Raw genomic sequence first — 125,000 nt, 5'->3', positions numbered from 1 at the left:
TTTTAAACGTGTCTCTGAGTAGTAATCCACATTCCTACTGGAATTGGACAGAGTTATGTGCTATTTGGTATTCAAATGTTATGCTAGATTCCAGATTTTTAGTAGGATATTCCCACTTTTCAGGGTCTTTTGTTCCTATTTTCAATCTCTGCAGGTTGAGAAGTATGCCATGTGTGATGATGTGAGGTACTGCTATCTGTGTCAGGGAGAATAGGGCAGTGTATGTGTATACCAGCATAAGTAGCCGACGTTTTGTGGGGAGTTTTGTGTTGTTTGACTGTTGCACTGATTTCTACAGATGCTTGTGTTAAAAATGTGTCAACGGTGTTATTAAAACTGATTAAATGTACATGTTTAAACAAAAAATTCTGCAAGGGAAGAGTAGAAGTTTTTGAAATTGTTCTATAGCTTTCAGATACTGCAACAGATCTTAGTGAAGCCCTGAGTGTGTATTGTACCAGACTCAGGTGATCAAATATGATGTCATTCCATAACCAGCCCTGAGAGGATGGAACTCTCACTGCAGATTTTTTCCCTTTGGAACCTAAAATAAAGATCTATGGCAGTTATCACAGTCAGTTAGCTCAGTTGAGTTCAGTGTTAGCTAAAATCTCATCACATTAACTTGTGAAAGTAAGCATCTCAGCATCTAATCTTGCCTTGCTGTATTAATTAACTAGGGAACAGTTATTCTTTAGACAGCCAGGAAATACAGTGAGATTAGTTAAGTATTGTTTTTCTGCATCTGTTTGAATCTATCCAGCTGTGTTCTTTTTATTTCTCCTATGATTGAAACTCTGGTATTTGTTGTACTTAGATATTTAGCATTCTTGTGTTTTCTATTTTATTATTTATTTATTAAATATTTTTATACCTTTCATTGTGGTTGGTCTTTTAGAAATACTTTTAACATATTGAGAGTATTTGTGCTTATTTTAGTAATGCTGTGGCCACTCCGAAAAGCCTTGCTACACTCCACCATTTATATTATTATTGATTTTACTCAATATAATTGGATACCATTGTAAGAGCCTGAGAACAGTTGATTGGTGGCAGTCCGGTTACCATATAATCTGGACAGAAGGGATACAGCTAGTTAATCTGTACCAGCCTTTCTCAGAAGTGTGTGTGTGTGTGTGTGTGTGTGTGTGTGTGTGTGTGTGTGTGTGTGTGTGTGTGTGTATGTACGCACGTGTGCATGAGTGTTTGAAAATCAAATACCCAGGTGTTGGTGTGTCAGCTACTTGTAATGGGACACAGTGCTCCAAACTGAGTCTTGTTTGGGACCTAGAGAGACAGAGAGTCCAGTCCCAGGTCTGGAGCGTGATCCCTGTGTGCTCTTGGAGGAAACTGTGCTTGATGTAGAGAGCTGCATCTGAAAATACTGTGTAAATTCATTCCTGTTTCTAGTGACAGTCTGTCATCTGTGTCAGTGCTGAGGATTTATTCCCCTTGATTTCTGGCCCGGGGTAGAGAGGACATCACATAATGCACTCTAATTCTGAAGCTAAGACTTGGAATTCACTCCCTACTATACTTAGGAGGTCAGTGGACTACCTCCAGATCTTTAAACTGGTAGTAAGACATTTTCTATCTAACTCGTGATTTTGCTCTTGGACCACTCCGAGTTAAAAAAATATATATATTTCACACCCCCTACCTTGTCTCCTAACCAATACCACTCAACCTTATCATTTCTCCATGATATAAAGCTCATGGTCACTCCATTTTTGTGCCTGACTCCATTTATTTTGGCAAATTATCACAAAAAAAAAAATATATATATATATATATATATATATATATATATATATATATATATATATATGGGTCTACCTGAGATGGTCGACAGGCCATATGATCGACACTCATTTGGTCGACAAGCATATTATGTGGGGGCTTCGCCCCCACACCCCCCAATGTGGGGGGCTGTGCCCCCTCTAACTATATATATCAACTCCAGGGTCACACAACATTGAGGAGGGGGGCAAATCTGCCTGTCGACCAAATGAGTGTCGATCATATGGCCTGTCGACCATCTCAGGTAGACCCATATATATATATATATATATATATATATATATATATATATATATATATATCTTTTCTCACTCTCACAGTCTCAAACTGAAGTCTATCCCCTCCCCATCACCTTTGATCCCATTAACTATATTAACTATATTAATTATTTCAATCTACCCCTTTTAAATAGCTGCATATGTTACGTGTGTGTGTGTGTGTGTGTGTGTGTGTGTGTGTGTGTGTGTGTGTGTATACACACACACACACACACACACATATGTATATGTGTGTGTGTGTGTGTGTGTGTGTGTGTATATATATATATATATATATATATAGATATATATATTTATACATTATACACTTTTTGCTAAATTGAAATTATTCTTCTTCCCAGGATTATATCCTTCATAAAAAAAAATTTCATCCTGACATTCTGTCTTGCATTCACAAATGTGTGTTCTTTATTCACACTGATGTCCTTCAATCTAATGCTATAAACTGCATTTAGAATTTGACTGCCCAGTAATCATGCTGGGATTTTTCCGTCTGAATTTTAATGAATGTGAATCTCCAGCCTGCTGCAATGACTGTACCCATTACTGAAGTTCTGCTTCATATTGTGTATGTACCTCATTATTGTTTTGTACGTATTTTTGTAATACTTGTTTTTCATTGTATTTATTGATCCATCTCTCTGTAATTTCACTTAGCTTTCAAGGAGCTTTTCAGTCCAGGCCTCAACAAAAAAAATGCAATTCTACTCAGTCTAACAAATGTCAGTAAATAACAAATAAAATAAAGAATAAATAAAATAAAGAAATGACTTTACTGAAAATGTATTTGATTTAAATAAATGCCCCACCCATGCATTTCTTGCATCCCCACTTTTATTCTAATCAGATTTAGGGGATCACAAGTGAAAGGAGAAAATTTTCTGGAAGCAATCCATTTTAAATATATCAGCATTTTTGGCAAACTGGTTAAAATGTGAATTTGGACAGCCGACTACTGAAGAACTACCTGAGATCCACATTTTCATACCTTCATTCATCTCTCATATCAATACCAGAAATACAAAAAATACTAAAAATTAGCTACATCAATACTTAAGTATTCATTCCACAAACAAGTGCCAATATCACCAAAAATATCCCATGACTCCAATAGAATATAGTCTGTTTTCTCCTTACATCATCCCAGTAATATTGAGTACAAACAATCGATCAGATGTGTGTACAGTTACTGTTGTTTCATTTCTTACATAACTGCATATCCCTCCCCAATGCTAAATGGCTTCCCTGTACTTTTACAGATTACTTTACCTGGAGCACTGTCCTCCTCTGACAAACGGACTCAGTCTGAAGTCTTCACAATAGAGGTCAAGTCACAGAAAAACAATACCACCACAATAATAAACCCAGAAATCAATGTTGCCACTAAATAAATTGCATAGTCTGTTATAGCCACTGCTATAAGGAATCAAATGCTCAGCAACCTAAGAAATAAAACAGATCTAAATTTCAAAACAGCCTTTTCCACATTTTGCTAAAGACATCAGTATGCAAATACTCTCCTCAAATAAAGTAACCAATATCAGATGGTACATTTCTTTATTCATTGTTATGTGTTCCTAAAATAATAATACATTTAATAACTGTGAATTTACACAAATCATTTGCAAATATGTAAACAAAGGTGTTATGAATGCCTTTAACAATAGCCTGGATAACCATGATATAAATGACTGAACAACTGTAATACATTGCATACTTAGTTTCCGTATTTTAATTGCTTGTTACAATATTACACTTCGTTTCACTTGCATATTGTACTGCGGGTAAAAGGGTCTTTGTAAACAGCATGCCTACCTGGTCAACATGTATAAATAAAAACAAAAAATGAAACAGACTACATTATGTTTAACAATTATTTTCTGTAACAAATTTTATACCCTTCTACGTCATACCCCACCACACACATGAACACATTTACATGTGAGCACACATGCACGCACGCACACACACACACACACACACACACACACACACACACACACACACACACACACACACACACACACACACACACACAGAAGACAGCCCAGGTAAGTATCAGTATGTTTTATTTAACATTGCTGTTTTTATTTGACCTTACAAATCTCACTCTTCAGTGAATGAACTTTGTGCTATCTACTGAGTCTATAACAAATGGCTAACTATTTTTCAAATGAAATAGCTCTGATAGCTAAACTGGGAATGGCTCAAAAAAGTATAATTCTTCTTTCTCATTCATAAAATGCCTTTAGCAAAGTTCAGACTGTTTGAACTAAACATACTGGAATATGTAGCACTGAAAACCGAACACTGAAAACCGAAGTGCTGAGCTATTTCACCCAATGTTGTATTCAGAGCCTGCCATCTTGTGGCACACTGAATTATTTTCCCTGAAAGTTTCATAACTGTATCAAATGAAATGCAGTTTTGTTTTTGTTCTTTTGTTTGCTTATTTATCCATTTATTTATTTAGTCTGTGCAGGTCTGCTGGTTCACTAATGCAAATTAACCAAACTCCTTTTATCTGTTAAGTGTTTGATGGAATGCGAATGATACAGAACCAAGTAAGTGAAGGAGCTGCATGGCACCTGCAAGTAGAAATCCTATGACATCCTAAAATAAAATCCACCAGCAGTCAGTAGAAGCATTACTGGTAAGACTATCATAAAACTTGTAAGGCATTAACAATTTAAAAAAAATTAGGATCTGATTTAAAAATGATATTATTCTTATGGTGGATATTATTAATCCAGATTACTGGCCTCAAACAGATGCCCTATGCAGACCGACTGAAGAAACTCCAGCTGTACTCAGTTGCATACCGCTTACTCAGAGGTGATCTCTGCCTGACATACAAGGCCATGTCCAACCCGGAAATGATGGACATGCTCCACCTAAAAAAAAACAAATCCCCAAGAGCCACACGCTCTAGGAATCTAAACCTCACCACAACGATAAATAGGATGTGCTGGAGGGATAGGTTCCTGTCCCAGAGACTCCCCATGCTTTGGAACAGGGTTCCAGTCTACATTAGGCAGAGCCCCTCACTAATACTCTTCAAAAGAAACCTCAACGAGTGGATGGGAAACACAAAATTTTCCCCGGGGATCACTGCAGTGGCTCTGCTGGACAGAGGCACAGGGAATTAATGGCTCTGCTGGACAGAGGCACAGGGAACTAATCTAAGGGGCGGCGAAAGCCAACACATTCTGGCTAGGCTTATTAATGCCCTCAGGCAGACAGCCTAAGTACTTACCTATGAACCTATGAACTAAGTACTTTATTTTTGTTGCAAAAATATTTAAAACTATCGCCTTTAGGCCTAATTAATCATAAAATACCAACTGTGAAGAGTAATTATGTTAGAGAGTGGGCAAGGAGCAAATTACAAAATAGCTTTTCAAACTGGCTTGCAGTAAGCTTTCCTCAAACTATCAAAAAGTCCCTGAGCCTCCATTAGGTATCAAAAAATACTCTGCCCCCCCCCCCAAAAAAAAAATCATATTACATTGTGCAGAAACACGCTCATTCTTTCACCAAACATATATTTATTTGAAATAATCAAGATGTGCCTAAGTACATTATTATTATTTACTTATCTGCAGCCAAGATGCACATATTTGTTGTTTATTATTCTTCTGCAGTCAACTAGATTCCATATAGAATTAATACTTTTATAAGTAAACAAATCTTCAGACTTAGTTGATCTTCCCTGGAAACAGGCCCAGGCCTTCCTAGAGAGGCTGGTCTCACCATTTGAGAATCACCGAATTAGAGAAATCACAGTGGTCAAAATAAAAATGAAAAGATAATGTAAAGGCATAGTGTGTAGCATAGTGCATAAGAAAGTCTCTCTTTGTTTTTCTGTTGTGCCAAGCTGATGTAGGTTCTATCCAGAGTATTTACCAAAAGAAGACAAAGTGTACTGAACCCATTAACATCTGTGTTAATACTACTTCTCAGGAAGCAGCCTGGGATTAGCGCTGCTGTTTTGTTTCTGGTGAGAGAAAGAGTAAAGCATCACTGATTGTAAGTTCTGTGCAGCTGTGTTCAGACCAGCACTGTCTCCACTCCAGACAGATAGCACATCCAGTAATAAACTCCAAACCTCATAGGCACTAACCCCCCCCCCATTCAGCCCTTGTTAGTAATCATGGGGAACGATGGATTTGCAATTTCCGACTGCTTCTGTAGCCAGTTTGATTGAAAATTTCATTCTGAGACAATGTAGTAGTTATCTCATGTTTAATGACAACCACCTTCTACTTAAACAAACGGACATAGTGTGTGAGAGATGTAGTTATACAATGTTACTGAAGGCAAAGCTGTCACATAAAGCCACTACAAACAGCAAACAGGCTGCCAGTAACACACAACACCACTGTATATTTATCATGCACAGTACAGACCAAACACATAGATCTCCTTCTACTGAGGCTCTTAAAAAACATCCCTAAACCACAAAGGCCTCCTAAATATAACCTAAAAACATGTACCCTGAGCAACCTCACAACCACTCACCTCAAGCAACACCCACCCTAAAACATGTATGTATGACTCAAAAGCCCATAAGGCAAACTTCAGCACAATCCAACTTCCTTGTTATAGGAGACTCCGTAGTGAGATACACTGATAAACCACTCACCAGCTTGAGTAAGGAGAAGGTCACTGTTAGTTGCCTGTTGGATGCCAGGATTCACCACATCATGCATGCATGTGAGTCCTTGCACCACAAGTACATACATGACATAGTCATGGTACACATACGAGTAAATTACTTGGTACATATCTCCCTGGACTTCATGAAAAGAGACATGATGGAGCACTCAGAATATATATTCAAGGCAGGTACGACCTAGCTCCACAAGAAAGGTCTTCTCCGACCAGCATATATGTCTCACAAAACAGGTTTTTAGCCAAATACTCCTATAGTACTGCTGGTTTACTTGATTGTAATAAATGGCAAGCAACACAAACTTAATAAATCTAAACCACAAACCACTAGTGAAAATGTCAGGTTTTATTGGGCATAATAAACTCAATACAGTTAGAATACCTGTAATACAGACAGCAGTGGGTCAACCAAAGATGGCTCAAACAAAAACTGTCATAAAACATAAAAAGCCATCCTGAGCAAGTAACTGACCCTATGCAACTGTGCTAAGTCCTGTACGAATACCAGTAGTATTCAGTAAAATGGAAGTTTAAAAAATCCAAGAAAAAAGTAAAAATAAAAACTATTTCTTAACATAAAACAAAAGGTTAAGTGCTTTTTCTCAAACTGTAAGAGACTTCATCTGAACAAATATGACTAGATCCTTTATATAACAATCTGTTACTAATTAAGGTGATTAAAGTATGGAAGCACTTAACTATATAACAATTCTAAATAAGTTAAATCAAACATAAAAAATAATACATTCTATAATTAGAATAAAGCATACAATCAGTTCTGTTACAGAAAAATGTACAAAAGGAACATATATTTTATTGAAAGTGATATTTATAAGTTAAGGGCACATTTTGTTAAGAAGGGGTCTTGGAAATGTAATACAGTTGTCATTCATACCTGGGAGTACCATGGCTGGCGTTTAATTTTAATTGCCAAAGTAATTCCCTGATCTCCAGATCTAATTCCCACCAACCTCCTCTTGGGTTGTCAATTACAATGTCCAAAATCCCATATTTGAACCTACTAATACCTTTAAAGATTAAACTGTGCTGTTAAAGGGCATTATTTGTATTAGCTTTATTAATAGCATATAGGTGTTCAAAAATGTGCTTCCTAAAGGCTTTGTTCTGTTTTCCCTATGTAGAAAAAACACATGTGGTACACAATGCGATGTAAACGATGTCCCTAGTACCACAATTTCCCTTTTTCAACATAATTTTGAAAGGTACATGTTCCAAAACAATAGTCTGGTCTTCCATAATAAATGGACACTGTCGACATGCCCCAAGTTTTGTTGTCCCGTTCTTTGGTACCTGATGGCATAATAACTCATGTTCAAAAAGCCATTTTAAATTATTTCTTGTCTTATAAACAAAACTGGGGACTTGTCCAATATATTCAAGAATGTCAGGGTTACTTTTAAAAATAGTACAGTTTTTTCTTAGTATATGTTTCACTTCCTGACTAACCATACCATAGGGTAGCACCATACTACTTTGAAATTTTAAATTATTATTTTGTACCTTATCATGTGTAGCTAAAATGCTGTTATTTAAGAGGGGTTTGTATTTATTACCCCATCCTGATTTACCTTCCTGGACTATTGTCATCAAGTAATCTTTTGGGTACCCTCTTTCTTTGAACATGTCTACGATAATATTAACTTCCGTCAAGAAAGTGTCCAAATCCAAGCATATCCTAGCTGCTCGTATTAACTGTCCTTTAAAAATGTTTTTCTTCATGTGTCCTGGATGGTTACTCTGATAGTCTAGATAATTGTTAGAGAAAGTTTTCTTTCTAAAGATTTTTGAACCAAGGTTTCTATGAGTTTTATCTTTAAACAAAGTTATATCTAAAAAATCTATACTACTTTCAGATTTGGTTCCTGTAAATAGGAAAATGTCACCAATGATATTAAGGTAAATCAAAAATACCTCTATTTTATTAGCTGATTTCCATAGAATAAAAACATCATCAAGGTAGCTATAGTAAGCTAGCCAGTCCTCTGGAAATTTTGAGCCAAAGACATGTTTTTCCTCCCAATTATGTAGGACTAAATTGGCATATATGGGTGTGCAGCTTGCACCCATAGCTACCCCTTTGACTTGTTTGAAGAATTCCCTTTCAAACATGAAATAATTATTGTTCAAAACGTATTCCATAGTAACCATCAAAAAGTTCAGTATTGCATCACTTAAGGGGGTTAATTCTCTAACTGCATCATAAAATAAGTCAAGTCCTTCAACGTGGGGTATGGAAGTAAACAGGTCTTTGACGTCAGTTGCTGAAAAGCTACACTCATCACAAAACCAACTGGCCTGAATTTTAGTTAAAAAAATCCCATGAGTCCTTTAATAGATAATCAACAGGTTTAATTAAATCCTTAAGTAACTTGTCTACGAATACTCCTAAAGAATATGTAGGACTATTATGAGCTGCTATTATGAGCCTGAAGGGCGGTTGGTCAATGCTCTTATGGAGTCTAAAGGTCAGAGGGATAATAGGGTGTTCTAATTTCAAAAATTCAAATAAATTCTCATTAATAAATCCCTGTAAGAGGGAGTCTTCGAGAAATAGCTGAATTTTTCTATGCATAATAAATACTACATTCCTAGAAGTCTGTTGATATTTATTTTTATCATAGAAAATTTCTTCTTCTTTTTCTTCTTTTTTTGGCTTTTCCCAGTTAGGGGTCACCACAGAGGATCACCTGTCCGCTCATGATTGGCAGTGGAGTTTTATGGTGTCGAGTTGCCAGCCTGGTGCCTAACCTTCTGCAGAAGGCACACACACACACACACTCACGCCTAGGGCAAATTTAGAGTGTCCAATCCACATACAGCATTAGAGTGTCCAATCCACCTACAGCATGTCTTTGGGATGTGGGAGGAAACCGGAGCACCCGGAGGAAACTCATGCGACCACAGGGAGGACATGCAGACTCCACAAAGAAGGCACCACAGCCAAGAATCGAACCGGAGAACCTCTTGCTGTGAGGCGACAATGCTAACCGCTGCACCACCACAGCCGCCCATCATAGAAAATTTCTAATAGTTGGTTATTGTAATTTATTCTATCAAACAAAACCATACCCCCACCTTTGTCGGGTTTCATAATCCTAATATCTCAATTTGTCCCTAATTCTCTTAATAATTGTGTTTCCCCAGGTATGAATGACAACTGTACTGTAGTTTCCCTTCTTAAAAAACATGCCCTTAAGTTATAAATATCACTTTCAATAAAATATATGTTTGTTTTATACATGTTTTTCTATAACAGAACTGATTGTATGCTTTATTCTGATTATAGGATGCATTGTTTTTTATGTTTGATTTAACTTATCTAGAATTGTTATATGCTTTTTATGTCCTGTATCTTTAAGTGCTTCCATACCTTAATCACCTTAATTAGTATCAGATTGTTACATAAAGGATCTAGTCACTAGTAATATTTCTTCTGATGAAGTCTCTTACAGTTTGAGATGAAAGTGCTTAACCTTTTGTTTTATGTTAATAAATAGTTTTTATTTTTACCTTTTTTCTTGGATTTTTGAACTTCCATTTTACTGGATACTACTGGCATTCATGCAGGACTTAGCACAGTTGTGTGGGGTCAGTTACTTACTCAGGATGGCTTTTTATGTTTTATGACACTTAGAATATCTGCTTTAGATCCCCCATCCCTGGAGTTCCGAGAGGTTAATAAACAAAAGAATGGGAAAAAGACCAGAAGGACAACCCTAGGAGTATACGAGACAGTGGGCCTCCCTATTACAACAGAGGAAGAAAGTAAGGGGAGGAGGAACCACCATACATGGATCCACTAGTTATTGTTTCAAACAAACAGGGAATTTTTAAGATATACAATTTGAGTTCTACCCTTATTACTGAAAAATATGCCTGTCTTTTTGAAAAAGGTATGACTTTTGTGCCAACCAGGAGAGCACGAATAGCAGATATACTAAGTGTATTGAGTTTACTGTGCCGAATAAAACCCAACATTCTCACTAGTGGTTCATGGTTTGAATTTATTAAGATCATATTGCCTGCTATTTATTAATATTGAGTAAACTAGAAGTACTGTAGGAGTATTTGGCTAAAAACATGTTTTGTGAGACACATATGCTAGTCAGAGAAGATCTTTCTTGTGGAGTTGGTGTTTTTGCATATCTGTAGTCAGGTATGACCATAGCTTTGTACATTTTTCCATTACCGACAATGTTGCCCCAATATGAGCAAATGATTATGGGCTTCAACAATTGGCTTAATTTCTGATATCATTCGGTGGGGGGGGGGAGTACCAATATATATCAGCCTGGGAGGAGATGGTAGACTTTCTTTACTGCTTTGCCAGGGAAGGCTCACACCAACCTCCCCAAGGTTTTCATAGATTGGCTAAAACCTTGTCCACCCTATAGTGCCTTTTTTAGGCAATGTCAGCCTTCAAAAGATTCCAGCTTAACCAAAAGGAATCCAGATAGCATAAAAGTATCACCGCTCAACTCTGGGAACCTCAACCAAAATTTCATTCCCTACAGGCACTGCTTACCCTGCAGTGCATTGACATATAATCATCATAGAGATATGGTTAAGGCCATTGACAGCACCCCATAAGTGCAGGGTTTCAACATCTATGACACGTTCAGGCCCTCCGCAATATGAAGGCATTAATGGAGGCAGTGTCTATAGTCATAAAACAAAATGTCACCACCGGGCTTTTTAGACAGAATAATGACCTGGAGCTCTTCAACATCCAATTTTCTATTAACAACACCCTTATCACATCATAGGTAACTATAGCACCCCCTCTATGCCCCCTTGCCCATACATCCTACCTGACTAGTATGAAGTCCTTATCCATTAAACCAAACACCATTCTCCAAGGGGACTTCAAATACTACTCCATCAACTTGGGGACTTATATATCCCCTAACATGTATGCCCAAAAATTTCAGGACTTCATAAAGACAAAATATCTGAACCCCAACTAGGGGAGACATAATCCTGGACTTGGTTCTCACCAATATGTGATAGCGCTGGTCCCCACCATTTGTAACTTTCTTTCTAGTCAAATTGGACCACAAATCAGTCTTATTCTCCATACGACTGAAGCTGGATGCATCTTAAATGCCTTATGTATCAGGGATTATGTGAAGGTTAATCTATTAAAACTGAGTGATAACAGGGCTAAATTCAGCATCCCTCCCCATCCAGAGGGCCAACTGCATGTGTGGAATCTTTCACTGTCAAATTCTATGCACATGTGAATATCTGCATAGATATATCATTCCCCCTCAGAAAGTAAGTACAATGCCAAATTTAAAAATAAAACTCTATGGTGGAACCCACATATACATGGTGTTTACTATAAAAGAAAATCTCATTGAATGCAATAATAAATGTAACTCTCAAAATGTCAAAAACACTTTTGTTAATCCTAACAAGGAATTCTGCTCCCTGATCAAATCAACCAAAGATAGACGTGAGGTAAAAATAGCCATCCAGGCAAAAGAAAACCATATGGCCTTCTTTAACCATGTTAGAAACCTCAGAAACAATATGCAGCACCACAGAGAGCTAATAGTAAATGATATTGTATACTCAGACCCTGAGACCATAGCCAGTCTACTAGTAGATAAACTTAGCTCTCTCTTCACCCCTCTCCCCCACTACATTCCAAGATTATATAACCATATCTACACCCCCAAATCTCCCAAAAACAAGTCCACAAAGCACTTTCCAAGGTCAGGAACACTGCTTCTATGGGGCCAGATAACATAACAGGCTACCTACTGGCCAGCCTGAAACACTTGTCAAACCCCTACAGAGGCTATTTGGTATCAGCCACCAAATAGATTTGTGCCGGATGATTGGAAGATAGTAACAGTCATTTCCCTACACAAAAGTAGGGTGTCAATAGAACCAAGTAATTATAGACTTATGCATTTGACCAGCCTCATTGGTAAGGCTATGGAAAGAATCATTATGGAATTAAGAAATAAGGACTTAGGTAACTGACAAAAAACTCTTAACCCAAGCCCTTTTGAATTTGTCATGGGCAGATCTTGCTGGCATAACCTTGTTGACTTCTTTGAAAAAGTTACTGAAGCAATGGTTGAGGGAAAATCAATACACACCACATATGTAGACTTCACAAAGACATTTGAACCATCCCACGCTGAGGTACTCTTGAGAAACTCTCCCAGCTAAATGATAGTCAATAGGTAACTCATTGGATAGCAAATTATGTCTCAAATAGAATCAAGGAAATTAGGGTAGGTGTTCCTAACTCCAACAAAAGTCCTTTCATTAATGATGCACCCCAGACTTTAGTCCTTAAGCTAGTGCTCTTAGGCATTTACTTCTCAGAAGTTAAAGCTAATGTTAAGGATTTATGTATGACCAACATTGCAGACGATTGTAAACTTGGTGGCATCATAACCTCTCAAGTGGATACCAAAATCCTCCAAGAAGGCCTTTCCCAAATAAATAGCCAGTGTCATAAGTATAGACTAAAACTACATAACAAAAAATTATAATAGTCTCCTTTGGCAAGAATGATGTACCCTATAACTATCCCACTAACAACACACCCCTGAAAAATCAGTCTGGTAGTTAGGTACCTGAAGACAACAAACTGGTTTTGTTAGGAAGTGTAGGGTGTCTAGGTCCAAGGATGTGATCATTGCGCTGTATATGCCACTTTTTGGGCTGATCGTTGAGTACAATGCCACCTCCTGTAAGTACTTGTTCAAATACTTAACACAACTTTTATTTATTTATTTACTGACATTTGATTACTGGGAAAGTCTGACTGGGTAGAAGCCCATTTTCAGCAGAAGCCTGGGAAGAAAAGCTCCAAAATATCACAAAACTTTTTAAGAACAACAATTTCACAATCTTCAAAAATAAAACAAAAACATCTCCAGTTTACATTATTATAACAAGTTAGAAATAATATAAAAATATTGGTTAAGAATTGTTACAAGTTATATGACAATCTTTAATATTTTTAGAAATTTTAGACAGTTGTAGAAAAATTAAAGGTAAGTTAGTCTGATACAAACAGGAATTGCAATATGACATGACGGAAAAACAAGCTTATGGTATATTTAGAGAGAAAGTCAGGGAAGAGAATTTGATAGAAGTACGGAAGTAAGTGAAGAAGGGAGACTAAGGAGGTATAAGGAATGAAAATGTACTTGTACACATTTAGGGATTTCGTTGTTCCTGGTTTTGAGCAAGAACAGAGCCAGGATTTAGCTAGGAAGTCTTTCAAAGTGGTTTTGAAAGTTTGGAGGGAGGGTATTGACCTGATGGATACAGGTAAGAAGTTCCAGGCCTTAGCAATGTTGTGCAAGTAAAAACAATGCCCTGCAGATTTGACAGATTTGTAGACAGATGGGGTTTTGCTCACTGGATCAAAATGATCAACTGGGAACATAGATGTGTAAAATGTTTTTTAGTGCTGGACAGGCAGAAGGATGCTGGATAATTTTATAGGTGGTAAGAAGCTGTGTATGTGTTAGTTGATGAAGCAGTTCTAACTACTTAAGACTTTTTAGTGCTATACTGTGGTGGGTTCTGAAAGGGTATTTGTTGCAAATTTAGCAACTTTATTATAGCATTGTTCAAGTTTTAATTTTGGTGAAGCCTAGAAGTTAGTAAGGATGGGAGCACCATAATGAAGTGTGGGAAGGAGATAAGTAGTGCCAAGTGTAGTTTCAGTTGTGTCAGTGAGAAAGTTTTTGGCTGTGTAAAGCATCCCTAGTTTTTGATGAATTTTTTATGCAACTTTGCATATGCAGATTGAATTTAAGCTTATCATCCACTATCACCTCTAAAAAATGTGCTATGAAAAGTGGCTTCAGTTGTTGTACTATCAAGAATAGTAACAAGCTTCCTCAAACAGCTAAACAAAACTCAATAGTAACAAATGATAAATCAGGAAAAATAATTCTGGCTGTCTTCTATTTACTGTTTAATAAGTAAAGTTTTCAAGTAAAACACTGTTTATCAAAGCATCTAAAACACCATGGTGTGTAAAACAACTTAAAAAATCATATGCCAGCCAATTAAATACATCAAAAAAGTCACATGATATATTCACAGCACTGTAAAGTTCTTTAAAGTTACAAAGCCTGGATATAAAAAGCATTTTAAAATACATACTGTTTCAATTTTAAAACTGGTTACAGGTTATTCATAACATTCAACCCTGGTGGTGAATCATCTGTAAAATAATTTATCTATTTATATTCCACTAATTCTGTAAGAGCTGTTAAATCACCACCTTGTTTATCCATATAAACTTTTTGAATAACCTAAACTTGAATGCATGTTCCTTGACCATTAGTTCATTATGTTTATGTAGTGCATTCATTTCAACACACCCATGCATCTTAGACAAGTGTGAACAGATGTTTTCCTTAAGCTTGCAATTAGTCTTCCCTACATAAAAACAAGTACATTTTATACAATCTGCAAGATAAATCAAAATTTCTGTATAGCATGTTGCTGTCACCTTAAAAATAAACTTATTTTTACTAAAAGGATGTATGGAATTATTGTTTGTATTTATATAACTGCAATATATAGAATTATAACAAGGTATAGTCACATTTTTGTTTGTCAATAACTGTAAATTATCATATGTAAAGTATTTATAGCGTAGTTGTTGTTTAATATTCCTTTATTTTCTATAAATAAAGTTCAGTTTAGCACCAACTATTTTTAAAATATCTGAATTTGATGTTAGTATTGATCAATTTTTTTCTATAATATTCCTAATCGGAGAGGTATATCTATTATACTTAGTAATGTATCCCAGCGTTTTTTTTTATTGTCTCTACGACGTCTATCAATATTCATTTTACATTAAAAAGAAGGTCTACCTATGTTGTTAAGTTCAGACAATACATATCATGCCTTATTAATTTATTGTCATAGCCCCTGTTTTAAAAATCTTTAATCATATTATTTGCTTCTATAAAAAACTGTGTATCACAAGTATTAAGCATACTTGCTCTTGGTAATTGGCTTTTAACTATGCTGTTATACATATGTCTAGGACACATGCCTTGTGAATGCAGGTATCTACTCATTTGAACTTCTTTCCTATACATGGTTGTGTCAGCTTACGATCACAAAAAAATTATACTGACATCCAAGAAGCTAATACCAACTTCAAAGTACTTCATTTCAAAAGACAAAAAATAAGTTGAACATTGCAGCTTATCCACAAACATGTTTACAGTTCAGTTGTAGTAGTCCATATAAAAAATATGTCATCTACAATTCGTTTATAAAAGACAACATATTCTGATAAGGATATTTCAGAATTGAAAATATAGGTATCTTCCCAGTTAGAAAATCCTAGATTTGCAAAGGTGTTAGTGATGGGATTACCCATAGCTACACCTAATTCTTGATGAAAATCTTCTTGATTCTTGATGATGTTCATTATAAAACATAAAGATGTTATTATTCAAAACACTATCTAATATTAGGTGAATAGTTTCTGTCTTCCATCATGAGAAGTTACTACTTTTATATAAACATTATCTTATTGCTTGTATGCCATAATCATTAGGTATAACAGTAAACAAAGATTTAATATCTAAGGTAACCAGGAACAGATTTTTGGGTAAGGCAACCTGAGACCAACAGTATAGAAAATATATATATATAGAAAATACACATTAGTATCTTTAATATAACTTTTACTATATTTTAATAATGGTTGTAGCTATGTTTCTAGATATTTGGAAATAGCTATTGTCACCCATTGATTCCCAGATACTATTGGTCTCATAGGTGGATTCATCATATTCTTACGGAGCTTAGGCAGACCATGTATTGCTGGAATTACTGGATTAGGTATATACATAAAATTATACATATCAATGGTAATAGAATTTTCAGGCATTAGATCATATAAATGAGTTTTAACTCTATAAATAGTGTTTTCTACATGCATTCTATTAACTCTTTTAACGGTACTAAAATCTAATAAAATCTCATTCATCCAGTCTATGTATTGTCCACGATTTATAATAATAACAGTCATACCAACCTTGTCAGCGTGTTTAGTTATAATATCTTGCATATCACACAAGTTGTGTAATGCTTGCCTTTCATTATAATTAAGATGAAAATATTTATCAACATTTTGTCCAAAATATAGATCATATATCTGTTGTTCACACATTGCATAAAAAGCAATCCTGCAATGCTGGCTTCCATCAGACTTGCTGTTGAGTGGATGAGCAGAAACACAAGCAACAACAGTAACAAGCTTCCTCAAAAGCTAAACCAGCCTCAGGTCATATTATAACTGAGAGCAATCAGTTTATAGTCCATATAAAGCCATTACATTGATAGAGAAGTATTTATATAAAATTACATTGAACAAATAATCATTACATGACACTACACTAAGAAACACACAATATAAAATCATCACTTAGTAAACATTCAAGGGATTAACCAGTGCATCAAAACAGTGTTTATATATATATATATATATATATATATATATATATATATATATATATATATATATATATATATATATCCGAAGACCGGAATCCCGAGACCAGACACCCGAAAGACGAAAAGACCAGAAGAGCGAAATTTAAAATCCCGAACACTACACTAAACATACACCACACACATACACACACCTTCACCAAAAACACAAACACGCAAACCTACACTACATAAAAACAGGGGGACAAGCACCCCCTGCATCCCGCATGTGGGGGGCCATGCCCCCCACACCCCCTTACTTAAATATTCTACCTCCAAGGTTGCACTACACAGACAAACACAAGAAAACACCACCACACACCTACATTCCCCTAACACACACACACATCACAGTCACAACACACACTTAGACACACACTAAAGCCCGTAACAAACACACTCAAACATAGATACTTACCTGACCTTCCACCTATCTATTCACTAACTGCAACACCAGAAGCACTACTTCAACATCTCTAAACTTCAGGATTTTAAATTGCGTGCTTCTGGTCTTCCAGTCTTTTCATCTTTCAGGTATCAGGTATTGGGTCTCGGGATTCCGGTCTTCAGTATTGTGAGTATTCGGGATTTCATAGTGATTTTATATACATATATATATATATATATATATATATATATACACATACACACACACACACACACACACACACACACACACACACACACACACACCAGAACACCAGCAACTCACATTACATACATATATGTTAAAGGGAAACACTCTCATCATACATAAGGTTTATCCAATCTGAATGAAATTGTTACAAATATAACACACTACCAAAGTCTTTTCACTGTTCTACATAGTCTTAAAACAAATAGAAAAGTATTAACATATGACACATATAACACATACCTCCTCTATGAAGGAAGATAGTAACTGAGTGTAAGAGGAGACACCACTGAGGGGATATTTAGCAATACATTCTACTACAGTGAGCATCCCACCCACAGGACAAATTATAACTAAGAGCAATCAGTTTATAGCCAGTACAAAGCAATTAACAAAGAGATACAAAGTAAAACAGGCTTTCTGTCATTTCCTGAGGCTAAATAACTAGCATATTCACTATAGTGTACTGGTAAAAAGGAGACAGTAGTCAACTTAATAAGAGGTCCTTGGAGTGCATGGATTGTTTTACAGAGACTTTCAATCAGAGAAGCAGGCATTTATTTGACTGATCAAAGGTAATACACAGCAAGGTTCTTCATGATAAATGTGTTTACATTATGCAATGACAAAATTCTCAATAACCTTGTAGGTGTAGGGCCTTGTGACAGAGCTCCTGAAGTATAGAAATCAGATGTAGTGACAGCAGACTATTATATAATAACAAAATTTTCAGTAAGCTTGTAGGAGTAGGGCCTTTTGGCAGACCTTCTGCAGTATTGAGGTCAGATCTTAAACACTTTCTCACCAAGAAAATCTAGGGCCTATATCATAAAATCTACATCAACCACCTAAAAGCCTTGTCCCTCTTTTCAGTATCATACAGGCTACTGAGTGGCAATCTCTGCCTCACATACACAACCTCAACAGAGACTATCCTCTCAGACCTACTGCAAGTCCACAAGTCGAATGGTGGCATAAATACTTGCTCAAGAGATAGTACAGTTGTGTATGTTGCACTTACCCATTACAGTAGATGTTTGATTTCCTCACTGCTGTAGTAGGCTTATGTTGTATGGGTTATATCATGCCCAAGACACAACAACTGGACAGTTTCCAAAAGCTCTGGCTCCCTGTCACACTTCCACTCTAACCACTGATTGGTTAGCCATGAGGAGGGGAAAAATCAGCAGTCAGAGTGGAAAATCTTCAAGACTTTCCTGCTTAAAAGTTATGAAGTTGTGTACTCTTCCTGAACTAAACAAACAAGAAATAATCACCAAACTATTTCCCAAAAAACTATATACACTACAAGGGGATGGTGGGTGGGTGTGGCTAATGCAGCAGTGCAGAATATGAACTTCTGTTGTTATGGTTAAGTGCAACTTACAGAACTGTATTATATTCATCATTCCCATTGCTGCAGTAGTCTTTAGGCTATATCGGTTGATTACCAAAGTCTAGCCAACCTGGGAAGAGGAAATATGGATCCAGGAACTTCTGGAGAATGGTCCTAGCAAAGTGAGTCCTGGATCTAGAAAAAGGAATCCAGCTTGTAATGCCTTGTAAAGGTATATACAATGGATGATCCAGCTGTCCCTAAAAAGATTCTAGACTTCCATTTCCAATATACCATTAAAGAAGACAAGACCCTCAGAGAGTTTGCCGTAATACTGCCTGGAACTTGTTTACTATGGTGAGTACAACAAAAGGAAAATCTGAAGACAACCAACTGGAAAACGTCTGTTTGAAACAGATTGTTCTTTCTTAGACCCAACATAAGAAATACATTGCCAATTAGCTTTTCTAAAAGACTTGATTCTGTCAAAATGATAGATAGGTTGCCCATGCATGTCCAGAGTATGTAGAATCCTTTCTCTCTGGTTATAAGGGTTAAGATGGAACAGTGGGCATTTGATGACCTGATTCAAATAAAACTCTGAAACAATCCTTTGCATGAATGAAGGATTTGTTCTTAATGACACCCTATCCCAGTAGCAAACAGATAAGGTTTACTCAGCAAGAGAGCTTCCAGCTCAGACACTCATCTTCTGTAGCAAAATCAAGGGTGGGGTGAAGGGGGCAATTACTCCAGGCACAAAATATTAGGAGATGCAATCAAGAGCTCTGCATTATTTTTATCTGTACTGAAATGCTGGTACAGAAAAGGGAGAACCAATATTGCATGGGCTAAAAAGAGGTCACAACAAATAGTTTTTGAAGAGTCCTTCTGACTTTCCAGAATTACCCTGGAAAGGGTGAAAATGCATAAATAAACATTCCCATGCAAGGGAATGAAAAAAATATCTACGTCATCTGTTTTGGAAGGAGGCCAACAACTCTATTTGAGGTGTTCCATAGAACTGGATCAATACCTAGACCCCCCCCCCATTCAATTTACATTCATGAGGGTCTTTCCTAGCCTTACTTAGCTTGTCTGCTGCAATGTTTTTGCTCTGACAAAAAGTACGATGCTTGGAGAATTAAAGAATGCTGAAGAACTAACACTCAAGCATTCATAGCCCGTTTGCATAGAGGGTACAACCTTGTGCCCCCTTGCTAGTTTATGTGCCACATCACTATGATGTTGTCTGTAATCGTCTGGAGAGGTCTATCAGACCATACAATATGATGAAAGAGCTTAAAAGGCATGGATCACAGCCCACATCTCTTTTAAAAGTATGTGCTTTGGTCTAAAGAATCCTACAGGCCTTTCACCTTTACCTCCATAGGAACTGCCCTCTAAGGAAAATCTGAGGCATCTGTAGTTTCAGATTGATTTGGAGGTTGAGGAGGAAAAGGAGAGACCTGTGTTTGCTTGTATATATAATCTTAATCAGTACAGTTCCTTTTATACAAAGCCCAGTATTGATATCTGAAAAGCCAGAGGTTGTACTTGTTTGGTCCATGTGTTTTAAGATACCATTGAATCTTTCTCATGTGTCACCTGGCAATAGGAATAATGAGAATCACAGATGCTATAAACCTCAAAATTCTTCTAATAAAGACTGGGCTGAGAAACTCAAGGTTTCCAGTTTGAAATCCACCATCTCCTAGAAGGACAATCTTGTGTGACAGGGTCAAAGACGATTTCTTAATTTTTACCTGGAGTCCCAGATTGGTCATAACAGATGAAACCCATGTTAAGGACTCTTGACATCTGGGGAAAAGACCCTGCAAAGATAAATAAGTCATACTAGTAGGGAAACAAGTGAGTACCATTCAGTCTGGCCTAAGCAATGACTGGAGCTAGACAATTGTTGATGCAAAACCTGTTTCTGAGTTTACTTTTTAAGTTAGTTAGAGTAATGCAATTGTCTCTGGTTGTGCCTTTCATTATTCCTTGGTGATATTGGCTTGGATGTCTGCAACGTAAATGCCAAACAAGAGAAGCCCACTATTCATCCCTGAGATATTCCACTAGATAAAGGTTGATATTCAGACAGTGTACCAGCCACTTTCACGTCTTGAGATCTTCTGGGTAGTCAATTAGCAATACAGCTCATAACATAGAGGTTGACATTAAGGAGAGAGCTACCCCAGGTGCAAAGTGTTGGGGGACAAATTTGAAAAATCCTAATCAGTTTACAGTGCATCACTGGTATTTGGATATGTATGCCATTATTGTATTTGCAGTCAGAACTTAAGTGCTGCAGTGCTCGGCTTCTTCAGTGCATTATTTGCATTCAGATGCCAGTACTGCATTTGCTGTCAGAGCTGTAGCAGCTGCTTCCTACAAATGTAATAAGTAGTTTGCTAAAGTTAAAAAGAACAGGAAAGTGTTTTATTTTTGTTTCTCAAGTCTGAAAAGAGGAGCCGTTTCTTTAATTTAAAGTTGAAAAGTTGAGGGGGTACGAGATAGGGGGATGCAATCAGAAGCAAGAATAGCTAGATAAAACTCTGTTAAGTTTGTCTAACTTTTTAATACTAGTATGCAGGATAGTGCCAAAAGCTTTGGCCAGGTCAAAAGAAGCAGTGTGCACAGTGACCACACTCCGCATCCTCTGTAAACTTTTCAAAGAAACTTACTACTTACAGGGACAAGATTTAGCCTTCTTAAAACCAAAGATATTGTGGTCTAGATTCATTAAGTTGTCTATGTTTGTATAAGTGAGTTCTGCTATGATATTTCCCATGGCTTTGCATATACGGATGGTGCAGTGGTGCAGCAGTAGCATTGTTGCTTCACAGAAAAAGCTTCTCCAGTTTGATTCTCAGCTGGGGTGCCTTCTGTGTGGAATCTGCATGTCCTCCCTGTCTTTGTGTGGGTTTCCTCTGGGTACTTCAGTTTCCTTCCATATTACAAAGACATGCGCCTGGAGTGTTTCTCCCTGGGCCTCCACTGAAAATGGCTTTGTTCCAAGTTGGACTTTCCTGGTAAACAAATATTAAATAAATATAAGGCTAATGAGCCTATAATTACTCATGTCTGTAGAAGGGCTACACTTAGGTAGGAGTGTCACAGTGGCTGATCTCCAGGTATCAGACATAAGACTTGTAGACAGGTTAATCTAAACAGTTTAAGGACAGGCTCATATAGTACGTACTTATCACTGAAAAAAATAAAACCTGGCTTATTTTCTGGTTCAAAGAAAGTATTATTTTAGCCTTTGATGGGGATTATAAAACTTGTTACAAACTGATTTCAGGGGAAATTAAATTTTCAGGGATGATGAGGGCAACAATGTGAAAAGGGGAGGTAAAATTAGCACTAAATTTACCTACTAATATATTTGCTATATACTTGGGGTTGGAATGTGTGAACTTATGATATAAATTAATTCATTCCAACACATTATTCCTAAATTTCCTGACCTAACTGAAGACAGATCTGTAGCTCCCTTTGGTTTCTGAAGTGAATTTAAGCCTGTGATCTACTTTACATTTTCCAATATTGCTCCTATGTTCCTTATTGGCATGTTTCTGTGTGGTCCTAAGATAAGTGATGAGGATTTCTTACAACTTTTTATTATTTCTTCATTTATGCAGCTTATTAATACAGAAGTTTCCTGTCCTAAATGAAGAAAGATTTGCAGCTTCCTTGTATCTGAAGTAGGCTTAAGATCATACTCCACTTTACACTTTCTAATAGTGCTCTTAAGTTCCTTGTTGGCAAGTTTCCATGATAGAGATGAGGATTTTTATAGTTTTAGAACTTTTCATTCTTTTTTTTCTTTTATAGTCAGCTTATTACTACAGGAATTCCAACAGAGGTTTATTCTTGAATTTACCATTATATTTAGGGTGGACATGTACCACTTTTCTATACAACTGTTTGAGTGTTTGCAAAAGATGGAGGTGATTGTAGCAGCCCTCTAATCTGTGTCCATTTGCAAGGAAGTATATGGAATTTTGCATATTTCTATTACAAGATGATGTAGGTTTACCTTGGAGGTTCCTAAAGACATTTTCATTTGTTGGTGCTGTGGCATTAGTTGGTATAACAGAGAAGATGACTGATCTGTGGTCAGATTTAACCAAGGATTAGGAGATGAGGGTGGGATACTGGTGGGGGATAGGTTGGTATTAACTATGTCAGGAATATTAGAACCTCTACTAGGTAGTTTTACAGTTTGCTGCAGAGCATTGGTATTAAGAAAATCTAGTAAACACCAAGCTTCTCCACTTATAGAGGTGGAAGTGTACCAATTAATGCTTGGATAATTGAAATCCCTTAGCAAGAAGGTATTTGGCTTGATATTTAACCCATTGATGGTGCTGAGGCAATTCCATTAATCTTTGGGGAACACTGGTAGGGATCTGTATTTAGCAATGCAGTAATAGTTGGATCTGTTAACGTTGATCTGGAACTCCAAGACCTCGAAGTTAGGGTTGTAGGTAGCTTAATGTGAGTTGATGGTGTGTCTAAAAAATACAGATACTTTCCATAGTTACCCAAGGGCCTGAAGATGTGATAAGTGCTAAACCCTGGTACAGAGGGAATGATATCATTGCATTGAAACCATGTATTAGTAACTACATGCTTAAATGGTGTCCCTGAAGTTCTGTTGGAGGCAAATGTAGTGGTACCATTAAATACATGCTGAAATGCATTGCTACTGTCACCACTGAAGGGATGCTGGAGTGTACAGATAGTGTGGCCATTGAAGGGATGCTGAAGTGCACAGATAGTGTGGTCATTTAAAGGATGCTGAAGTGCAGAGATAGAGTGGCCAATGAGGGGATGCTGAAGTGCACAGATAGCGTGGCCATTGAGGGGATGCTTGAATGCACAGATAGTGCAGCCATTCATTAATTTATTTATAAGCACCTGTTTACGGAGACCTGACTGGTAAATACAAGTCACCCCTTTTCAGTGTAAGCCCAGGGAGAAAAGCTCCATTAAGATTTTACACAAAAGAATACAGTGAATGAGATAACTGTGAACATTACTGAGTACATGCAGTGTGTATTAACATTAGTATTTACAGCTGAGAGATTTATGTACATAGGCTTAGTATTGTAGTAATTTCATAGTAGTTGCAGCTGTGCAGATTGGTGAAACATTAGTTAGGTTCTGTACAATAAGATAGTTTTGGGAAGTACCGGATATTATGTCAAGACTTCCAGCATAATGACAATTACAATAGCAATATAGATAATTGGATAAGCACTTAAAATTTTGTAGGCATGTGAAAGTGGTATTATTTAGATGATCCCGCATACAATCAATATTTATTGTGGTAGGTGATGTGTCAGAAAGTAGTGGCAGGTTTTCAATTCAGTGATTGTAAACTGCAGTATTAAAGTCATAACCAGAAAATGGCATGAAAAGAAATGGAAAGATAGATTAGATGCACTCAAAAGTTGTACTTACAGTGATATGGGTAGAGAGGACAAATTCAGTGCCAACTTTACCCCTCCCCCGAAAGGCCCTATCACAATACCAGAAGAAAGCCTGGTACCCACCATTTCTCTGGCACAGGTAAAAGCTGCATTGTCTAAAGTCAAGAATACAGCGTCCATAGGACCTCATAATATCCCTGGCTGCGTCCTACATGAACAACAAAATGAACTGGCACCACACCTGTGTGCCCTGTTCAATCACAGCCTTACCTCAGGATTTGTCCCTAATGAATGGTGCACTGCTACAGTCATCCCTCTCCACAAACGGGGAGCAACTACACACCCTGGGATCTACCGCCCATTAGCCTGACGAGTCTGGTATGCAAAGCTGTGGAGCGCAACATCACGGAACTGCTCAACAAAAATATGGTTAATTCCAAACTCTTGACCCCACATAGTTTGGATTCATCAAGGGGAGATCCTGCCTGCTGAACGTGGTTAACTTCTTCGAGGCAGTCACCAAGGCTGTGGATGAGGGTAAGGCAGTGCATAGAACCTAGCTTGACTTGGCCAAGGCCTTTGATACCATTCCCCACTTGGGTATCATTGATAAACTCACCAAACTAGGCATCAATCCTTATATCACTAGGTGGGTTGCAAACTGGCTCACAGACAGGACCCACAGAGTGAAAGTTGCAGACTCCAAGTCAGACTGTTGACCATTCACGAGTGGAGTCCCACAGGGCTCGGTCCTGGGCCCTCTCCTGTTTAGCATCTACTTCTCAGAAGTCCAGGCCAACACAGCAGGACTCTGACTGACCAAGTTCACTGATGACTGCAAGCTAGGAGTTATTATCATCTCACCAAGTGAGGCAGACATCCTACAAAAGGGCCTCTCTGAGACCAGTGACTGGTGTCGGAACCATGGTCTTAAACTTAATGCCAGAAAAAATATGTTATCATTCCCTTTGGAAAAAAACTCAGCACCTAGAATTACCACATTGATAGGAGCCCACTAAACACTGAAGGGGCCATAAGAGATCTGGGCACTCAGGTCGACAGCCACCTCACCTTCGACCACCACATTGCCACTGTGGTCAGAAAGTCCTTCTACCTGGCACATCTTATAACCAAAGGGTTCGCATCCAGAAAGAAAGAGGTCATCATCCCTCTCTACTCATCCCTCATTAGATCAATCATTGAATATAACTCCCCGTTTGGCATGTACTTGACCAGACACTTACAACAGCTGGAGAGTCCACAAAAGTACCTCACAAAAAGGATCCTAGGCCTTAAACACATGTCCTACACGGACAGACTCAAAAAACTTCAGCTGTTCTCAGTCTCTTATCGTCTACTCAGAGGTGATCTCTGCTTGACTTACAAAGCCATGTCCAACCCAGCCCTACTTGAAATGCTACACCTAAAGAAATCCCAATTCCTCCACACCACACGCTCCAGAGATCACAACCTCACTACCACAATCAACAGAACATACTGGAGGGACAGGTTCATCTCCCAAAGACTGTCCATACTCTGGAATGTTTCCCATTTATGTCAAGCAGAGCACCTTGCTGGCCCTCTTCAAGAGAAATCTCGACAAGTGGATGGATAAGAGAATGTTCACCTCACGGATCACTCCATTTGCCCTACTGGATAGAGGCTCTGTGAACTAACATCGGGTGGTACTGTGTCAGGAAAATTTTTTTTGGGCTAGGCTTGTAAAGGCTCCAGGGCCATTAGCCTAGTACACACCTATGAGACAAGATGTGGGTGAAGATGGAGTAAAGGTGAAGCTGAATTAGCAGGGACATAGCCATTTTTTTCTAAGGTATTTTATGAAGTGGGTCTTAAAAGGCTTACTTTTGTTTATCTGTTTGATGTCAAAACATAAGGGGTTACACAGCTTAGAGACATCACAGGAGTACAGACAGTTGCCAGCATAGTTGGTAGTCTTTGTTGTTGTTAAGGAGCTACTTTTATATTGGAATACTGTCTTAGGACAGTATAGTTGGAGGATGTTGGCTTGGCTAGGATAGTGGTCAGGAATGTAGATGAGATAATTCCTATTCTTAATCTCCACTTTACAAATCCCTACTCTTAATCTCCTGACATTTCTATGAGATTGGTCTTTTGCTACATTACCTCCATTCCCACATTTGCTTGTTCCTTTTTGTGTAACTTTAGATGGTTGGAGCTACATCTTTTTGCAAATACATTAAGCAAGTAGAATCGGTCTTGACTAGATATGATATAACAAAGTAATGTGGAAATTCAAACTAGGAAAGTTGTTTAAGCGCCAGGTAGTAATGGCATTTGTAGGGTTTGCTGGTGCTATCTTGTTATAGCACTGTTTTAAGCTGATTGCTCTGGCTAACTTGGAGATTAGTCAAAAAGGGGACAGTACAGGGAAGAGAAGAAATGTTCATGCCATCTTTCAGTAGTGCTAGTAAAGCTGGGTGCAAATCTGTATAAGGCTCCATGTTTTATTTATTTAGTTTTTATTAATGTTCACTCCTAACAGCTTAGTGTGAGAAATAACTCAGTTCTAGTACTGTTTGAAGTTATTCTGAAGGTTTTTTGTACATGTGTGATTTGCTTCATACATGAAATGTGTGGTCATACCAGTGTGTTCCTGGATGATTAGAATGTGGTGCATATTGCCTACCTGGTCCTGGCTAAAGGATATGATACAATACTCTGCTTGGGCATTGTCAACAAACTTGTGGAACTAAGTGTAAACAAATGCCTTTATAACATGGTGGATAGCTTGCTGGATCACTAATAGGACCCAGGATGTTATAAGTGGCGAGTCCAACTCCACAGAGGCCAGTCACTAGTGGAGTCCCCCAGGGGTCTCTTTGCTAGGCACACACCTCAATATACTTTGTAGATGTCAAGCAATCTCTAGCCCTAATAATCTCTTTGCTTTTCTCTACTGAATGTTTTCACTATCGTACAGTTTGAGGTTTAAAGCTACTGCGTCTCTTAAACGGGGAAGTTTTAAAATACGTTATCATACCTCTCAATCTCTTAGAACAAGAACCCTGGACAAACGGCCAAAAATGGGTACAGTTTTTAAATATTCCTCTTACAAACTTAAAAAGTTGAATTGGATAGAATAACGGGTTTGGCATTAGCATGAATTATTGGAAAGGTATGAAGTCTGAAACTCAAATGTCTGTCATTATTTTGTAACTTCAGTCTTTAATGATTTGCCACAAATATCACAATTTTATTTAAAACGGACCAAAAATATGAAGCAAAAATCTGGACATTCTGGGAAAATCTGTACAGTTGACAGGTACGGTCGGTCTTCCCCCGACCCAGACGGATAAAGTGCAAAATTTATCATGTCTGTGCCCAAATTTATCATGTCTGTGCCCCCCCCCACAAAACAAATACGTTAATTAAGCAGAGTAGAATACCAGTTACTAAAGTAAGCCACTCAAAACATGGCTATGAGAGTCTGCATGCGTACTGAAGCACCACGTGCATTCTCCGTAGTTTCTGTAATTCTGATGTTAAAAAGGTGAAGGTGCAACACTGGGCTGGCCAAAAAAAAAAATCGGCGCCTTCTCTTCTTAGCCAATCAGTAATACATTTAGTGTAGTTGCCAAATAAACGGACGAATCGTGATTAGGGTCAAAGGTGAAAGGTTGATGATTGGAGGTAGCCATTTCTTCCTTTATCGTTGCAGCGGCGTGTACGGGTTATCGCTGCGGCGAAATTTTTTTTGTTTACTGTCGAGTGATTGTAAAAAAAATGGTAAGGCCTTGCTTTCCAGCATTGTCAGTTTCTGTTCGTGTATTTAAAAAGAATTGAGCTGTGTTATAGTATTTATTGAATTGACGCGTTTTTGATGAAGTTAATATTGTGCTTCTTGCCGCGTGCGCCATGCGTCGATGTTTTCTAAATTTATCTTAGTAGCGTCTTAACTTCTGTATAAATTTCGTAGGTTGAATACGATTTTTTTTTTAATGTGACTTAAATTTTATTCACGTTTTTTTCGTTTTGTAGAGCTTGCCGCTGAATCCTAAACCCTTCCTGAACGGGTTGACTGGCAAACCAGTGATGGTAAAGTTGAAGTGGGGTATGGAGTACAAGGGCTATTTGGTGTCTGTAGATGGATATATGAATATGCAGGTAAGAGTGATGTTTTAGGGATATAACGTGAGTATTTTTTTCCATCTAATATCTTTAACTTCGCCGTTCCTACTCAATCTCAAACCTAAAAATCTCCTTTGATGTGAGACTGTTTCGATTTCTAAGAGACTGGTTCGTTGCTACTTTTATCTCTACTCCCACATTTTGTTCTTTTTAGTATACATTTAGAATGCTGGAGCCGCATCTGTTAGCAAATACATATAGCTTGTAGTTAATCCAGTAGAGGTGTGTGCTTGTGTGTATGGAGACTGTGCTTGTGTGTATGGAGACTGTACTGGCGTCTCTGTGTGCACTTCCGTGTCTCTCGTTTAGAGATGGCGTTTTCTGCTTTGCGTTTAGTATAAAGATGGTAGTATGTTTTCCTATGTTTGTGTCAGGAGCCCTAATTTGTGAATGGATTGCTTTTGTAATCCTGTGTTTTTATATTGTACCTTAATTTGGGGGGGGGGGCATTTTTTCTTATAACTGTGCTTAATAACCTTGTTCTGTTGGAGTTACTACCTGTCACTCTTTAAAAGGGACAGTCCCTCTTTGGGCAGTTGTGTCCTGCAAAAAAAAATAAAACCAACAAATGTCCTGAGATTTTAGGACAAAAATATTTCTTAAGTTTTCTTAGTTGCATAAACAACTATTTTGTATCTGAAATGCATATGTTATACGAACTAGCATAAGCAACTGGAATGCTACAAGAATAAGCTTTTATTTGTGCAAAAAATGCAAAGTTCTGTACTTTGCAGAGGCCGTGAGTGTTTTTTGTTCCTGCAAAATCTGACATTTCTACATAAAGCATCCTACTTTGGGCATTTGGAAAGGTGGCAACCATATTCTCTTGCAGGTATAATAGAGGGCGGCAATATTTTACTTTACTTGCTCACCAGTAGCAAGCACTGCCCAAACCCTGCCCACTGTTTGACATCGTGGTTAAGCACTGAATATTCAAGCGGACTGTCTGCAGCAGTAATAATTGCTCCTTGCTTGGTGAAATCGAGCCAGAAAATGCAAAACTTATGATTTTTCGACATCAGAAGTAGCTGGAAAATTCCTGTTTATTTCAGTCCTGAAATATGGCAAAGAGCAAGTTGGTAACATCAAAAGATGCTATGTTAAATAACTAGGTTTATGGATGGGGTGCTTGCCTCCCTGATTTTCTCCTTAATTGGGAAGTACTGAAATTCATAACTGGCTTAGGATATGCATTACTTGCTGAATGGTCACAGTATCTGAAGTCACAAGTCTTGATGCTTCCTAAAGGCAAAAAGCAATACAGTGAACAAGGAAACAATGACCATTTCATTATCCAACAACTTAATCCCTTTTGTACACCAAAACTGTGTAGTAATAGAAACAAAATTTAAGCATAAGATAGAGATGTAAGACAATAACAAACATTCTTTCTGTTAAATCTTGTCATTGGCTCTTTTCATATAGAAGATACAGAAGAGAAAGTATTGTAACATTGGTTTGTACTACTGTACTGTAAACATCTTTGCAGGTGTCACAGTTTCCATAAGCTGGTTTGCTCAACATTTCTTGCAGTCAAAACAGGAGATGAGACTGTCCTGTCAAAGAGCGGCAGTATTGCTGCAAACTTGTTTTTCCTTCTACAGAGATTCAATAACAGTACTGCTGTATACCAGCAAGGGTGTGAGAATGTAACTGTAACCTAGAGATAAGGGTGTGAGAGCGTAGCAGTAATTTTTCATTTGGTGTGATCAATGAAGATTAATTCTGCAAGGACTAGACGTAATACAAAATAGGGCACATTTGTTTCATTTTCTACAATTGGGAGTCTAATTCTGGATTGGCTCTACTTGCCGTTAACTCAGGCTTCTAAACCTTTAGTATTTCTAACTTCAAAATTCTGCTCTACTTGCCGTTAACTCAGGCTTCTAAACCTTTAGTATTTCTAACTTCAAAATTCTGCACTGGCTACATTTATAGGTAGCCTGACATGGATGAATCAGAGATCCCAGTCTTCTAGAAATAAGTTACTTAAAATCTGCTCCAGGTTTGATGGCCCTTGTCCTTACTCATTGCTTTGGGAAAATCGATATTTAGGTAAACTATTCACCAGTACTTAGAAGGAACCTTAACATTTTTTGTGCAGTGAATGGTATGCATGATGTCACCTGCTAATATGAATGGCATGTCAGTCGTGCCTTATTTCATATGCAGGTTTGCCCATCAGTCTGTCATGCCCACTCCTGTGCAAAACTCCGGGTGAGCCAGTGAAGTAAAATATCGCCTAGAGAAGGCCTTGCAGGATATGCAGTAGCAAATCCCACCCTAAACACGCCTCCAGGCCCATAATTCCTGGAGGTGTGGAATCTGCTTGAATATTTGTGTCAAAATTAATATTGATGAATGGGGCTGTTTTACTTCCACACACTAAGTAAAAACACTGCGTATACTTTCATTAATTTACAGTGTTAAAAATTACATATATCAAAATACACTTTCATATGTATATATATTTTTTTCTCTATGCATGTGTATATATAAGGGGATTTTTTATATATATATATGTGTGTGTATATATATATATATATATATATATATATATATATATATATATATATATATATATATATATATATATATGTGTGTGTATGTGTGTGTGTATATATATATATATATATATATATATATATATATATATATATATATATATATATATATATAACCTCAAATGTGTGTAACTAAAACACATATCCTACATCAAAAAAAACTTTGTTAGATCAATTTAAAGTTGTCCTACTCTATTATTAAACAATGTTTATTATTAGGACAACATTTAGACATGATTTTAATTTTTTATTTTTTATTTGTGTATTGTATATTCTTTATACACAACATGTAGAATGTGTTTTATAATTATGTTAAAAGTATGTGTTAAAATGTATTAAAAACTACATACTAATCGGATTGAAATATTATATCAACAATAATAAAATATAACCCCTATCAGGTTTAATTATCAATTCATACATTCAAAAGAATGCGTATTTTGTGTGAGTACTATTATTAATTGTTAGTTATACTTAGCCGTGTGTGTATATACACGTGCATACACACGCATACCCGTGCACATGTGTGCACAAATATGTATATACACATGTGTATGCATATGGACGCATGCAAACACACGTGCAGACTTTCACATATCCAAATTGGGTGTTGTGTGGATTTTTGTATGATCCGCGGTGGTGGTGTTGCTGCGGTAGCATCGCCTCACAGTAAGATGCTGTCCGGTTTGATTCTCTGCTAGAGCGTTTTCTGCGTGGAGACTTGCATGAATGGGCGTACCTTCGTTGAAGGTTGTGCGTCAGGGCTGGTAACTCTGCACATAAATCTACTACCAATCATTAGCGGGCTGGAGTTCTGCTGTGGCGACCCCTAACCGGGAAAAGCCGAAAGGCACAAACAAATCTACTTATGAATTAGAAGTGAATTTCACAAGTGTCTGAAAAGCTTAAATTTCAGTATTGTAAGTCCATTTCTTTTTTTTTTTTTTTCTAAACATGGCTGTATGCAGCTAACCAGAGGTGGTCTCTGAGGAAAGAATATGGCCAATTTATAGAGAGCAATTACACTGCTTGGTCCCTAATCAGCTATGGTGCTTGGTCCCAAATCGGCTATGGAAAGAAATGTTGAGAAGACTACATGAAATGCAAAGACCAGGCATATAGACTGCTTTGTCCTGGAATGGTGGAGCATGTTCAAAACTGTGCTGTATGTTGGATGCTTGGAATAATACTAAAGTTTCATCTATTTCCTTTAATGCCATGGAGTGAAGTAGTCCAGTAGGGAGCTTTTAGATGTTGACCAAATCGTATTGGTAGCTCTGTTGGTGTACACAACTAAAGTGTTCTACAAAGTGTAGGTTTTTCACCAACTAGTACATGTCTTGCATGTGTGGTTTTTTTTTTTTTTTTTTGGTTTTATTAACACCTAAACAGTACTGCAGACCAAATTATGGTAAGGAGAAAAGAATATGGCAAGCTTCCTTAGAGAGGCATCCAAAAAAGTGTTTGTGAAACATTGAAGGTTAGAGTAGTTTCCAACTCTCTCAAATTGTACTGTTTGGGCTGCATTCTGTCCCAACTTTCTGCCTTAAACCTGTGTTGTGTGACGCCAGTGCCCCTAAGCTAGGGTAAACTATCGGTGTTAGAAAGTTTACTCTTCAAATTTTCACTCCAGCCAAGACTGGAATAGCCAGTGAAGAGGAAGGTCAACACTAGCACCATTACCACAAAGAACACAAGCCACACACCATCACGTCTTTCCCTTAACACGAAACACATTCCCACCTTTGCAGAGGCTCAAAAGATCTACCCAAACAGAGACCTCCAAGGCAGAAATGCACAACCACCACAGCACAAACGGACGCAGCTCACAGACAAGTTTGCCACACAAAGCCCCTAAGGGCAAAACAGCTTACCAAATACACTTTGTCATAGGTGACTTAAGGCACATGTCCAACTTACTAGATTGAATAAGGAGAAGGTACCTGTCGGGTGGCAGGACATGCCAGGCATGCACTTGGGTCACTCCAGGTACAGATGACTCATTGTCCGTGTTTTGTGGGAATTACCTGAGATGCACCTCCTTGGACTACATGGAGGAGCTCTCGGATCATGTAGTCCAGGAGGGTATGACCCTAGCCCTGAATAGCATCTTGCAGTCACCCAGAATACCACAGTGTAAAGAGAAACATGATTGACTTCAATAATTGGCTGTTTCTGGTGTCCTAAGGGGATCTAGTATGTCTGCTAACGTTAAGGCCCCAACACATTGGGTGACTTTAGTGGTTTTTCCAGTTAATGGAGGGATAGTTAAAGTACCAACACTTGCTCAACGCTGTTTGGAATTGATAAATTCCAATGTCCTGTACTCAGCTTATCCTTGGCCCCACTACGGGTACGGGTAGCAACATCCTCTATCTGGTTATTACTGATGTGGGTGACTGCTCTACAATGCCCATGCAAATGGGGAGAAGAAATGCAGGACTGCAGAATCCTACTCTGCACTGTACAAAACGCCTACACAAATGCATGGAATAAGCCATACCCAATAAAACCAAGATGCTCTCCTCCACCCCTGCCATGAACTCTACAACAGAAGTTGGACACTATTGCAGAATAAAGCAGAGCTTTAAACTCCCTTGGTAGCCTCAACAAAAAGCTGAGATCCCACGCATCTTTTAAAGCTAGCTATGAAATCAAAATTGCATTTAAATAGACCACTATAAAGCCTTCTATAGTTATGTCAATCTGCCAAGGCAGTGCTGGGATCTCCTGTGAGCTACTACACAATGGTAACTCCTATACTGGGCCAACAAGACATTGCCAGTATATGGGCTGACAGATTAATTGCCAGCTTTACCCCCCTCACCTCCTAAAGGGCCAATTACAATATTGGATGAATGCTTGGTACCCAATATTACAGCTGCACAGGTTAAAATCACTGTCCAAGGCCAATAATACAGCTTTCATGGGACCTGACTATCCCTGGCTGTTCTACATGAATTTCAAAATGAGCTGGTGCCACATCGGTGTGCCCTGTTGAATCGCAGCCTCTGATCCCACCAATTGGCACACTGCTACAGTCCCCCCCCCCCCCCCAGGGGGTGCAACTATGAACCCTTGGAATTGCCACCCTATTAGCCTCACGAGTGGTGTGGAAGGCTATGGAGCGCATCATGGATCTAATAAACAGGGATGTGGGGAATCTCCAGACTGTCTACCCATAGTGTCTGCTCAACCTTGTAGACTTTAAGTCTGTCACCAGAGCAGTGGATGAAGGCAAGGTAGTCCACACAGCCTACCTAGATTTGGCCAAGGCCTTCAGTACAATTCCTAGCTCGGGAATCGTAGACTCTCAAAACTAGGCAGCAACCCTTGTCACAAGGTGGGTTGCAAACTGGCTCACGAGTCCACTTCCCACATTGTGGGTTGTAAGTCGGACTAGAGACCATTCGCAAGTGGGAGTCTCACAGGGATCTGTTTTGGATCCTCTCCTGTTTGGCATCACTTTTCTGAAGTCCAGGCCAAGACCAAGCAACTGTCAAAGTTCGCAGACTATTGCAAACTGGGAGCTATTGGCTCTCCAAATGACATTCTACAGAAAGGCCTTATGGAGACCATTGACCGGTGTCAGAACCATGCCGTTAAGCTCAGTGCCAAAAAATGCACGTTTATTCCTTTTGAAAAGAACACTGTACCTATGAATTAACATATCAATGGAGTCCAAACATCCAAGGTGCATCTGGGAACACAAGTGGATGTCAACCTCTCCTTTGACTAGCACTGCCACTGTGGTCAGAAAATCCTGTGGCACCTCTAATTTCAAAAGGGTTTTGCACCCAGGAAAAGAGGTCAGTCTCTGCTTTTCCTCATTAGAGCAATTAGAGTAAAGACCCAATTTGGCATGTACCTTTCTAGACGTATGAAACAACTAGAAAGACCACAAATGTCTCGCTAAGAGTATTATAGGTCTTAAACACTTGCTCTATGCGGAAAGTCTAATCATATAGTCTACTTAAAGGCCATCTCTGCTTCACCTACAAAGCCATGTCTTACAGTGCTGTTAAGATGTGCTACATCTAAAGAAATCCCAATCCCTCCGTGCCACACACTCCATAGACCTCAACCTAATTACCGCAATCAACAGAACTTGCTGGAGGGACTGGTTCCTAACCCAGACTGCCCGTGCTTGGGAATAGACTTCCTTGCACATCAAGCAAAGCACCTCACTTGCCTTAAAGAGATTATGCTGAGTAAATGGGGAAATAACAAAAAAAAAAAAAATTGAAATGGGTGGCATGTTGCCAGGGAATCCTTTGGGCTGGGCTTGTAAAGTTTCTAGTGCCATTAGCCTAGTACATAACTACGAACCTATAAATAATACTGAAATATTGCTGCTGGTTTTGTAATGGGCTAAATGTTTGGTAGAAGGGTGATGTGGAGCAGTTTTATACCAGATGAAATGTTTTGGTAGGTGGTTTTGTTTTGTGTGTTTTTTTAATACAGAAATTTGATATGGCCATAAATATTCATGCAGCTGCTCCATTACTGGGCTGGAGGTGCAGTTGTGGCAGGATGTGCTACTAGCGCGTTATCCTGTTGAGACTCTGCAACCTTTGGTCCCTGCCTGTGCAGCAGCTGGCTTGAATGTGGGGAAGGCATTGTAGTCCTGCACTGCTGGGGTAGCAGCTTTAAACTGTTATCAGTAACTGCAGGTACTCGCTCACTCTCTAAGGTGAGGAGAGCATGGATGGAGGGAGTGGATTTTCTTGCAGGCAATCCTTGGCAAAGTGACTTGGTCTTTACTATAACCCCCCCTCCCCTTGGAATAGCATCAGAAACTAAACTGATTTTGAAAGTCTGTCCTCTAATTTTTATGCTGGGAGTCTTGGTTCTCTAATTTCTCTCTAGTCCATGGAGGTGAGTGTTGTTTACACATCCACATGGATACTTGTGGTTTAATGACTTGAGTGTATGGTTTGACTTGGCATGTTCTTGCTTGTGATGGGTAACTGGTTTTCTGCTTATTCAGTCTAGTGTGAGAAGGCCGTCTCTTAATGGAGTTTTCCATAATTAAAATATGGGATGGTGTTGGCTTGTCTTAGGGTTTTGTGCTTGGTGCTCCAAAGGGCGTGGTTGCATATGTTTTTACTGGGAAGTCCGACTGGACAAGCAGTCCATTTAGTTAAAGTGCAGTCAAGTTATATAATTTTTAGTGTAACAATGAGGAAACTGCCATCTAGTTAAAACAGCAAGTCTTCAAGCCGTAGTAGGTGTGGGCTGGCAAAATGGAGGCAGTCAGAAAAGTCATGCGCAACTGTTGCGCGTGCAGTGTGTGCAAGTATGAATCATCGGGTGCAAGGCTGTGGGGGTAAGGAGAAGAGGTATGGTGTAACAAAGTAGCTGCAAGACTGGGGAGGAGATTTGTGGGTATTTTCTGCCAGCTGCTGTGCATGGGCAGAGCCAGGTGGATGGGTTTCTGGTATTTTGATTTGTTGAGGGATGGTGTTCTGGATATTTGAGTCTCCGAAACTTTGACTTTTTAATAGGAATTTTAGATCTCGTGGACCTATTGGAAGTCAGGTTGTACAAGACACTTGGAGGGTAGCTCTGGCCCCTTTAGTTGGCAGAGCAGCGCAGTGGTGGGATCTGTGTTTGCGAATCTGACCCAAAGTTAAGTCTCGAGGTTTGTGACGCTGGACAAAGGTGTAGAATGTGTTAGACAAGGGAGTCCTTGCAATTGTCTGCCTTTTGTGTGACTAGTGCTATGTTTGTCAAATATTAAGCTAGCGGTGGTGACTTAAGTAGTTTGGTATGTGAGACTGGCTTGATTTTGTTTTTGAAAGTAGATGAGAGGGTGTGGTCAGTTTGTTTATTTGAGAAGCATTAATTTTAGTCTGGATGGAGAATAAGTTGATGCAGGATTAAATGGCTGAATTATTTTGGGGTTGTATCTTGGGGAGTCTTCTGCATATTGAACTATGGTAGTAAGGTTAGTAGTGGTAGAGTGAAGAGGAGTGGACCTAGAATTGAACTTTGTAGGACAACTGTTACTGAAACCGTGGTAGGGCTGTTTGGGTTAAGGGAAGAGAGCTCTGAGTAGATTGGTGGGAAACTGCGTTAAGCTTTAGACACAGGAAATTGGAAGAAACAAGTTCTTATTTTTGACTTGGGTTTATTGTGTTGGTGTAACTTCGGGCGGTTACGGTGCTGTCTGGGATGGTCCATATTGGGGAGTTGGTAAGTTGCTTTATATTTGTGTACTTTTTTTCTCTAGAATTTTAGAATGTGGAGATGCATGGCAATAGGTTCTATTGAGGTGCTGCCTCTGCAGAAGGATGACATTGGGGAATATAGCTGGAAAATTGCCGATCCATCATTGAGCAAGTGGGCCAGCTGATAGCTTAAGATATTCAGTTGGGAGTTAGAATGAGCTGGGGAATGTTCCTGCTGGAGTAAATGGGGATGAACTATGGAGTCCCAAGTGAAAGTTAAACTGAGTTGCTCTGCTTTCTGTGGTATTTGTAGGGGAGTTGAGGATTGCCTAGGTTCTAATAGTTTTGATAGAACTCCAGAATTTTTAGAGATGATTTTAGTGTTGCTGGGGTGTGTTCCTTAAGTTGTAAGACTGTCGGGCTTGGTTGATCTGAGGTAGATGTGTGGGTAGAGGGCTAAGGTTGTCAGTGAGGCAGCCAGAATTGTAGATCCCAATCCAGTATAGACTGCCCTTTGCTGTGCTTGCCTAACCTGGTTGGTGGTTGTATTTTTTGGATAAAACCAGTGTAGGTTTGTAAAGTTAGAGGCACTTTCTGAAGTGCAAGTTAGCCAGTCCATATTGAAGTCCACCGTTATGGTTTCCTGGTTAAATGTAGAGTATGACCAGTGAAGGTTTTCAATAATGGATGAGTGGGTCCTTACCAGGAGGGATGTAGAGGTTTTGGGGGGGTTAATTTCCAAATTAATGTTTCAGTGAGACCTGGAGGTGTCATGTCTAGGTGTACTAGTTTTTGTACATCTTTGTATGTTTTGGCAATGCCTCCTGTATGCTCCTCTGCATTTGTGCAGTCTAGTCTATGAATATTATAGCCTGGGGTTAGTATTTCATTGCCTTGTGTAGGGTTTTAGCCAGGTTACTTAAAATTGCTACATCGGCGGACTAAGGGCTGCATGACATTTGTGTAACTGAGGCTTCTGTGACTCCTGTTTATGGGCAGTATGTTCAAGCTGTTTTGTGGAAGTGTGTGGTGGTGTGTTTATGGACTGAATACTGAGATGGGTGCATACAAACAGCTCACTGTTGGAGGTATTAGAGCTGTGGTGCTATGGCAATGTTAAGACGTGTGAGGTGGGGTTTGGGGGAATGAGTAGTTGTAATGAAAGGTGGTCTTGCGAGTAAGACAGAAGTATGTAATTTCTATAGCGGGAGTATTGTGCAGTAGTTGGCCACTGTCAGGAGCACAGGCTTATTTAAGCCTTTGCAATGAGGTAAGTTGCTAGTTTATTTTTATCTTAACCCGCAGTGGTACAGCGGTTGCGTTCTTGCCTCGCAGCAAGAGGGTCTCCTGTTCGATTCTTGGCTGGAGTGCATTCTGTGGGGAGTCCATGTCCTCCCTGTGGTCAAGTGGCCTCAAAGACCTGCTTTAATGGGTGTGCCTTTGCTGAAGGTTGGGCGTCGGGCTGGCAACTCGGCGCCATAAAAATCTTATCACCAATCCTTAGACTGGAGTTCTGTGGTGACCCCTACCTGGGAAAAGCTGAAAAGACGAACCACTCTATTTTTATCGTAAAGCTGAAACACTGATCTCTTATCCTCTGGTCTTGACCTTTTGGGGAGGGAAGTGGATTGTTGTAACATAGTGGTAATGGGACAGAGGGGAGAGAATTTCCAAAGCTTACAGTTGACACTAGTCAAAGTAAACTAGCTGCACAATATGCCAATCAAAGACTAATGAAATTGTTTCATTTTCAGTGCAAGAAACATGCATAGTTACTATTTGGTAATATTAGGACACTTGACATTACATGCATAAAAAATGTGACATTTAGGTTATTGCACAGATATCGCACAGACTCAAGTACCTGTGAAGCAAAAATATTGCATAAAGTATTGCACGTCATTTCAGAACAGATTTGGATACTGCACTAAGGTATGTTGCTAGTAGTAGTGATATTGGAGTAAATGGACATGATAGTAATGGTGAGTGTGGAAGAGGTGAAGGCGAGTACAGTCAGGATGGAGTGGGGGGGTGTCAGGAGTTAGTTGACAGACAAGTACGAGTGAAAGGGAAGGTCTACAAGAGGGTAGTGAGGCCAGCTATGTTTATATGGGTTAGGAAACAGTGGCATTGACAAAAAGCCAGGCGTTGGAGCTGGATGTGGCAGAACTGAAGATGTTGATTTGCACTGGGTGTGACTAGGGTGGACAGGATTAGGAATAAGTATATTAGGGTCAGCCCAGGTTGGAAGGTTTGGAGACCAAGCCAGAGAAGATTATGGTTGTTTGGACGTGCTGAGGAGAGATGCTGAGTGTATTGGAAAAGATGCTAAGGATGAAGCTACCAGGAAAAAGGCCTAAGATGAGGCTTATGGATGTGGTGAGAGGACATGCAGGTGGTTGGTGTGATAGAACAAGATGCAGAGGACAGGAAGAAATTGTGTGAGAGCAAGATGCAGAGGACAGGAAGAAATGGAAACAGATCCGCTGTGGTGACCACTAACAGGAACAGCTGAAAGGAGTATGCCCTTTACTTAATATTCAGTTAATTGGCTGGAAGAGCAGAATGGCTACTGGCATGCCTGTTGATCAGTCTGGTGGATAGGGAGGAAAAGCATCTATTGAGCCTGGAAGTCTTATAGCACATTGTATTAACAGCTGTCCCAGGAAAGGCAGGAGAACATGCCACAAGCAGGGTTAGTAGTCTTCTCCTTTCTAGCTCTTCCAATACGTAGTCGTGCAAGTAATCCGATGCCAGTGGAGCCAGGCTGTGACAGACAGACACACACACACACACACACACACACACACACACACACAGAGGTGTGCAGTCTTGAGGCATTAGTTTCTGTACTGTATGATTGTCGGTACACTCCAATGGTTCCTCTATTGAAGGCTTGGAGGATGGACTGTGACAGGTTTGCTGCTTTCCTCAGTTTCCGTAGGAGTAGTGCTCTTGAGTCTTTGTACTGCTGCTACCTTGATTTTTCCAGAGGTGGTTGTGCTCCTGAGACCACCTAAAATCCACAATCTATTCTTTAGTCTTGCTGATATTCAATGCCAGATTGTCACACCAGCTGAGCAGATGTTCCCTTCACTCCACCCTGTTTCTGACATTACCTGCAAGTGTGGTGTCTACAAACTGATTCAGTTGGATTACATTACTGTCTGGCTATACAGTCATGTAATACTGAAACGCACCTCAACTGTCCCCAAAGAGAACTGGGAATTCTCCCCCAAAAAAAAAAAAAAACACTGAGCACTGCTATAGCTGCCACTTCTACTTCATCCGGTACCTCTGCCACACATGCCTTCAAAGGAATAACTCTATGCCTTTCCAGCAGCTCTTGTATTCTATTGCACATCTTCCACACCCACAAAGTTCCCAAAACATTGCCCAGCTCAAGTCACTGACTTATCAGGTGTGTTTTTTACCACCACCAACTTATGAAAAAAAAAAAATCTACATCCCCAATTTCCAAAGTTAGGCCCCCAGGAAATGGTACCCACACGGAAATGTTTCTTTCGGCTTTTCCCAGTTAGGGGTCGCCACAGCAGAACTCCGGTCCACTAATGATTGGTAGTTTTTTACATGCAGTTACCAGCCCTGACGCGCAACCTTACCCACAAGGAAATAAAAAGTACCCAAATAAAACTTTTTTTTGTTTCCAACTTTGAGTTTGTATTAACCCCCTCCCATATTGCGGCCCCCATAGGGTTGTGCTAACACTAAAACTGTTACCCCCATGGGCACTGCAAAAATGCTGAGCCACTGGGCTCTCTCCTATTCCTCACATCTCCCAGATGTCCCAGAATTCTCAACTTCACCTTCCTTTTAGCTTGTCCCACATACCATTTATACGGTGTGTATCCACATCCAATAATGTAGACCACACCACAGGAACATGCACATCCAATGATTTAGACCACACCGCAGGAATCATTCTTTATCCAAAACTTCTTTCCACTAATCCACCCATCAACATTCCTCATTTTATCGCATATTTTGCATGCTCCACATGGGAAAGGCCCACTTCCTCTATCATCCTTAGCCTTTGGTTTTAGTAACTCATTAAGTTATTAAAACGGCCATAGTGAAATTTAACACCATCCAAAGACAGTTTCTCCACTATTTCATTCCTACAAGTTAGTCATGTAAGCAAGGTGAATAGTAGAGGACTCGAGCAGTGTGGTACACCTGCTGTTTCCCCACACATACCTTTTTAGGTCTGGCAGCCTGATATCCAATTGCACAAGGTGTTTATGCCCAGTTGGATTAGTTTCCTCACCAGTTCTGCCTTCAATATTGTCACCCCACCTCAGAACCTAGTCTATGAATAACATTTTGACAACTGTTTTCCAAGTGAGTTTATGGTTTCATGAAGTGCTAAAGAGATGGCATTTGCTGTGCAGCAGTTTGGCCTATAGGCACACTGCAACGTATCGAGTGTCATCACTTCATTATTGTCAATGTTAGAGCAACTGGGCGATTAGTCATTCAGGCTGCGCTTTCTTTGGCAAGGCAATGATAGTCATGTTCTTAGTATCTCTGTTTAATGGCTAATCACGGTGATGTATTCAAAGTGTACCGATGCCAGCTGAGAACCTTTCTCATATCTGGACCAGCTGCTTTCCTTGGGCTAATTGTCTGTGTTTAGGACATCAGCTGTGTTGAGGCATAAACTTAATGGTCGGAATGAAGTGCCATCTGCAACAGTTGTCAAGCCTGGTTAAGTTGATTTTAAGAATTCACACATTGGGAAGATGCGGGTTTGTAGTCTAGTTATGGCTGGTATGCCTTTCTGTAGCTGTCCAGTCAGTCCCTGTGGTCATTGGTGACCTGGAATTTTTATTCCTTGGTTTCTCTCTGCATCTTGGGTTTGCTGGGGCCACCCATGAGGCATCTTTGTCTTCAATTCTGAATGCTGCATTTTGTGACTTGATAAGCCTGTACACCTCACTAGACAGCCATGGTTTTTGGTTTGCACGCGTGGTGTCTGGTAATTGTCACATTCACACACTTGAGATGTAGGCCATAACGGATTCTATATATTCCATGTCTGTTGACTTGTGGCTGCTTTACTGAACATTGACTGGTCCATGCACTTGAAGCAGTCTTGCAGTGCTGTGACTGCACCCTAAGGCAGTAATCTTTACTTGGTGTGACAGTATACAATGCTTAAGCAATCTCTATATTGGAGATTAGCTTGATTAGCACTGTTGCAGTTAGACGCACATAGCATGTAGGAATGCTCACAATGTTTTACACATACCTGGAGAAAACACACGTGAACGGAGAAAGAACATGCAAACTCTGCACAGAAGGCACCACAGCTACAGTGTAAAAAAAAAAAAAAAAAAGTTTTGTGCATGTATTTAGAATCTGGTATGCAGCTGGCCAGTACAGTTTAGGATATTTTGTGCATGGCTTACACCACTGCTCAAATGTGTGTTAAAGGTCTGTCACCTTTTTAAAGAACATTGGCCTCAAACGTACTCTAAAAAGAAAATTGCCATTCAGCAAGTACAGGATTTTGGCGCTTGGATTACCCTATGTCTGGCTGTAGTGGAAAGCTGTTTTATGTAGCCCTAGATTGGTACAGTAGAATACAGAAGTAACACTGCAGCTGTAGGTTGAGACTAAATCTGCTGCCTGCTGGTTGCCGTGTAATTGGATATGCCTGTAGATATTCTGAATTAAGATCAACCGTTCTAATAGCTGAAATATCTGTAGAGACTTCAAACATAAGATTGGCCACTCTTGACCAGTCGTTCCAGTTCAGTAGCAGAATCGAACCGATCCAGTCTGCAGAATTGCAGATCAAACCAATGTTGTATGGTTGATTTGGTGTAGTGCTTTCTGTTGGATTCTTTTTGTAGGATGTATGTCTTAAGTGTGTGGAGCTTAGGTAGGTTGCTTAAGTTTCTCGTGGTGTGGATGTAATGCTTGTTACTGAATTGTCTCCAGTGACATTTGTTTAATTGCATTTGTCATGCTGTTTAAGGTTGGTCATCTGAATTGGACCATACCTACATTTGTCTCAGGATGCCCATCTCTGCTGGCAGTGAAATTGGAAAGTCTGTCCATGGTGTGTGGTGTAACTTTTTATGAACTACAACTGGGAAGGACAGCAGACTGTCAGGCACTGTGGAAGTAGAAACTGCTGCATAGTACTGCGTAAGGTTACAGGGGAACACTTTATAGGTTTCTGCTTTCATCTGTACAAGGCACTGTCACCACACAGCGAGCAGTCTAATTTTTATAGATTCAAAATGTAATCCCTCTGGCTAATAAGCTCTCAAATGTCAAGCTCTAGTTCACTTTTCCAGTATCTGCCAGAATGTATGCATTTGCACTCTGCACGACTAATCTAGTTGGTCAGTGTGGAGACTCGAGATTCTTTGCCTGGAATGCATAGTATGAGGACTTGAAATTCTTGTGCAAGACTTCAGAGCAGTGCAGTAGGTTGTACAATAGTGCCTAGTTAGCACTAGCATTTGTTTGGACTGATGGCTGTAGTCTCCCCTTGGGTAGGATAAAGCTTCAGGTGGCAATGACTAATCGCTGTCCTTCTGCACAGTATGCACACTACTCTTGTACAGTTTTGCTCTTGTGTCATGGATTGCAGCATTGCTGCTGTAAACCCCCCCCCCGCGCACATCAGTTATTTTTTGGTAAATCAGTAATGCTTAATGTTGCAGTTTTAGTCCCTCTGGTAAGTACAGAGTTGCCAAATACTGCGCTTTTTTTTTTTTTTTGGACTTCTGTGCAGTTTTAATGGCTGCATTGGTGGACCACTCCTATATTGCAAACTGTCCTGTTTCCACCCTTCCTCAACAGTAGTGCTAGATTTTAATTTCTACAGATGGTGTACATGTATTCTCTGAATGTCATATGCTTGCCTAGTTGTAACAAAGCTAAGCTAGTTTCTACTGTAGAAACAAAAGATAAAATACTTGTGCCCTATAATTCTAGGGTTGTTGCAACACCCTTCCCCCCCCCCCTCCCCCAATGATGTGGTATGGTGCTTCACTCGCCACACACTGGCATTGAGAATTTTGTTTTGCATCTCTGAATATTACGTTTTTGCCAGCAACTGTTCTGCTTTTTATGTCCTGACTCGTTTGGGAAGAGTTCTAACCAAATGTTAAGACCCAATTTAAAATACTGCTGTAGACCTGTAGGAGTGTACAACATTATTGCTTGGTTTCCTTGCCTGATGTTACCAGGGTAAATGAGAGCAATGTTGCTTTTTGTTTGACTCCTGCTTTTAATTAAAGGACAACGTGATTCTAATATTAAATGCTGAAGTTTGTCCTTTTTCTCCCAATTGTTCCTGCTGTGAATAAACATTGCGTTTTTAAATTGACTGTTTCTCTCCTCAAGAACAGTACCTTACTGTACTGTGACTGTTTCACTTTTAACCCGCTCTTGCTGCAGTCTCCAATTAATTGAGGTCAAGGCTACTAAATACAGGTAGCTTTCTGGCAAGTTGCCTCTCCAAACTTGACTACGACTGTCCTAAAAACCCACCCATGCTGTGGTGTCAGCTCTCTGGTCCTTCCCCTGTCTGTATAGGACGTAAAGGCTAGAACAAGGAAACAGTAAAAGTCTCTTGCTGTTTTCCTTGTTCTAGCCTTTACCTCCTATGTGGACAGGCAGCTCAAGAAAGTCTCTTGCTGTGAGCTGCCAATCACAGCAGGTAACTGCTCATATTACCCTTGGTGCTTTGACAGCTAGGGAAGTTGGGTGTGAAGGGGAATGGGAGATGAGCCTGAAAGTAGTGCAATTCAGGCTTCACAAAGTTTGGCCATGCTGAAAGTCTGTTCTGTGGCATTCTCACTGTTTTAAGTAGTCATTGAGCAGCATGAAAGACTGCAGTGAATGCATGTAAAATCAATGATGCAGTGACAGGAACTTTAGGAAGAAAGCCTTTGTGATGTAACTTTTTTTGCAGCCTAACAGTTGGTTACTTCAATATACCAGACCCCATGTGATCAGACTTTGAAATTACATAATAAAAATATTTAACCTGTAAATACCAGAGGTAAATTTCCAGCACCAAACCATGGTGAAATGTTGAGTCTGTATCTTTTCTTTTTTAACCAAGGGCTGTTTTCCTGTGCCCCCCCCCCCAAGTACTCTGCTTTGTCACGCAGCTAAACAAGCCTTCAAATGAAAAAATGCTAGTTATATGTTCATCGTGCATACAGCTGCAGTAATCACAGATGGGTTCTCTGCCATCAGGCGGGTCCTCGGTCGGCCGAATTCCAAAGTCTTGGTCTGGCGTCAGTTGTTGTCGCTTTCTTTCCTGATGTCAGCGCGACAGGGGTATACAAGACACAGCCGACGCCATTTTCTTCAGTTTTTTCCGCACGGTGGCCGAAGCAGAAGCAGTTTGCAAGTGCCGGTCGGCCAGCTCCTGAATTTACAAAAAAATTGGAAACCGAGGTAGTCTTTAAAGCTAAGTACCCCGTTGGGGAAACTTTTCTTGCCTCTGACCGATGTCAGACAGTTAACAATTGTATTTCTTGTGGGAAGCAAATACCGCATGAGGATTTCCATTCCCTCTGCATACCTTTAGGCCCAGACCACGACGTCTCAGGCTGTCACTTTTGCGCTACTTTCAATAAACGTACTATTAAGCTTCGGGCGAAGTTTGCCCAACATTATTTTGGTAAAGCCTTTGATTATAAAATGTCGTCTGAGACTCGTCCTTGTGTTTTTTGGACAAAACAGTAGTCTTAAGGACTGACACCATGCCAAAACCGGCTGCATGTGGTCCGGTTCTCAGCGAGACTCCTATACAGTCCCTGACTACTGACTACACTTCCTTGGCGGGGTCTTCTGTAACCGAGACTGCAGGTACCTCGGCTCTTACTCTGACTACAACCACCAAAGCCACTGAGTGTTGAGCCTCCTAATGTGGACAATCTTCCTTTTCCATTAAGGCCTTTAAGTCCAAATCAGCCATGCATCCCAAGAGGCCTGTTGCACAGGGCCCATCTCCAGGCCCCATGCCTAAAAAGCAGATGCTTAAAATGGCTGAGGATTTAATTACTCTTATCAGGGTTCCCAACCCCCTCCAGACAATAGACCCAGAGTGGAGGAAGATTCTCCCTCTTCTGAACAGGGTTCCATTTTCCTCAACATTCTGATGTAGAGGAACACTCTTACTCCCCTTATGAAGATTCTGATGCAGAACAGTCCATTCCTTCTGTATCTCCCCCAGAGGATTTTTCTTTTGGGGAAACCTTACACACCTTGAGAGAACACTTCCATTGGGAAGGCCAAGACTTTACTGATTCCAAGAAAAGGCTTAGGGAATTTCTTACCTCAACACAGACCTCTGGCGATTCCTCCTGTTTTGGACATACTTGATGATGTTTACTCGGAGACTTGCCTTGATCCGGATTCCCTGCCTCCTGCCCCAGTCAAACCTGATAGGTACTACAGAGTTCCTAACTCTCACCAATTTCTTTTCAAAAGCCATAATGCTGACCCTGAAACAATTTCTCAAGGCCCCAAGGGAATGAAGGCCTCTACTGCCAAGAATCCACTACCTTCAGAAAGAGAATCTAGATCCTTAGAAAGGTGGGGGGAAAAGGTATACACCTCGGCCGCCCTAGCCATGAGGGCCTTAAATTGTCCGTTCCGTATGCTTTAAATATCAGCAGTTTCTGTTATCACACAATTAAGAAGTAAAATGTCTCAACCTGAACCAGATTTGAAGGAATTGCAGGATATGATGCATAGTGCAGAACAAGTGGGTAAACACACCTTACAATGTGGCTGTGATGCCTTAGAGGCCTCAAGTAGAGCTGTTACAGGATCAGTCATTTGTAGACATGCCTGGCTTGGGGGAACAAAGCTTGCCTGATCATGTTAAAGCTAAACTACTAGATGCTCCTTTACAAAAGGATGTACTATTTGGTACTAATGCTGAGGAGATACTACAGGAAATGGAAGAAAAAGCTAAATCTATGCAAAATGTCAAGGCACCACCTCGTTTTAGCAGAAATTGGCCTAAAAACTGGTCCTTTCCAGCCACGGATAAGCCCCAAAGAGGTAGATACAGGCGCACAAGGGGCAGAGGACAATCTCGGGGATCATATAGAGGCAATCTCAGGGATCATATAGAGGCAGACAATGGCAATCTCCAGCACCAAGAGGTGGCGAAGACGGACAGTGCACAATACAGAAAACAAACCCAATGACTTCCTTCTCCTTTTCATGCCAAGCAAGTCTCAGCTGGCAGCACCCTTGGGAGGAAAGCTGGCATTTACAAGAAATTGGCATATCACAACAGACAAATGGATCCTGGACATTATAAACAGAGGCTACAGATTTCATTTTCACACTCTTCCAAAAATGAGGCATGCCAAACCTGCCACACAAATGGCAGAGGCACAAATACAAATTTCAAAACTCATGGACATGAACGCTATTAAAGAGGTACCTATTCACGAGCAAGGTCAAGGTTTTTATTCCAGACTATTTCTGGTACCAAGGAAAGGAACCGACTGGAGACCCATTTTGGACTTATCCATCCTAAATACATTTCTACTCGTACCAAAATTCAAGATGCTCACATTACAGCAGCTTCTTCCCATGCTGGGCAAGGAGTTTTGGCTGGTAACATTAGACCTCAAGGAGGCATACTTGCTTGTCCCAATCGGACAAAGCTGCAGAAGATACCTCAGAATTCTTGCAGGTTCAATCCACTATCAATTCTCTGCATTGCCTTTTGGGTTATCTACTGCGCCCAGAGTATTCACAAAATGCCTGGCATCAGTAATTGCCTACTGCAGACTTCAAGGGATCCAAATTTGCCCTTATTTGGACGACTGCCTGATCCAAGTGGACAGCAAGCACATACTTCTGGAACATCTAGCTTATGTAACACTGTTAAATTCTCTGGGATAGACGGTCAGAGAAATCCAGGCTAACGCCATCTCAATAACTTTCCTGGGTACCAACTTGGACACAAATACCCAGATGGCCTACCTCACGCCAGAAAACAAGGGCAACTAACTCAGTACTTCAAAATACTAGCAAATTGTACCAGGCTCACTGCAAGGAAAATCCTGCAGGCTCTGGGCTTCATGGCATCTTGCATTCTTTTAATCCCATGTGCAAAGTTGCACATGAGGAAACTTCAATGGTACCTAAAAAACCTATGGTCTCAACACAGCCACAGTTTGGAAACAATAATACCAATAATTCCATGTTTGCAAAAGGAATTTCTATGGTGGGCCCAAGCATGTCAAGCAAACGCAGGCCTTCCATTCTGCAAGCCTCAAGCAAATCATCACAACAGACTCCTCAGACTATGCCTGGAGGCTGCACATGACAGACAGGTGCATTCGGGGCAAATGGTCCCAAAAGGAAAAGCACCTTCACATCAAGCAAAAAGAAATGCTAGCAGTGATAAATGCAGTTACAGCTTTCAAGGACCTCTTGCATCCAGGGCAATTTATTGATAAGAACAGACAACACCACAGTAATGTGGTACATAAACAAAACAAGGATGAACACATTCATACCCCCTGTGCAGACTAGCCATGTCACTTTGGAACTTGGCTCTGGAATGGCAAATCGAACTTAAAGCAGTACTTGCCAGGTTTGGAAAACACAATGGCAGACAAATCTAATCAGAATTATGACAGACCCAGACGAATGGAAGTTGCATCCTCAAGTATTTACAAAGATAATCCAAGCGTGGGGAAGGCCAGACATAGATCTCTTCGCCTCCCACAGGAATCCTCAATTGGGAAAAGTTCTGTTAAAGGACCTTTCATCCAAAGGCCTGGAGAGTGGACGCCCTTTCTTTCAGTTGGGCAGCATGGACAGTTTACACTTTCCCACCTTTGCCTCTTCTGCCCAAGGTGCTCTTGAAAGCAAGAGCAGACAGACCAAAGATGATACTGATTGCTCCAGACTGGCCAAGACAACACTGGTACCCTCTCCTGAGGAGCCTAATGCATACTCCTCCCTGGTCCCTGCCTCTAATGCCTCTTCAGCACAACTACAAAACTCTTCCCAGCCAGCTGAAAACACTCAATCTCAATCTCGCTGCATGGAAAATTCCTTACCACAACAGACCCTACTCTCCAAAGAGGTGCAGGATGTCATTTTGGAGGCCAGAAGGCCATCTACTAGAAAGGCTTACTCCGCAAAATGGAAACTTTTGCTCTTGGAATGAGAAAAAAGGCCAGGATCCCAGAAAACTGAATTTGCCTCGGATATTACAGTATCTAGCTGAGCTGTTGAACAGTGGACTTTCATTTTCCTCCATAAAAATTCATGCCTCAGCCATTTCTGCAGAATTCAACACTGATCCACCTTTATTCTCTCACCCACTCTTAGAGTTCCTCAGAGGGGCTAAGAATATAAGACCTAGGAAACTACCAATTCCAGCCTGGGATCTTAATTACATTCTAGAAAAATTAACATTACCTCCCTTCGAACCAGCTGCCTCAACAGAGTTTGCAATATTTGTCCTGGAAAACAGCTTTCCTTCTGGCCATTACCTTGGCTCGTAGGGTTTCGGAGCTACAAGCCCTCTTGGGGGTTTTGGAGCTACAAGCCCTCATGGCTGTGCAGCCCTTTCTCATCTTCCATCAGGACAGGGTTTCCCTTAGAACCAACCCGTCATTTATGCCTAAAGTGGTATCCAGGGTAGCTTTAAATCAAGCCATACACTTAACTACCTTTTACCCCAATCCTCTAAAGGGGAATGGCTGCTACACTCAGACATCCATAGACAGCTGCGTTATTGGACAGGACAAAGCCTTTCAGGAAATCAGAACAACTTTTTGTGTTCTATGCTGTAGGAGCTCAAGGGAAGCCAGTCACCAAACAGACAATTTCAAAATGGATAGGCCACTGCGTACGATTGTTACTCCTTTCATGGAAAATCTGTCCCTACAGGCATCAGATCCCACTCCACCGGGGCCACAGCTACCTCTACAGCCTTTCTTGGAGGAATTCCTACCAAAGATATTTTGGAGGCAGCCACTTGGGGTTCTGTGCATACCTTCACCAAGCACTACCACCTACCTTTATACTCCCAAGACTAGAGCAGGCTTTGCCACTGCTGTGTTGCAGGGCATCCTGGCTCATCCCAGTTCCACCTAGTGCCTACCACCCTGTGTAGCTTTGGGATTCTACCCATCTGTGATTACTGCAGCTGTATGCACGATGAACATAGTACAGTTTTGTACCTACCATAAATATAGATGTTAGAGTGCTAATACAGCTGCAGTACAGGTTTCCCTCCCTCCTTCCCCTCTTGGTAAAGGCCTAGGGGCTAACCCCTCATACAACCTGATTTCTGATTATATTGCATGACTATATATATATATATATATATATATATATATATATATATATATATATATATATATATATATATATATATATATATATAATGTCAGGAAAGAAAGCAACAACAACCAACACCGGACCTAGACTTTGGAATTCGGTCGGAGGACCCGCCTGACTGCAGAGAACCCATCTGATTACTACAGCTGTATTGGCACTCTAACATCTACATTTTATGGTAGGTACAAAACTGTACTTTTTATCAGTTGGTAACATTTTTTGTGCCGTTGTCCTAGTATTTCACCATTGAAAAGAATTGTAAAGCTTTATCCTTTTGCTAATGTTTTTGTTTAGTGATCTAATCTTGAGGGTTGCTCTGTTACTCATCCAAGGGACTTCAATCGCTCTGACATTCTAGATATGTCCCTTGTTCCTGGCACCAGCCAGTTGCACACGTTGGATTTTAGTTTACTCAAAGTCCTGTTTTTTTTTAGGATGGTTAACAAACTGTCTTTCAATGTCAGATGTGTAATACTGTGTTTTCTTTGTATTGACATTCACTGCTTGTTTCTGTGGAAATGTATACCTTTTGTTTTCCTTTTTATGGTCCGGGTACTCTTTCTGCAGCCTCTTGTAATTCTCTGTTCTTAACCTGCAAATGAACATCCGTTCTTAGTTTGCCAATTTTCCAGTCTCCTCTAAAGGTGGGCTCATGAAGTGCATGTTTTGAGGAAATTGTTGGGAGCTGTTGAGAAACTAAGCTGAGCTGACTTCTTGTGTGGAGGCAATGTCCCTTTCAGACCCTCTGCAGTGGGTAAATGGAATATATAGAATTCTTTGCTTTCCAAAAGGTCTGTTGATGTGCATGTTGTCTGGCTTGGATTTAACTAGTTACAGAATTCTCTCGGGGGGTGGGGGGGGCTCAAGTGTAAGAGCTATAGCATTTGGGGTGCACATGCTCACAACTTCATGAGTTTTATATTCCTCCTGAGGAAAAGCCTTCAACTTTTAGCCAAGTTTTTGAACTTTCATAGGAGTGCTTTTGGTTAAAATTTATTAGGAGCTTCTCCTTGGTGAAAGGGATTCTGAAGCAAATTGTACACCTACCACAGATTGACAGATGACACTTCTTCAGGAGCTGTTGCAGGACAGCTGTGATTGTTAGAACTTGACCCCCCCCCAATCCTGTGGAACTGTGTGGAATAATGCCCAAAAGGAGACAAATGGCTTGAGTATTTTGCTTTTGGGTCTGCTTGACATCTAGTAGCAGAATTAAGGTGGAGATGCCCTTTTTTTAATTCTTTTGTTCGTGTATGTACAGGCTCTGTTATCAGATTTTTCACATCTAATAACTAGGACATGTTAAAACTTGGGCTTTATCAGAAAAATATGTAGCAAATTTTAACTTGTCTTGCTGTGCTGAGTGAACTACTAAATATTTCATCTTGAGGGTAAATCTTTTGCTGCGTTTTAATAATGGAGACTTGTACAATGAAGACCTGACTCGCTTTGAGCTTTATAGTGCTGTTTTTATGAGACTACATAAAAGGTTTTTCCTTGCCCAAGCTTGGTGTGCTAAAAGGGTGGAAGCATTTTTGATTGGCCAAATTGCTGCTTAATGTAGTCTTGTAGGGCTATTGTCCTGCGTGAAGGAGTAATGCATAAACTTAACTGTTCAATGGTTAAGCCACGATGCTGTAGTTTCTTGTATTCCTGCTCCGTTTTGTGCGACCACTACGGATAGGTGCTAAATGAGCTCTGGGTGACCAAATTGCTAGGCTGTAATAATTTGAGCTGTTTGGTAACTGAATATACCCTTTGCAAATTTTGGTAATGCAAGTATTTCAGTAGAAGATGCCACAGTCTCCTCCCCATCTCCACTCCAAAAAAGAGTGAAGGGACAAGTCTTTTCCACAAGTAGAAGGTACATTTCCTGATGCACTTTAGTGTATAGTAGTTATCTGAATTGTACCACGAGGTGTGGTGAAAAGGACTAATTACAATATGCAAGTCAAGTAGTGGTAGAAGTGTTTTAAACGCACTCTATTGACTTGTGTAATTAGCTTAATTCAGTACAGTGCTGCATTCTGTAGATTGCTTCTCTGGACCTTTGTCTTTGATCTAGCCTGTTGCGAATGGTCTTTTGATAAGGTTGTAAATACCCTTTGTGTACTTAGTGTTGTGATTGACAGACATGCATGCCTCTTGTTGTTTTGGGGTTTTACTTCCACATGGGTGAATTCAGTGCTGCAGCAAGTCCCAGGTGGTGGTAGGGTCTACGTGTTGGTGCAGTTTAGCCCCATTTGAGTCCTCTTGCTGTGGTATGTCCTATACAGCCCTTCAGTGGAATGATTTTTACTTGGCCTATACCCAGAGGGTGGTCTTGCATCTATCCATATCTTTTTGCCCCCATACCCCCTAGTGTGGCTGCCTTACTCTTTGCGCTCCAGCTTCTACCTGGAATATTACTGGAGGCATGCTAAACATCTGTCTGACAAGCTTTTAATTATTGACCCTTAAGAGTCGGTGGGTGGATGACTGTTTGTTTTCTGGCAGACACAATGTAGAGTTAGTGAAAGTTGGTAAGGTACTCTGTAGTAATTTCTTGTATGGTAGGCTGCTCCTTTCTTCATAGGCTGTGCGTGGCAGTGGGCTTTTCTTTCAGAAGCTGCTGCAGTACTCCTCTGCCTTTGAGCTTTTATGCTGGAGCAATTTGTTGCTGGTATCCCTTGAAAACTAGCCTCTCAAGAGGACAATGTGTGGAAGAATTGCAATACCTGAAACTGCATGTGTGAGGACTTTAGAACATATACAAAACCAGGTATGGAATACAAAACCAGGTATGGAAGTAAGGTACCTGAGGAAAGAGTGGGGGAAATGTAGAAGTCCAGGACATCAGAAAGGAGCACAGAGAAAGTGGTGGGAGATGTAAAAGCTGGGCCAGGCTAGGAAGGAATTCTGGTTGCAGTGGAAATCTTAACTTGTGCCCAGTTTCAGTGTTAATGGGTGCAATGATTTTAAGCCTGCAGTATAAGCAAAAGTGAAATCCTTGCTTCTATTCTAGGTCACTACCTTGGGGTGACTATAACAATCTGTAATGCAGGCAAGATCAACCAGTACACTAATTGTGCAGAGGTGGAAGGTCCTGTCATTTTTTATTCCACTTTAGTGGAACAGTTTTCTCTCATTCTGCCACAAATTGCTGAGAGGGAAGGGTTGCTTTTTGTTTGTATTTGTATTGCTTAATTCTATTTTGTAAATCATGATTTTCTTTTGTTTACTTGTGTTTGGTTTAAAATTGTTAGGAAAGACTGCAGCTGTCTCAAGTCATGCAATCAAAATTTGCTCCACCTTTATGCTATTTTTTTTCTCAAAACAGGCTTTCTAGTTGCCCACACATTTCCTTCCCTCTTCTCTTTCATTGGCTGTTGCAAGCACAAAATTAGCATTTTGTGAAAGTGCTCCCTTGTAGCTATTTAAATTTATTTGCTATCCCACTGTTCCATACAGCCAGAATACAAAGTGCCTGTCCCCTTCAGTCATCTAGTGACTCTCCTCTTGGCTAAAGCTTAAAGTTGCACCTATTTCATATCAAACTGCTTGGTGACATTACAACTCTTTAAGATATTAATTTGTTAATCTGCAACATCTAGTTCAAGGCTAGTCATTGGAGTCCACATTCTGCCTCCTCTTGGAATTGGTGCTTCAGGTGAGAGGGAGTATTTGGACACTTAAGACTTGCTGGTTACCAGAAAGCCTGATAACTGCTTCATAGGTGCAGTCTCAAACTTGTGCTTTACATTTTACTCGGGTTGAGGAGCAGCAGAGAGTGCATTGATTCCTGACTTACTGGTTTGAGCAATGTTTGTATTGGACTTTCCAGATGGGTCTGGTGGTTCAAGGTCTCAAGCCTCCAGAACCTTGCATTTGGGACGAGACTGATCACTAAAGAGTCTGACTACTCATCTTGGGATTGGGGTTTGGTGCTAGAAGCAAAGCAGCGTTGTACAAAGTAACCAGTCAGCCAATCGGGTGAATCGGCAAGTGCTGCTTTATAAGCTACTGTCTAATACAAGTTCAGAATTTCTCCCCAAGTACTTCAGCTATAAATTAATCTGTCTGCTTAGCCTAGTAAACGCCTATGAACCCATGAATGACTACATGGGCCTTAAAGCTTAGCTGTGTATCCCAAAATTTCCCCTCTGGTGTTTGGCATTGCTCTGTATAGGTGCACATGCATTGTTTACATTTTCTTGTAAAAGCATTTTGAAGTTTCAGTAATGCCTGGCTGCACCCAGGGCCGCAAATTTGCAGTGTTGGAAACCAGTTACTACTGACATTACTTTATTCCCACTGCAGTTGTCGAATCGAAGGGTGTTGTCATGGATATGAACTTTCCCACAATCCTTTACCAGCCTGGTGGATATGGGCATCCTGGGACACTGTAGAATTTACTTTATTTTTGTAGGTGTGCACTAGGTAATGGCCCTGGAGCCTTTACAAGACTATCCCATAGAAGTGCCCTGGCATCCTGCCAGCTGATGGTTCCCAGTGCCTCAAGCAGAGCCACTGGAGTGATCCCTGGGGTGAACTTTCCATTTCCCCATCCACTTTCTCTTGAAGAGGACTTGACATGTATGGGAGGTCTATTCCAGAGCATGGGCAGTCCCTGGATTATAAACCTGTCCCTCCAGAATGTTATGTTTGTGGTAATGAGGTTGCCATCTGGAGAATGTGGTGCAGAGGGATTGGGATTTCTTTAACGGAGCTGGGTCAGACTTTAAGTCAAGCAGAGATCGCCTCTTAGTAGACGGTGAAACCTGAGAATAGCTGGAGCTGTCTGTCCATGTGTTTTAAGGCCTAGGATCCTCTTTGTGAGGTACATTTGTGGCCTTTCCAGCTGTTGCATGTGTCGGTGAGGTACATGCCAAATGGGCATTCTACTCTCTCCCAAAGGGGTGACTATTCATCTTTTTGGCATTTAAGCTTAAGGTCGTGGTTTTAAACCAGTTATTGGTCTCTGTGAGGCCTTTCTGTAGGATGTCTACATCACTTGGAGTTAATGGCTCCCAGCTTGCAGTCTGCAAACTTGGTCGGTTAGTCCCTCTGTGTTGGCCTGGACTTCAGAGAGAGATCCTAAGCAGGAGGGCCCAGGACCAATCCCTGTGGGACACCATTTGTGACTGGTTAGTAGTGTAACTTGAGAGCATGGTACTTTCACACTGGGTTCCATCTGTGAGCCAGTTTGCAACCCACCTAGTGATTTATTAGGGGTTTATACCTAGTTAATCAATAATTCGACTGGGGAATGGTATTGCCGGCCTTGGCCAGATCGAGGTAGGCTGTATGAACTGCCTTGCCCTCATCCACAGCTCTGGTGACTAACTTAAAGATGTCAACCAGGTTGAAGCTCTGGTGACTTGACACACAAGTCAACCAGTTTGAGGAGGCATGATCTACCTTTCACAAAATTAATTGCGTGGTATGTAGAGTTTGGAGAGTCTCTGTCCTTAACTATGTCCATGATGCGCTCCATAGCCTTGCATATCTGATAATTCAGGCTAATGGGACAATAATTCCCAGGGTCTGTAATTGCTCCCCTTTATGAAGAGATGACTGTAGCAGTGCACAATTTGGTAGGGACACTGCCTGAGGTGAGGCAGTGATTGAACAAGGCACACACATGTGGTGCCACTTCACTTTGTAGTTCATGTAAAACACATCCAGGGATATTGTTGGGTCCCATGAAGCTGTATTCTTGGCCTTGGACAAAGCAGCTTTAACTTGTGCTGCAGTAATGCTGGGTGCCTGGCATTCCTCTGGTGTTGTGATTTGGTTCTTTAGGGGGGTGGTGAGGGTTAAAGTTGGCACTGAATTGGTCAGCCAGTATGGCAAGATCCGTTGGCTCGGTATAGGAGGTACCGTTGTGCAGTAACTCTGAGCAAGCCTGTGAATTGCCATGGAGATTCTTTATAAATATAGAGGGCTTTGGGTCGTTTAGTGTCTGCTGCAGTTCTGCCTTCATAGCTGGCTTTGGAAGTTTTGATGAGGGATCTCCACTTTTTGTTGAGGCTAATAGCTTTCAGCCTTGGGACTTCACCTTGCAGCAGTTTTATTCTTTCTGTTGTAGAGTTTAATGGCAGGGGACCACCAGATTGGCTTCATTTTTGGAAAAGTCTTGGTTCTGTTGTATATGACTTCTATGCATTTATGTACATGTTCGTACAGTGTGTAATTTGGCAGTCTTATATATTTTTCCATTGGCCTGGGTGCCATGAAGTTAACCACCTCTTAAGCTTTGGAGAAGATTTTCATGATGGCTACCTTTGCAGGCGGTGTGGGCGAGATGTGGATTTCCATGGTAATTTGTGGTTGAGTCTAACCAGGGAGGAATTTACCATTTATGTAGAGCAATGGTTGCCCATGTTAGTAATCGGGTCAAGTATGTTTCTTCCTCTAGTAGGGTTAAGAATGAACTGGTCTAGGGCATTGAACTGATGCAGGAAGCATTGGTGCAGTGTATTGGTGCACAAGTATTTTCCCAGTTGATGGAGGGGTAGTTGAAAGTCACTTGGTAGGAGTGTTGGTTTGGACCCTAATAGTTTCCAGGGTGGCTTAGTGTGGGATGTGGTTGGGGACCTATAGCAGGCTACAACCTGAATTGCCAGCTTACCCAATGTTGGTTGTACCTGAAGTCTCAGTTGCATTATGCTGGGCTACTAGTCTGGAGGTGTGCATGTAATTTATGAATATGGAGAGACCACCTTTGGATGTTCAGCTCGCTCTTGGACTGATGCAGTATGTGGAATGTTTGGTGTCACTGGAGGCAAAGCTCTCCTATAAAAGCACTCCCCAATGTCGGTCAAGTTGTCAGTGTACACTGCATCCATCCTACACTGGTCAAAGCAGTCAGACCTACATGCTGAGGCACAAGTCAATGTAGCTACCCTCTATGGCCCCAAGTGTGCTGTCTTGACACTGCTACATATCATGGAGCCTCTACTAAGCATGTAAGGCAGGCCACCACACAATCCAACAATTTGGGTCATTGGTGGCTCTATTGAGACCTCTCAGACCTGAGTAAGGAGAAAGTTACTTGGGCCAGGGTCTGCCACAGTATGCATGCACTCTGGCATTGGACCAAATATTATGACAGCCATAGTACAGGGGTGTCAACTACATAGAGATGCTACAGTCCAGGGGTATAAACTACCTAGAGCTGTATCTCCCTAGGCTGCATGAGGAGAGATGACATAGAGCTGTTGAATGTCCCAGGCTGGTAAGAGCCTAGCATTGAGCAGTTTTGTCTTCTGGATGCCATGATAGGAATAAATGACTGACTTTAATTGGCTTGGTTTCTGGTGCCGTTCTAATGGGGTATGGTATTCAGCATAGGAGATGGACCACTTTGCACCTCTCCCCTCTAGGCTTTTGATTGGCTAAAACATTGTCCTCCCCATAGTGCCTTTTTATGCAGTGCCAACCTGGAAGTGCTCAGTGTTAGAAATGTAAACCTAAACTTCACTCCCTACGAGCTCTTCAAAGGTCTGCATCCTGTAGGTGAGGTCACTGAGACCTGGCTGAAAGATGCAGAGAGCACATGGGCAATGCAAAGCTATGCCTTCCACACACTTAACCAGCTACCCCATAAACAGGTTCTAAAGGTGGAGTGGTCTTTTTGATAAAGTACTCAAGGCTGGTCAAACGGGACTCTGCATTTGAGCTTCTGCACATTCAGCTCACCGTAAGCAAAATTCCCATACCACTTTCCAGCTGTAGCTACTCTGATCTAGAAACCGACATCTATTTAAACTTCATCCATCCCGATGCTGTGATCATGGGTGATCAAACCTAAATGACTGCATTTCCAGTTTCACTCGTGGCTCATTATGGCACCCAGTCTATTCTGGCTTCTTTAAGCAGCTAGTATTTCATATTAAAATTGCCAGATTCTTTACTGAAACCTCCTAGATTAACAATTTGTCACTTGTATCTGTTTAGACTTTCATGACTGCAAGCCCTGCATGTTGAGGGGTATGGTGTGATATGCCATGGTGGGAGATGGGGAAATTGTCCATGTATCACACTGCATGCAATACTGCTGGTTATGGAAAATATATTTTCATATGTACTTCAAAAACCAAGTGATGAGGTGTTGGAATCAAAGTTTTGATATTTGTACTTTTGACTCATTTCCTCCAATGGAACTCAAGTTTGTGCAGTCTCTTCCAATGGGCAGAGCTTCAGCTTTCTGATAGTATCAAATTTGTTCACATCTCTGGAGCCATAGAAGTTAATGACACTCTTCGGTGCACACTTTAGTATTCTTTTAAGTTCTAGGTTTTAAAACCATGTTTTGAGTTGCATTACAAAGTTTTGTAAATAACTTGCCATATCTCTGCAACTGCTCAAGTTATACACATTTTATAGAATTTTGTTCATCCAGATGAGGGTTTTCCATTCTGACTGCTACTTGGAGATATTTAGGGAAGTATGACATTTATGACCATGTAAATATTTGAGCCGCAACAAATTCTCATTTACCTGCACTAGAAATTGGTCACATCAGTTGTGCTTGCCATTGTGCAAGCCTGATAGTTTGTGTGACATGTTTTTAAACTCAAATATGAACAATATTTGACGCTTGGGTGTCAGGACATAACTCTGGCACCTGCAAGCATCATTCTGCTATGGGTCAAGTTGCACTTGAGAGACTATTGCTAATTGAGCCTGTTTCTGTAACTATGATTGGAGGAATTTCATGGTCAGAGACTTTAATGCGTCTAAGAATTTGTGAAAGTTTAGCAAAAATATAATTTGGGGAGTTGTGTGCATTGTAATATGGAATTTATGGAACTACTATGCACAGACTGTCAATGTAAAGAATGCATTTGCTATATTTGTAGTTTTATTGTTCAAAAAGTAGAGCTAAAAATCTACAGCTGCCTGTAAGGGCTGTGGGAACCAGTCAATCTTTGCCGAAACTTTTGCATGGTTCTGGGTACTGGTGCTATGGTAAAGCAAGGGTATTCTTGTCTGGCAGCTAGGTAGCAGAGTTGCTAGAGAATTTTCCATCCTGTTGGGTTCGGTCAGAGAGGAGCGTGAAGTCACTTCATCCTGGATTAGTCCTTTATTCAGTGCAGTTAGGTAGATGAATGCTGGCCTTTTCTCATCCATTTGTACAAAGATGGGGCTATGTAAAGACCCCTGCAAGTCTCCATAGTCTCAGAAAACCATGGAAAGAATTGCCATGGAAGTTCAGTAATGAAATGAAGAAACCTGCAGACATTGGGCCTAACCAGTTGGGTTTTGTCGAGGGCAATACCCAACTTGGTGGACTGAACCTCACCAAAGCAGTGTGTGGCATACAAAGCATTCAGACCCCTACCCTGATAGACCTGCATATCTGCAAAACGGCACCAGTTGCCTGATCTTAAAAACTGACTTGAACCTTGCCTGTGATATAGGACCTGCTGGAGAGAGGTATGTATCTCAGACTACCATGTCTATGGAACAGGCTCCCCATCCATGTGAAATGGTTCCTGATAAACCAGCTCAAGTACAACTTGGACAATTGGATGGGAAACTGTAAATTTATCACTGGTTTTGCACCTATGTCTCTAATGGACACTGGTAACCTGTAAATGGATCTTCTACCAGGCCCATGCTTATCAAGGGTAACAGAACTTGTCAGACTTGGGATTTATAGCCAGGCTTAAAGGCCCTTGTGGTCAATGGCCTAGTACACACTTGAGCGCCTATTGCTTGTGGTGCAACTAGGATGTTCCAGAGAGACTGCTCAGACCCTTCTCTGAAACAGGCTCTCCACTAACCTATTTCCAGTGCAACTTGGACAGTTGTCAGGAAATTCATCCCTGGTTTGACACCTATTTCTGTGATTATGAGCAGTCTATAAAATGCATCAGTTAAGTGTCAAGGTTAGCAAAATGTCAGATTTGGGATCTTTTAATGTCTTACTCTCTCAACTGGTTAAGACTTCTGTGCTTTTATGTAAAAGTACCATGAGGGCTATTCTAATGCTTGCTGTCCAGTATCATTTCTATCTTTGAGGCTGTATTTGGAAAAGTGTTGGGATGTAAGGAATGTTTAGGAGAAACTATGGAAAGGCTTTTTCCCATAATGCTCAGAGGGGAGGAACTGACTGTAAGCACATACTGCCCTTTTTATTTGGTTAAAAAGGGTGTTGGAATGGTTCAGATAGAGGGCACCATCATTTTTAAGAGATCTGGAGTGTTTGTATCCTAAAAAGTGTGTGGGGAAAAACATTGATGTAATGGGTATGAACTGTCCTGGTATTTCATTGGCTATTTGTAAAATGTGCAGTGAAACTTGTAGGTTTAGTGGTGTGACACTCAGCCTGGGAATACTAGCAGCAAGAGTACTTTGGATACTGTTGTAGGTCGGTGTCCCACTTGAAACTTTTGATCAATTTTTAATGTTTCAACTGAAGCTAAACTAAGCTAGTCAAAAGCTATAACTGTTACAATTTATGAACCTCTGTTAATCAAATATGGGCTGGTATAAAGTTAGGTTTCCTGTAGAAACTTGTGAATAGTGTTATGCAAATTTAATGTTGCTACAGCCTGCTAGGACTGAAGAACTTGCTGTTGGAATAATTGTGTGTATATATACAGAAGTAGTTGGAGAAATGTCTCCCCACGGTTGTAATTAAAACTCAATTTGTAAGACTCTAAAAATGCTCAAAACTAAATGAGAAAGTTGGCAAGTCTGACTTGTATATGCAAGGTCTACACTATAATTGGACTCTGCTACAGGATATTGTAATGAATGCAACAGAATGGTTAAGTACTTGTAAGATTGTCCTGTTGAATCTAAGTTTGATACTGACTAAATGAATTTCCAACAATTTTTTCTTAAAGCTTTCTGTGGGTCCTAACGTTCAGCTGAATCTATGGTCTACTGAGGTTTTCTATATTGCGCACACAGGTTGTACAAACTTGTTTCCTGTCCTAGAAATTGCACCTTTGTTTTAACACTTTCAGGAACATGTGTTAGCATTGCTATTTCATCAGAAATCTAAGTATAGGTAAATGTGAAACTGAGGCTAGGTAATGGCTATCAGGATTTGACCAAGGCTACCCCATACTGTAAACTTTACTATCTGATTTGAAGCAAAGGGGCACATTGTCAAACATTGCTTAACTAGGTGGATTGTCCTCGCTGGTTGGAAGGTCACCTTGCATAATTAGGTTGTAGTCCTTGTATAATTGGTAAAGGGGGTACCACAAGGCTCTGTCCCTGGAAGACTGTATGCCCCAGGTCCCAAGAATATTTGCTGCTGGTATGCCCCAGGTCCTAAGAATATTTGCTGCTGGCGAGTAGATATGCTAACTTTCTGTTCTGCCTAGAATGCATCCGAAAACAGTTTAATTGGATGAGTGGGTTGTTCAATGTGGGCTAGTAGGTGTTGGAAAAATTTTTAATCTATATATTTTAATCTTCCTCTCTAAAGGTAGACAAAGAGATTTTTGGAGTAACAAGTGCCAGTGCAGATGGGGATATGCTGTACTAATTTGTGGAATATTTGTGTGTTTGACTCTGTAGTGATCCCTTCATTTTAAAAGGCTGGGGTGGGGGTTAGACTTGGCCCAGAAAGTAAGTTTAAATCTCATATGCTTACCTGTTCTAATTTGAGTAAATCTTTTTTTTTTTTTTTTCTTCCAACAGCTAGCAAACACAGAAGAATATATTGATGGCGCTCTTTCTGGTCATCTGGGAGAAGTTCTGATCAGGTAATTTTGGTTGCTCTTTCAAATGGTGAGGGTTGTAATTGAGCTCCTGGAGTGTTGTGTGTTGCTGTTCAGACCCACTTCTACAGTACTTCAAAAGTTTTGCCACCCCATTAAAATTGCTCCCCCAACCTCCCTTCTCATATAGAACAGAGGCAGTGTGAGGCTTGTGGCAAGGGATTCACTTCAGCTTACCCAAGTTGCACTTTTTTTTTTTTTTTACATAACACTGCATTTAAGGTTGTCTTGTTTACAGTGCTCTGTTGCTTACCTGGTGCATACACATCTAGACAGAAATGCAGAGGATTTGGTGGGACTAACCTGGTCTGTGGAGGATGGATTGAGAGAGTTTCTCTCTTGCCTGGAGTGCACCTTACCTTTTCTGCCGTGTTTACAGAGGAAATCTTAAATGGTAGTTGCAACTGCAAGAGAACAAGGCCCTACCCCAAAATAGTCCCAGGACAGCCTAGACTTTATATATAGCCTGACGCACCTAGATATTTGTCTTGGGGCACCTGGATTTTCAGGGAGGAGAAACTATTGTCACAACACCATAGCTTTATGTGGTACATAAAGGTGAGGGGTTACTGCCTCTGCAGTTTGTAGGCCTGGGAGTTGATACTAGAATCCAATCATGCTTCTGAAAGCTACTTGCACAACTCCCAAGGAATTAACTCGAGACCTTGGATGCTAGATGCAGCCTTTCTGGTTCTTTTTGAGAAATTATTTTTGCTGCAGAGCAACTAACTTGGGTAGTGTTTGCTTTCTCACTAGCGTGGGCTGGCTTGTTTCATTGCATGGCCTCCAAATACTAGTTCCACAAGGAGCGCAGAAGTTCCCAGTAGGAGAGGCCAGAAGTTCTGGTTCCTTTGCTGTAGTGGCCAGATTTTTACCTTGCCATCTGGAGAGTGCAAAATCAACCTTTACTGCTTGCCATATCCATGTGAAGCCACCTGATAGTTTTTGGACTACAGACTCCCTGCACTAACTAGGACTACCTATTTGCCCCTGCACTAACTAGGACTACCTTTTTGCCCCTTTGGACACATTTTTTTAATCAAAGGATACACATTGAGTGAAGGTACAAGACAAGTGCAATAAATCTTGTCTAGCTAAATGGGAAAATTGTTTTTGCCATAGAAGTCAGTACCCCTAACTAGTTGTGTGCTGTAAGGGGTATATCTTTCAGCCATTATTGCCTGCCTACCCTTTGCTTCCTTGCTGTGTCTAGGCTAGTGGTCACAATTCCTGTAGGGCAGCCTCCACCGTAGGCTATAAACTTGACCCAAGCCTGATTTGAAGCTTTCAGTGTAGTTTTCCTGCTCCTTTTCTAAATAACCTTTTTGCTGAAATGTCTTGTTGCATTCCTTATTGCGGTTAACTCTGGTATAGAAGAGTTTAGGCTTTGGTTTACAAGAGCTGTATTGGATGCTCTACAAAGATGCATAAACCCTGTACAGTAGCACCTGTTTTCGTGCTTTTAAAAGCTTGGACTGATTAGCATTGCAGAAGAAACCCTGAGGCAAGCAATCTAATTCCCTGTATTTACTAGACTCTGTAAAGGGGAAGGCATATTTTTGGTGTGTGTGTGTGTGTGTGTGTGTGTGTGTGTGTGTGTGTGTGTGTGTGTGTGTGTGTGTAGTTAACCGACAAAGCCAAGAGAATGTCAAGGCTTTCTGTAAAGGAGGTTCAAACAAGGAGCCACCAGTGGCAAATTGACATAAGTTAATGGCATGCTTAATTTACAAGCTCGTAATGGAATATGGTCTGACACATCTCAGCAAAGGGTGGAGTGGTTGCTTCTAACTATTCCTGCCCTGGATATCGTGGAGGCAGTTTTCCCAAACACAACCTGTAGTGTTTATCTGCAAGGAAGAGACTTGTGTTTTTCTTAACCTTCATGGAGCTGTCCACCTTATTTCATTGGGCTAACTTTGGTGGTATTCCCAAGTGTTAAGACTTGCATTGACCTGTGTGAAGAACTTAGTAAAGTTTAGGCAGCTTGCATTAACTGTTTACTGTTGCAGTCCATATTTGCTTTCTCCCCTGTACTGCTTGGGTTACTTTTAGTGACTGCTGTTCTGCTTCCCTTGCCTGTTCCAGATTAGACTATTCGTGATTAGTGTATTCAGTCTGTCAGGCATAGTTAAGGCTGAGTTAAGGTAAGCATAGACTTGAAGGGAAAAAATGGCCAATAGTGTGTACTTGAGATACTTTAGCCTAACCATTGGATGGTGCTTTGCTCTGAATAGTTGTGGTAGTGATCCATGGCGAGTACAACAGTAACACTGAAGCATCTCCTAGGAAAGTAGTGGAAGGTAGGTGCTTGCAATCTAGTTGGGAAGAGTTATGGGGGGTGGGGGTGTTGTATCATTACAAGTGTTGCTGGCTTTATAAAAGACATCGGGGAAGGCCAGAAGCCAGAGTGTGAAATCTTTGTGGCTGCCTCCTCATTAGGCAGTATGGAATATAGCAAAGCCACTGCAGTAATGCAGAAAAGTTGAAGATGTAATGGAAGTTTTCTGTTTTGGGTGCAGTTGTCCCAGTTATGTTTTTATTCCAGCAGCTAATGTAACTGCTGTTTTTGGATGTGCTTGATGTTCATCGTGTTTCACTGTTGCAGTCATGACTGTAGGGTTCTCCCCTGCCGGCAGGCAGCCCTCAGTCGGCCAGAATCCCAAAGTCTGGGTCCGGCGTCGGCTGTTCAGCCATGCTCCCTGATGTCAGAGCGCCAGGAGTACAAAGCTGACTGCAGACGCAATCTTCTCCAGTCTTTCTTGCCGTGCAGTGATAGCAGTTCGCAAGTGCCAGTCGGCTGAATCCTGACTAATTTTACTGATTTACTTCGGTCTGAAGATTTTCTTCTCCACTCACAGCTAAGTACCCCGTTGGGGAAACTATTTCTTGTTCCACTCTGATGTCAGAAAAAGTTAATAATTGTATTTCATGTGGGAAGCAAATACCTCATAAGGATTTTCATTCTTACTGTATTCCTTGCTTGGGCCCTGACCACGACGTAGCTAGTTGTCGGTTTTGTGCTAGATTCAATCAATGTACAATTAAGCGAAGGTACGATTTTGCTTTTCATTACTTCGGTAGGCGCTTTAACTACATAATGTCATCTGATACAGTCCCGGCTACCGGAGTTCACAAGCGCTGCAAGGATAAAGACAGGCCTTCGAGGTCCAAATCTGATAGTGCACAAGCGGAGCCAGCTTCAGGTTCGGCTGTCAGCGAGGTGCTTTTGCAGCCCCTGTCAGCCATTTCAGAACCGATGGCCGAAACTGACTCAGGAGCCAACCAGGCCGTTAAATATTTCTGTTGCAGGACCTTCGGACAATGCTCCTTCAGATGGGTCCGGAGCCGCTCTGCAGGTACCGGCTTCCGAAGGGGTTTTCAGGCCTACTGTGCTACTAATAAAGGCAAATACTCCTTCAAAATCAAAGACTTAAACACAGGCCTCTTCTGATCCGGCTCCTAAGTCACAGAAACAGTTACTCAAGATGGCGGAGGATTTAATTACTATGATTAGGGGTTCTCATCCCCCTCCAGACAAAAGGCCAAGGCAGGATGTTTCTTATGATTCCTCTGATCAGGCTTCTGTTTCCTCAGTTTCTTCTGATCAGGAATATTCTTTCCCTCATGAGGATTCTGATGGTAAAGAATCCATTCCTTCTGCTTCTCCCCCTGAGGATTTCTCTTTTGGGGAAACTTTGCATGAAATGAGGGAACATTTCCATTGGGAAGGACAGGAGTTTTTGGAATCCAAGAAAAGACTGAGGGAATTTCTTCTTCCCCAACATAGACCCCTTATACAAGAACACCTCTGCTGACCCTGAAACCATTTCTCAGGGTCCCAAGGGAGTTAAGGCCGCTTCTGCCAAAAATCCCATTCCTACTGAAAAGGATTCTCGATGGTTAGAAAGATGGGGCAAAAAGGTGTACACTTCTGCTACTTTGTCCATTAGGGCTTTAAACTGTCAGTTTCATATGTTTAAATACCAGCAATTTCTGTTATCTGTCTTAAAACAGAAGCTTACTTCCATTTCTGCCTGTGCAGATAAGGAATTACATGACTTATTGCACGCCACTGAACAGGTTGGGAAGCATGGTTTACACTGTGGATTTGATGCCTTGGAGGCTTCTTGTAGGGCAGTGGTTTCTGGCACAGTCATTGGAAGGCATGCATGACTGAAGGGACAAAATTTACCTGAACAGATAAAGGCTAAATTATTGAATGCTCCTGTTCCGCCTAATGTTCTGTTGGATCTAAAGCTGAAGAGATAATTAAAAAGATGGAGGATGAAACGAAATCCATGCAAAAAGTTAAAGATTTCTTACAAGTACAGCCTCCTAGATTTAGCAGGAATTGGCCTTCTAAAAATTGGTCCTTTCCCCGCTTCTGACAGGCCTCAGAGGGGTAGATATAGACGTTCCAGAGGGAGGCCTCAAACGCAAGCTGCTTATAGACCAAGACAGTGGACTGCTTCTACCTCTAGGGGAGGAGAGGACGGGTCACAATCTCAAAGGAAACAAACTCAATGACTCCCTCTGTTGGGCTACAAGAACTTCTTGCCTGGAAGCCCCTCTCTGAGGAAAACTTATCAAAATTGGACTCTAATAACCCAAGACAAATGGGTTTTGGATGTGATTTTTAAGAGGTTACAAATTCCATTTTCATACCTTGCCAAGGCCAAGCGGATGGCCAGACCTTCCAAAGCATCAATGGACGGAGGCCTTAAACCAGGTGGAAGCTCTTTTGGCTATGAATGCCATAGAACTGGTTCCTCTTTCAGAGATGGGAAAAGGTTTTTATTCAAGGCTTTTTCTAGTCCCAAGGAAGCAAAACTCATGGAGACCCATTCTGGATCTGTCTGTCTTGAACACCTTTCTAGAGATTCCAAAATTCAAGATGCTTACTCGACAGCAGCAACTTCCAATGCTGTCCAAAAATGCATTGATGGTAACTTTGGATTTAAAGGAGGCATATTTACACATTCCCATCAGGCGGGATCGCAGTTCATAGCCGGATCAAGGCACTTTCAATTCTCTACGCTGCCCTTTGGATTATCTACTGTGCCCAGGGTCTTCACCAAATGCCTGGCTCCAGTAGTAGCTTACTGCAGACTCAAGGGAATTCAAATTTACCCTTATCTGGACGATTGTCTAATTCAGGCAGACAGCAAGGATGTCTTACTCCAGCATCTAGATTTTGTACAGAACCTCTTCAAGTTCCTGGGATTCTCTGTAAAAGTCCAATTTGACACCATCACAACAGAACTTTTCTGGGTGCTCTTAACACCATAACCCAGATGGCATTTCTGACATCCGAAAAACAATTACAGCTGGCTTCAACTTTCAAAACCTTGGCAACTTTAACTCCACTATCTGCAAGGAAATTCCTGCAGGCTTTGGGTTACATGGCCTCCTGCATCCTTGTACCATATGCAAGACTACACATGAGGAAAATACAGTGGTACCTAAAAAGTGTATGGTCTCAGCATTGCCACAGTTTAGACATACTGATCTCCGTCCTTCCTTGCCTTCAAAAGGAATTTCTGTGGTGGTCCAGGGCATGTGCTCTAAACAAAGGGAAACCCTTCCGTCTGCCTCCTGCCACCCTGATTCTAACCACGGACGCCTCTTGTGCTTGGGGAGCCCATTTTCAGGGCAACTGTCTGCAGGGCCTTTGGACAAAGGATCAGAAGCACCTGCATATCAATTTAAAGGAAGTGTTAGCCGTTCAGAAAGCTCTATTGGCCTTCAGGAATCTTTTACAACCAGGACAACTACTAATACGGACAGACAACACCACAGTTGTGGTACATAAGCAAGGGGGATCTCATTCCTACACCCTTTGCAGACTAGCCATGGATCTATGGAACACAGCTCTAGCTTGCAATCTGGATCTTCAAGCTCAGTTTCTACCAGGGAAACGAAACTTCCTGGCAGTCTGAGCAGAAACCTTTTGGATCCACACGAGTGGATGCTAGACGCCAAAATATTCAGGATGATAACAGCAGTCTGGGGATGTCCTCACATAGACCTCTTTGCATCCCATCTCAATCAGCTACAGATTTTTTGCACCAGGGCTTTCCACAGAGACTGCAAACTGGGTGCCATAGTGGATAGTACATCGGGGACAGACATCCTTCAGAGGGGTCTCATGGAAACTGATAGCTTGTGCCAGAGCCATGGCTTGAAGTTAAATGCAAAAATGTGTATAGTCATACCCTTTGGGAAAAACAAGGAAACCCCAAGTTACCATATAGATGGCAACCCACTAGCACAGAAGAGGTTATCAGGGACCTGGGTACCCAGGTTGACAGTGGCCTCTCGTTTGACATTCACGTTGCTGAAGTGGTTCGAAAGACCACCTGCATTGCCCATCTGATCATGAAGGGATTCGCATCCAGATCAAGTGAGGTCCTTGTTCCCCTGTACTCTTCACTTATCAGACCAATGATGGAGTACAATGCCCCGTTCGGGATGCATCTCACCCGACACCTGCAGCAATTGGAGAGACCCCAAAAGTTCCTCACCAAAAGGATAAAGGGACTCCAAAACCTGTCATATACTGCCGGAATGAAGAAACTCCAACTCTATTCAGTTGCATACCGTCTGCTCAGAGGTGATCTGTGCCTGACCTACAAGGCCATGACCAACCCGGAATTAATGGACATGCTCCACCTCAAAAAAATCCAAATCCACCAGAACCACTAGAGCAAGTGACTTAAACCTTAGCACGGATATAAATAGGACGTGCTGGAGGGATAGATTTATCACCCAGAGACTCCCCATGCTGGGGAATAAAATCCCGGTCCATGTGAGGCAGAGCACCTCGCTGGCTCTGTTCAAGAGAAATCTTGACCGGTGGATGGGAGATCGTAGGTTTACCCCGGGAATCAAATGTCACTACTGGACAGAGGCACAACAAACTAATGGGCACATTATTTCTAACAAGGGGTGGCGTAAGCCACAACTTTGGGCTAGGCTTATAAATGCCTTAGGGCAGATAGCCTAGTATAAACCTTTGAAGCTTGGAAAGTGGATGCCCTGTCATTCAGTTGGAGGAACCTCTCTGGATATGCCTCTCCGCCTTTCTCTTCCACGGGTCTTATTGAAGATAAAACAGGACAAGCTCAAGATGATCTTGCTGGCTCCAAATTGGCCTCTTACAGTTTTGGTATCCTACTCTAAAAATCCTGTCTGGAGCCCCCTTGGGTTTTACCTCTGTCTCCGAACCTTCTGTCCCAACTTCAGGGTCAGGTTCTACACTCATGTCAGAACTCTCAGCCTGGCAGCCTGGTTTATCCAGGGCCTTTGATTTCTTTCCTACCCAAGCAGGTTATGGATGTCATTTTAGAAGCCAGACGTCCTAGCACTAGAAAATCTTATGCAGGAAAATGGAAAGGATTTTGTTCCTGGATGCAGGCTCAGAATTCTGATCCTCTTTTTCCTAACATTACCTTAATTTTACTTTACTTGACAGATCTCTTACATCAGGGTCTCTTTCTCTTCCATTAAGATACATGCTTTTGCTATTTCTGCTCATTATAATACAGACCCTCCCATCTTTTCCCACCAGCTCATGAGAGAGTTTCTCAGAGGAGCTAAGAACTTAAGACCTCCTAGATCTCCTCCCATTCCTGCTTGGGATCTCAACTTAGTTTTGGAAAAACTAACCTTGCCTCCTTTTGAGCCTGCTGCCTCTTCTGACATCAAGTTTTTATCTTGGAAAACGGCTATCTTGTTAGCCCTAACCTCTGCCAGGAGAGTTTCAGAGTTGCAAGCTCTTATGGCTGTGGAACCTTATATTTTTCATCAAGACTGAGTATCTTTGAGGACTAATCCACCTTCATGCCCAAGGTGGTTTCCAAAGTGGCTTTAAATCAAACTATCCACTTGCCAACCTTTTTCCCCACTCAAAATAAAGGGGAAAGGATCTTGCATTCCTTGGATGTACACAGACAACTACGTTTTTACCTGGACAGAACCAAGGACATCAGAAAATCAGAACAATTGTTCTTATGCTTAAAGTTCCCAAGGTAAAGCCATTTCAAAACAGACCATTTCTAAATGGATTGCTCATGGAATTAGATTTTGTTCACACCATGGAAAGCAAATCCCAGGGAGTATACGGACTCATTCCACCAGAGCTGCTGCCACTTCTGCGGCCTTCCTCGGGGAAGTTCCTACCAAAGGCAATTTGGAAGCTGCAACTTGGAGTTCAGTGCATACTTTTCTAAGCACTACAATCCTATCTCTCTACTCTAAGTCTAGGGCAGGCTTTGCCTCTGCAGTCTTGCAGGGCCTTTTAGCCGCCCCTTCCTCTTTATGACCACCTCCCTTTCAGCTTTGGGATTCTACCCTACAGTCATGACTGCAGCAGTGAAACACGATGAACATAGTACAGTTGTGTACACCTACCATAAATGTAGATGTTAGTGTGTCTTCACTGTTGCAGTCTGGGTTTCCCTCCCTCCTGTCCCCTCATTTTTACTTTTCATCATTCTTCTGACGTGTATTTGCAAAGGTTTTGGGACCTTTTTCATTTTGGGACTCCTGACATCTGGGGCAAGAAATACTGGAGAAGATGGTGTCGGCTGTCCGCTTTGTACTCCTGGCGCTCTGTCGGGGAGCATTGCTGAACAGCTGATGCCGGACCCAGACTTTGGGATTCTGTCAGAGGGCTGCCTGCCGGCAGGGGAGAACCCTACAGTCATGACTGCAACAGTGAAGACACTCCAACATCTAAATTTATGGTAGGTGTACACAACTACTTTCTCGAAATTGCTTTTTGAGAAATTACTCAATTCCCTAAATTGAATAATCCATTCGGGTTGCAAAAGAGAGATCCTGAGTATTGACAGTGAAGTAGCATTCATAGGCAGATAGTAGGCTATCTTCCCTAGGGCATTTATAAGCTTTCGCCACCCTTTTAGATTTGTAGACTGTGCCTTTGAATAGTAGGTCACAGAATATAGCCCCTTTACAGTTTTATTGTGCCCCTGTCTAGCAGGGACCCAGAAGAGATCCCGGGGGTATACTTACGATCTCCTCTTGCAGATTAAGACTAGTTGCAAGCACAAATGTTTAAGTACTACCCTAACAAGTCTGGTCTAAAGTATAATGTTCCTTGTCCTTTTTAGTAGCATCACTCCTACTTCAGTCTTTCGGCTGCTCCCGTTAGGGGTCGCCACAGCAGATCAACTGTTTCCATTTCTTCCTGTCCTCTGCATCTTGCTCTCTCACTAACCACCTGCATGTCCTCTCACCACATCCATAAACCTCATCTTGGGCCTCCCTCTCTTCCTTTTACTGGCAGTTTCAGCCTTAGCATCTTTTTCCCAACACTCTGCATCCCTCCACAGCACATAGTCCAAACCAACGTAATGTTTCTCCTCTGGCTTTGTCTCTAAACCTTCCAACCTGGGCTGACCCTCTAATATACTTCCTAATCCTGTCCATTCTCGTCACACCCAGTGCAAATCTTATCAACTCTGCCACGTCAAGCTCTGACTCCTGCCACTGTCTCCAACCCATATAACATAGCTGGTCTCACTACCCTCTTGTAGACCTTCCCTTTCACTCTTTTTTATTGGTACTAGTCTCACAAATCACTCCTGACTGTTCTCCACCCACTCCATCCTGCCTGTACTCTCCACCTCTCTTCCACACTCACCATTATTCTGAACTGTTGATCCCAAGTACTTAAAACTCCTCCACCTTCACCACCTCTACTCCATGCATCCTCACCATTCCTCTATCCTCCCTCTTTCACACACATTGTCTTAGTCCTGCTGTCCTTAATTCCTCTTCTCTCTAGAGCATATCTCCCCCTCCGAGGTCTCCTCCACCTGTTCCCTAATCTCACTACAAATCACAATGTCATCTGCAAACATAGTCCACGGGACTCCTGATCTAGTCTGTCAACCTGTCCATCACCATTGCAAATAAGAAAGGGCTCTGAGCTGATCCTTGATGTAATCCCACCTTAAACGCATCTATCACTCACAGCTGTCACACTACCCTTGTACATATCCTGTATCACTCTTCCTCATACAATACCACAACTTCAGTAATTCTACTTGAATGCAAGCAGACTGACCTCTCCAGCCATCTTGTTGAATTTGCAATGTACTTGCTCTTATTGGATTCCTTCACATTCATTCTATCCCCCTGCAATAGTCTTGTAATAGTACCTGGAATGTCTTGTGCTGAAGCTGACTAAAAATTGGTCTTCTGATCTGTGAAGATCAGACAGTCATGTCATGCATACCCACTATAGTCACCCAGAGCAGAAACTCATTAAATTCATCACTCAACCACATGAACAGTTTTTGGGTGATGGGCAGCTCTATTGGGGCATAAGACTTGACAAGATGGCTAGCTTGAGTGGTCTCATTGCCAGGATGTCTGCTACAAGGATCCTAAGGAGCCCATAACTCCTAACTTACTGTGATATGGTAGTACTGGGAGAAAAGGCACCTTGAGGTTTAAACCCTGAGGAGAAATTTGCCTCCCCATGCATGTTTAGGTATTGGCCCGGTGTGGAATCCTTCTCTTTCGGTACAAAGAGAGAGGTTAGTTTTATTAAATGCATTTCAACATGGGGCAAAATGTTCAGTTGAACTTCACTGTGGATGGCAATTTCTGTCCTGTCTTGAAGCTGGATAACAGTCAGTTGAATAAACTCCTGATATTGGGGTATTGCATGTAGAAAAAAATCCCATGTCTGTGGACCTGTCCAGGTGCATCTGCAGTTTACTCGTTGTATGCCTTTAGACGTCAAATATTGCTTAATATTTGCATCCATAATTCCAAAACCATGCTATGTACAAGGTTTTAAAAGGTTTCATCTTAAAGCTTACACAGGCTGTCTAGTGCATGTAAGTAACTTATGATTTGTGTAGATATTTGCACATTTTTCTAATTTCAACAACCAAGTAACGTGCTGACAGAACTCCTTAGCCTCATGAAAGCTCTCAGATGAGGTGCTGTTGACTAACGAGTGGTTGCGGAGATTGTAAGCGGTTTACAAAGTATTACAAATGTGAGTTATTGTGTACTGATTTGGGTCAAAGTTCTAGAACCCAAATACTACTACTATAGTTTGCTGAAGTTTGCAATTTATATCTGTGCTTCCAAAGATGTGAAAAATTGATATGAGGACATTAGTTTGATTCTGTGAAAAAGCTAGTGCCACCCATTGGAAGTTGCAAACTTCCTGAGCTCCATTGGAGTGAATCAGTTAAGGTGTGGCATAAATACAAAGAATGCTGCCTTCATAGCTGGATTTTGCACTTATGACTGACTTCATACACAGTAACAATAGTAATGGAGTCTCTTTAAAATAGGCATCCACAAACTGAACTTTCAAGCTATTTGATTTAAGTAACTTGTACAGCACTGTCCCCTGGGAGCAAAGATTTTCTTTTCTAAATTATCTCCCTATTGGCAACTTATTTTGGGGTGACTAATTACCTTTCAGTAAACTGTGCTACTTGCACATCTGGAGAATATGCCCAGAAATTAGTGTACATAATGTAGCATCACTGGTAGACAAGTCAACACGTACTCTATGGGAACACCGCTACAAAATTTGAGCACCAGGAACTTTAGTCACAACCGCAATTGTAATATGGTCAGTTTTTAGCTAGTTACTGGAGGAAGCTCCTCCATATCAAGAGGTGTTCAGTAGCTCTTGTACTCTGTATTGATCAGCCTACTTGTAGAGTGCAGCTCCTTTTTTCATGATGCATCTCGCTAAACAAACCCCAAGTCAAGGTGGTTAATCAAAGATTGAAAGTCTAAACTCCATGATTCACTGACTCCTCTGTTTTTTGGGGGGGGGGGGGTGTATTTGTCTCATGAGAATTGGTTGTCCAATGTCCAAGTCAAAGATCTCCAGTGTTGGAACCAGGGTCCTAAATCTGCAGATTAGAAGCCTTGTTCTCCAGTAACTGACGTGCACCTGGATGACTTTGCCTTTAAACCTAGATAGCTGTGCTTTGGGGAGAGGACTGGCATGGTATCACTTGTCAGACTCTATGGCCTTTAATCTTGTCTCAAGTTTCAGTTGCTGGTAACTCTGGCAGATTGCCACAATGTCTGTATTTTTTCTGTTACACACTAATGTTGATTTCCTGTAACTTGGAGAAGGTGTCAAATTGGCAAAGCTAGTTAAGGTGTTAAACGTGGTGTTTGCTGAAAATGAGAAGTTTCTCCCTCTGTTTTTATGACCCTGGAGTTTGTATAAAAGTTTGAGGAGTGTTGCCTACATGTGGGGTAGCTTCCCCAGTAAAAAGTTTGTGCAGTGTTTATAGGTTCATAGGTTGGTATTAGGCTATCGGCTCTAGGGCCTATACAAGCCTAGCCATAACTCCTGGATATTTCTTCCCACAAGAACATTTACTTCCCTGGACCCCTTGTCTAGCAGGGTGACTGACATTATCTCCGGGGTGAATTTCCTCTCCCATCCAATCGAGGTTCCATTTGAAGAGGGCCAAGGAGGTGCTCTGTCATGTATGGGGAGGCTGTGTCGGGAACCTATCCCTCCGTGTTTTGTTCATTGTGATTACAAGGTTTAGATCCCTGGAGCGTATGGCTCTGAGGTATTGGGATTTCTTTTAAGTGCAGCATGTCCAACAGCTCAGGGTTTGACATGGCCTTGTATGTTACTCAAAGATCTGCTCGAGTAGACTGTGTGCCACAGAGTAACTGGAGTGTTTTTTTAGATGGTCAGCATATGGCATCTGCTTTTAGGCCTGGGATTCTTTTAGTGAGGTATTTCTGCGGCCTTTCTAGCTGTTGCAGATTGTCTTGTGAGGTGCATACCAAACTGGGTGTTTCCCTCTAATGGGTCCTGAGGGATGAGTACAGTGGGACAATGACCTTCTTTTTTTCTGGATGAAAACCCCTTGGTGATGTGTGCCACACAGGATTTCCTGACTGTTGTGGCGATATGGTTATAGAGGGTGAGACCACTGTCCACCTGTGTCCCCAAGTCTCATCACACTTTCGATTAATGTACTGCCACCTATGTGGTAATTTGTGGGTACATGTTTTTTCCAAAGGGGATGACTATACATTTCTTGGCGTTAAGCTTGAGCCCATGGCGCTGGCACCAGGCATCTGTTTCAGTAGGGCCCTTTTGTAGAATATCCACATCATTTGGGGAATTCAATAATGGCTCCTAGTTTGCAGTAGTCTGCAAACTGTTAGCCAGTGTCCCTTAGTGTTGGCCTGTACTTCCGAGAAGTAGATACCGAACAAGTGGCCCCAGGACTGAACCCTGAGGTACTTGTCACTTGTCTGGAGCTGGATGTGGAGTCTGCTACTTTTTACAGTGTGGGTTCTCAGTATGCCAGCTGGCAACCCATGAGTGACATAAGGATATATGCCCAGCTTAGTAAGTTTATCTATGATTCCAGAGTTGGGGGATGGTGTCAAAGGCCTTGACAAGGTCCATATAGGCTGTGTGGGCTGCCTTACCCTCGTCCACAGCTCTGGAGACTGATTCAGTCAGGTTCAGGAGAAAAGATCGGCCCTTCACTAACCCAAACTGGGTGGGGTCCAGTGTTTGAAGGTTGCCGATGTCGTTTAGAAGTTCCATGCCCTTGCAGATCAGGCTAGTCAGACTAGTGGGACGGTAGTTCCCAGGATCCAAGGTAGATTTCCCCCTTGTGGAGTGGGATAACTGTAGCTGTGCCACCACTCAGTGGGCTTGAAGCCTGAGGTGAGGCTGTGATTAAACATGACACTTGGGTGAGGTGCCAGTTCATTTTGTAGTTCATGTACACAACCTGGAATGTCATGTGGTCCCTTGGATGCTGTATTCTTAGCTTTGGAGAGTGCGGTTTCTACCTGTGTGGCTGATTACTGGAAGTTGGCAATGTTGGTATTGAGATGGGCCCTTTAGGGGGAGAGGGGTGAGGTTGGCACTAAATCTATCTGCCAGGATATTGGTAATATCCTTGATCAGTATTATGCCATTCTGTTGCGCTCAGAGCAGATTTGAGCATTGCCATTTAGATTTGTGAAACGACTATAGAATGCCTTGTGGTTGTCTTTGGAATCTTTGGCAATTTTATTTTCATAACTAGCTTTTGAGGATTTTGAGGGATCTCAGCTTCTTAGAGGCTGGTGAGGGAGGTTTTTTTTTTTTTTTTTGCATCCTGGGATTTTCCTCTCCTGCAACAGTTTCTTCTGTTTGTATAGTTTTTGTTTATAGGAGACCACCAGATTGGCACTATTTTTTGGGAGGAGAACATTGTGATTCTATTTGGGATGTCACGATTCATGCACAAGTGGATGTGCTCGTACAGTGGCTTGGTGTAGGGATTCAGCAGTCAAACTTTCAGATACTGTCTTCATGGGTGTCATGAAGTTTCAGTTCTGACTTCAGTAGCATGAAGCTGGCTTTGGAGAAGTATTTTACAGAAGTTTCCTTACTTGGGGGGGGGGGTGGTAGGATGTGGATGTCAAGGGTGATTTGCTTATGGTCAGACCTGATGAGGGGGTTGACCACTGGTGTGGAGTATCTCCCATGTTGCTAATGACCAGGTCTAGGATATTGGGAGCCCCTGGTAGGACAATGGATTAGTTGATCCAGGGCATTGGAATTTATTAATTCCAAGAACCGTTGGGAAAAGGTGTTAGTACCAGAGTAGTTTTTCCCAGTTAATGGCAGGTAGTTGAAATCGCCCAGTATTAGGGTGTATGTTTAGAAAGGTGTAGTGAGAATCTGGGTGCATGGTGGATCTCTAGCAAGTTACAGTTTGGATTGCAGTATAAGTGTTAGTTGTTCCTGGAGAATTTCAGATGCATTGTGTTGGGCAACTAGCCTGGAGGTGTGAATATGGGCACTCCTCCACCTTTAGATTTTCGGTCTTGGTTTTGTGGCCAAAAAGTGTTGTTGTAGCCTGGTATTGCAGGGGTGCTCTCTGGAACCTTGAGCCAGGTTTCTGTACTGCACAGATATGTCCTCCATTTTTAGGAGTGCTTGAGTGCATTTTGAGGTTTAGACTTCTAGCATTGAGTAGCATTACCTTCGGATTTTGCATGCTTGTATCTTATGCTGGTTGTTTTTTCCTTTGAAAAAAAGGCATTATAGGGGTGGTAAGAGCTTTAGCTAGTAACCTGAATCTCAGGAGTGACCGGTGCAGGCCATCTCTGGCAAAGCATCGTGGTTTTTTTGATCCAGTCTTCCCAGGCAGATACTGGATCCCCTTTGTGTGACACCAGAAGCTTAGCCAATTGTTGAAGTCAATCATTTGTCCTTGTACTGTGGTATCATTCTGGGCAAAGGCAGGATGCTACTCAGGGCTAGGGTCCTACCTGCCTAGGCCACAGCTCTTCCATGTCTCTATGTAGTCCAGCGAGATGCGTCTCAAGTCATTCACTCAAACATGGGCAATTAGAGTTGTATTTGTACGTGTAGAGTGACTTGAGTGCATGCATTGTGATGGATCCTGGCAGCTGACTAATTTTCTCCTTGTTCAGCCGAGTGAGTGGGCAGGTTAATATTAAGGGCCCACGCATATGTGGTATGTTAGTGTTTCACTGTTGCAGTCCTCACATTACATTTGGGTTATCTGCTTGGAGTAGCCCTCAGTTGGCCTGATTTGGTCCTGCGTCTGTTGCTGTCACTTCCATGTCATCAAGGTATAAAACATGCAGCTGACGCCATTACATCAGTCTTTCTTGCGGTGCATGAAGCAGAAGCAGTTTGCAAGTGCTGGTCTGCCAACTCCTCAAATTTTCATTAGTGTTTCGGAGCCGAAGTCTTTAAAGCCAAGTACCCCGTTGGGGAAACTTCCTGCTCCTTACCGATGTCAGTAAGTTACTTTCATTTCTTGTGGAAAGCAAATGCCTCTCAGACTTTCTGTATTTCTTGCCTAGGCCCAGACCACAACATACCTTGCTGTCTGTTTTGTGCCTTTAATCAATGCACTAGCAGTTGGCAGTATATTTTTGCCCAAGTATTTCTGTTCTCTGTTAAATTATCCAGAAATGTCGGTAAGCCATCAGACTACCAGAATTCTGAACAAACACCAAAGGCTGCCTAGGTCCAAAGCTGCCGACAACGCTTCTAAGCCAGTTTGCTGGTACTCGGTGAGGCGCTTTCGCAGCTTCTGACTTGCAGACCCATTCTGAGTGTGGTATGCCGTGAGATGCTTCAACTGTGGAACCTGTGGTAGTCTCTACCTTGGATGGGTCCAGAGCCGCTGTGCAGGCACCGGCTTCGGAGGGTGTATTCAGGCCTATGGACTTGCATATTAAACTGGCCCGCCTCATTTAAGGCCTAAACCTTGAACCATGCATGCAGGCCTCTATGCCTAAAACAAAATGGCTGAATATCTTATAACCTTTTAATCAAGGGAAGCCAACCACCCTCTTAAGACCTAGGACTAAGTTGTTTATGAATCTTCTGACCAGGATCCAGATTCTTCTGATCTGGATTTACCCTTTTCCCACTTATGAGGATTCTGACTGAGGACTCATTCCCTCTGCTTCTCCTCCAGAGGAATATATATAATTTTTTTTTCTTTTTTGGAAACCTTGTACACTGTGTAAGGGAGCGTTTCCGCTGGGAAAGCCAGGATTTTTTCTGATTTGAGAGGTTCAGGGATTTCTTTGCCTCAGTATATGCCTTTGTCTATACCTTCTGTACTAGACATTGATGCCTTTTTAGAATCTAGTTTTGCCGCTGATTTGCCTCCTGCTTCCAGAAAACCTGACCGATATCACAGCGTTCCTGATTCTCACATTTCCTTTTTAAAATTCCTATTGCGGATCCAGAGACTACAGGGACCCAAGGGCATTAAGGCTTCTACTGCCAAAAACCCTACTCCTTCTTATAGACTCCAGGGTGCTGGATAGATAGGGTAACTAGGTTTACACTTCTGCAACCTTTGCCATTAGGGCCTTTAAACTGTCAGTTTCATATGTTAAAGTATCAACATATTAGATTGCTTAAGCAGAAAATTGTTGATTCCTGACTGCTGAAAATAAGGAATTACAGGACTCTATGCATTCTGCTGAACAGGTTGGAAAACATACTTTGCAATGTGGGTTTAATTATTTAGAGGCCTCTTGCAGGGCTGCTGTCACTGGATCTGTACTCTGAAGGCATGCTTGGCTTGAGGAGCAATCTTTGCCCCTTTGCCTGATCATGTTAAAGCTAAATTGTTGGATACTCCCTTAAATTAGGACCACCTGTTTGGTAACAAAGCTGAGGAAGTTTTTAAAAATATGGAAGAGAAAGCTAAATCTATTCAAACTTTAAGATTTCTTACAAGTTCAGCCTCTTAAGATTTAGTAGGCATTGGCTGTGTAAGAATTGGTCCTCTCCGGCTCCTTCCAGGCCTTCTCAATCTAAACCCAGATAAGCAGGAACCACAGGTTTTGGTCCCAGGGTACACACAAGACTAAGCAGTGGGGGCTTCCGCTTCCAAATCTGGGAGTAGTAAGACTCCCCCTATGGAAAACTGTCTCGTGACTTGATTTTAAAATTTCCAAGCACTTTTTTCAACTGAATGCACTTTTTAGGGGGGAAAGCTTTATCTGCAGGTCAAAAACTGGGAACCCATTACCCAGGACAAATGGGTTTTAAATAGTGTCCCAGGGATACAGATTTCACTTCCACACATTACCAACACCAAAAGGTTGGCCAGATCTACCCCCCCCCCCCCAATTGGTGGGCAGAGGCTCAAAGGCAAATACTCTTTTAAACCTAAAGGCTATTCAAACTGTACCAGACTAAAACGTACAAGGTTTCTACTAAAGACTTCCTAGTACCCAGAAAAGATGATTCATGGTGTCCTATTCTGGACCTGTCTACTCTACACCATTTTGGTGGTTCCAAAATTCAAGATGCTGACTCTTCACTAGCTTCCTATGCTAGGAAAGGGATGCCTGGATGGTAGCACTCTAAAGGAAGCATACCTGTGCAGAAGATGCCTAAGCTTCAAAGCGGGCTACAATCACTACCAGTTCTCTGCACTGCCCTTTGTCTTGTCTACTGTGCCCAGGGTATTCACAAAGTGCCTAGCCCCATTCATTGCATTTTGCAGGCAAATATATTCAAATATACCCATACCGGGACAATTGTTTAATTCAGGCAGAAAGCCAGGACATACTTTTGAATCCTCTGGCCTTTTGTACAAAGGGTGTTAACTTGTCTGGGGTACACCATAAAAAAAAAAAATCGCCTGATACCCTGTCAACAAATCTTATTCCTGGGAGCAAGCTTGAATGCAACTTCCCAGGTGGTTTTTCTCACGCCAGAGAAATTTGACAACTTACTTCAAGTAGCCACAAAAACATAACATACTATATGTAAGGCAAATACTACAAGCCTTGGGGTTCATGGCCTCTTCTTCTAATTCCATATGCAAGACTGCATATGAGGAAACAACAATGGTGTCTAAAAATGCCTATGGTGTCAACATTTTCAGGATCTAGAAGCAATGATTCCTATCATACCTTGCCTACAGATAGTTTCTTTGGTGGGTAGAGGCCTGCCAGCAAATCAAGGGACTACCATTCACACCACCCCCTGCTGCCCAAACCCTAACAGATGCATCAGATTATGCATGGGGGAGGGGGGGGCGTCACCTGGCAGGGAAGGGCTTTCAGGGCAAATGGAACCAATCGGAAATGAAGGCTGTTGATCATTTTGTACAGCTAACAAGGACCACATTCTTCCAGGACAATGGTAAAGCTGGACAACACCACTCACGTGGTACATAAACGGGGGGGGGGGGTACCCATTCTTACCTTCTCTGCAGACTAGCTATGGCATTCAGGAACCTATCCCTGAGCTAAAAAGTGAATCTACAAGCTCCATTCCTGCCAGGAAAACTAAATACACTGGCAGACTAAGCAGAAACCTCATGGACCCACACTAGTGGAAACTGGAACTAAGGATTTAACGTGCTAATGAGCCAATGGGGGGGAGCCCAGATATAGACCAGTTTGCCTCCCCTCAGAACTATCAGTTGGACAAATTTTGCACAAGGACTCCCCACAAGCTTGGAAAGTGGATGCATTTCCTCCTCTGCTTCTGCTCTCAAAAGTACTACTAAAGATCAAACAAGACAAAGGACTATTTTGATTGCACCAGACTGACCATGCCAACACTGGTACCAGTCTCTTGCACAGTGTCACTGTTGGCACCATGACATCTGCCTCAAGACTCGTACCCTATTGTCTCAGCAGGAGAACCAGATTCTGCACCCTCTGCTTCATACACTGAACCTAGTTGCCTGGCTAAGGTAATCCCTACTATCCCTCAGTAAGCCAGTGATGGATATTTTAGAGACAAGGAGGCCTAGTACTAGATAATCTTGTGCTGAAAAATGGAAAAGATTCTGTGCCTGGAACCAATGTACCTTGGATTTTACAGTACTTAACCGAGATGCTTCACAAGGGCCTGTTTTTCTCCTTCTCCAAAATTCACGCCTTAGCCATTTCAGCTCATTACAACACAGAACCTCCTTCACTCGTCCACTGCTCAAGCAGTTCCTCAGAGGCCAAAAATCTGCGACCACCCAGGAGAGCCCCACCCAGGAGAGCCCCAACTCCAGCATGGGACCTTAACTTCATATTGGAAAAGCTCCCCCTTCCTCCAGTTGGGCCACCTGCCACTGTGGATTTAAATTCCTCTTGGGGAAAACCGCTTATCTTCTAGCAATCACTTCAGCAAGAAAGGCTTCTGAATTACAGGCCCTCGTGGCAGTGGAGCCTTTCATCTTTCTTGCTGACGGGGTGTCCCTTGGGACCAGTCCCTTCATGCCTAAGGTGGTATCCAGTGTGGCCCTTAATCAGTCGATTCATTTTGCAGACTCTTTCCTAATCCTCAGAACAAAGGGGAACGAATACTGCACTCCTTAGACATGCACAGACAACTTAGATTCTACTTGGTCAGATTTCCTTTGAGGTTTAGTCCTGTCCAACTGCTGGTGGCATTTGCTGAAGGGGCAGAGGGGAAGGCTATTTCATAGAAAACAGTTTTCAGATGGATAGGCCAATTGCGTTCATTTCTGCTACAAGCACCATGGAAAACCTACAGGGGATCAGACCCCACTCTACCAGGGCTGCATTTACCTCTACAGCCCCTCAGAAGTATCCCTACCAGGGACATCCTAGAAGCTGCTACCTGGAGTTCTTTACATTCACCAAGCATTACCATCTGCAAATTTTCTCTAAATCCAGAGCTGGCTTTGCCACTGCAGTCCTGCAGGGACTTGTAGCTGGTCCTAATGCTAGTTCCTCCTCCTATCCTTGAATCTACCCAAATGTGATGACTGCAACAGTGAACATAGTACAGTTGTGTACACTTTAATGTAGATGTTGGTGTATTCACTGTTGCAGTCCTAGTTACCCTCCCTCCATCCACCTTTCTTTTGGCTATACCTCTACTCTCCTTTACTTTTTGGTGTATTTGCATTTTTTTTTTTTTTTTTTTTTGTGTGTGTGGAGGTATAACCTTGTTTGTTTATAGTTAATTGATTCCCATTAGGGGGCACCTGACATCTGGGGCAAGAAACTGATGTAATGGCGTCGGCTGCATGTTTTTTTAACCCTGATGCAGGAACAAAGACTTATTTTGTTAATCAGGCCGACTGAGGGCTACTGCAAGCAGATAACCCAAATGTAATGACTGCAACAGTGAATACACTGACATCTACATTTATGGTAAGTGTACACAACTGTACTTTTAGTGTTGCTATGTGTGGGTTTAAGGGCTATGAGTTGCTTGAGTTGTAGTGCAAGTTTTATCCTTGACAGTCTTGCACAATCTTGGCTGGAGAGAGCTTTGCTTCCAGTTTGGCTATAATTGCATCTCTCGCAGGTTGTAGTGTTGGGTGGTAGGAGGAGAGGGTTTGAAAATAGTGTTGTAAGTCTTAGTATTTTACTGAAACTACCTTTAGCGAGTCTTAAATTACTCCATTTAACTTCAGTGTAGTATTGCAGTGTTTCACAACTGTCCCCACCAGGACTTGTGATCAGTCAAAGTCCACTTTTCCCCTTCAAAACACCAGTCTTGGATTTCAGTTTCTTGCCTTACCTGTCATAACTGCTGCTGTCTGCAGTCTCATACTGAAGTATTCTTGTGCATTTGTTACTTAACGTTCTTTATGTATTCTCTGCCATGACCATCAGGGAAACCAAATACTTCAGTTCCACATTTCAGTCAGGGTTCCAAGCGGTTTGACCTCTACAATGGTCACCCTTACTTTTGGTTTCTCTTTGGACGTATGGAGCTTCTTGGCTGCCCCATTCTGGCAAATTGCTTGATTTCATGATAAACTTTTTAAATTGGAAACTACTAGACTCTCACAACGCTCCACCTCACTCAGGCAGCATGATGTTGGCTAGAGTTTGGCTGTTAAAACAGTCCAACACAGTGAGCTACTTTTCTAGTATTCAGAGCAAGTCCGATTAAGCATTGACAACTAGCAAAAATGTTGATGGCATTGCAAAAGGCAGACTGCTGTAGTATGTTTCAGGAACACCACTTAAGTTTTGCCCAGAAGTGCACTTGTCAAAATTACATCAAGATGGGAAGTAGTCAGTACAGCCCCTCAAGCCAATTGGGAAAAATTTCTTATTCAAGGGTGTAGTTGTGCGGAAAAGATATGGTAAACATTTTAGTGCTGTTGGGATTAAAGCGATTAATTTGCACATTTTTTCAGATGGTTTCATCAGTACCTGTAGCCTCTGGTAGATTATATTTTTGTACCATTTAGAATGAAAAGTATGGTACTCTGCTTTGTGTGCCTATCCCCAATTCCATTGTTCTAGTGTGTGCATTTCTAAAACTTTTCATGGAGCAGCAATCTATGGTAACCTGCAGTGTCGTGACTAGATATTTGCTGCAAATAAAGGGTTACATAAACTTGCATCCGAGACTCACTGTGCTTTTTTTCTGTAACTTGGGGAAAACATTGCAAATGGACACTAGTGATTTATGTAGATATGTGCATAGTGATCATAACTTTTTTTCTTTCATTGATAGGTGCAACAATGTTCTGTACATTAGAGGTGTTGAAGAGGAGGAAGAAGATGGAGAAATGAGAGAGTGACTGCAAATTGTTTTTCCTGTTTTTTTTTTTTTCTTCCCCTTATTGCAAAATTTGTCTTGGATGTTTTTAACTGCAGTTTTGCAGTTTGTGTAAAATAAGTGCATATTGCACTCGCAACTTTTCATTTGTTTATGAATGGCATTTGTCAGGCTAACCTTTTAAACATTTTAGATGTTCCACTAAATATAAATTTTTTCCAAAAACTGTAGAAAATAGTCCATTCTGTACCAAGATTCTTTGTTCTGAGAAGGCTATGGATGTCTGATTTTGAGCCATTGTCTGTGTCCAGTCTTAGTAGGGCAATTTTTTTTTAAATAAACATTGTTCGTAAAAGAGCACTTTCAAGTTTACTTCCAGCATATGTTTCACTTGTAGTGTGTTCAGCCCATGTTGGGACATTTTTCAAAAATATATATGCCTGTTTTTAAAAAGCTTTTGATTTGTTTCCTTCAAAAGTACTTGTACTACACAGAGGAGGATGCAGTGAGAAAGGTGATTTGCCTTGCATAAATGTCTAGGACACTAATGGCTTCCCATACTGCTAACTCTTTATCCATGCTGCTTCCTGCTGGTCTCTCCAGCTCTGTCAAAGTGGCTACTTCGTGCATTTATTGGAAATACTTGGACACTTGTAGATTAATGATAAACACTAGGCCAACTGGCTTTGCAGACCACTTTAGGCCTAGCACATTACCTGCTGACTAGACTTTTGTCTTAATTCCATGGTCTGTATTGTAACTGTAGGATGGTTGGTTCTGTGAGGTATTTCTAGGAATACCATTGAGTATAGGGGCTACATTGTAGGAATAGTATTTTAGATGCTGCTTTCCATAAGTATAGACTACCATCCTGAAGTTTTACCCAGTCATCGATCCACATTGATTAGGGACTGATATGAGCTGTGTAAATGGAAAGGTAGTTTTGTTTTCCCAAGGGGTGATCTCCTCCAAGATGTCCTGGTAATCTTAGTAAAATTGTAAGGTACAGAAGTCATTGGAATGAATATTTCTGAATTTACATTCATATGTGCAGTAGATCCACTGGTATAGGGTCAAAATATTTATTCAGTTAAAGATTGTTAGCAGCAGTGGGGCAGTGAGTGTTTTGAGGACCTCTGTATAGGAATTGAGCCGTATTTTGAGGAATCTGGAATGGGGGTTGGCATATGCCTGGCCTGATGGCATGTCAAAGGGAGCATTGGCCTGGAAGAGTAAAGGTGGGCAAACAACTCTACCTGCAGTCACTTTGCTTGCATGCTGTGCGATTTTATAGTAGGACTAACTCCACTATGGACAATGGTCTGTGTAAGGTTACTGTTTGTTCCCAAATCCTGAGGGACTGTATTGCCCTTAACTTCCCAGGGTACTGGTTTTCCCAGGGTACTGGTTTTCCCGAAGGATGCAGTGATGCTGTTTGGCAGTTTTAGTTGTAGTGCTGGTTCCCTCCTGCAGTGCTACATAATGGCTTGTTTATTTTGCACTTGCGCATTCGTTTCTTGAAAGCGCCTGCATCAGCAGCAAAGGCTTACTTGCAGTAATGAAAATTCTGTGAGCAGAATGACATGACTTTGAAGCCTAATTTCTGAAACACGGTATCTTGTGGTTTAATAAAGTAGCCATGAAGTGTTGTAAAAAGACAGTAAGCTTCCTTAAAGGACCACTACAGTGAAAAAAAATTCAAATATATTTTTTTCACTTTTCCTTAAGCTTGGCTCTTTGCAAACCTGTATAACGCAATGAAGTAGTAAATACTAATTTTATTCTGTTTGTACCCCTGACTGCCCTCCTGGGGGCAGACATCCTGATGAGAATTAGTTCTGTTCTAAAAGAAAATCTAGCCCATAATACACAGTCCACTGTATTTGAGATTTTAGTGCCCATAGCTATACTGTTACAGTACTGTTTCTTCCACTTAGCTTCTCATCTCAGTTCTTCCATTCTATTTTTCAGAGGCCTCAAGTATAATTCACTGTCATGCAGTAGTGCTACTTACAAGTTTTTGCTGCTGATGTTACACATTCTGGGAAAAAAGCTTCCAGAAATAGTGTCTCCTTGCCGAGATAATGGCGTTTTTTTTTTTTGGCATTTAACTTTGACATGCCTCAGTTTCTTCAGTTACTCCTCCCATATACCAACCCCCTGCTAGCAAGAGCATCACATTTCCTGCCCTGCAAGGTTCACCTATTCAGTCAGCTTTGCATGACAATACACATCAAACAGATTTGTTTGCTGTCTGCCTGGTGTGCCAGTAAGTGTTCCCTTATCTCTTACTCCTATCATCTTGAATAGCACTTTTACAGTAAATCATGTTACCAAAATGCTTTTTCTCAATCCTTCATATAAAGGAGTTTAAGTATTCCTTTAAAATGCCTGTAACATATACTGATTACCATTCATCTTGTCCACTGACCAATTGGGCTGTTTGCAAAAACATAAAATACACAACTCTAAGAATATAGACATTTGACTTGCATAGAATTTCAGTCCTTGGTGTCGTTTTCCCTTGTGCATACTACTGAGTTCTCATATTTGTGTACTACTGCTATTGTCTGCTCATTCAGGTGTTTTAATTGTAATTCAGTTATTTCCTTCATGCTATGCAGTGCCTACTAATGTGAATAGTGTGCATACTGTTGGTCCTCAATGTCAGCTGTTGTCCATTGCAAGCGGAGTACAAGTTTATTCACTGATATCCAGAATTTCACTGATCCAGAATTTCACACTTCAAGTTAGATAAATCAGACTACCGCCAACAATGTTTCTTACTACTGTTATGTTTTATGTACTTGTAAAACATATGAATATACTTACAGCAAGGATCAAGCATAAAAAGCCATTTAGCTATGAACATCAATGAAACATGAGATGGCAGCAATTAGAATTATACATAAGCATCTACTCCTATGTACCAGAGGGATTGGCTATGGCTTCAGAAAAAAACAATTATGCAAAGCTAAAACTGGGTAACTTCTGCTCTAACTCCAAAGTACAGGCAAGCCAGATAATGTACAATTTGCCCATGGACTCAACACTGCTTGAAGACATAAGAGCTTCTATACAGTTAGAAACAAGAGCAGTCATGTAGATAAGTGAAGTCACATGAATAACAATGGCTTGCCTTTCAGTACATCAAGGGACCAGCTCAGCTGACTAGTATCATGCTGAGCGAGCATTTCATTATATCACCACTCCTCAGAGCAACTGCAATTCACTGTTCAGCAACATAAGATGGAGAGATGTGATGCATATGCTTGTGAACCCCAAGTCACAGGCAATGACTTATTTGCATGGAACCCTAACAATAGTATCAGATGAGGCTAGATGATGACCAGAGTAAACCTGATTATGAACTGGAGACAACTTAATATTCAGATGGTACTGGTGTCACAAAACTGTTAAATTTCAACATGGACTGCACACAAGGTGGTAGTGTAATAAATTGTACATCATATTTGTGCAGACATTACTCCCGACATCTTACTATCATTTACTAGTTTCCATACTAGAATACCCTGTTGACTGCTTCTGCAAGTCTTAACAAAAAAGCATGTCTGCAGATGGGAAAACAGTCAATTGGCGACAGTGACTCAACACCATATTGTGGCATTTACATGCAACTGTGAATTATCCTGCAGCACCTTAAATGGAGTACTCCACTCCCTGCAGCAGATCTCACAGCATTCTTTCTGGCTTCCTGGTACAGTTTAAAATGCTATGTAATCCAACTGGTTGAGAAACTAGTGTTCCAGAAATTCAGTACACACGTCTGACCTATTGGAACATATTTGACAGTGAAGGCACTGCTGTGTTCAGGAATTATAATCACCTAATGCATATCTCAACATATGAAGCATCACTGTGAACCCCAATCTTGATCATCTGACTCTTATGCTAGGTAGCTAAGTGACATGTCCCTTGCATACTCATCCTGACATCCACACTCCATTGTCAGGGTTCCATGCCATCCTAGGTTCATACTAGGCTATCTGCCCTAGGGCATTTATAAGCCTAGCCAAAAGCCACTCATTTTTTAAAATTTTGCTATGCCCTTTTTCGAGGTTAGTATACTGTGCCTCTGTCTAACAGTGACACAGAAGTGATATCAGAGGTAAACCTACGATCTCCCATCCACTCATCAAGTTTCCTCGAGTGTCAATGAGGGACTCTGCCTAACCTGGACTGGGATTTTATTCCAGAGTGAAGGGAGCCTCTGGGTTATGAATCTGTCCCTCCAGCGTGTCCTGTTTATTTCAGCGCTGAGGTTAAAGTCTCTCTAGCGCGTAGCTCGATGGGATTTGGATTTTGAGGTGCAGCATGTCCATTAATTCTGGGTTGGACATGGCTTTATACGTCAGGCACAGATTGCCTCTGAGCAGGCGGTATGCCACTGAGTAGAGCTGGAGTTTCTTTAACCGGGCAGCATGTCATCTTTGAGCCCTTTGATCCTCTTGGTGAGGTACTTTTGGGGTCTTTCCAGTTGCTGCAGGTGTCTGGTAAGGTACATCCTAAAAGGGGCATTGTACTCATGGGCCTGATGAGGGATGAGTAAAGAGGCATGATGACCTCCCCTGATCTAGATGTGAATCCCTTCATGATTAGGTGGGCTATATAAAATGTTTTTCTAACCACTTTGGCCACGTGGTTGTCAAATGAGAGGTGGTTGTCAAATGAGAGATTGCTATCAACTTGGGTCCCCAGGTCCCTAATTACTTCTGTACTTAATGGATTACCACTTATGTGGTAACTTATGGGCATTTTGTTTTTGCCAAAGGGGGTGACTATACACTTTTTGGCATTTAGCTTGAGGCCATGGCTCTGGCACCAGTTAGTCTGTTTCTGAGGCCTTTTTGGAGGATGCTTGTCGGCTGGAGTGCCAATTATGGCACCCAGTTTGCAGTCATCTGCAAACTTGGTCAGCCACAGCCCTTCCATGTTGGCCTGTACCTCAGAAATATTTACTGAACAAGAGGTCCCAGGACTGAGCCTTGTGGGACGCCACTTGTAACTGGTTTGGAGTCTGACATGGCTCCAGCAATTCTAACCATGTGGGTTCTGTTCTTGAGCCAGTTTGCAACCCATCTAGTGACATAGGGGTTTATATTTAAGCTGGTGAGCTTATCTATAATGCCAGAGTGGGGTATTGTATCAAAGGCTTTTGCGAGGTCTGGGTAGGCTGTGTGGACCACCTTCCCCTAGTCAATGGCCTTGGTGACTGTTTCAAAGAAATCAACCAGGCAGGATCTGCCCTTAACCAAGCCAAACTGGGTAGGATCCAGTGTCTGTAGGTCCCCAATATCTTTGAGGTCCATGATGATCCTTTTCATAGCTTTGCAGACAAAGCTAGTCAAGCTTATGGGGCGATAAGTTTCCAGGATCTGTTGAGGCACCACCTTTGTGGAGAGGGACCACTGTTGCTGTACGCCACTCTTTGGGTACATATCCTGTAGTAAGTCTGAGATTGAACAGTAGTTTTATGTTTGGGTTCATGAAACCTCCACACTAGTGTATTGATGAGATGGTTTGTGTAGTTTATGGCAGTGGTAAAAAGGAGCAAAATAACCTTTGGAAAATCTGGACAGATGTTCCAACTCTGAGAGCTTCCCAGTCTATCAAATCAACCCATTAATCACATTTTTGATAAACCTTCCAGATCTGGGACAAATTGCATTTTTTGATGTGATTAAGTGGCATTTTTATATCCTGTTTGACACTGCAAATTGTCAGGCAATCCACCTAGCAGTATTGGTTAGTGCAGTCGGAATGCACTGACTCCAGGGGTTCCAGTAAGGGCTTTCCTGTCAGTCCTGCCAGGCTATATCACTGTTTCACATCACCCATGCTAAACACATGTACTGGTGAACCATGCTGCCTTTCCAGTGTATTCACAAGACAGACTACACAAGAGGTGCATAGAGATGACTGCCAGCTTAACAACTCCATTTAAGAGGGTTGGTCTTATCCATGCCATTAAGTCATTCTCTGACACATCCAATACTAAAATGTGCACACAGAAAATGTACTGGTGAACCATGTGGCATTGCCCACCTCTCCACAAAACAGTGCTGCAACAACTGTGGGCTACCCAATCTGCAGTTGTCAGTTCAGGCTGCCAACAGTTGCAGAAAGCCCACTGCACTGACATGTAATCCCCAAACAGGGTTGGTGCCAGTGCAGCTCAAGCTACATTCTGTAACGTTACACCTCACTCTCCTCTCAAGACACTTGACACATATATTCACAAAGGCAGACTTGCAAGCCAACATTAATTTCACACAATTCCCCAACTCTTAAAATAGTGATGTACAACTTGTGTGCAATCACTGTTCCGATGCCTCAAGCTTCGTGCAGCTACATTTAGTTGAAGCAGGCACAGTGCAGTATCCCCCTCTGTTTAGCTAACTGGGCTGCCATTGCCCCAACTAGTCATCAGTCTCGTTTTGTAGCACAGTGCTACAGCCAACCAGTGTCATTCAACTGACTTTTCTCACCTCTCCACAAAGCAGTGAAGAAACTGCTATGGTTGACCCTAGATGCTGTTGTCTACTTTAGGTACCCACTATGTCCTGAAGCAAGCTAACCAAATAGATTCTAGATGCTGCACCCAAAAGTTGTGCCAGTCCATCTCGGCCCCAGTTCTCCCATAAACCCATAAGTTTCCTAAATGCACATACCCTATCATAATACAGCAGTATACTTTGCCTGTTTCCCAACCCTTCTCAAACACATTTGCAAAAGTTCCATCTATGATTCTAAAAAAAATTACATCATTCATAAAAGCACAGTAGCTGTGTTCCTCTGCCTACCTCTCTTTACAATGTAATAACATCAAAGGTCAGCTAAGGTATTGATGACCTAACCCCAAGATTGCCATCACTTGTTGCAGCAAGCCCTCTGGATGTGAACCAAAACACTCTACATGCTGTTGGCAGTCTAAATGTGCATTATCGAGCAATGATAGAACCTACCAAATGAATTGGTCATCACCTTCCACCCTCAGTCCAATTTATATTAACCCCACCCATACCTATGCAATACATGTACTTGGGAGTACTCCAGGACAAATGCATGATCTCCACACCATGTGCTGTCCACACACCTGTGCCTCAAACACTGAGTATTCACTGTAAACCAAACAGTCATGGGAGACAGTTGTCAGACATGCATATGTGCCTCGCACCATACTGGATATAGAGTGTCAAGTTTTCTGTCAGGTGCCAGAACCCACCATATACACCAACTCCAATTCCTGTTTGGACTGCCATAGTCCATGTTGGTGTGAATGACTTGAGACATACCTTTGGACTATATGAAGAGAAACAAGATTGAGCTCCCTGATTGTGCCCCAGGCAGGTATGTCGCTATCCTTTAGCAGCATTCTGCTGTCGCACAGAATGATGTCTCAACATTCAAAGTTGACTTACTGTAACAATTGGCTTGTATTCTGGTGTCTCTCCAGGTGGAACCAGTACCTGATCGATGGACCACAATGCATTGCCAGAGCTAGCCTGCCTCTCTCACCTGGGCTTCAGGCTTCTGGCAAAGGCTCTTGCCTCCCCCATATTGACATTTTTAGGAGAAGTGTTAAAACTACCCACATGAAAATTTAAACCGAACAAAAATTGCAAATCATGCTACTAAGTGGTGGTCTAAACTCAAAATGGAGAACATCAACATTTGTGCTGTAACACTGACCTTGTTCAAGGCAGCAGAAAGCACTCCTGCAGTACCAGGCTATAACTCATTCCATAACTTTCGGCCCTAGAACTTGGACCACAGTTCCAAAGGTGTTGCCGTTTGCACATCTCCAGACTGATAGCCTGACATGATGCATCAGAGACTTTAGGTGCAGTGAACACTGGGTAAAACAGCGATTCATCTGGTAGCCTGATATAGGTCCCCAACCATGTCCCTAGACAACTACTCCACATTCCTAAGCACCCTGGAGAATATTGGGGACCAACCTAACACACTCACTGATTTCCAACTACCCCTCCATTAACTCTGGAAAACTACTCGTGTACCAATACACTTGCCCAACATTTCCTGGAATTCATTAATTCCAATGCACTGGACCACCTTGTGCTTACCCCCACTAGAGGTAGCAACATCCATTACCTGGTCATTAACATGTGCAACAAGTGCTCTACGCCAATACTCTCCTCCCTGGTTATAGCCGACCTGCAGATTAATCACCTTGGACATCCTTGTCCCCCCCCCCCCCCGCAAAGGTAACCACCATGAAATACTCTGCCAAAGCTAACTTTGGGCTCCTAAGAACAGAAGTGGATAACTTCACAGCACCCATACAAATGTAGAATAGTTGCATAACCACCAAATCGTACACCAATGCACTGTATGAACGTGTATGCAAATGCATGGATCTCGCCAGACTGAATAGAACCAAGATGACCAAAAAAGCAGGTCAATCTGATGGTCCACCTGCCATAAACTACAGCAGAAGGAGGCAACTGATGTGTAAGAAAATGAATTCCAAAAACCTGTGTATATATAAAAAAAAAAAAAAAAAACCCTCATCAGCCGCAACAAAGTTGAGATACCTCATCAGATCCTCTAAAGCTAGCTATGATAACCGAATTGCAGAAGAAAATAAAGATGACCACAAGGGCTTGTATAGTTATAAAGAAGCTCCATGACAATACATAGATGTGGTCTGAGCTACTGCACAATGGTACCTCCTATACTGCACCAACACATTGCCAATATACTGGCCAACAGAGTCTGTGCCAAATATCCATCTTGTACGGGACCTGACAATATTCCTGGCTGTGCTCTTTCTGAACTACAGAGTGAACTGGTACCTCACCTGTGTGCCTTGTTCAGTCTCACATAGGCTTTGTTCCTACCGAATGTCACACTTCTATATTCATCCCTCTATACAACAGAGTGACTTCAGATGCTGGGAAGTATTGCCCCATTAGCCTAACGAGTCTAAGCAGAGCTATGGAACATATCATCATGGACCTAATAAACAAGGATATAGTGAATCTCTAAACTATGGATCCCACAGTTTAGTGATGGTTAGGTCATGCTTGCTCAACTCTGTTGACTTATTTGATTCATTCAGCAGAGCTGTGGATGAAGGCAAGGTGGTTCCATGCAACCTACCTTGTTCTGGCCAAGGCCTATGATAACATCCCCTAGTCAGGAATCGTAGAAAAACTCACTAACCTATGCATCAACCCCCCCCCCCCCATATCAGTAGTTGTGTTGCAAAACTGGCTCACATATACAAACCACAGTGACAGTAGCTGACTCCAAGTCAGACTGCCAACCAGTCATGAGTGTAGTCCCACAGGGATCGGTCTTGGGTTTTCTCTGGTTTGGTATCTACTTCTCAGAAGTCTAGTCCAACATGAAGGTACTTTGGCTGGCAGTGCACAGATTGTACATTGGGAGCCATTAACTCCCCAAGTGATGTTGACATCCTACAGACAGGCCTCACTGAGACCGACTAGTGTCAGAACCATGGCCTTAAGCTTAATGCCAAAAAGTTTTCATTCCCTTTGGGGAGAAAAAAAACAGTTCCCATTAACTACCACAACGATGATAGTCCACTGAACACAGAGGGCATAACAGATCTGCGAACTCAGATTGATGGCAATCTCTCCTTTGACTGCCACACTGGTCAAAGTCCTATGTGGCACATCTCATTACTAAGGGTTTTGCATCCAGGAAGAAAGAGGTTATGGTTTCCCTCTACTCTTCCCTCATTAGGCCAATCATTGAGTACAATGCCACATTTGGCATGTACATGACTAGACACCTGCAACAACTGGAGAGGACACAAGTACCTCTGAGTATCCTAGGCCTTACTTGTCTTTTATGGGCACACTCAAAGTCCAAATATTCTGTCTCATATCTCCTACTTAGAGGTTATCTCTGCTTGCCTTACCAAGCCATATCTGATCCAGCCATGTTAGCAATGCTACATCAGTAGAATTTGTAATCCATACGCTCCAGAGTCTTCAACCTCGTTTACCACAATCAACAGAATGAGCTGGCAGGACAGGTTCATAACCCAGAGACTGCCTATGCTATGGAACACGCTTCCCATACATGTCAAACAGAACACCTCACTGGCCCTCCAAGAGAAATCTTGAGTCGATGGTGAAATGGCAAATTCACCTAGGGGATCACTCCAATCGACAGATGCACTGGAAACTAAGGTCGGGTGGCATGCTTGGCTAATGCTATGGGTTAGGCTTGTGTAGGTTCCAGGGCCATTAGCCTAGTAAACATCTATGAATTATGAACATATAAACATTACTAACCCTGGAAAATGACATCTGTGCAGTTACAGAATCCTGGTTCAAAGCTGCGCAGAGCACCCCAGCTTTGCCTGGTTACTCATCCTATCATACTTTGAGACCCCAAACTCTGGGTAGTAAACCCACAGGAGGTGGATTTTCAATATACATTCGAGAGATGCACACCTCCAGGCTGGCTAAAGAGTATGACACACACGAGACATTCCAGGTGCAGTTAACTATTGACAAGACCACTAGTAAAATCAGTAGGCTACCTCCCCACAAATCTCATCTTATTGTACCTGTTCAAATCTATCAAGATTCAACCCTTTACCCTGATCCTGGGTGAAACACTTTGCAAACCTAGACTGGAAGAACTACTCATGCCAGAACCCAAATGCCACCGCTTACCTTGATTTTGTCTATGCCAATGCCTTGAAACAGCTAGTTGATGGCCCCCACAAGGGGTGGTGATATCTTTGACTTGGTATTAACCAACGGGAGTCAACACTGCAGCATCCCTATAGTATCGTCCTCTCTGAGTCAAAGCGGTCACTTTCAAAGTCACCATCTTACTCAATCCCCCCTCTACCTAGTATCAAACTTCTCCAAAGCTGATTGCAGCCTCCAGAGGGATGTTATAAACAGCTTCACAGATGCCTCCCCCTATGTTAGAACTGGCACCAATATCCAAAAATACAAAAAGGCACAGAGTACTTGTATAGATGCATAGAATCAGGAATACTCTACTGAAATAAGTTATCCACCACAAGGAAGAGTATACCTGTCTGGTGGACATATGCAATAAAAGTCTATACCAAAGATAAGTTTCTATCCAAGACCAAGAAGGGCAGATGCCCAACTGGAAGCAGTGTCTCCTTAGCCTGAACAAGAGCAGTAATGAAATCCCACAAAGCAAGCCTAGGGTCCAAATTGGTGGCAACATCTAGTAGAGACTATTCTTAAGGCCACCTTCACATGTCTGCAACCTCAAAGGAAGCACCCAGATCTCTTCAGAAATTGTGGTCAAGGACACCACATACACAAATCCTGTAGATATAGCAAACTTGTTGGCTGACATTCAGTGAAAACATAACCTCTCTGTTACCCCATTTCAGTAAATCAGGACATCCCCTGTACCTGCCACCTTCCCCTTAAAATCTAGGGAACATGTTATCACTGCTCTCAGTCAAATGATACAGCCTTCATGGGACCTGATAACATCCTAGGCTGCATCCTATGTAAATGTCACCATTAGGCACCCTATTCTACCAAAGCCTGAGTAATGGCTTCACTAGCTTGATCTGCAAGGCCATGGAACTGATCAGGCACCTCATTAACAAGGTTATTGTCTTTCTCAAAACACTTTATTACACACAGTTTTTCTTAATCTAGGCCAGGTCATGTCTGCTAAATTTGGCTGAGTTCTTTGAGACAGTCAACAAAGCCATGGATGAGGTGAAGACTGCACCCAGACAACCTCCACTGAGCAAAAGCCTTTGACACAATTCCCCACTCAGCCATAAGACACAATCAACTAAGCATCAATCCACATATTACCAGATAGGTAGCACATACTCAAAATAGAGGAAGCGACCAGAAATAGTAGACCAGTAACAAGCGGCATACCCCTTGGTTCAGTCTTGTAGCCTCTGTTATTTGGGATATACTTTTCTGAGGTGCTGGGCTAAACCAGTGGGCTATGGCTGACCATGTTTGCATATGACTGTAAGCTGGGTGCTGTCATCAATTCCCCTAGTGATGTGGGCATCCTCCAAGCATGTGTTACTTGGAGAAATGACTGTTGCCACAAACGTCCTCAAGATCAATACCAAAAAAACATCCACTTTGGGAAGAGTGATGTCCTCGGAAGTTATCACAATAACAATGTCCTAAGCACTCCTTCATTTATGAAGGATTTTGGAACCCAGGATGATATCAACTTTACTTTTGACCACCGTGTTGCTTCCATGGTACCGAAAGCCTTCTACATGGCCTACCTCATAAGTAAGGGTATCTCATCCTGGGACAGGGACATCATAGCATCCCTGTATTTTTTCCTTATGAGGCCCATTAATGGAGTACAACTCACCTTTCAGCATGTACCTTGCAAAGCACATGCAGCAGCTGGAGAGACCAGAGTTTCCTCACCAGGACAATCCAGGGCCTCAAAACATCTTGCATACAGAGATAGGCTAAAAACCCAATCCCTCCTTAGTTTCATACAGACTCCTCCAAGGTGACCTCTATCTGGCATACAAGGTGATCATGGACCACACCTTGATGGGACTGCTGCATATCTGCAAGACACGCTCCAATCGAGTAACCTGCAGGTGTGGCCTCAACTTGGTCTGAGATATCAACAAGACTTGGTGGGACAGAATTGTGTCCCAGAGACTCCCTCCTCTATGAAACAAGCTGCCTTTCCACATCAGAGGACCTCTTTACCCTTTTGTAACCACAACCTGGATACCTAGGTGAGAAACAAAGTAGACCCCTGGGATTCCACCCATGTCTCAGCTGGACAGGTGCATTGGGTTATTTGTCTAAACATGGGCTAAACTCTTGGCTAGGGTTATAAGAGCCTCAGGCCCAATAGCCCAGTAACATACTATCATCCTACTATACACGCATACACATTTATATATGTAGATACATTTATTTATTGACATTTGTTAACCGTTTTGTCCAACTGGGCTTGTGGCCCATTTTCAGTGGAGACCCGAGGAGAAAAGCTCCATTAGTACATTTTTAAACGAGTACAATTTTAAACAATATATATAATAGCAGTTATAGCAAAAACATTTCACATATGTTGGGTTACATGCATAAAGTTGCATTAAAAAAAGAAGCCAAGTAACATTTTACATTGATATAGTTTAATAGGTCAACAAAACTTTTGTTTGAATAAAATTATGCAAATGCATAGTTGACACATTGCAGAGAGAGGTGTAATGAGGTACTAAGTATGGTCCTTTTGAGGGTACATAAATGGAAGGAAGACTAGGTGTGGTTATGGCAAGGGCAGGTTCTGCAATTGAGAAAATAAGCTTTTAGTTCATTTTTAAAGTGTGAGGTGTGGGAGATTGAACGCAAGTCAAGGGGAAGTTGGTTCCAAGCATGGGCATATATACACACACACAAAAGAGTCGCTTATGTAAATGCCATTTTGTACAGGAGCACCACACATAGTAGAATTATACCCAAACCCAAACATCAAATCATATGTACCACAGGGAAGAGCCATGGTTTCATCCAAAACAGGACACAACATGTGAGATATTGACTTTAAAGAACTGATCTGTAACTTCAAACAACAGTTAAGCATGCAAATGCACAAACAGCCCTTGGCAGCAACACTGCATAAAGACAGACCAAAAGACATCCTCTAAGATCAGATATACAGCTAAGATAACTTTCATGTATCTTAGTGTCTACAGGTGGCTAACCTGTGAACCAGATGAATAACCTAAGATCACACTCAACAGGAAAGGACAAGCTGAGCTAACGGGTATCATGCTGAGGTGATGAAATTGTAATGCAGACATCACTACTACTCAGTCTAAATTGATTACTCCTTCACAAAAGATTAAGGTGATGTCAACTCTAACTCAGTCACCTGCTTAGCACATTCACAGGAATTCAAACAATAGCTGCAGAAGACGCAAGTACCACAGATTAATCCATTTTTAAACTACAGATAAAAATTGATGTCGTGCTTGGTTCACAATACATTATTTTACACTGGCCTAGATGACAGCCATGTTTCCCACAAGGACATGTGACATTGGGTTAAGATTCAAAACTTATCTCTGGCTACACTAACTTCTTTGGCTTATTTTTTCACACATGGGTCAAGATAACTATTCATATAACCCACTCCTAAGGAGGGATGTATTGCAGGACAGTAAGGAACACCGGGGTTAGGTACGTGAATGTGGAATACTGTACTTTACAAGACTAATCTCTTCCCACTGAGTCACTCTCAGACAAGATGTCTGACACAACCTGCTGCCAAAAGTGCAGAAACAGAGAATCTGACTCTTACAGTAGTGGAACATAGTGCCAGGGAGGGCAGTAACACAAAGCCCCTTATATAACCATCATGAAATAATTCACTCTACACTGATTGTCAGGGGTTCTATGCCATATATTCTGCAACCTCCCCACTACTTTTTCATAATTTCTCCTTACTGACATCTGAGATGGTCTATTTGTTTTGATGCAGTGGTAAATAGGCGCAAAATAACCTTTGGAAAATTGCAGCAACTCAGAGATGTTAACTGTCTACCAACTGACACCACTCATCACATTTTCCATAAACTTTCCACCACTGACACTAAAATTCCATTTCCAAAGTTGATTTTAAAATGCCATTTTTAACATCCTCTATGAGTCTCTGAAAATTAAGCCAGGCAAACTACCTTACAGTAGTAGATGGTTCAACTTGAATGCACTAACTCAATAGGTATCAATAAGTGTTTTCCGGTCAGCCCTGCTGGGCTATATCAGTCACTTTCTCACCACCCATGTGAAACTCGTATACTGTTGTACAATGCTGCTTTGCCCATCTCTCCGCAAGACACTGATTACACATATCATGGGGATGTCATCTCTCGTCCCCTCACACTCACTCCACAACAGCTTCCATAATTAACACATACAGACACTTCCCCAATATACCAGCATACTATGGCTGTTTTGCAAACAGTCTCAAACATATGTACAGCAGATTATTCCACATATGATTCTAAAAGAACCCATTACATATTCCCTAAAAGCATAGTACTTGTGTTCCTTAACCGGCCTTTACTCAATACAGTGACATCCATGGGCAACACTGGTATTGATAACTTAACCCCATAATTGCCTTCACTTGTTGCAGCCAGCCATCTGGATGCAAACCAAATCATTCACCCCCCATGTTGCTGCCGTTTCAGCTTTGCAGCATAGCTCAGTGAAATACCCTAGCAATGGAATTGGTCACCACCGTCAGTGTCACTCCAATATATTATACATACACACACATATATAAAACAATATATTACACACTGGCACTATATGCACAAATATATACAAACGCACATATATATAGACAGAAAGACAGGAAAAGATAGTGAGGTATTTATATAAAGGCCTTTTTGCATTGGAACACCACACAGAAGGATTATACACAAACATCAACAATGCTGCACCACAAAGAAGGCCCATGGCTTCATCCAAAGGAAAGGGTACAGAATGTAAAATTTTTGCTTTAAACAACTCATCTGTAACTTCAAAGTACAGTCAAGACAGCAAATGCACAAAGACACAACATCATAAGACATTCTCTTATTTGAAGGACAGATCAGTTATGCAGATAAGACCGCTTTCATGCGTCTCAGCATCTACAGGTGGCTAACCTATGAAGCCAGATGAATAACAGACTGATGCTCAGAACAGGAAAGGGTAAGCTGAGCAAACAGGTATCATGCTGAGAAGGTGAATTGACTATTCATCCACAAAAAAATTAAGGAGGTGTTATGCATATTCATGTGAACTGCAAGTGAGAACTCACAGGAATCAAAACAGCATCAGATGAGATATGAGAAGTACCACAGCTGAAAGCATATTTTTTAAACTAAAAAAACAGATTTATATTCAAGTCATACTTGGTTCACAATACATTATTTTCCACTGGCCTAGATAATAGCCATGTTGCCCACAAGGACATGTGACGTTCTGAGATCCAAAAGTGATCTATAGGTACAGTATTTTTTTAGTTTTTTTTTTAACGATAGGTAAAGAGAACTAGTCATATAAGCACTCCCAAAGAGAAGCGTTGCAGGACAGTAGGGAACACGGGGGTTATATCTCTGGATGTGAAATATGGTACTTTACAAGACAAATCTCTTACCACTGAGTCACTTTCAAGCAAGTTGTCTGAAACAATCGGTGCCAAAAAGGCGGAAACAGAGAATCGGACTCTTACAGTAGTGTAACAGAGTGCCAGGGAGGGAAGTTACACAATGACCCTTACATACACATCCTGACATCATTGACTCTCCATTGATTGTCAGGGGTTCCATGCCATCCATTCTGCAACCTCCCCAGTACTCTGTCTTAATGTCTCCTTACCAACATCTTCCTGAGATGGTTTGTTGGGTTTGATGCAGTGGGAAAAAGGAGTACAATAACAGTAGTAAAATGTGGACAGATAGGGAACCTATCCGAGTTGCATCCTGTCTATCAACTGACCCCTCTCGTCACATTTTCCATAAGCTTTCCAGCACTGGCACTAAAATTCCATTTCCAAAAGTGATTTTAAAATGCCATTTTTACATCCTCTGTGAGTCTCTGAAAATTAAGACTGGTAAACTAGCTCACAGCAGTAGATGATGCAAGTGGAATGCACTGACTGCACTGGTTACAATAACTGGTTTGCTCTCAGCCCTGCCAGGCTATATCATTCACTTTCACAACACGCCTGCGAAACTTATATACTGTTGTTACATGCTGATTTGTCCATGTCTTCGCAAGACACTGATTACACATAAGAAGGCAAGGTCAGCTCTGGTCACCTGACAGTCACTTCTTTTAAGTGGGTTGGGCTCATCCATGCCATGCTAAGTGAATCTCTGTGACCCAACCCATGCTAAAGCATACACAATGACACAAAATGTACTAGTGATTCATGTGGGATTGCCCACCTCTCCACAAGACAGTGCCACAGCAGCACTGGGCCACCCAACCTGCAGTCACTGTAATTTTCGGGCACTTAGGTGTTACAGCAAGCCCACTGCACTGACATCATGTCATCCCTAAACCCGGTCGGTGCCAGTGCAGCTCAGCTACATTGTTTAACATTACACTGTGCAATGCACACACACACAGTTGAGCATGCTGCTTTGTCAACTTTTCAACAAGGAAGCAATTAAACAGCTGCACTGGACTGCCACTGATATTATCTCTGGACAATTACCCTTTGTCACAGTGAGTACAATACAGTACACTGACACCAGACTCCTCTTCCACAAGCTAAGTGTAAAGTGTTCATACGATTCGTTTCTCCCCATTAGACAATATATACTACACACACGGACTTGCAATCTACCAGTAACTTCTGTGAATTTCCACAACTGTATGATGTAAAAAAAATAGACAATCATTGCTCCAATGCGTCTAACCTCAGTGCAGCCAAATTAAGTTGAAGCAACCACACTGCACTATACCCCTCTGTTTCCCATAACTGGGCTGCCATCACCCCATCTACTCTTTATCAGTCTTGTATACAGCAAGGAATGACAGAGAGAGAGAGACAGAAACACAGTGTGTCATTCCACCCCGTTTCCTTTCCTCACCTCTACACAAAGCTATGAAGACACAGCAATGGGCATCCATAGCTGCTGCTGTCCAAAAAGTTATGTGCCAGTCCAGCTCAGACCCAGTTGTCCCCTAAATACAACAGCTTTCATAATGCACACATACAGACACTTGCACAATATAACAGTGTACTACGACTGTTTCCCAACCCGTCTCAAACACGTTTAGAGCAGATTAATCCACATATGATTCTAAAAATCCCATTACATCGTCCCTAAAAACACAGTACCAGTGTTCCTCAGCCAACCTCAACACACAATATAGTGACATCCATGGGCAATCCAGCTATTAATACTTAACCCCAAGATTGCCATCACTTGTTGCAGCCAACCCTAGGGATGTGAACCAAACCATTCATTCACTATGCTGCTTCCATTTCAACTTTGTAGCATAGCTCACTGATATAACCAACCACCACCTGCCACTGTCACTCCAAGCATATATATATATATATATATATACATACATACATACACACACACACGCACACACACACACACACACATGTATATAGAAAGAGAGAGAGGGAGGGATAAAAAGATAGATTGAGGATTTTATGTAAAGACCATTTTTGCACAGGAACACCACACGTAGGATTATACACAAACATCAACAATGATGGACCACAAGCAAGGGTCATGGCTTCATCCAAAGGAAAGGGTACAAGATGTACAAAACTGTAACTTCAAAGTACAGTCAAAACAGCAAATGCACAAATTGCCCTTGGGAACAAAAATGCATAAAGACAGATCATCATAAGACATTCTCTAATGTTACAGACAGATCAGTTCTACAGATAAGACTGCTTTCATGTGTCTTACCCTCTACAGGTGGCTAACCTGTGAAGCCTGATGAATAACAAAGACTGATGCTAAGAACAACAATGGGCAAGCTGAGCTAACAGCTATCATGCTAAGGAGGTAAATTGACTACGCAAACATCTTGACTCCTAAGTCTAACTTCAATTCACTAAGATGAAGGAGGTATTATGCATATTCATGTGAAGTCTAAGTCAGACTACTGCTTAACACATTCACAGGAATCAAAACAATAGCATCAGATGAGACATGACAAGTACAACAGACTGAACCACTGTTTAAAACTAAAGATACAGAAAAATACTCAAGTCAGGCTTGGTTCACAATACATTCTCTTCAACTGGCCTAGATAACAGCCACGTTATCCCCAAGGGCACATGAAATTGTGTTGAAATTAAATCTGATCGCTTGGCAAAATCACTTATTTTGCTTCTTTTTTGTCTGATGGTTAAAGACAACTGTTCATATAACCTTCTTCCAATGAGGCATGTGTTATAGGACAGTAGGGAACATACAGTTTAGGTCCCTGGATGTGAAACACTGTACTTTACTGTACAAGAGTGATGTCTTGCTACTGAGTCACTCTCAAAGAAGTTGTCGGAAAAAAACGGAGTATCTCACTCTTAAGACAGTGCATTGATATGATGCGTTGGTCTTCTTTCATGTCGCTATCAATCAAACCCTCACTGATATTGTGAAAGACTGACTGCAGTTGTGTGACTTATTGTGCCTATGGGATTACATTGCCAATGAGATCATGTTAGTGCCCTGAGACTGGTAGATCTTCCTCCCCAACTCTTTGCTTCCGAGTATTCTTCAGTTTAAACCATGTCTTGGTTACAAATGCGCACTATCACCCCTCTATCGTGCCACATACAAAACTATCAAAGTTGCAGCAGACACCTACATCAAGGCGATTTGTGCCTGTCCAACTGAATGCTCTAGCAGAGCAAGATCGTAATGAGATCAAGCTAATTTGTCATCCACTTACACATTTAATTTGTTATGCCAATTGAATTGGTTCTTCATCAGACAGTGTGTTCAACACCAGCTTCAAATACCAGACAGCAACTACCACCTTCTGTTTCCCTTGTTATGTTCCACAACAAAACCAACTTGTCAGTAGGACTCTATCCGGATGTGAAGCTTAAAATTTCTTCTTAGGCTCATAGTCTTCTTACATCTTACCTAGGCTCATGAACCCAAGGGATGTTGTTCAGTTGGGCCATGCTTTCCAAATGTGTGACAAGCTCTGCTAACCCATGATAAGTGTTAGTCATGCGCATGTGTACATGAATCATTTGCAGTCTGCCTATGTCCATAACAGACATTGGTGCCAAAGCTGGGATGCATTGCCTTCTCAGACTGTATTTGCCAATGTCAGATTGATATCGAATTAGGGAGCAGCACTTGTTCACATGTAAGCTGCACCATGTTCTAGCAAAGTGGTATTCTTTGTTTTGCCAAACTATTTGTCTATCCTGAAGATCCAATTTATGTCACATCCAAGGTTGCAGTCTTTAGAATATGTAAAACAATTCTTTCTTATTTTGCATAAATGCAGGAGGTCCGTCAAAGTGTGGTATGATAATGCCTTGTATGCCAAGCATAGATCTCCAATCGGAAGACTCTTGCAGTCAGAATACAGTCAGATAGTGTACATTTGACTCTGTTTAGCAAAGCTTGGGTACCCCTGTGATCTTGTTGTGCGTAATCGGCAGTGGACATTCCAGCTGACATATATGCCATGTTACCAATGTAACAATAGGGTGACTGCATTAAAGGGAATGTCTGTTGACGGCCAAATACAGTAACCGGACTAATATCATCTATAGTCATTGACAGCAGGGAATGCCCATTCCATGTACCACTTCTACTATGTCCATTCATAAGTAGCTCTAGCATTTCATATTTAATGACTACATATTATAATCTTTTTGACCATTACCGAATCTACGAATTGAGTACTTACCAGAAACTCCAAGCATTATCTTTGAATCAGTGTCTGACACACTACAGCAGTATGTATTCAATGCTCAAATGCAGTACCAGTAGCTTCACAAAGCTTGCAGCACTAACATAATCAGTTTGAGGAAGGTCTCACTTTGGCTCTAACTTACCAAACCGTGATAACTTCTTGTTTGTCTGGTCTATCACACTTGGCTATGTTTTTTGGAATGAGTGTTTTTTCCAGACTTGGCACCTGAACACTTCCGCTTTTCAGACGAAGTACATCTAGGATCATATCAAATATGTAATCATATTTGCGCTCTTCAAAAATTGGCTTGGCCACCCAATCTTGCTTTGCCTTAGGGTATACAATGCGGTATCACATATCACCCTTGGCAGCAGAGTTATTCTTGGGACATCTCACTACTGCTTGCTGATGGTTCACATTTGCATTATGATCCAAAATGGCAAGCATAGTTCTAATTTTCATCCCATTGTAAGAAAAATGGTCAAACTTGGGACAATACTTACAAAGTAGTGCATGAAAGACTTCCAAGCTCCCTGTATGGCAGAACTGAGTTAGGTGTTGGAGATCCTTGAGCAGAGTTTGGTCCATGACAATTTTTGCCAACGCCATGTGGGCTTCATTCCCTTCTTGCAACCACTGCTTCTGCTCACTGTCTTCTATGGGGATGTCATGTTCACAGGCATGGAACTTTTTGCCCCAATCCCGGTGGTGCGTATCAGTCATGTGATACAATAGGGACTTCCATTTCTCATAAAGCAGCTCTGCATCTCAATCACATGTCTCAGAGCACCACCACAAGTGGTTTGAAATGCTTTGACACCATGGCATGAGCTGCTCCATGTCTTTTTTTTTTGGCCACCTCAACAATTTTTTTCATAATTCCTTTAGATACATGCCACAGGTCAAACTGATGTTCAATTTCTGCAAACTCTGTTTGCGTTGCATAGGCGATACCTCGATGACGGTCTGTGGCTACTACACTGATGTTGATGTCCATTTGATGCAAATTCCACATGCAGTTCAGGAAAGCTTTCTTCTCCAAAGCTACAGATGAAATACCATCTCCCAGCTGCTCAAGTGAAAAATCTAACAGATAGCCGGTGTCCATGTCCATTACACTATAACAGCAGTATTTAGCAGAATACCTCGGACTGTCACAGCGACCGTCACCTGCCACTCTAATTGCTTTTCCACGTACATACTGTAGAAGTTCTTCCTGGTGTAGTTTCCATGTATTCTGCACTACTGGCAATGGGTATTTATGCTGTATTTCATAGAAAGTAGTCTGAGCAATAAATTCAAGTCCGACATAAGCACAAAACCTTGCTATATGTGCATATGTACTTCCACTAAACAGTGCAGCTGCTGCACTGAGTAGATTTCCTGCCGACATTCGTCCATGCATTGGCTGGCTTTTCCAATTTACAATTTCATGTCCATTCAAACACTCTACTCTGGCAGCAAACATTGATCCCACAGAACTTTTACAGTAATCTTCACATGCTGGTGCTTTGCATTGTGGACATATCAATTTCAACATCAACTCATTCAGGCAATCTTCAAAAACTATGAATTTTCGTTGCTTTGCTATGTGCTGCTCATGAGTTTCATTCTCAAAGCTGTTGTCCATTTCCGATGTGGATGTACTGCAAGATGGCTCACACCATTCAGTGTCTTCCTCTGCACTTTCGTCACTAACCTCCATCAGTTTCATGTCTTCAGTTCTTCCGCCGGTGTTGGCTGATATCGTTGACATGCTATCCAATGTCTCTGCCCACTCATGGTCTATGATACTGTGTTCAGTGCTATTCCTAGACATGCCCATATCTTCATTCATCAAATCACTGTTGGATCCAACTAGATTAAGTTTGATTGGTGTGCTACAGGCTGCTTTGGTCGATGGAAGGTCCACTTCCATAGATTGTGTTGGCAAGTCCACCTGAGTCACTTGGTCCTTGTTTGTGCTGATATTGTTGGTTGCAAGGTCATCCACATGCATGGTCCTTTGCGCATATGTTTGGCCCTTCAGTATATAGCTTATTGCTTACTATTGGACACATCTCTGGAAACTGTGTTGCTCCATCTTTCCAACTTGAAGCCATTGTCTCTGCATCTTGCATTGTTACCTGCGGGAAGCTTGTCTGAGTTCCAAGACTTGTTGTATAATGTATGTTGCATGTCTGACTACATCGACTACGTGATTTAGTGCTTGTAATGGTAGCACTACATGGAACTTCTGACTTGCTGCTGGCAAACAATCCCATTTCATTTTCTTTGTTAACCTCGGATCTTATCTTCCCATAGCATGTACACCATATTTCATTTTCTTTGTTAACCTCGGATCTTATCTTCCCATAGCATGTACACCTTATTTTATTTTCTTTGTTAACCTCGGATCTTATCTTCCCATAGCATGTACACCTTATTTTATTTTCTTTGTTAACCTCGGATCTTATTTTCCCATAGCATGTACACCTTATTTTATTTTTTTTGTTAACCTTGGATCTTATCTTTGCAGAGCATGTACACCTTACTTCCCTTCCTAGTGACATGGGCATTTGCTTTCTCAATTCCTGCACACATTCACTGTCATTAATGCTGATCTCCATCTGGAAACCAACTGTCTCTTCGTGGAATACTGGTGCATCAACCTGCAGGATAAAATGTAAAGTTATGTTCAACCACTAAACCATTGCTTATACCATTAATGAACGACTCTACTATTATGTCAGTATATGTTGTGTCCACTTTTTTACATTATTGCCAACTGTGACTTCCACTTACTTGATCATGTCAGTTTCCTTGTCCTGGAGCAGTAGCTCTGTCTACAATGAAGCATTAGAGGAAAACAGTTAGTTGCATTACCAATAAAAGCAAAGCAACACGCAACACACACTACAAACAAATAGGAATTCAAATTAAAGCTTTGTGGCATCAGTTGGACAGTTAATTTATTCCCTGCTAAACTGAGCCATCACTTCATTATCATCCAAAGTGACCGGCATTTCTTTTCAAAGTTGTATCTTGCTGCAGCTACAATTGCAATTACCTGCCGAGATTTTCATTTATCCTCATAAGTAGCATAAGCATAATGATCCTGCTCCTGTAAAGCATCATGTCCAATGTGTACATGGTTGCTGTGACAGTAGCCTCTGAAGAAGTCACCTGCAACTTTGGGTAAAAATAATTGCATTAATAATAAGTAATCAGACACCGTTAAGTACAGCACTATCTTAGTAGTATATCGTAGTAAGGTTCCATTTCATATCCCACAGCAATAAGCTTGCTGTGCGACATTTCCTTTAGGTAGCCATTGGGCTGATATAGGTCACATTTACTTTAGAAAATTACTTTTTTTTTAAATGATTCAAATCAATATTAATAAACAGTTACAGTTACACATAGAAATCTCTCTAGAGTTCACATAAACATCCTCGCCGACTGTCTATACCCAAGCTTTATTGCTCTACTTTGGCTTACCTGAGCATGGTTATCATCCATTTCCTGCGTTACTGTGTCCGATGTACTTGGCTGTGTCGACAGTAACTCATCCAGGAGCTGTATGTGGAAATGCCAAAAATGCCAAATTATCACCTTGAAAATGCTTTCATCCTGACAAGATAATTACCAATGTAGCGATCAATGCCTTATCACTTTGGATACCTGTCTCACACAACTGGAATGAGCTTAGTGATGCTGTCAATGACAAGTGAATGCACATCTTAAGATAGTAGTAGAGCATCACAGTTTCAAATCAAGTCATATCTTTTCATGGTGTGTCTAAACCAGTCTTGACATAATCAATAAATGCTGCAATATCACTTTGATGTTTCATGATGGTTTTCAACTATGTCTCCAGTCTTTAATACATTAACTTATGCTGAAAACACATCTTTTGTGCTACATACCTTTTTCCGTTTCTGTCCTGCAATACATAGACTGGATGGTGATCTTTCTTTATTCTGTGTATGACTGAACTTGGTTGGTAGTGCATTTTTCTTTAGACGCCGGCGAGTCTGACATTTCATAAAATTTTGAGGAAGAAGTTGTTTCATGAAGTTGCCTTCAAACATGGAGTCATCAAAATGCTTAGAATAAAGGTAATACTTTGCTCTCTTACTGCACATCACTTCTTTGACAAAAGTCGGGATGTGGCCCACATGGGTTCCCCATCGACTCACCCACACAGTGCAAAGGTGAACATCCCTGGGGAAGGCATGTATGGACACACCTTCCTCAAGTCGCCCAGTGTGTGTTGCACATGCATAGGCAAGACTGTGAGGCATGATGTACTGCAGGATGACCTTTAGAAAAGAAACAAAATAACAGTCATTATCTTAGACCTATGTCAGACCCGTTGTATGTTTTGCCGCTACTGTTAATGTTATATGAATGACAATTTTCAAACACAACATTTGCCATAGGCTGAAAAAATCTTACGCAAACAAACTGTGCAACACACACTACCAATGTTTTTGTTTCCATTCACACTGCATGTAATGAAACCTTCAGACATATAATATTACCTCCACATGGCATTGTGCAGTCACTCTATCAGTACATGTTCACGTGAAGATCCAAAAGATAACAAATGCCAAAAGATTTAAAAAGGACATGAATATTTGCATTACTTATGTTGAAAAAGCGTATACAAACTGGAACTGGTATGCTGTCTCTCATTGACCCAATTCTTGTACACAAGACCTGAAATGCACAATGTTCAAAGGTGTCAAGGGTCATCCCTTCATATATAACTTATGGGACAGCTATGCAGGATGTCCAGTTTCAGTGTAACTGATTTCACCATAATGCAGATACTGCAACCGTATGACCTGTATACTGTACCCCGTGTACTGTCTTGGCATTATTTTGAATGCCTTTAAATTGATGTCTTGCATAATGCTTAGATATATTCATAAATAAAACACTTGCGCATAGTCTCTTCTTTCTATGTAGTTCAAACAAGGTGACCACTTTGGCATTGTGCATCCACATTGAGATCATCCACATTAAGTACATGTACATGGTAATGCATTCCAACACCAACACCAACATAGGTAAAAGATTTAGTGCTTGAGCTTACAGGACTATGCAAACTGTGGTACTTGTCCAAAAGGTTTGGGTTACGATTCAATGTTGCACAAAAGTGTCTTTCCCTTTCATTGAATCTCATCAGCAGAACACCAGTAATTGCAAGGAAAACTCAGTGAGGAACAGAGGCATCCAGCACTCATTCTACAATGACCAAAGTTACAGTAAGCCATGAGCAATAGTCTGCAGTTGATATTGGCAGAATTCATTTTATGATCCTCAAAGTGAAACCATCAGCACACTGTTTCAATACAAAACCTCCCAAATTTAAATCACTAGTCTATTTTTCGGGATGATCAGTACTTGGCAATACCATTTCCAGCAGTGTCTGAGTACTGCCTGCCATTAACTGTCTGCAACCCATCCTATGTGAACATTCAGATGAAAAAAAAATAAACACAGCATTTCCTCTGCTTCACCCAGCCACATCAAGAAAGTTGTACAGCAGAAGGATAACATCAGCTCTCATATACAAGGACAGTTTGTGACAAAAGCTAACACCACATAACATCGGTTCATAACAACTGTTGTCTTAAAATTAATTCATGCATTTTTCACTGCTACACTATTTTCAGCTTTTGTACACAGAATGACAAATCCAAAAAACAACAAATAATTGCTATCTATCCACACTGAGTATACAAATGACTGCTGCCAAACAGCCTGTTGTTAAATACAGACTGTTGAACTTCTACCTGGTGATGAAGCTTCTTTAGACAAGTTTGATGTGCAACAATACTGCACCGCTTCAGAAATCCAGTGTCATGTTAATATGGCTATCACTGTTTTTCTGCTACCACACTCAAATTACATTCCCTATGTTGTATGACTTCCAATTCAATGCAATGCATAACAAGACTGTTTTGATTTGAGAGAAACACATAACCCATATTATTGAATTTAGGAAAAGTACAATTTTAATGTCGTACAAAATTGAGCTGTAACACTGATTTCAGGCAAAGAAGTTTAGCTTGAACACACTGCAAAATTACCTCCATTCCACCATACAGCCACAAAAGTAATCATACAGACACTGCAGTAAAGGAATGCGCATAATTGCAGTTTATCTGCTAGGTAACCCAGCATTGACAAGACACATCCACACTTTTCAAAAAACAACTCGACTCATACAGTAAACTGCGTACAACTACTGAGGCAATGTCCTAGAACATTAAACCAAAAAGTTACAGAATATAACATTGCACTTGTAACTGGATTTGTACACTGATTAATTAATTGACAATGTACAAAATTTTTAAGATATACTGTCCTTGTCAAGACAGCCAGCAACATACACCTGTTTTAAGATTTACTCGAAAAACATCCAAAAACCCTGAAATGGCTTAAAGCCAGTATAATCTTCTTCATCGGAAGGAAATCTCTGCCGGATTTGGTTCACCACACACGAGGGTATGACTACACGATGTCCATATCCGAGCTTTCAATTGTCATACATCCACAACACATATGCACAATACGCAACAAACCTGTGAGTGCTACACAGAAGGAAAAATATGCTGTCAGAAATCATTGCAACTGAGCAACATGTTACAACTTAAAGAAAAGCACAATGGTCATACAACAACCTGAGGTACGCCTAACTATTCTAGCTGTACATCCACATTATGAGGAAATGTCAATTGTGTCCTCGAAAAAGGCTTATCTGCCCCTGTCCTTACATTTCTCCTGATTGCAGCAACCACAACACATACTATAAAAACCCAGTCAATAAAATTCACCTTTAAGAAACCTTAACAGCTGTATTTGTGACTTGCATGTATCTGTACCAATTGCAAAGCATGAAAGAAAGTAGCATTTCCTTGTACCTGTTTGTCCAGTTTGTTTGTCGAAAATTCCCTCTGAAGAAGTACATCGCATGCATTAGTATGTGCAGAAAGTGTGGTGTCAAGCAAGTGCTGCCAAAGAGCGAATGTTCGGTAATGCACCTGGGTGCCGGATCAAGTTCATTCATTTTCACACAGGCAAGTGGTGATGAAGCACAGCAGTAACATTCCAGTTTTGAACTCATTTTTATGCACCGCTGGCAAGAGCACCATTCAGTCTCTCCATTAATTGTGGCCAAGGGTTCTTCGTCCTCACTACTGCTGCTACTTCTTCATGAATGGGCACTCTCCTTCCTTGTAAACTGGTTCAAAACTGTATGGCACAATGGAATGGAACTTCTTTTGACTCGCCATTATCTGAGTATGTATGATGTGGGTCGATGCAAATATGTGACACTACAGTTGCACAATACCAAACAATGAGAACCCACTCAGATTATCCTTCCATCATTGACAGCATTCTGTTATACTAACAACAATAATTTCTACTGAGGTAACACTTCTACCAACATCTTAGGTTCACAGGTTCATAGGTAGGTACTAGGTTATCTGCCCAAGGGCATTTATAAGCCTAGCCAGACTGTGTCATCTTCCACTGCCCCATTGATTAATTAACTGATCCTCTGTCAAGCAGAGCAAATGAAGTGATCCCAGGGGTGTATTTTCTGTTACCCATCCACTCGTCAAGGTTTCTCTTGAAGAGTGTTAGTGAGGGGCTCTGCCTAATGTAGTTTGGAATTTTGTTCCAGAGCATGGAGAGTCTCTGTGACAGGAATCTATCCCTCCAGCATGTTATATTTAATGTTGTGGCGAGGTTTAGCTCAGTAGAGCGAGTGGCTCACAGTGACTTGGATTTCTTTAGGTGGAGCATTCCATCAATTCTGAGTTGGACATGGCTTTGTAAGTGAGGCAGAGATCACCTCTGAGTAAGCGATATGCCACTGAGTACAGCCAGAGTTTTTCCAGTCGGGCTTCATAGGACATATGTTTGAGACCAGTAATCCTCTTGGTGATGTACTTTTGTGGTCTTTCCAGCTGTTGAAGTTTCTTGTGAGGTACATCCCAAATGGGGCATTGTACTCTATGACTATAACCTCTGTTTCTAGATGCAAACCCTTTAGTAATTAGATGAGCTACATAGAAGGATTTCCTAACTACTTTGGCAATATGATTGTCAAAGGAGAGATTACTATCTACCTGGGTCCCCAGATCTCTTATTACCTCTTCTGTATTAAGGTGGCTGCCACTTATGTGGTAATTCATGGGTGTTTTGTTTTCCCAAACGGGATGACTATGCATTTTTTGGCATTTAGCTTGGGACTATGACTTTGGTACCAAGGTTCCATCTCAGTAAGGCCCTTTTGGAGAATGTCCGTGTCAGCCGGAGATTCAATTATGGCTCCCAGTTTATAGTCATCGGCGAACTTGGTTAGCCATAGTCCTCCTGTGTTTGCCTGTACTTCTGAGAAGTATATGCTGAACAGTAGGGGTCCCCGGACCGAGCCTTGTGGGACACCACTTGTGACTGGTTTAGAGTCAGACCTAGAGCCCGCTATTCTTACCGTGTGAGGTCTGTCTGTAAGCCAGTTGGCAACCCATCTCATGACATAGGGGTTTATGTTCAGGCTGGTGAGTTTTTCTATAATTCCCGATTTGGGAATGGTGACAAAAGCCTTGGCGAGGTCAAGGTAGGCTGTGTGAACCACCTTCCCCTCATCTATGGCCTTGGTGACTGTCCCGAAGAAGTCAACCAGGTTTAGTAGGCATGATTTGCCCTTAACAAAGCCGAACTGGGTCGGGTCAAGTGTTTGTAGATTTCCAATGTCTTTTTTAATGAGTTTCATGATGATGTGCTCCATAGCCTTGCTGACCAGGCTAGTCAGGTTTATGGGGTGATAGTTACCAGGGTCAGTTGTGGCCCCTCCTTTGTGGAGTGGAATAACCATTGTTGTGCGCCATTCCTGTGAAGAGGCTGAGGTTGAACAGTGTGTTTAGGTGGGGGGTTAGTTTGTTTTGTAGTTCGTGCAAGACGCAGCCTGGGACACCATCTGGCCCCATTGACGCTGTGCTTTTGGCTTTTGAAAAGGCTGTTTTCACCTGTGCGTCTGTGATTTCCAAAGACACTACACTTTTCCGGTATTGTTGTGGGCCCTTTTGGGGTTGAGGGGGGGGGGTGAAGTTTGCACTGAATCTATCTGCCAGGATGTTGGCAATGTAAGTAGGTTCAGTATATTTCTTGCTGTTTTGCACTAGCTCAGAGCATATCTGCGAGTTGCCACTTAGATTCTTGACATAGCTAAAGAAGGCTTTGTGGTTATCTTTCGAATCCTTGGCTATTTTTCTTTCGAGGCTAGCCTTGGATGATTTTATGAGGGACCTTAGTTTGTTACTGAAACTGATAAGGGATGTCTTTCCTTCTTGGGATATGATTTTTTTTTTCTGAAGTAGTTTCCTCCTTCTGTTGTATAGCTTGGTTATGGCAGGGGTCACCAGACTGGTTTCCTTCTTTTATGGGAGTGAGTCTTGGTTTTGCTAGGGATGGCATAATCCATGCATCCTTGTAGGTGCTCATAGAGAGCATTTGTAAAGGTTCTTGCATCTTGGACACTGTTATCCTTTAGCATGGGGGTTGTGAAACTTACCACCTCTGTCTTAAGTAAGGTGAAGTTTGCTATAGAAAAGTTTTTCACTGTGGTTTCCTTGGTTGGGGGTGGTGGTGTGGTGTGGACATCCAGAGTGATTGGTTTATGGTCTGATCTAACCAGTGATGGGTTGACCTCTGGTGTGGAACACCTGTCACCCATGTTGGCGATGACCAAGTCCAATATGTTTTCACCGCTGGTAGGGGAGTTTACCAGCCGATCCAGGGCATTTGATTTGTTAAATTCCAGGAAGCGCTGGACCTGGGAGTTTGTACCAGAGTAGTTTTCCCAGTTAACGGTAGGGTAATTGAAATCGGACAATATCAGGGTGTTTGGTAGGTCCTTCATGTTTTCCAGTGTTTCCAGAAAGGCGTAGTGGTGGTCCTGGGTCATGGAGGGTGATCTGTAGTAAGCCACATTTTGCATTGCAGATTTGCCCGATGTTATTTGCACATGGATGATCTCAGAGGTATCATCCTGCACCACTAACCTGGAGGTGTAGGTATCCTTGATGAATATGGATACACCCCCTCCTTTTGTGTTTTGGTCCATGTTCTGTGGCTGAAATGTGTGGTATGAGTTGTAGCCCGGTAGTACTGGGGTGCTCTGTGGAGCCTTGAACCAGGTTTCAGTTACTGCACAGATGTCGACGTTCTCCATACTGAGGAGTGCTTCTAGCACGTGCATTTTGAGATTTAAACTCCTGGCGTTGAGTAGCATAACCCTCATTGTTTTATTTGTGCTGCTTACGGAGGTGGGTTTGACTTTTGAGCCTTGCCTAAAAAAAGCACAATGGGGGAAGCAAGAGCCTTGACCATTATTTGAAAGCCTAGGGGTGACAGGTGCAAGCCGTCTCTTGTGAAGCAACGAGGCTTGTCGAGCATGTCGTCCCAGGCTGACAGACACTGGATCCCCTTTTAATGACACCAGAAGATTAGCCAGTTGTTGAAATTGATAATTTTTTCTAGGATGCTACTCAGGGTCAGGGTCATACCTGCCTGGGCTACATGATCAGGGAGCTCTTCCATGTCTCTTTTCATGTAGTCCAGGGAGGTATGTCTCAGGTCATTCACACCAACATGAACAATTACAGAGTCATATTTGTACTTGTTCTGGAGTGACCTGAGTGCTTGTGCTATGTGGCGTATTCTGGCTCCCGACAGGCAGCTAACAGTAACCTTCTCCTTGTCCAGCCTAGTGAGTGGGACGTCAGTGTACCTGACTATAGAGTCGTCTATTATTAGTATGTTAGGTATGTTATTTTGCCTTAAGGGCTGTGATTGTGCGGCACACTGATTTTGTGTTTTATGTGTTGTCTGGTTTGTGATGGGAGGTGCAGGTTTTTTGGGTGTCTGCTTTGGAGGTCTCTGTAGCTTTTGCAGGTTTTTATTTAGAGCCTCCGAGTATGATTTTGTGTATTTATGTGTATTTTTTGCCAGTGCTGGTTTAGTAGGTCTATGTGAGGCTGGAGGTGTGGTGCAAGTGTTAACCTTCTCCTCATGACTGCCTGTTCCAATCTTGGGTGGAGAGAGCTTAGCCTCCAGTTTAGCTATATAATTGCATCTCTCGCATATGTTAATGTTTTGTGGTACAAAGAAAGGAGAGGGTTGTCTGTGTACATCAGGCAGTTGTAACATTGCCTCCAGATACCCAGGTTCACCAGCTGGACTGAAGAGTATACCTGAAATTGCCCTTTGTTCATCCTTGAATAGTAGGGTGAGCTGCTTAATCGCTTGGTTGATGAGGGGTGAATAATGAGCCTTGCCCTGCTGGGCAATCAAGTGTCGGGGTATATTAGTGCTTGCTATTAGGTCTGAGCAAGTGCTGGACTGTAGGATGCTTTTTAAGTGCTTAGGTTGAGAGTTAGACTACTTTCAAGGGAAAAACTGAAGAGGAGACTTGGTGAAGCCAGGAATAATTTAGGCCTATCTAACTGGAACTGCCCAGATGTGCAAAACCATGCAAACACGTTTTTTACACCAGGGAAATGAAAGAGATAGAGATTATCCAAAAATGGCCTATAAATTATTAACTTCTGGGCTGGAACCACTACTCCAGGGACAGATGGCTGTTCAAAGCTCCCTCTCTCACAGGTGAACAGAGAAACCTCCTTCTATCCAAGTAAGGTATGGGCAACTCAGAAACTTGTAACACAGTCCTGAATCCAGCAGTAGCCTGAAAACTGGACTATACTGGCTTAGAAAGGTGGGAAACAAGGAAAATGTTTTTTTTTAAAGATAAGGCAAAAACAGTAAAAAAATACACTTAAAACAGCTTTAGATGACTACAAACAATCAGAAAAGGCTTTTAAACAATTTACCCAATTAACCAGTAAATCTCTAAACTGAGCCCTGTTCCTGTAGTCTTCAATCAGACAAGTTCTAACTGCACACTCCTGCCACTGGGGTGCAGGGGAACCTTCTCCAAAAAAGGAAGGCCTGGATTAGTGCTCAAGTTATACAAACAAAGCTAGATTCAGCAGGCCGGAATCTAGTTTATGCGACAGCAAACAAGGCACACCAGTTTCAGTAAGAAACAGTTCAAATATGCAGGCACTATAAGCCTCTAACCAGAAAATCCAAGCTCAGAAGGGCAGATTCCAGCCTTAACAGACACTGAGCCTTCAATCAGCAGTTCCCAACTTAGAAGGATGTAAGCTACCTGTCCTGCCACAACAGTGAGACCACAAACTTTCTTAATGTAAAACAAGTGGTCTGAAGCCCAAGTACTTAAACCAAAAGGCTTAGAATGATAGCTACACTTTAATGTAATTTAATTTAATTTAACTTGTACCTCCTTTTTATAATGGGCCAACAATGGGAAGACCGGGTACGCAAAATCTCACAAAGGCTAATAAATGACCAGACCAAATATATTAATGCACAACGTCAGGTAACTGGCTGATCAGATGTTTTTATCCAAGGCAGAACTAGAACACAACTATAACTTAAAACATATTAAAAAGAAAAATACGATAAAAGAAAAGAATGCAAAGTAACAGATAAGTTGCAGAAAGTGTAAGATGTGGCACACAGTCACCAGCAATGCAAGTTAATTCATACAGACTGGATGCCTAACCAATGTTATTACACTGAGTACAGAAGCATTTATTTTTACAGGTAAACATCTTTATGGCATGGAAAATGGATCTTTACTTATGCTGGAAGGCAGTAAATATGGGCAACAAGGTTTATCTTCAGGTTTGAAATCCTTCTCAAAATGCATACAAACTGAAATGCTGTTATTCTATCAAGCTTCTAAGTCTAATTTGTAGCATTTGTCCGTATAGGTTTTGTGCAGGTTTCTTGATTTAAGACGTGGAGAACAGATTGTCCCGTTTATGTCAGCCTTTGTCAGATATCTTGACCTATGAGGTTCCCAGTAATGCAAACTGCTGCTTCTGCCACAGAATGATTGCTGTTACTCTTGCCAAGCAGAGATACACAAACACAGTCTCATTCACGCACACATATGTAAACTGACAAACACACTTTAGGTGTCAGTCAAACATGCTTAGAGTCACTCACGCAGAAACAAAAACTAAAACACACACGTACATACGTCTTTTGCAAAAAACAAAGTACCCGCGAACTACCACATAGATGGTAGTCTCCTAAATGCAGAAAATTTAATAAGGGATCTGGGGACCCAAGTAGATAATAATCTCTCCTTTGATATTCATATTGCCAAGGTGGTTAGAAAATAATTCTATGTGGCCCACCTAATCACAAAAGGGATCGCATCTAGAACCAAAGAGGTTATTGTACCCCTCTACTCATCACTCAGACCCATCACAGAGTACAATGCCCCATTTGGGATGTGTCTTACAAAACACCTGCAACAGCTGGAAAGACCACAGAAGAAGAAGAACCTCACCAAGAAGATTACTGGCCTTAGATGCTCTCTGCAGTCTGACTGTAGAAATTCCAGCTGTACTCTGTTGCATACCGCTTACTCAGAGGTGATCTCTGTCCTGACATACAAGGCCATGTCCAACCCAGAATTGATGGACATGATGTTCATCGTGCATACAGCTGCATAATCACAGATGGGTTTTCTGCCGTCAGGCGGTCCCTCGGTCGGCCGAATTCCAAAGTCTTGGTCTGGCGTCGGTTGTCGTCGCCTACTCTTCTGACGTCAGAGAGGCCAGAGTATATAAGACACAGCCGACGCCATGTTCTCCAGTCTTTTTTGCCGCGCGGTGCCCGAAGCAGAAGCAGTTCGCAAGTGCCGGTCGGCCAGCTCCTGAATTATGAATATTTTGGAAACCGAAGTCTTCATTAAAGCTAAGTACCCCGTTGGGGAAACTTTTCTTGCCTCAGACCGATGTCAGAAAAAGTTAATAATTGTATTTCTTGTGGGAAGCAAATACCGCATAAGGATTTCCATTCCCTCTGCATACCTTGTTTGGGCCCAGACCACGACGTCTCGGGCTGTCGCTTTTGTGCTACTTTCAATAAACGCACTATTAAGCGTCGGGCGGAGTTCGCCCAGCACTACTTTGGTAAAGCTTTTGATTATAAAATGTCGTCGGACACTCCGACTACCATTTTGTCCAAAAAACGCAAGGAAAAGGACCGACACGCGAGGCCCATGGTCCCCGCCAACACCACGCCAAAACAGGCTACACGTGGTCCGGTTCTCAGCGAGACGCCTTTGCAGTCCCTGACTACCGACGACACTCCTTTGGCGGTGTCCTCTGTACCCGAGACCGCTGGGACCTCGGCCCTTTCCCAGACTACAACCGAAGCCTTTGCTAATGTTGAGCCTACTAATGTGGACAGATCCACCTCCACCCATGGTGTATTTAGGCCCTCATCTTCTTTTTCAATTAAGGCCTTTTCTAAATCCAAAGCAGCCAGGCATCCCACGAGGTCTGTTGCACAGGGCCCATCTCCTGGTCCCATGCCTAAAAAACAGATGCTTAAAATGGCTGAGGATTTAATTACTCTTATCAGAGGTTCTCAACCCTCTCCAGACAAGAGACCCAGAGTGGAGGAAGATTCTCCCTCTTCGGATCAGGGATCCATTTTATCAGAACATTCTGATGCAGAGGAACACTCTTACTCTCCTTTTGAGGATTCGGATGCAGAACAGTCCATTCCTTCTGTATCTCCTCCTGAGGATTTTTCCTTTGGGGAAACCTTGCACACCTTGAGGGAACACTTCCATTGGGAAGGCCAAGACTTTTCAGATTCTAAAAAAAGACTTAGGGAATTTCTTTTGTTACCTCAACACAGACCTCTGGCTATACCCCCTGTTTTGGACATACTGGATGATGTCTATTCAGAGGCTTGTCTTAACCCGGATTCTCTGCCTCCTGCACCAGTCAAACCTGATAGGTATTACAGAGTACCCAGCTATCACCAATTTCTCTTCAAAAGCCATAATGCTGACCCTGAAACCATTTCACAAGGCCCCAAGGGATTGAAGGCCTCCACTGCCAAGAATCCACTTCCTGCAGAAAGGGAATCAAGATCTTTAGAAAGGTGGGGTAAAAAGGTATATACCTCGGCCACCCTAGCCATGAGGGCCTTAAATTGTCAGTTTCATATGCTTAAATATCAACAGTTTCTGTTATCTCAATTAAGGAACAAAATGTCTCAACCTGAACAACCAGATTTAAAGGAGTTACAGGATATGATGCATAGTGCAGAGCAAGTGGGTAAACACACCTTACAATGTGGTTATGATGCCCTAGAGGCCTCAAGTAGAGCGGTGGCTACAGGATCAGTCATTTGCAGACATGCCTGGCTTAGGGAACAAAATTTGCCTGACCATGTGAAAGCTAAACTTCTAGATGCTCCTTTACAAAAGGATGTGCTGTTTGGTATTAATGCTGAGGAGATACTACGGAAAATGGAAGAAAAAGCCAAATCTATGCAAACTGTCAAAGCTTTCTTACAGGTCCAACCACCACGTTTTAGCAGAAATTGGCCTTCAAAAAACTGGTCCTTTCCAGCCACTGACAAGCCCCAAAGAGGTAGATACAGACATACAAGGGGCAGAGGGCAATCACAAGGATCATATAGAGGCCGACAATGGCAAACTCCAGCACCAAGAGGTGGCGAAGACAGTGCTCAACAATACAGGAAGCAAACCCAATGACTCCCTCATTTCTATGCCAAGCATGTCTCAGCTGGCAGCACCTTTGGGAGGGAAACTAGCATTATTTGCAAGCAATTGGCATATTGTCACAACAGACAAATGGATCCTGGACATTATAAACAGGCTACAAATTTCAATTTCACACTCTTCCAAAAATGAGAGGCATGCCAAACCTGCCACAAAATCAAAGGGCAGAGGCACAACTGCAAATTTCAAAGCTCATAAACATGAGAGCTATTCAAGAGGTACCTACTCACCAACAGGGTCAAGGTTTTTATTCAAGACTTTTCCTGGTACCAAGGAAAGGAACCGACTGGAGACCCATTTTGGACTTATCCATCCTAAACACTTTTCTACTCGTACCAAAATTCAAGATGCTCACATTACAGCAGCTTCTTCCCATGCTGGGCAAGGAGTTTTGGCTGGTAACATTGGACCTCAAGGAGGCATACCTGCATGTCCCAATCAGACAAAGCTGCAGAAGATACCTCAGATTTCTTGCAGGTTCAATCCACTATCAATTCTCTGCATTGCCCTTTGGCTTATCTACTGCGCCCAGAGTATTCACAAAGTGCCTGGCATCAGTGATTGCCTACTGCAGACTTCAAGGGATACAAATTTACCCTTATCTGGATGACTGCCTGATCCAAGCGGACAGCAAGCACATACTTCTGGAACATCTGGCATATGTGACACGGTTACTGCTTTCTCTGGGATATACAATCAACAAAGAGAAATCAAGGCTAACACCATCTCAGAAAATAACTTTCCTGGGTGCCAACTTGGACACAAACACCCAGATGGCCTACCTTACTCCAGAAAAACAGGGGCAACTATCTCAGTACTTCAAAACACTAGCAAAAAGTACCAGGCTTACTGCAAGGAAAATCCTGCAGGCTCTGGGATTCATGTCATCTTGCATTCTTTTAATCCCATGTGCAAAGCTGCATATGAGGAAACTTCAATGGTACCTAAAAAATCTATGGTCTCAACACAGTCACAGTTTGGAAACAATATTACCAATAATTCCATGTTTGCAAAAGGAATTTCTATGGTGGGCCCAAGCATGTCAAGCAAACACAGGCCTCCCATTCTGCAAGCCTCAAGCAAAGCAAGTCATCACCACAGATGCCTCAGATTACGCCTGGGGGGGGGGCGCACATGACGGACAGGTGCATTCAGGGCAAATGGTCCCAAAAGGAAAAGCACCTTCACATCAATCAAAAAGAAATGCTAGCAGTAATAAATGCAATTACAGCTTTCAAGGACTTCCTGCATCCAGGACAATTACTGATAAGAACAGACAACACCACAGTAATGTGGTACATAAACAAACAAGGAGGAACACATTCATACCCCTTGTGCAGACTAGCCATGACTCTTTGGAACTTGGCTCTGGAAAGGCAAATCGAACTTCAAGCACAGTACTTGCCAGGATTGGAAAACACACTGGCAGACAATCTAAGCAGAAATATGACAGATCCACACGAATGGAAGTTACATCCTCAGGTGTTTACAGAAATAATCCAAGCGTGGGGGAGGCCAGACATAGATCTTTTTGCCTCCCACAGGAATCATCAATTGGAAAAGTTTTGTTCGAGGACCTTTCATCCAAAGGCCTGGAGAGTGGACACCCTTTCATTCAGTTGGACAGCATGGACAGTTTACACATTCCCACCTCTGCCTCTTCTGCCCAAGGTGCTTTTGAAAGCAAGAACAGACAAACTGAAGATGATACTGATTGCTCCAGATTGGCCAAGGCAACACTGGTACCCACTCCTGAGGAGCCTAACACATACTCCTCCCTGGTCCCTGCCTCTAATGCCTCTTCTGCTGACTCAGCACAGCTACAAAACTCTTCACAGTCAGCTGAAAACACTCAATCTCGCTGCATGGAAAATTCCTTAACACCACAACAGACCCTACTCTCCAAGGAGGTGCAGGATGTCATTTTGGAGGCCAGAAGGCCATCTACTAGAAAAGCTTACTCCACAAAATGGAAGCGGTTTTGCTCTTGGAATGAGAAAAGAGGCCAGGACCCTAGAAAACTGAACTTGCCTCAGGTATTACAGTATCTAGCTGAGCTGCTGAACAGTGGACTTTCATTTTCTTCCATAAAATCCATGCCTCAGCCATTTCTGCAGAATTCAACACGGATCCTCCTTTATTTTCTCACCCACTCTTACGACAGTTCCTCAGAGGGGCTAAGAATATAAGACCTCCAAGGAAGCAACCAATACCAGCCTGGGATCTTAATTACATACTAGAAAAATTAACATTGCCTCCTTTTGAACCAGCTGCCTCAACAGATTTGCAATATTTGTCCTGGAAAACAGCATTCCTTCTGGCTATCACTTCAGCTCGTAGGGTTTCTGAACTACAGGCCCTCATGGCGGTGCAGCCCTTTCTCATTTTCCATCAGGACAGGGTTTCCCTTCGTACCAACCCATCATTTATGCCTAAAGTGGTATCCAGGGTAGCTTTAAATCAAGCCATACACCTACCTACCTTTTACCCCAATCCTCAAAACAAAGGGGAAAGGCTGCTACACTCTTTAGACATCCATAGGCAGCTACGTTATTATTTGGACAGAACAAAGTCCTTCAGGAAATCAGAACAACTCTTTGTGTCCTATGCTGTAGGGGGTCAAGGGAAGCCAGTTACAAAACAGACTATTTCAAAGTGGATAGGCCACTGCATACGGTTTTGTTATTCCTATCATGGGAAATCTGTTCCTACAGGTATCAGATCTCACTCCACCAGGGCCACAGCTACCTCTACAGCCTTCCTCAGAGGAGTTCCTACCAAAGATATTTTGGAGGCAGCCACTTGGAGTTCTGTACATACCTTCACAAAACACTACCACCTGCCTTTATATTCCAGAACAAGAGCAGGCTTTGCCACTGCTGTTTTGCAGGGCATTCTGGCTCAACCCGGTTCCTCCTAGTACCTACCACCCTGTGCATAGCTTTGGGACTCTACCCATCTGTGATTACTGCAGCTGTATGCATGATGAACATAGTACAGTTTTGTACCTACCATAAATGTAGATGTTCGAGTGCTAATACAGCTGCAGTACAGGTTTCCCTCCCTCCTTCCCCACTTGGTAAAGGCATGGGGCCTAACAACCTCTTCATACTACCTGACTGGGTTATCCTGCTATGTTTTATTTGCTTGCAACCACTGATTTTGGTTTATTTTACATTGCTTGTAAATGCATTATTTATGTATTGCCTTCCTCCTGGGGGCACCTGACATCTGGGGCAAGAAAGACTGAAGAACATGGCGTCAGCTGTGTCTTATATACTCTGGCCTCTCTGACGTCAGAAGAGTAGGCGACGACAACCGACGCCGGACCAAGACTTTGGAATTCGGCCGACCGAGGGACCGCCTGACGGCAGAAAACCCATCTGTGATTACTGCAGCTGTATTAGCACTCGAACATCTACATTTATGGTAGGTACAAAACTGTACTTTCCACCTAAAAACAAACAAATTCCTGAGAGCCACACGCTCTAAGTATCTAATCCTCACCACGACGATAAATCGGTTGTGCCAGAGGGATAGATTTCCATCACAGAGACTCCACATGCTTTGGAACAGGATTCCAATCAACATTAGGTAGAGCCCCTCACTAACACTCTTTAATAGAAACCTTGACGAGTGGATGGGAAACAGAAAATTTACCCCAGGGATCACTGCAGTGGCTCTGCTGGACACAGGCACAGGGAACTAATGGCTCTGCTGGACACAGGCACAGGGAATTAATCTAAGGGGATGGCGAAAGCCAACACATTCTGGCTAGGCTTATAGATGCCCTCGTGCAGATAGCCCAGTACTTACCTATGAAACTAACCTATGAACCTTTTGTAGCCTGCAACCTTTGAGAGGAGACAAGGGAGAGGGATTGCAATTGTGAGGATCAAGTTCAAGTAGATGCCTTGAAGTCAATGTGTGACACATGTATGAAGTGTCACTACTCATGTCTTCCCAATTATACACTTTTAAGCCCTTCCCAGTTCTATGTTCCTTTAGATGAGTGTTATGCTTGGCCACTATAATGACATACCCCCCCCTTTTCTTGGCTGGGATA

The 125,000-nt window shown here is 41.6% G+C and overlaps 1 protein-coding gene across 1 annotated transcript; it reads left to right on the top strand.

Moving 5' to 3' along the window:
• The first annotated feature begins 28,328 nt into the window (after positions 1 to 28,328).
• On the top strand, positions 28,329 to 85,132 carry SNRPF (small nuclear ribonucleoprotein polypeptide F). The gene is made up of 4 exons (XM_044087632.1): positions 28,329 to 28,464; positions 28,717 to 28,842; positions 62,639 to 62,703; positions 84,731 to 85,132. The coding sequence occupies exons 1-4, from the start codon at positions 28,462 to 28,464 to the stop codon at positions 84,795 to 84,797; spliced, it is 261 nt and encodes an 86-aa protein (XP_043943567.1). The 5' UTR covers positions 28,329 to 28,461; the 3' UTR covers positions 84,798 to 85,132.
• The last annotated feature ends 39,868 nt before the right edge of the window (positions 85,133 to 125,000 follow it).

The sequence above is a fragment of the Protopterus annectens genome, chromosome 11.part0, assembly GCF_019279795.1.
Source record: "Protopterus annectens isolate FY-2018-M chromosome 11.part0, PAN1.0, whole genome shotgun sequence".
Taxonomy (NCBI): domain Eukaryota; kingdom Metazoa; phylum Chordata; order Ceratodontiformes; family Protopteridae; genus Protopterus; species Protopterus annectens.
This window is presented reverse-complemented; position numbering and strand designations above follow the sequence as displayed.

Bases quoted from the DNA above. Each gene is read 5' to 3' on its own strand.
- SNRPF (XM_044087632.1), top strand. The intron at 28,843-62,638 runs GTAAGAGTGATG...TTCTTCCAACAG, and splicing joins ATGGATATATGAATATGCAG to CTAGCAAACACAGAAGAATA. The intron at 62,704-84,730 runs GTAATTTTGGTT...TTTCATTGATAG, and splicing joins CTGGGAGAAGTTCTGATCAG to GTGCAACAATGTTCTGTACA.